The sequence below is a fragment of the Papio anubis genome, unplaced genomic scaffold, assembly GCF_008728515.1.
Source record: "Papio anubis isolate 15944 unplaced genomic scaffold, Panubis1.0 scaffold242, whole genome shotgun sequence".
NCBI classification, from domain to species: Eukaryota; Metazoa; Chordata; class Mammalia; order Primates; family Cercopithecidae; genus Papio; species Papio anubis.
Window position 1 is genome coordinate 1 of NW_022162480.1, and position 135,653 is coordinate 135,653.

General features: G+C 39.5%; 2 protein-coding genes and 1 pseudogene across 5 annotated transcripts; 1 reads left to right on the top strand and 2 right to left on the bottom strand.

The window, feature by feature from the left end:
• The first annotated feature begins 2,775 nt into the window (after positions 1–2,775).
• On the top strand, positions 2,776–82,005 carry LOC101003343 (DENN domain-containing protein 4C). 4 transcript variants are annotated; one of them, XM_031661739.1, is made up of 28 exons: positions 2,776–3,376; positions 5,178–5,244; positions 6,329–6,387; positions 7,289–7,433; positions 12,268–12,443; positions 21,352–21,452; positions 21,556–21,774; positions 28,667–28,812; positions 30,249–30,284; positions 30,374–30,504; positions 32,346–32,478; positions 36,337–36,543; positions 39,427–39,555; positions 40,707–40,851; positions 41,123–41,269; positions 45,401–45,523; positions 47,020–47,166; positions 50,319–51,484; positions 55,351–55,528; positions 56,709–56,818; positions 57,117–57,292; positions 61,574–61,756; positions 62,562–62,757; positions 65,169–65,414; positions 66,778–66,895; positions 77,748–77,898; positions 79,662–79,726; positions 79,943–82,005. In XM_031661739.1, the coding sequence occupies exons 1-28, from the start codon at positions 3,204–3,206 to the stop codon at positions 80,077–80,079; spliced, it is 5,010 nt and encodes a 1,669-aa protein (XP_031517599.1). In that variant the 5' UTR covers positions 2,776–3,203; the 3' UTR covers positions 80,080–82,005. The 4 variants fall into 4 exon arrangements, with proteins under 4 accessions (XP_031517599.1, XP_031517601.1, XP_031517600.1 ...); XM_031661741.1 differs by lacking the exon at positions 36,337–36,543 and having other exon boundaries at positions 79,943–80,778; XM_031661740.1 differs by lacking the exon at positions 41,123–41,269 and having other exon boundaries at positions 3,142–3,376.
• Positions 82,006–84,198: 2,193 nt separating this feature from the next.
• On the bottom strand, positions 84,199–88,222 carry LOC101000688 (40S ribosomal protein S6). Its single transcript, XM_017949834.3, has 6 exons — positions 88,127–88,222; positions 87,446–87,577; positions 86,646–86,856; positions 86,319–86,465; positions 84,440–84,597; positions 84,199–84,332 (listed from the first exon to the last, which is right to left on the bottom strand). Exons 1-6 carry the CDS (start codon positions 88,130–88,132, stop codon positions 84,237–84,239), a joined length of 750 nt encoding a protein of 249 aa, XP_017805323.2. The 5' UTR covers positions 88,133–88,222; the 3' UTR covers positions 84,199–84,236.
• A 3,100-nt stretch (positions 88,223–91,322) lies between these two features.
• LOC116272881 lies at positions 91,323–91,958 on the bottom strand (annotated as a pseudogene).
• Positions 91,959–135,653: the final 43,695 nt, after the last annotated feature.

The window sequence follows — 135,653 nt, forward strand, 5'->3', positions numbered from 1 at the left end:
CTTTGAGATCACTTTGAAATAATTGTATCTGGGAATGTTGTGTGTATAAAGGTAAGGGTTACTGTGATATATGTAATGAATAAACAGTTGGCAAGATCTATAAAATACAGAAGTAAGGATTGTTGGGAGAAGGGGATGGGTTAAAACCTTTGAGATCACTTTGAAATAATTATATCTGGGAATGTTGTGTGTGTAAAGGTAAGGGTTACTGTTATATATATATAATGAATAAACAGTTGGCAAGATTTATAAAATACAGAAATAAGGATTGATTGTTGGGAGAAGGTGATGGGTTAAAACCTTTGAGATCACTTTGAAATAATTGTATCTGGGAATGTTGTGTGTATAAAGGTAAGGGTTACTGTGATATATGTAATGAATAAACAGTTGGCAAGATCTATAAAATACAGAAGTAAGGATTGTTGGGAGAAGGGGATGGGTTAAAACCTTTGAGATCACTTTGAAATAATTATATCTGGGAATGTTGTGTGTGTAAAGGTAAGGGTTACTGTTATATATATATAATGAATAAACAGTTGGCAAGATTTATAAAATACAGAAATAAGGATTGATTGTTGGGAGAAGGTGATGGGTTAAAACCTTTGAGATCACTTTGAAATAATTGTATCTGGGAATGTTGTGTGTGTAAAGGCAAGGGTTCCTGTGATATATATAATGACTAAACAGTTGGCAAGATTTATAAAATACAGAAGTAAGGATTGATTGTTGGGAGAAGGGGATGGGTATTAAGGAATGGGCAGATCAGAGGAAGTACCAAGGCTAAACAAAATATATAAAGGCACAAAATTATGAACTAGTCTGTGTACCTGGTAGCTCTGTATTGTTGAACAACAACAGCAGGTACTATTAGGAATTGAGAGCATCTTGCCACTTATATGGACTGTGGCATTTTACCTGTAATGAGGAACTTTTGAAGGATCAGATGTTACCTCTGAAGGACTGTTTCTTCAGTGTACTTTTCACTAAAATACTTTCTCTTCTGACTTGAGACCAGTTAGGGCTTCAGTAGTTGCTTTGATATGTGGTAAGTGGAAGTGGAATTGAGCATGACTTCGAAGTTTCTAGCTTGGGAATTGTGTAGCGTAACTGAGTAAGATCAGGAATATTGGATGAAGTATTTAGATAATGAGTTCACTTTTGAAAATATTGGTTTGGGATGCCTGTACGACATCCAAGTGGAGATTATTGAGTAGTCATTTTGAAAATAGGAGTCTGAGGTTCAGGGGAGAGATCAGGTAGACCTAGAGATAAAGATTTGTGTTCTGTTAGTATAATGATTATAGTTAAAACCGTGAGAGAATGAAATTTTCCAAATAGAAGTGTGAAGCTAGAACCTTAGGGAATGCTAGTATTTAAATGATGGGGGGTGACATAATTGGATCTAGTATAGGAAAGAGAGAAGTAGCCATGAAACAAAGAGAAATTTGTACTGTCAAAGACAGCAAAGGAATAAAGAATTTCAGAGGAGTGTCAGCTCTGTCTTGTGTCATATGAGGTGAGGGTGTGGAGGAATTGAACCTGTGAACATTGCTGATGAGAAAGTCAAATGCTGCTGCTGCAACTCCTCAAAAAGTTAAACACAGAATTACCATACGATCCAGCAGTTTCATGCCTAGGCATGTACCCAGAATAATTGAAAGCAGAGACTCAAACAGATACTTGTATGCCAATGTTTTAGCAGGGTTATTCACAATAGGCAAAAGGTGGAAACAACCCAAACGTGCATCAACGTATGAATGGATACACAAAATATGGTATATAGATATGATGGAATTATGATTTATTCCTTAACAAGGAATGAAAGTCAGGTATGTGCTACAATATAGGTGAATCTTAAAAACATTATTCTAAGTGAAATAAGCCAGACGCAAAAGAATAAATTTTGTATGATTCCACTTATAGGAGGTACCTAGAATAGCTACCCTTATAGAGACAGGAAGTGCAATAGAGATTACAAAGGGACTTGGATTGAGGGCCAGAGAATGGGAAGTTACCATTTAAGGGTCACAGAGCTTTTGTTTGGGGGGCGGGTAATGAAAAAGTTCTGGAAATGAATAGTGATAACTGGTTGCACTCCAGTGTGAAGGTACTTAATACCAGTGAATTGTACACTTGAAAATGGTTAAGGTGGTACATTTTATGTTATGTATATTTTACCCCAATTAAAAAAAATCACAGGCCAGGCACAGTGGCTCACGCCTCTAATCCCAGCACTTTGGGAGGCCAAGGCGGGTGGATCACCAGGTCAGGAGATCAAGACCATCCTGGCTAACACGGTGAAACCCCATCTCTACTAAAAATACAAAAAGTTAGGTCGGGTGCAGTGGCTCACACCTGTAATCCGAGCACTTTGGAAGGCTGAGGTGGGTGGATCATGAGGTCAGGAGATCAAGACCATCCTGGCTAACATGGTGAAAGCCTGTCTCTACTAACAATACAAAAAATTAGCTGGGCGTGGTGGTGGGCACCTGTAGTCCCAGTTACTTGGGAGGCTGAGGCAGGAGAATGGCGTGAACCCAGGATACGAAACTTGCAGTGAGCCGAGATCGCGCCACTGCACTCCAGTGTAGGTGACACAGCAAGACTCTGTCTCAAAAAAAAGGAAAAAAAAAAAAAATTAGCTGGGTGTGGTGTAGTCCCAGCTACTCGGGAGGCTGAGGCGGGAGAATCACTTGAACCTGGGAGGTGGAGGTTGAAGTGAGCTGAGATTACGCTGCTGTACTCCAGCCTGGGTGACAGAGTGAGACTCTATCTCAAAAAAAAAAAAAAAAAGAAAAAAGAAAAATCACACAAAAAACTAAGTTGAGTGAGGTCATTAGAGTTCATTCTCTAATGCTTTCATTTTAAAAATGAAAGCAAGTTATAAGAGGTTACCGTCCCTTTTTGTATAAGATTTATAGTTGAATGTATAAAATTATGTGGAAAAAATCTTGAGGGATTTATATCAAAATCTGGTTATCTCTGGGGTAGAAATTTGGGTGAGTTTTTTTTTTTTTCCGTAATTTATCTGTATAAGTATACTCCAAGCAAATATTTCTTGTGTAATAAGAGAAAAAGAGAAGCTAATTTTTTTCAAACAAACTCAAATCTTATAACAGAATTCTCTTACTCTTTAGGTATATGGAGCTGCCATTCAGTTTTATGAACCTTACTCTCGGGAACTTCTATCAGAGAAACAGCTTATGCAACTGGGCCTATTGACGCCTGTGGAGAGAAAAATGGTCTCCAAATCCATCAATACAAACAAATGCATTTGTTTACTCTCACACTGGCCTTTTTTTGAAGCTTTTAGGAAATTTCTTATGTTTATCTACAAACTTTCTGTGTCTGGACCACATCCTCTTCCCATTGAAAAGTATGTATATGATTAGAAAGATGGCTGGTGGAAAACTGGGTATATAAATATATATGTTTGATTGTTTGTGTAACTTTTAGCAGCAAAGTTGGAAGGGAAGGAAGGCTACGTTTACCCCACTTTTTTTTTTTTCGAGACATCACCCAGGCTGGAGTGCAGTGGCGCCATCTCGGCTCACTGCAACCTCCACCTCCTGGGTTCAAGCAATTCTCTGTGTCAGCCTCCCGAGTAACTGGGATTACAGACACCCGCCACCACGCCTGGCTAATTTTTGTAGAGACGGGGTTTCACCATCTTGACCAGGCTGGTCTTGAACTCCTGACCTCATGATCCACCTGCGTCAGCCTCCCAAAGTGCTGGGATTACAGGCATGAGCCACCAACTTTTTACTTACTCCCTTCTTCACCTCAATCATTGACTGTGAGCTTAAAATTGGATAGTAGTGGCAAGGATGGCCAAATAATAATCTTTTGAGAATTCACCTAAAGAAGTAACTTACATAAATTATATTGTGAGTGTTCTTCTTCCTATTTATTCTCTAATAACTGAGAGACAAATAGTTACTGCTGCACACACACCCACCCACCCACCCATACAAGTGGCCATTCCAAAATCTAACCGTAATACCTCTCTAAAGTGATGTCGAAATTAGTAAGAATAAGTTAATTGATGTTAAAAGTGAAGTTTTTGTTTTAGCATTGACAGAAATTCTTTGAGCTTTCTCTTTAGTTTGTAATTCTTTTTGTCATGCAATCTTTCCTAAGCAAGAAAAATGTATGTTGAGCTACTCTTTTTTAAATGATCTTTTCTGATTTCTAGTGGCACACTGACTTCTGTTTATGATAGTTTATAATTTATGTATCCTGCCGACAAACCAAAAAGTGTCAAGAGCTTTCTGTAATGTATTAAAGTATGTGTAAACGTAGATGTTTCTTACAATTTCAGAACTTTTACATTATAGCAGAAAGAATATCAGTGAAACATACTAGTTTAGTGGATAAGGTAGGGGTAATTATGCACAGGTTTAAAAATAATGCTGTCCAAAAATCACCTTTTAAAAGAGTAAAGTACTGTGCATAAACTCATCATAATTTGATATTGAAATACGGTTGCAACTTTCATTTTACACTCTCGAAATGGCAATTTAATGATTTATAGTTCTGGGTTTAACATTCAGCTGTCAGATTAATTTGAAGTTTTTTGAAGTAAAATGTAATGTTAGTGACAAGTTAGCAACCTTTTGAAAAATTAAGATTCTATGAATAGCTTGTGAAAATAAAATTAATGTATATAATCAATATCTTTTTCAGTTGAAGTAATATGTTGCATTTTTGTGGCTCCTAAGAAGCTCTAAATTTTGGAGAAACTTAAGAAGTAATTTTTATAGGTGCAGAAATAGAATGGGTAGGTGGTTCATCCAATGTTAGAGTAGTAAATCTGGGATTAAATTCAGTTTTAGTGTAAATTCATTATAGCACAGTTAGTTGCTCCCTGTACTGGCACGGATAACCAGGGCTATAAAAATTCACTCCTTTCATGAAAACTGTTTTTATGTTATTTTTATTCATCTGGTAATGATAGGGGGTGGGAATAGAAGTCAGGAAATACATTGTGTATTTCAGAAGTTTGATGGGCATGGATAAATTCGTTTACACTAAACAAATTTACTTACTTAGCCTACATTTTAGATAAATGGCCATGTCATATCTGGGATGATATATAGTGATATTTAAGATTTGTTAAAACCTGTGATGCATTTTAGAAAAGTAATTATGATATTTATTTCAAATTTTTTTTCTAGGCACATTTCACATTTTATGCAAAACATCCCTTTTCCTTCACCACAAAGACCGAGAATCCTTGTCCAGGTAACAAAAAGAGAGTATATTTGGGGAGAACTTTGCATATGCTCACCCCAGTCATTGCAGAGTGGATTCTATATACCTTTGGGTTTGAGGTGGAGCAATATGCATTTGTAAAGTCCTTGTATTTTCTGTGCTTTGTAGCTTTACTGAACATCCTTTCTTACTGGGTTTTGGATTTGAATGTACAGAATTGGAATAATTATGACCCTTGGTTCATAACATTTTCATTTTTGGCCCATGCATGGCCTTTGTGTAGCTAATTTTAATAATGTAAAACCCAGGATTATGTTTGAGCATGTTCTTAATATCAGATTCTCTAATAAATATTAAATATGAAATGAGCAATGGTTGGAGGGGGTTAACTTAAACAAGGTCTATAATAGTACTATGCTAAAGGACCAGTTTTTTATTTTCAGTAAGTAGCAGACGTAGGTAGGTATACAGCTTGTGACATATGCAACACGAACAGGTCTATACCCTCTCTATAATAATAGTTCCACTGATTACGTGCTTGGATATGGGAGAGAGGTCAGATTGTCATAAAAGTTGCTTAGTGGTTTGCTCTTCATTTGTATAGTATATCTTTCTGGACCATAACAATTAACATACTGGCATACTTAACATACTTTGAATAGCATTGATCTATAGAAGGAAGCCATTTAAAAGTTTTTCTAAGACATTCTTAACATTATGTATGGTGGGATTAAGTCAGATATTATTGATATTGAATGTTATTTCAGTTCTGCAAGTATTAATGTGCGAAGCAACTGCCAAGTGCCTACAGTCTGTTGAGTAAATGAATTTGAAGCTTTTCTGAAGCAGTAATTCCATAAATTTTAAATAATTGTACTTTAACCAATTAAGTGAATCAAAATTCAAATTAACCATTTATTGAAAAAGAACTAATGTAACACTTCTTAGTAAATACAGCTATCATTTTATATTTTAGTACATTTCAAAAAGCATGTTTGCATATTAAATTGTTGTTTTCAGTATTACCTTTGATCTAAATATATAGATTTCACAAGTAGTTTTGAAACTTATATCTTGTTTTGGTTAATTTATGTTGCTTTTTTTTTTTTTTAAGCTGTCAGTCCATGATGCATTAATATTATCACAGCCAGTTTCTACACCTTTACCACTAAGGTAATTACTGGTATTTAGAATGATATATGTATTCACTTGGAGCAGAATGCTTTAAAATATTTTAGTGATTAGTATAATAAAGTTAATTGTTATTTTACAATTAACTCTATTAGTTAAAACTAGGCAAAAACAGCCTTAATGTTTCTGGCTTTGATAGCTAGATGGATGGTGGGGCTGTTTTATAAATGTGAACAATTCAGAGAGTTGCAAGATTGGATGTAGAGGACACTTCCCTTTTCTTCTCATCTCCCCTTCCCATATCCAGTTCATAACTAAAGGTTTAAGGTGAGCTGATTTTTGCTTTCTAAATATCTCGAATCCATTTACTTCTTTTCATCTTCATCATAGTAGACTTCCATGATGTCTTACCAGACTACCTCACTACTAGCCTCTTAACTGGTACCTTTTTACTCATCTTCCTTCAGTTCTTTATCCACCCTGTAGCCAGTGTGTCCTTTTGAAAATGCAAATATAATAGTATATTTCAATTTCAGCCTAATCTGTTGCTGTTTTCATCCTTTCCCTTACTATGCTTTAGTCACAATAGATTTATTTCAATTTCTTGGCTATGACAACAGCTTTTTCTTGCCCCGGGGCCCTTGCATATATTGTCTGTCACCCCTTCACTCCTATCCTTGTCTCCTTTCTTCTGAGTTCAACTCAAATGGCTATTCAGGAAAATCTTTCTTGATAAATGCCTTTTATTACCAGAGGATGAATTTAAATCTCCCAGTTATCTATCTCATTAAATTTGCTACTTTTCATTGATAAACAAGTAAAGACTTGAAATTAACACTAGACTCTCAATCTGTTAATACTTAAGAAATAATTTAATAAGCAAATCTTAACATGTCTTAGCAAAATAGTTCACAGTGATCTATTTTTCTCTTTTTTTTCCTAGTGGAGCCAACTTTAGCACCTTGCTAATGAATCTGGGTCCTGAGAATTGTGCAACACTGCTGCTCTTTGTTTTACTTGAGAGTAAAATTCTGCTGCATTCTCTTAGGCCAGCTGTCTTGACTGGGGTAGCTGAAGCTGTTGTAGCTGTAAGTATAGAATTTTCCTTTTAGTACAAAATTACTGACAGATAATTTTTACTCCAAAGGGAAATTTCCTTCAAAAACAGCAACTTTGAAAGCAACAACAAATTTTCAAAAAGTAACTTTGAAAAATTACCCGCCCGCGGCCGGGCGCGGTGGCTCAAGCCTGTAATCCCAGCACTTTGGGAGGCCGAGGCGGGCGGATCACGAGGTCAGGAGATCGAGACCATCCTGGCTAACATGGTGAAACCCCGTCTCTACTAAAAATACAAAAAACTAGCCGGGCGTGGTGGCGGGCGCCTGTAGTCCCAGCTACTCGGAGGCTGAGGCAGGAGAATGGCCTGAACCTGGGAGGCGGAGCTTGCAGTGAGCCGAGATTGCGCCACTGCACTCCAGCCTGGGTGACACAGCGCGAGACTCCGTCTCAAAACAAAAAAAAAAAAAAAAAAAAAAAAGAAAAATTACCCGCCCGGTAAAAGTCGAATATAATCTGCTGGCAAAGAGAAGTAGGAAGTATAAAGAAAACAAAGGTGATATCTATTTTAGGAAAAATGTCAATTTCCAATTTTTCATATTTTAGAGTTCTTCCCAGAGTAAAAACTATATGATTGTATAATAAAACCTGAGAATGAAGCTGATTGTATTGAGAGGCTCTGGCCAATTTCAGCTGTTCTAAAATTATGCAAATGATTACATGGTTAATTTCTCCCTATTTCAACTTTTAATAATTGTGAATCAGGAATATATAGGAAATTCTAAGTGATTGTGAAATAGGATAATATACAGAGGCTAAGCTCTTGTGTAAAGCGTAAGTAAAATTAAATTGTTAAATTGTTATTAAAGTTGTTCCCTGCTTAAAACCCTTTGGCTTCCCATTGCACTTAGAATGAAGTCTGATTGATAGGCACAGTGGCTCACGCCTGTAATCCCAGCAATTTGGGAAGCCGAGGTAGGCGGATCACCTGAGATCAGGAGTTTGAGATGAGCCTGACCAATATGGAGAAACCCCTCTCTACTGAAAATACAAAGTTAGCTGGGTATGATGGCACACGCCTGTAATCCCAGCTACTTGGAAGGCTGAGGCAGGAGAATTGCTTGAACCCAGGAGGCGGAGGTTGCGGTGAGCTGAGATGACACCATTGCACTCTAGCCTGGGCAACAAGAGTGAGGCTCCGTCTCAAAAAAAAAAAAAAAAAATGAAGTCTGATTGTATAGGGCTTTATAGGCCATTGTGTAGAACTTTAGATATTCCACTTCTCCAACCCTATCACCCATTAGTTGTTTAATTTAAAATAGCTGACTCTCCTCTCTTCCCTTCCCCATTTTAAGAATGTAAGTCTCCTGGGAGTAAGGACCTAATCTCTTATTTACTCCTGTATTTTCAGCACTTGTTACAGTTGCCTAGCACAGAGTAGGCCCTCAATAAATACTTGTTAAAACAGCAAATAGGGTATGTCTCCAAGATCTTAATCTGGTTGGAGAAGTGCTGTTGGACTGAAAACAATAGTAACCATATGAGACAGCTTCTAGGAGGATCCTCATTAAGTATTACTTTTCCAAGTTATCACAGTTGTGTGTGAAGGCAAAAGTTGTTAGAATATGAAAATATTTGTTAATGAACTGACCAGTTTTAGAAAGTTCCCACCCAGGCCAGGCGCAGTGGCTCACGCCTGTAATCCTAGCACTTTGGGAGGCCAAGGCAGGTGGATCACGAGGTCAAGAGATCGAGACCATCCTGGCCAACATGGTGAAACCCCATCTCTACTAAAAATACAAAAATTAGCTGGATGTGGTGGCTCATGCCTGTAGTCCCAGCTACTTGGGAGGCTGAGGCAGGAGAATCGCTTAAACCCGGGAGGTGGAGGTTGCTATGAGCTGAGGTTGCACCACTGCACTCCAGCCTAGCGACAGAGCAAGACTCCGTCTCAAAAAAAAAAAAAAGTTCCCACCCAAATATTCCTTACTAAAACATTAGTGTTTATTCAATCCCGTTTGTCAGAATCGTGGTGGCCAAGTCTCTTGATGGATTTCAGTAATATGGTGCAAGAACAGTTGAAAAAAGTGCTCATGGAATTGGTAATCATATGAAAAATGCCAGAGTATATGAGGTTTATGCAACTGATGTTGGAGAGCTGTCTGAATTGCATGCAAAATTATTTATAAGTCATGATTTGGTAGTTATGCCAATTACCATTTGAAGAAGAGAACATGGAAAAGAATGGTCACAAAACAAATGCTTCAAAAGGAGAATGATTTAAATATCAAAGAATATCAAAGAATTAATGGAGACCCATAGCAAAGATTGATGAAATGTACAAGTACTTTATAAAAAGTGACCCTATAGTGTTGCAAAAGGCAAAAGTGAAGAGAAGGATATCATGTTTTGCTAGCACATAGCTTTTTTTCTAAGGTTTCTTAGATAGTTGCAGTTGTAGCACACCTTTTGTTGAATAGAAGATAATTGTCACTCAAGAAATCTGAAGTCCTTGCAGGGTCCTTTGTGAGTGGCTCTGCCCCTCAGCAATCTGATCTTATTTTCCACTGCTCTTCCTCTTGCTCATTCTTCTCCAGCATTCTGGCCTTACCTTCCTGGGAGCATTAGGCATTCCCCATGCCTTAAGGCCTTTGCCCTAGCTGTTCCTTCTCATTGAAGCACTCTTCTCTTATATATCCCGTTGGCTAAATCTCTCACCTTCTTCAGGTTTCAGCTCTGTTGTCACTTTATTAATGAGGCCTGTCCTGTTTGTCCTAATACAACCTGCTTTTCCTCTCTCCTGCTCTGAACTCTAATGTCCTTCACTTGGCTTTACTTTTCCTTTTTTTTTTTTTTTTTCCGTAGCACTTATTACTTCCTGACATACAGGTTGAGTATCCCTTGTCTAAAATGCTTGGAAAGAAGTGCTTTGGATTTAGGATTGTTTTGGATTTTGGCATGTTTGCAGAATACACGCTGGTTGAACATCCCTAATCTAAAAATCTGAAGTCCTAAATGCTTCTATGAGCAATTTATTTTCTGTGTCATGTTGGTGCTCAAAAAGTTTTGGATTTTGCAGCACTTTGGATTTTGGATTTTCAGGTTAGGGATGTTCAACCTATAACATAATATTTTATTTATTATGTCTTTCATTTATTTTCTCTCTTACTGCTAGACAAGGTGTTTGCAAATGATGGCCGAATCCTGCCTGCCAAATCCTGCCTGCCACTTGTTTCTATAAAGTTTTATTGGAACATAGGCCATTTATTCATATATTGCCTATGACTGCTTTCATGCATGACAGCAGAGTTAAATGGTTGTGACAGAGACAATGTGGCTCACAAGGCCTAAAATATTTACTGTCTTTCACAGAAAAAGTTGCTGACTCTTAAACTATTAACCTCATGAGGAGAGTGATCTCTTTCATTTATTGTTAAGATCTCATTATGTAGAACAGTAATTGGTACATAGCAAGTGCTCAAATATTAACTAAATAAATGTTTGAAGACAAAATTCCAATCCTGAATAACCCTTTGTAATAGCTGGCAGAGGTAGTAAGTGTTATAGGCATTTCTTTGGGGTGAATGATGACAGATAAGGATGATAATTGAACTCGACCTTAAAAGATAACAGGGATTTTTATAGTAGAAGAAAAAAATTATCGGTAAAATTTTAGTACTAGCTAATTATTAAATTTTTTTAAAATTTATTCATTTACTTATTTATTTTTTATGGAGATGAGGGTCTCACTCTGTTGTCCAGGCTGGCCTTGAACTCCTGGCCTCAAGCAGTCCTCCTGCCTCAGCCTCCCAAAGTGTTGAGAGTCACTGCATTAGGCCTTAACATGTTTTAGTCTTTTTTTAAAAAACATCAAAACTTTTTTTTTTTTTAAAGAAAAGCACAAATGATACAACTGAAGTAAATCTTTGTAAAGGAAAACAGGTAAAGATTCTTGAGAAATGTTTTTTTCTCTTTTTTTTCCTGTCTCATCATGTCTAGATAGAGGAATATCTTATATATTGACTGTTTCTTTTTTTTTTTTGAAACAGAGTCTTGCTCTGTTGCCCAGGCTGGAGTGTAGTGGTGCAAACTCCGCTCACTGCAACCTCCGCCTCCCAGGTTCAAGCGATTTTCCTGCCTCTGCCTCCAGGATAACTGGGATTACAGGCATACACCACCACACTCAGCTAATTTTTGTGTTTTAGTAGAAACACTAAAATTGGCCAGGCTGGTCGCAAACTCCTGACCACAAGTGATCCACCTGCCTCAGCCTCCCAAAGTGCTGGGATTACAGGCGTGAGCCGCCGTGCCCAGCCTATTGACAGTATTTTTAAGATGCCAGACATCACTGATGTTTATTTGAACAGTTAAGAATTTTTTTTTGTTGAGCTTTTTAATTAACTATTAGCATTCCCTAGACAGTAATTAGTTTTTTTAAAAATTCTTGATGCTTTTAGTTGGATTTTGATCTGAGGTAATTTTGAGAATTAATAGGTGAATGAAATGTGTAAGAGTTAAAGATAATAAGTTTGTTTTATGATATTTTGGGCCATTTTATCTTATTTTGACTCCATAAAATTGGAATGTGGGCTTTGTATAGATACTAGAAGAATTAATATGCAAAAAGCTGTTAGTATTTTTGTTGTGTTTAATGATCATCATCATGACTTGAAAATTTTAATTGCATTTGTTCATAGTATTGCTTAGTAATATTTTATAGTCATTTAGTTTTGGAATGAAGTTTAAGGTAAACAAAACAGTGATATTAACTGCTTTTCAGTGATCCCTTTTCAGTAATACTAGTTACTTATATAATTTTTATTGCAAATTTAAAATTTGGTTAATTTTTTAAAACTTTTTTCCCAGATGATCTTTCCATTTCAGTGGCAGTGCCCATATATTCCCCTTTGTCCTCTTTCACTGGCTGCAGTGCTTAGTGCACCTTTACCGTTTATAGTTGGAGTTGACTCAAGGTATTTTGATCTTCATGACCCACCACAAGATGTTGTTTGCATTGACTTGGATACGAACATGTTATATGTGTAAGTTGATTCATTTTATATTATCTCCCATTTATGTTTTTCACTATATAGAGTTACAGTTCTTTGAAAGCATCTAGAAATATGCTATTTTTGGTAGTTGTTAAATCTTCCTCTTAAATACAGTGGCTCTCAACCAGGACAAGTATCAGAATCTGGGAACGCTGTGTGATTTGGAAAAAAAAAATGTTCAATATTATGATAGTTTATATCTGGATAACAATGTTAAATGTAAGCAGGAGATGTTTAGGTTTATCAGAAGAGACTATGAGTTTGAAAAGTAATGGTTAAACACTGCTTTCAGAGCTCGAGAGACGATATGCTTTCTAGGTTTAATTCAAAATCCATATGTAAGTAAAATGGGTTTACCCATTGGAGATTAAAGTTTAGTTACAGTATAGGGTGATAGTATACCATTTGTTTAGTTGTCAGGATTTGAATTTTATAAGGATCTGTTCTTTACTACATAGAAATTTGTATTAAAAATCAGTTATAGTTTGTGTTTGCTGAAGGTGATAAGTACAGCAGTGGTACAGCTGAGGGTTCAGAGAGTAGCAAACTACATTAATAAAAGGAATAGTTCCGGATGGATGTTTAAGGGTTACCCCTTCCTCCACCAAAAGTGGGAAAGGACAGTAAGTATTAAAAATTTTCTTATGTTGGTGCCAACTTCCAGGCTGTGGAACACTTATTCTTTACTGTTTGAGATTGGTAGAAAATGAATAGAGAAATATTTTGGGTGAGGCCTAACTAGTTCCAACAGTAGAATTCGTTGGGAAAATATTTTTATGTGAACCAAAAAAATAGCCTAAGGAAGGAAGAAAACATTTGCTGTAACTTAAAATATAATTTTGACATGGATCTACCATTGTATTTTGAAACTGTGTAACTGTAGTAGCTCCTTATGTATATTTAGATTTACTTACAGCTTGAAAGTAATGAACAACTTGAATGAATTAAATAGTTTTTTGTGGCACACATTTTATTGTTTATAGGTTACTCTCCCTGAAAAACAATTATTTCAGGAATGTATTCGTGGTGTTGCTTTTAGAAATGATTATTTGTGAAGTTAATACTCAGATTTTTTACCTTGTTTTATTTATTATTCCGAATAAAATAATATGGAGAGTCTTAATTTTGCCCAGTTTTGAGTAACTTTTATAAAACTTCTGGTAATCAAAACATTGTTTTCTAAAACAAATGTGAAGTGTTTGCTCAATTGTATTTATTTATTTATTTATTTATTTTGAGACAGAGTCTCACTCTGTTGCCCAGGCAACAGAGTTGCAGTTGTGCAATCTTGGCTCACTGCGGTCTCCGCCTTCCGGAATCAAGTGATTCTCCTGCCTCAGCCTCCTGAGCAGTGGAATTACAGGTGCGTGCCACCACACCTGGCTAATTTTTTTGTATTTTTAGTAGAGATGAGGCTTCACCGTGTTGGCCAGGCTGGTCTTAAACTGCTGACCTCAGGTGATCCACCTTGGCCTCCCAAAGTGCTGGGATTACGGGCATGAGCCACCATGCCTGGCCTGCTCAGTTGTGTTTAAATAATTATAAAATGTGCCCAGGTGTAGTGTTTCACACCTGTAATCTCAGTACTTTCGGAGGCTGAGGCTGGAGAATCACTTGAGCCCAGGAGTTTAAGACCAGCCTGGGAAACATGGTGAGACTCCATCTATATAAAATAAAAAATTAGCCAGGAGTGGTAGTGAGTGCCCATAGTGCACAGGCAGCTGAGGAGGAAAGATCACTTTAGTCCAGGAGGTCGAGGCTGCAGTGAGCTATGTTCACCCCACTGTACTGCAGCCTGGGTAACAGCAAGACTCTCTGTCTCAAAAAAAAAAAAAAAGCCTCCAAATTGTACAGAATAATGTAAATAACTTGTATCTATTCACCACAACTTTATTAATAGGCCGGGCACAGTGGCTCATACCTGTAATCCCAGCACTTTGGGAGGCCGAGGCAGACGAATCACCTGAGGTCAGGAGTTCGAGACCACCCTGGCCAACATGGTGAAACTCCGTCTGTACTACAAAAATTAGCCAGGCATGGTGGTGGGCAGCTGTAATCCCCACTACTTGGGAGTCTGAGGCAGGAGAATTGCTTGAACCCAGGAGGCGGAGGTTGCAGTGAGCGGAGATCATGCCACTGCACTCCAGCCTGGGTGACAGAGGGAGACTCTGTCTCAAAAAAAAAAAAAAAAAAAAGAAAATATTAGCAATAAATTTGAAATCTCTAGATAGTCCTCCATAACCATATTTTGTTCCTGTCTCCCAGAGAGGAGCTCCAGATCCAACCATCATCTTGGATAAATTCCAAATCCAACCATCATCTTAGATTTGGAGTTTATCATGCACATGTATTTTTAAAACATTTATTATATATGTATTAATCTAAATAAAATGTTGTTTTGCATACTTACACATTTTTTTCTACTTGAATAGTTTTTTGTGAATTGCTTTTTTGCTTACCATTCTTTGTGAGGTTCATCCAGTTCATTTTCAATGGTGATCAATGTCGATGGACATTTAGGTTGTATCTAGATCTTTGATGTTAGAAACAAGGCTGTTCTGATCATCATTGTATATATTTCCTTGAGTATATGCTCAGGAATTCCTCTGAAGCATATACCTGGAAGCGCTAATGTTGCTTGGTAGGGAATGAGCATTTTCAACTTAATAACTAATACCAGATTACTCTCCCAAGTTTACTCTGTCCTCAGCAGATGAAAGTTCTTTTTGTTTCATATCCTTGCCAACACTTGCGGTCAGACTTTTACATTTTTTACCAATTTGATGGTAATGGTATTTCACTGTGGCTTTAATTCACATTTCCTTAATTAGTAGCAAATGCAGCATTTGCATACCTTTGTGCTCCTTGGTTTTCCTCTCCTGTGAATTGGATGTTCCTTTTGTTGGTGCGTTTTGCTGTTAGATTGTTTTTTTCTTTTGATTTGTAGAAATTGTATATATAATCAGGAATTAATTATTGGTCTGCATTGCAAATAGCTTCTCCCACATTGTGACCTGTCATTCCATTCTGTTTTTGGTGTCTTTTGATAAACAGAGATTTATTTTAATTTATCAAATTTTAAATTTCTCTTTATGGAGTACTGTTTTTGATTCTTATATATGAAATATTTCACCATGAGGCCATGAAATACTATCATGGTTATTTTTTAAGTTGTGAGGTTTACCTGTCTCATTTAGTTATTTAATTCAGCTAAACTTGATGTGACATATCACTTTCTATATTTGTATAGATATGTATCTGGGCTTATTCTTTTCCTTTGATTTTTTTCAATCTCTTCTTAATGGCTTTAAAATTAAGTTGTCTACAACATGAATGAACCTTGAAAACATTATGTTAAAAGACCTTATATTATGATTTAATTTATATGAAATGTCCAAAGCAGGCAAATCTTTAGAGGCAGAAAGTAGATTGATTAGTGATTGCCTTGGAATGGAGAGGATGGGAGTATTGGAAACTAAGTGACTATGGGATTTCTTTTTGAGGTGATGAAAATATTCTAAAATTGCTTGTAGGCTGGGAGCAGTGGCTCACGCCTGTAATCCCAGTACTTTGGGAGGCTGAGGCGGGTGGATCTTCTGAGATCGGGAGTTTGAGACCAGCTTGACCAACATGGAGAAACTCCGTCTCTACTAAAATAACAAAGCTAGCCAGGCGTGGTGGCGCATGCCTGTAATCCCAGCTACTCGGGAGGCTGAGGCAGGAGAATTGCTTGAACCTGGGAGGCAGAGGTCGCAGTGATATGAGATCGCGTCATTGCACTCCAGCCTGGGCAACAAGAGCAAAACTCCGTCTCAAAAAAAAAAAAAAAATTTGATTGTAGTGGTGGTTACACAATTCCGTGAATATAATAAAAACCATTGAATTGCACATGTCACATGGGTGAATTGTATGGCATATGACTTTATATCTTAATAAAGCTGTTTTAAAAAGTCATGGTATGAGACCTTTTTTTGGCAGTGTCCATGGCGAATCCCCTTACTCCTGTTCTTTTTGAAAATTGTTTTCACTCCATTTGGTCTTTTGTTTTTCCATATAAATTTTAATACCATCTTGTTAAGCTCTACACAAAATTACATTGGGATTTTTGTTAGAATTTTATTGTATTTATAGATTCGTTTGGAGGCAGATGATATCTTTTTGACACACATTGAAAATATGCACAAGAAATATGACCCATGAATGTGGTATTTCATTTCATTGATCTTTCAAAATTTTTCAGTAAACTTTGTGTTTTCTCCAGAAAGATAATTCACATCTTTTGTTAGACTTATTTGTTCCTAAGTATCTTTCAGTTTTTATTGCTACTGTAAATGGTATTTTTAATTAGACTTTGTTGCTGGGAAATGTAGTTGGTTTTTATATAGCGGCCTTATATCTAACAACTTAGTTGAATTCTCTTAATTTGTATATTGTCTTCAATTTTCTGCCTATAAACATCACATTTCTCTACTTACACTGTCCTAATGTATTTTAAATTTTTTTGTCTTAATTCTCCAGCTAGGATCACTAGTGTAATGTTGAATATAAGTAGTTATAGTTGGTATCTTGTCTTGTTTCTAATTTCAAAGGGGATGGTTTGAGCAGTTTATCATAAATTATGATTATTGGTATACAGCAGGGATTGACATCTGGCCCAAAGCTTGTTTTTGTAAATAAAGTTTTATTGGAACAGAGCCATGCTCATTCATTTACATATGGTCCATGCCTGCTTTCATGATGCAACAGCACATTTGAGTAGTTATGACAGAGATGGGGTTTCGCCATGTTGGCCAGGCTGGTTTCAAACTCCTGGCCTAAAGTGACATGCCTACATCAGCCTCCCAAAGTGCTGGGATTACAGGTGTGAGCCACCCTGCCTGGCTACAAAAGATACATTATTAAATGAAAAAAATCAAGGTGGTAATTGTGTATTGCAGTGTGCTGCCACTTGCGCAAAAGAAAAGGCAGGGAATAGTTGTATTTACTTGTATCTGCTAGTTTTGGAATAAAGACACATTAAAATATGCTCAAGAAACTAGTGATTATGTATTATGGGGGTGAGGGAACTGATCAGACGTGGAACAAGGGTGTGTGTATGTGTTTAAGTTATTTTTGAGCTGTGTGATCATATTAAAGTTTTAAAACTCCCAGTGTGATGGTGGATTTGTCAATTGCATTTTATAGTTATTTGGACATTTGCTTTATGTACTTAATTAAGGCTGTGTTATGAGGGACACTCAAGTTCAAAATGGTTCTGCAGTTAAATGAATACTTTTATCTTGTAGCTACTTTAAAAAAAATCACTGATGCTCTTGTTAGTTTGTGCTTTTCTTCTCATTAATACATTATGTTAGATATATTATCTTTGGTATATCTTTTCCCATCCTTTTAATTTCAGATATTCTGTGTATAGTATATAACTGGCATTAGAAATCCAATCTAACATTTGTCTTTTTGTTGAAGAATCCATTAATTTACATGTATTGTTATATATTTGAATATTTCTGTCTCATTTTGTCCTTTTTGTTTTGCTGTTATTCTTTTCTCTCTTTCAGATTGAATGAATTATTGTTTTTTTCCCATCTGCTTACCTAAATGTTATATGTGTGTGTGTATATATATGTATAATTTCATATTTATGTTCCTTTAATGATTCCTCTTAATTTTTTAATATGGGTGCTTAGAACTTGAAATTAATATTTTACTCTTTTTTCAAGCAGTAAAGTAGACTTTAAAATACTTTAATTGGCAACATCCTCTTTTACTGGTACAAAAACAATAAATTTTACAATTAATGGCCCTTTAGGTTAGATGAGATGCATTTCATCTACCTACAGCAGCCCTGTGTATTAGGTACATTATCAGTCCTCATTTTGTAGATCAGAAAATTGAGTAACAGAAGAGTTGAGTGATTTATACAAAGTCACACAGTAAATGTCAGAGCCAGATTACAAATGGATGATAATCCAGACAATAATGACAATATTTTATTTGGGGGAGGGGGTTAAAAGATAGCACTAAAATATTAGACAGCGATGACATAAAATGAGATAAATTGATCAGAGTTAAACTTGACATGCCATCACTTTTAAGACACAGTTTCAAGAGATGTTAAAATATGTCTTTTAACAGTACCAGGCACAAAGGAAGTGTTAGCTCTTTTATTAGACGTTTATTCTTAACAGAGAGGATATTATGTTTGCTTCCATTCTGGTGGCATTAAGCCAGGGAGCACTTGAAGTTAGTTATTTTGACTTACAGTTTCTTGTGCCATGCCAGTAGCATGCAGTCAAACTCATAACCCATTAGTTGGCAGGCATCCAGTAATGAATTCTCAGGGGAGATCCCTCCCCTAATCAAAATCCAAGCTGAGGGAGCTACGCTATGAGGACACAAGGCATAAGAATGATGCAATGATTAGCCGGGTGTGGTGGCATGTGCCTGTAATGCCAACTACTTGGGAGGCTGAGGCAGGAAAATCGCTTGAACCTGGAAGGAAGAGGTTGCAATGAGCTGAGATTGTGCCACTGTACTATAGCCTGGGCAACAGAGTGAGACTTCCCCTTGGGGTGGGGGCGGGGGGCGAAGAATGATACAATGGACTTTGGAGACTTGGAGGAAAGGGTGGGAGTGGGTTGAGGAATAAAAGACTACACATGAGGCCAGGCGCGGTGGCTCATGCCTGTAGCCCCAGCACCTTGGGAGGCCAAGGCAGGCGGATCACGAGGTCAGGAGATCGAGACCATCCTGGCTAACACGGTGAAACTCTGTCTCTACTAAAAATACAAAAAATTAACTGGGTATGGTGCCACACGCCTGTAGTCCCAGCTACTTGGGAGCCTGAGGCAGGAGAATCTTGAACCCGGGAGGCGGAGGTCACAGTGAGCCAAGATCGCACCTCTGCACTCCAGTCTGGGCGACAGAGCAAAGACTACACATGGGGTACAGTGTATACTACTTGGGTGATGGGTGCACCTAAATCTCAGAAATCATCACTAAAGAACTAATTCATGTAACCAGATACCACCTGTTCCCCCAAAACCTATTGAAATTTAAAAAAATATTGACATGTTTTGTTAAAAGATTTAAAGTATGCAAAAAAAGATTCCAAAATGCAATCACTTGCTTAGAAAAAAAACTACATGTGAACTGCACTGAGTACTGAAGAACAATACAATAAAATAGAACCTGATTAAAATAAAAAATAATTTAATTTTTTGTTAAAAATTAAATGTTTATTAAATTTATTAATTTCATTAATCAGCTAATATAAAGGTACAACCAGGATTCCAGGTTGATCCTAAAGCTGGAATCTCTGCCCTTTTCATTATGCCATGCTACATTTAGAGAAACCTAAGCAATTCACTGACTTAGGGAAAGGGCTTAGAATTGTAGCATTTTGGGTTAAAAAAAAGAATCAGGCTGGGTGCGGTGGCTCATGCCTGTAATCCCAGCACTTCGGGAGGCCAAGGTGGGGGGATCACATGAGGTCAGGAGTTCGATACCAGCCTGACCAACATGATGAAACCCTGTCTTTACTAAAATAAAACATTAGCTGGGCGTGGTGGCACTCTCCTGTAATCCTAGCTACTTAGGAGACTGAGGCCAGAGAATTGCTTGAACCTGGAAGGCGGAGGTTGCAGTGAGCTGTGATTGTACCACTGCACTCCAGCCTAGATGACAGAGTGAGACTCTGTCTCAGAAAAAAAAAAGGAAAAAAAGAAAAAGCAGAGTCAGCCTTTCAAGCGTACCAGTTTTATTTGGAAGTTTCAGTTCTAACATACTTCTTGGGGAGACTGAAACTTGGTCTCCTGTTCTGTGAGAAGCCTTTAAAATCCAAGGCTGTCTGTTAATCGTCAGGGCAGATGTGGCCTTGGTGTTACTCTGGGTTTTCAACCCCTGAAGATTTCCCTGATTTTCTTGCCAGCTTAGCCATGAATTTTAAAGAACATTTGTTATATTTATGTTAACTTTTGTAAAAAGAGGGCTTTTTAGGCAGTTCTGTCTGTTGTATTTTATATTCTTATATTCTTGGAATATATATATACACACACACACACAGAGATATATATATTTTGTATTTTTGGAATATAAAGTTTTGGAAACAGAAGCTTTTAGTAATACCTTTAAAAATGGTCATCTCTATGGCTTTGGGTTTTTTTGGTTTTGTTTTGTTTTGTTTTGTTTTGTTTTGTTTTTGAGGCAGAGTCTTGCTCTGTTGCCCAAGCTGAAGTGCAGTAGCGCAATCTCGGCTCACTGCAACCGCCGCCTCCTAGGCTCAAGTGATTCTTCTACCTCAGCCTCCTGAGTAGCTGGGATTACAGGCACACACCACCACACCCGGCTGATTTTTGTGCTTTTAGTAGAGACGGTGTTTTACCATGTTGGCCAGGGTGGTCTGGCTTTGGTTTTTGTTGTTTCATGATCATAGATTATATTGAATAATGGTGTTATGATTAATTTATTTTTAACTGTGAGGGCTGGATGAACTACATATACTTTTAATCCTTACTTAAATTCCAATTCTTCTCTTTGGGCACACAGCATTTTAGAAGCCTACCAGTAGGTAGTTTGAAGTCTCAAGTCAACTAGATTTGACTCTTAGAATATTATAATTCTAAAATGTAGTTTTTGAAGCTAGACTTCAGTGTTGTATTCCTGACTCCAGCATTGAAAATATGCGTTGGAAGGTTAGAATGAGATGGCTAAATCTGACAGAGGTTGGTTGAATGAAAAGAGAACTTCCTTGAAATTCACTTATTCAAACTGTTTGCATCAGTTATGACTGCAGTAAAAATACATCTTTTCCATTTTCTAGTTTTAGGTTGATGCAAGAATTTTGTTTAGTAAAAACAGATTATGAATAACACATTTTATGAATTTTGTTCTGATTTAATAGATCAGATGAAAAGAAGAACATGAACTGGAAGCAACTTCCCAAAAAGCCATGCAAAAATCTACTTAGCACCTTAAAGAAATTGTATCCCCAGCTGTCTTCAGGTAATGTGAGGGAAAAGGAATACTATTAATAAAGGAATGTATATGAGAAAATTCTTCTTAAATTTAACATAATACCATTTTCTGTTTTTCTTTCCTTTGTTAGTTCACCGAAAAACTCAAGAAGGCTCAGCGATTGACATGACTCCAATTGAAGCAGATTTCTCCTGGCAAAAGAAGATGACACAGCTTGAGATGGAAATTCAAGAGGCATTTTTGCGCTTTATGGCGTCTATTTTAAAAGGATATAGAACATTTCTCAGACCAATCACAGAGGCTCCTTCAAATAAAGCCACAGCTGCTGATTCATTGTTTGACCGACAGGGTGGGTAGCACTGAAAGTACAATTCCTTTTATTGAAGTGAAAATATTTTATATTTGATGTTGTTGCCAAGAAATACTTACTGTATAAATTATTACAAATTCACATTCAAATATAATGAACTTCCATGTATTTGTAACCGAACTTTATGACTAGAATTTCTTGTAATTTTTATAGCCCATTTTTTTCCTGAGAAATCTGAAACTAGGCATATTTAATTATGAAAAGTCAAAGGTGTTACCTATATTTACAATACCTTGTCAGTTATCTTAGGAGAACATAACTGGAGATTTGCCTTCAGGTATTTAGGTATTTCCTCAATTTTGCATAGTTCTTGGATTTGTACACTTTTTTTTTCTTTTTTTTTTTTTTTAATAGAGTGGAGTCTTGCTATATTGGCCAGGCTGGACTTGAACTCCTGGCCTCAAGTGATCGTCCTCCCTCGGCTTTCCAAAATGCTGGGATTACAGGTGTGAGCCACTGCACTTGGCCAGATGTATACACTTTTGGCTTTACAATTAGTTTGTGCAATGAGGGCACCACATTTTAAACATTTTTGACTAATGTAGCTTTGTTCCAGGGAAAAACATATACTCATTATTTTTAGTATGTTTTGTTTTAGGGAATTATAGATAGAGATTTTTGTTGTTATTCAGCTACTGTTATATATATAGTAGGAATCTTACATCTATATCAATATTTATTTGAAATTATTTTACTTTTCTGTGCTTTTTACCTAGCGATTACAAAAAAAAATCTGTATTTTTCCATTAATCCTTTTGTCCTTTATCTTTTCTGCTTTAAGATAACTTACCACTTAAATATTTAGTTACCACTTACTGGCTAGTTATGTAGGAATATAAAGAAGTATAAAACCTAGCTCTATGGGGTCTTAAATGGAAAATAATTAAAATATTTTAAAAATAGAACAAGTAGTCAAGAAAACATATTTTACACAGTTTTAATTTGGAAGTTTTAAGAGTTCAGAAAAAAAAGGCATATTCTTCCAAATATTCCAGTATTTCAAAATGGGTATTTTGGAAGACTTCATGGAAGAAGCATGACTTAGAAGAATGGGTAGAATGGAGATAAATGGAGAAGAACAGGAAAGGCTTTCTGGAAGTCAAGTTTTCTCGACCGGACGCAGTGGCTCATGCCTGTAATCCCACCACTTTGGGAGACTAAGGCAGGCAGATCACCTGAGGTCAGGAGTTCAAGACCAGCCTGGCCAACATGGTGAAACCCTACCTCTACGAAAAATATAAAAATTAGCCGGGTGTGGTGGTGTGTGCCTGTAATGCCAGCTATTCAGGAGGCTGAGGGAGGAGAATCACTTGAACTTGGGAGACAGAGGTTGCAGAGAGCCAAGATTGTGCCATTGCACTCCAGCCTGGGTGACAAGAGTGAAACTCCGTCTCAAAAAAATTAAAAAAAAATAAATAAATAAAGTGTTCTCATTAATAAAATGGGGGCTATATCTACTTCATTGTTGTGAAGATTAAATGAGAAAATATATGTGAAGCAACTAGTACAAGTACTTTAAAATACTCATGATAACAGCTATTATCATTCATGGTAATAAAATGGAAGTAGCATCAAGATCTAAAGCACAAGGCCTGCAGATTAGTTTGCTGGGTCTACCATAACAAAATACCGCAGACTAGGTGGCTTAAACAACAGAAATTATTTTCTCGTGGTTTTGGAGGTTTAACTGAGATGAAGGTAGTTAGCAGGTTTGGTTTCTTCTGAAGCCTCTTCGCTTGGCTTGTAGATAGCTGTTTTTTCCATGTGGTCTTCCTTCAGTGTTTGTCTTATGTCCAAATATCCTCCTCTTACAAGGCTACCAGTCTTACTGAACTAGGGTCTACCCCATAATCCTCATTTTAGCTTAATTACCTCTTTAAAGACCCTATCTCCAAATAGTTACATTCTGAGGTACTAGGGGCTAGGAACTTAATATATAAATTTTGGGCCAGGCACAGTGGCTCATGCCTGTAATCCCAGCACTTTGGGAGGCCAAGGCAAGCCGATCGATCACCTGAGGTCAGGAGTTTGAGACCAGTCTGGCCAACATGGCGAAACCCTGTCTCTACTAAAAATACAAAAGTTAGCCAGGCGTGGTGGCACATGCCTGTAATCCCAGCCACTCAGAAGACTGAGGCAGGAGAATCTCTTCAACCCAGGAGGCAGAGGTTGTGGTGAGCCGAGATCACTGTACTCCAGCCTGGGCAACAAGACTGAAATTTCATCTCAAAAAAAAATACATATATATATATATGTATGTATACATTTTGAGGGGGACACAGTTTCACTCATGACAGCACATTTGGGAAAAAAGATTACATGGTACAATTTGACCAGAGTGATGAGCTTTAGAGGTGCTGTGGAAGATAAGGCTGAAAATAAGATTAGGGCTCAGATTGTGGGTAGTTGTAAATGCCAGATGAAGAATATGGATTGTACGGGAGTGACATCACTAAAGGAATTTGAAAAGATACTTACTCAGTTTTCAGGCCCTAAGGTTTTATTGTAAACAGTTCAGCATTTGGTTTACTAGGGGACACAGACATTAGACAAGAACAAAATGTAAATACTAACTATCTTAAGAAGTGTGTTTTGAAGGAAAGTATTGATCACAGTGATAGTGCTAGTTAGGTCAGAGAAATATTCCTTGAAGAAATAACAAGGAATATTAGTGTCCTAAGGTATCCTTTGGTGTGCTACTTTTAAGTTTGGGTCTAAAAAGCAATAGTAATTAACTAGGAATTTTGTATATGTGGTTTTGGCTTATTTTACCTTATGTTCTTATTTACCATTTCTTCTACCACTTGTATTGCCTGTAAACTTGTGGTAGGTTCAAGAGCTGCAGTGTCCAGTAGAAACACAATGTAAGCCACATGTAAAATTTAAAATTATTTTAGTAGCCACAATAAAAAAGTGAAAAATAGGGGGAAAATAGTAGCATTTCAGCATGTAATCTGATTTTTAAAATTATTGATGAAATCGTTTACATTTTTTTCACAAACATCTTTTTTTTTTTTTTTTTTTTATAAAGACGGTCTTGCTCTGTTGCCCAGGTAGAATGCAGTGATGCAATCTTGGCTCACTGCAACCTCTGCCTCCCAGGCTCAAGTGATTCTCCCTCCTCAGCCTCCCGAGTAGCTGGGATTATAGGCGTGCACCACCATGCCTGGCTAATTTTTCTATTTTAAGTGGAGACGGGGTTTAGCCATGTTGGCCAGACTGGTCTCGATCTGCTGACCTCAGGTGATCCGCCTGCCTTGGCCTTCCAAAATGCTGGGATTACAGGCTTGAGCCTCTGCGCTTGGCCCACATCTTTCAGTTCTGGCATGTATTTTTTACTTACAGTGTGTCTTAATTTGGATCAGTTACATTTCAAGTGCTAAATTGCCATATGAAGATAGTGACTACTGAATTAAACAGTGCAGATCTAGCAGCTTGGTTAGATTCAGGTTTAATTATCTTGGCAAGAAGTGCCAAAATACATGGTGCTCACTTCTTCCTATTGCATCATCTTGAGAGGCACATACATGTCTGGCTGTCCTACTTTTAGTGTTCCTAATAGGTTTAAGGTGTTGTCAGCCTCATTCATTCATTGTAGGTCACCCGTTAGCCTTTGACTTATTTGGTTTAGCAGCCTTTGCTATCATTGCCTGGATCCACTAGAAGGAAAGAAAGCCTTTTCATTATAACTTGTGGAGAATAATTTATTTCTATTTTATTTAAGCTTTTCTCTACTAATTAGTATATAAAAGGGATGGGAATCAGGACCACAGCGTCAAAGAAAGGCTGCAGAGAAAACCATGTTTGAAATGGTGGCATTAACTAGGTTATGCAGGATGTTTTAGGATTAGTGCTGGTTTCAGTTTTTATCCTAAGAGTAATTGGAAGCCTGTAAAGGATATTTCATTAGGTAATAGGATCAGATTTGCATTTTTTAAAAAAATCACTCTTTGAAATGTTAAAAAGAAGAATCTCCTTGGCTTCCATACAGAGATTGCACTGGAGGCATTGAAGCATGGATCTTCTATTTAGGAAGCAGCCACATTGGTTCTAGGGATTATTAGAGGTGACCTGGATTAATTGATGATAGTGTGAATAGAAGAATGATTTGTTTAGGAATTAGATCAAGTAGAACCTGGTAATTGAATATGGAATGTAAGATAGAGTGGGAGATGTCAAGAGCAGCTTTGAGGGTTTTGCCTTTAACAACCAAGTGAATGGCCATGCCCTTTATAAAAAGTAAAACAACAGAAAAAAGGGAAGGAGCAGATCGAAGGCTTTTTTTTTTTTTTTAAAGATAGAAAAAGAGACTTGAGTATGCTGATGAGAAATAGCTAATAGAGGCTGGGCACAGTGGCCCACGCCTGTAATCCCAGCATTTTGGGAGGCCGAGACAGGCAGATCACTTGAGGTCAGGAGTTTGAGATCAGCCTGGCCAACATGGCAAAACCCCGTCCGTCTCTACTAAAAATACAAACATTAGCCGGGAGTGGTGGCGCATGCCTGTAGTCCCAGTTATTTGGGAGGCTGAGGCAGGAGAATCACTTGAACCTGGGAGGTGGAGGTTGTAGTGAGCCGAGATTACACCACTGAACTCCATTCTGGGTAATAGAACAAGACTCCATCTCAAAAAAGAAAAAAAAAAAAGAGAGAAGTAGTTAATAGAGAGGGAGATTTATCCCGAGAACACTGGAAGGGGCTGGAATCCTGAAGTCATGTGATGGTTTGTCCTTAGATAGGAGGAGGGACATATCCACTGTAAAAAGACAGAAGGAATGAATGATAACTGTTAAAGAGTCATAAGTTATGTAGTGAGATAGTATACATAGTTTCTATTTAATGATCTGCATTTTCATTGCAATATAAAGTATGCTCATTTCGGGGTATGGAGGGGGCACAAAAACATGAAGGGAGAGCATATACAAATAGGAAATAGTTGTGGAAACATGTGAAAAGGAAAATTAAATTGATTCTAGAAATGTAGTAGGATTGCTGGTCAGGGATGAAGGCATAAGTGCTTCTAATCTGCCTAGTTGTGGAACTTTTTTCCCCTTAACTTATGCTTAGTCACCCTAATGCAGATCCAGAGAAGGCAAGCAGTACATTCTTCCAGAGCTGGGTTATGCTAGGTAGGTTTAACCAGAAAGACAAAAGAGCAAAAGGGTTGAGAGTATTGACAAAACAGTAATTGAAATGATGGATATAGCATGGAATCAGTATTAGATAGAGAAAGAAGTGAAGATGGGAGGATGTACGTGGAGGTAAAAGGGCCAGTGGATTGGAGATTTCAATGAGCCTTCCCTCTCTGCTCCCCCAATAAAAAACGCTAAAACACTTAGTAGAAATACTTAATTAAAGAGACCAGATAGGCAGAGGTGATGGGCTGGAAGTGATGTGAAAATGAGAGATTTGGAAGGCAGTGCTGCTTTGAATGCTAGCAAGTAAAGTCAAGGGACTGTGACTGTGTGTTGAAGTTGGTGATTGAGGTAGGATGGAGCATAGGATCATTGAAAATCAAGGAATGAAGGCTGGGCATGGTGGTTCATGCTTGTAATTCTAGCAGTTTGGGAGGCTGAGATGGGAGGATCACTTGAGGCCAGGAGTTCGAGACCAGCCTTGTCAACATAGCAAGACACCCATCTCTTAAAAGAAAAGAGGCCAGGTGCAGTGGCTCACGCCTGTAATGCCGGAACTTTGGGAGGCCGAGGCGGGCTGATCACCTGAGGTCAGAAGTTCGAGACCAGCCTGACCAACATGGTAAAACCCTGTCTCTACGAAAAATACAAAAGTTAGCCAGGTATGGTGATGGGCACCTCTAATCCCAGCTACTCAGGAGGCTGAGGCAGAGAATCACTTGAACCTGGGAGGCGGAGGTTGCAGTGAGCCAAGATCATGCCGCCACACTCCAGCCTGGAGGACAAGAGCTAGACTCTGTCTCAAAAAAAAAAAAAGGAATGAAGACGAACCTAAAGTGTTTTCATGATTTGTGCTTCTGGGTGTGGAAGAATGATGGTGGTAGGGATTAGAAAGGAGGAGACTTTGAATCAAATGTCCTGGTCTTCAGTGAATGAAGGAGTGTCCCTGCAATTAATAGAGGACTACGATTAATAGAGGAAATGGTGGAATAGCCAGATGCTTGAAACTTTAATAAGCAGAAATTTGAAAAGCAATACAGAAATAATGGTCTTGTGACATTAAAGAGGAAGGACATTGGCTCTTTGGAAATTGACTGTGGACTCAAGAGTATGCAGAGTATCAGAGAAATTTCTACTTAAAAGTTGTAGAGCTGGAGGTTCCTTATAGGGGATTCAGATTTCAGTGAAGGGGTTGATAGAAGTTAAGTATTTTTCATGGTTTAATTAGGCAGAAGGAGCTATATATGTAGTTACTACAGGTTGAGCTTCCCTAATCTGAAAATCCAAAACCTGGAATGCCCAGAATCCGAAACTTTCTGAGTGCTGACATGATGCCACAAGTGGAAAATTCCACACGTAAGTACTTAACACACACTTTGTTTCATGCACAAGATCATTGAAAGTATTGTATAACATTCCCTTCAGACTGTGTGTATAATGTATATATGAAACATAAATGAATTTCCTGTTTACTTGGGTCTCATCCCCAAGATATCTGATTGTGCGCATGCAAATATTTCAAAATCTTAAAAAAAAAAAATTCGAAATCTGAAACACTTTTGGTCCCAAGCATTTCAGATAAGGGATACTCAATTTGTAGAAGCTTCTCTTTAAATGTCGATATATACACATATAGATAAAGAGAATGTAATATAGATAAGTACAAGTTTAATGTTTACTATAATATCGAATTCCAGTTTAAAATTTGAATTTAATTATAATTTTGTTTTCCTCAGGGTTTTTAAAAAGTCGAGATCGTGCCTATGCAAAATTCTATACCCTTTTATCCAAAACACAGATTTTTATTCGTTTCATTGAAGAATGCAGTTTTGTAAGTGATAAAGATACTGGATTAGCATTTTTTGATGATTGCATAGAAAAGGTAAAAGTTTGTACTTATACTAGTGTTTAGAAAAAAAAGTTTGCCTTACCTGTATAATTATCATTGTTATTGTTAGTCTAGAGTGATATAAGGAAGACAGTATAGGGTTGTGTATGTGTGTGTATGTGTTACTGATTCTGAGCTGAATATAAGAATAATTTTCTTTGTGGTATCAAGTTGCTACCACATATAGCCAAGTTTTCTCCTCTTTATTGATTGATCCATTGATTGAAACAGCATCTCATTCTGTCACCCAGGCTGGGTTGCAGTCGCATGATCATAGCTCATTGCAACTTCAAACTTCTTGCCTGAAGTGATTCTCCCACCTTAGCCTTCCGAGTAGCTAGGACTACAGGCATGTGCTACGCCTGGCTAGTTTTTTAAATTTTTAGTAGAGATGAGGTCTCACTGTATTGCCCAGGCTGGTCTCAAACTCCTGGGCTCAAGCGATCCTCCCACCTTGGCCTCACAAATCCTTGGGATTACAGGATGAGCCACCATGTCCAGCCAGTAAATTTTCTCTTTAAATCTCACTTTCATTTACAACTATTGAGTTGTAAAACTAAGAACATTTCCTTGAGCCTTGTGAGTTTATTTTTTTTTAATTTAAATGAATAAGATTTACTTTAAGATTTAGGTTTTTAAATTAAAAAATGTTTAGTTTTATGGGTAATAGAAGTTGTGTTCTTTTGTTTTAATGTCTTTCCAAATTCTTTTGCCTAGTATGTTTCTTTTGTTCTAATGGAAGATGGAAATGTTAAATTTTAAAGCTTTACCCACCCATCCTAAGGAAGTTAAAATTGATTCTTGACAGCAATGACTTGGTTATAATTTTTCCTAACTTTTAATATAATTCTTATTTTTGCTAAGTAGATCTTGGGGCCAGTTTTTTATGCAAACCGTATATTATATAACATTTGAGATTGTATCCAAAAAAGGTAGAATATTACAATGTTAATTTTTTTGGCCCCCTCATGATTCATGTGCCTTAGAAGATTTGAATAATTTTCTCCTATCAGTGTGATCTAAAATTCCAGGTATATAATTAAAACTATTCAACATTTTTGTTTATTTACAAAATTGATATTCCAGTGTCTTCCAGTTATATGAGAAGCTTAATGTCAATCACTAATAAAGGGGCTTAATAGTAATGAAATTTTTTATTTGAGAAGCCAGATAACCTTGTGATTGGTCATCTTTTGTCTTAAGGTTTACAAAATGACTAATCAAAATAGTTTTCTATCCTAATAGCCACAAGTAAAAAATTATGCTTTAGCCTAAGAGTATGTAGTTAGCCTAAAAATATACTTTGCAATGTTTTGTATCAGCCGGTACTGAAAAGGGGTAGTTTTTTTCTAAATCAGAATGTAAGATAAAAATGTCTATTAAATTCATAGTGGACATTTTCATTAGGAATCTGTTTTCTTTTTTTCTAGTTGTTTCCTGATAAAGGCACAGAGAAATCAGATAAGGTATGTTTTTCTTAGACTTTAAGGGTTGAAATTTCAGAATTAGATCTTGTTTGTATGCAAATTAATTGGGGAAAAATAATTATTTTCAGGTTGATTTTGATTCAGCAGAAGATACCAGATTGATAGAACTGGATGATTCACAGAAAAGTGAGCATACTGTATTTATAATGCCACCAGAGCCACCTCCTGATGATGGAAAGGACCTGTCACCAAAGTACAGGTAGTAGGAAGTTTTCAAAGAGCTATTTAGGCACAGCCTATTAGTTTCTTTTAATTTTTATTAGTAGATATGTATATTAGTCTTTTGTGAAACTCATTTTCGTTATTAATTTGGTGAACTAATGTAGATAAATATTTTATGGAAATGCCACTAGGTGTTATAATTTAAAAATTGGATGATATTGTCAGATGTTGATCATTGTTTACCTTAGTGTTTGTATTTTAATCTTTAAAAGTTTCAATTCTGAAGAAGAAAAATGTTACTTTTATGAGGCTTCCCGCTCACTTTGGGAGTTTTATTGTTGATACAAAGACTGTGAAATTCTTATGAATTGGTAATTTTCCGAGAAAACTTAAGGTAGAGGGCCAGGAATTTACTCTTTTTTAAGATAAAAGATAGGATTTGGATGTGACTCTTTTAAGAAATTAGAATGGATTTTGTAGTTTTTTTATTACTATAAATTTAATAAATTTAGAAAATCAAACGAAAATGGAAAACTAATACATCATTCTAGCACCAGTACCTGTGTCTCTTAACAATTGTGGGCATGTATTTATGTGGATTTATTTGTGTATGTATTGCATGTATGAGTTCATCAGGTAGATTCCCTTTGTAATCTATGTTTGCCTTTAGTGGTCTGAACATTTTCCCATGCCATTAAGTATTTTTGTGCCTTATCATTTGTAATGACGACATTGTATGCATTTATTATGATTTATTTAACTAGCCTCTTACGGATTTGTTTGTTGTTATTTGCTGTCTATATCTTTGTGTACGTACACAGTTATTGTCTTAGGCTGTGTTTCTAAAAAAATTTCTAAAATGGAAAGTAAAGTAAGTACCTTCCTAAAATAGAGAATTAATGTATAATATCAAGAGGACTGGATCAGAATGAAGAATATATCTGGGATTGAATGGGTTAATTAAATACTATTTTGATTTCATGTTAACTATAGAATTCTTTTCTACTTTGGCTTAACTGCTAGAAATTGGAATGCAGATACTGACAAACAAGATAAAATCAAATATGGAAAGGCAATATCTCCTAGAAGAAAATTGGCCAAAAGAAATAAGTAGACAATTTCCAAGAAAGCCAAAGTCAATAATATAAAAACATGTTATGGTTTTTTGCATTCAAAGAAATGCAAACCAAATTGATGAATAGAAACTTTTGACATTGAGAATAGGTTATGCTAGTAGTTAGAATGTATGTTTAAGTATAATCTTTTTTGAAATAATTTGATATTAATTATAATAATTTTAATTCTTTTGATAAACATGGACCTAGCAAATTCTATTATTGGATATTCATCCTATGAAATTAAGCAAAAGTATTCACAAAGATATACATATGAAAATATTTAATTGGAGAAATTTAGAAACAATCTACAACCTCATAATGTCCAGCAGTGAAAAACTGCTTAAATTGTGGTACATCCTTAAAATAAAGATTTTATGGATTTTTTTATTTTAAATACCTATGCAAGGTAATTTTATGAAGAAAAACATAAAATTATGAAGTATACTAAAATTTTTTAAAACATAAATTATGGAATACATGGATTCTCTTGAAGGAGTTATTTCTCCCTTTAATCAGAGTTTTCTGTGGTTTAGAGACTGATTGAAAATAACAAGTAGGGTGGGGAAGAGACAAAATTTTCATGAAGGTGGTCTCTGTATGTTATATCATTTAAAAATTTTAAAAAGTATTTTTTCTATATAAGCATTTAAAATAATTTGGGGTACTATTTAAAGTTTAGAAATATTTGCCTAAACGCTGGAATAATATGAAGAGTTGGTGTGTTTTAAATCAGCAGTTCTATTTTTGCTTTTTATTTTAGTTACAAATACTTTCCAAGACTGGACCTTAAGCTTTTTGACAGACCGCAGGAGTTGAAACTTTGTTTTAGTAGACACCCTACTGGGAGTAGCATTACAAAGAGTCCAGCTCTCATGGCTAAGAGAACTAAACAGGTCAGATATTCTTTATCTAATACATGTTCATTTAATATGTAAAATATGTATATGCAATATGCAGCTCATAGTTTAGAATGATCACCCACAACAACCATTTGAAGACTCACTATGGTTGTTATTGAATTTAACTAGATTTCTTGCAAGCCTACTTAAAATATCAAGTCTGGGCCGAGCATGGTGGCTCATGCCTGTAATCCCAGCACTTTGGGAGGCTCAGGTGAGCAAATCACTTGAGGTCGGGAGTTAGAGACCAGCCTGGCCAACTTGGTGAAACCCCATCTCCATTAAAAATACAAAAATAAGCCGGGTATGGTGGCAGGCGCCTGTGATCCCAGCTACTCGGGAGGCTGAGGCAGGAGAATCGCTTGAACCCGGGAGATGGAGGTTGCAGTGAGCCGAGATTTTGCCACTGCACTCCAGCCTGGGCGACAAGAGTGAAACTCCATCTCAAAAAAGTCTGTGTATCTATTAATCTATCTGTCTGTCTATCTATCTATCTATCTATCTATCTATCTATCTATCTATCTATCTGTCAATCAGTCAAGGCTGAAGTTTTCGAATGCTTATGTTTATGCTTTAAGACTATCCATAGGAATTGGCCGGGTGCGGTGGCTCATGCCTGTAATCCCAGCACTTTGGGAGGCCGAGGCAGGCGGATCACCTGAGGTGGGGAGTTTGAGACCAACCTGACCAACATGGAGAAACCCCGTCTCTACTGAAAATACAAAATTAGCCAGGCGTGGTGGTGCATGCCTATAATCCCAGCTACTCGGGAGGCTGAGGCAGGAGAATTGCTTGAACCTGGGAGACGGAGGTTGTGGTGAGCTGGGATTGAGCTATTGCACTCCAGCCTGGGCAACAGGAGCAAAATCTGTCTCAAGAAAAAAAAAAAAAAGAGTCTGTAGGAACCAAATATACTTTTTAGAAAACTTAATTGAAATATAATTCATATACCATACAGCATACCCACTTAAAGTGTATGATTTGGTGGCTTTTAGTATATTTTACAGGTTTGTACAATCACCCCCACAATTAATTTTAGAATATTTTCATCAACCCCAAAAGAAAGTTTGCATCCTTTAGCCATTAACCCCAATTCTCAATCCCCAGCAGCCCTAGGCAACCACAAGTCTGTTTTCTGTCTATAAATTTGTCTATTCTGAGCATTTCACCAGTAGAACTGCATAATATGTATTCTTTTGTTACTGGCTTCTTTCATTTAGTGTAACATTTCAGGATTCATCCATGTTGCAGCATATATCAGTAATAATTTTTATTGCTGAATAATATTCCATTGTATGGATATACCATATTTTATTTGTCTGTTCATAAACATGTGGCTGCTTCCTACTTTTTGGCTATTACGAATATTGCAAATGAACATTTGTGTATAAGTGTTTGTTTGGATGTATGTTTTTGTTTTTCGGGAGGTTATATATCTAGGAGTAAATTGCTATGTCAAATGGTTACTCTGTGTTCAACCCTTTGAGGCACTTCCAGGCTGTTTTCCAAAGTGGCTGCACCACTTTCCATTCCCACCAGCAGTGTGTGAGGGTTCCAGTTTTACAACATATCCTTGTCAATTCTTGTTATTGTTTGTCTTTTTGATTATAGCCATTTAGTGAGTATGAAGTTGTATTTTAAATTTGCATTTCCCTAATGGCTAATGTAAATATACTTTATTCCAAGTATTATAATCCAAAGGGAGTTAACTTAGGACAACTAGACATCTTGCTTTATTACTATATGTGATTTAGGTATAAAGAACTAAGCTGTGGTTACATATGAGTTAAAATTAAACATCCTTTATACATACACTGACATTTTGGGGATCTTCAAAATGTGGAAAATTTCACGATGAAAATCTTAGTTCAGATTTTACTAATTTATGGGATAGACCCCTAAATCCTAGAGATATCCTGAGGTATTTCCTAATTTCATTCATACAGTTCATATTTCTTTCAGTTTTTCGAAGAGAATACTAAAGAATTTTTTTTTTACTGTTACCAGCTAACAAAAGGCAAATTTCTAAAATGAGAAAATTTTGCTAACTCAGCCTCTAAATCTCATTTATAGCAGAATTTTTTTTTCAGGCTAACTGAAAAAGAAAAGAATCATAGGATCTTAGAAAAACAAGGGCATATGTTTTTAAATATATACTGAAGTATTGTGGAGATTGAGCTCAAAAGTAAAATTAATATACCAAGTTTTTTTGTTTTTGTTTTTGTTTTTTTTTTTTTAGGGTGGAGTCTCGCTGTGTCACCCAGGCTGGAGTGCAGTGGCACGATCTCGGCTCACTGCAACCTCCGTCTCCCAGGCTCAAGCGATTTTCCTGCCTCAGCCTCCTGAGTGGCTGGGATTACAGGCACCCACCACCACACCCAGCTAATTTTTGTATTTTTAGTAGAGACGGGGCTTTACCATGTTGGCCAGGATGATCTCAATGTCTTGACCTTGTGATCCACCTGCCTTGGCTTCCCAGAGTGCTGGGATTATAGACATGAACCACCATGCCCGGCCTCCAAATTTTTTTATTTAGAACGTAGACTAGTGGAGGAATCTTTAGTGCAAAGCATAAAATGGCATTCTGATATATGTGATAGGCTCTGTAGTTTCTGGGAATATATATAGTTTGATAAAGCTCAGCAGATGGCTGGGCACGGCAGTTCACTTCTATGATCCCAGCGCTTTGGGAGGCTGAGGCGGGCGGATCACCTGAGGTCAGAGTTCGAGACCAGCCTGGCCAATGTGGTGAAACTCTGTCTCTACTAAAAATACACACACAAAAATTAGCTGGGCATGGTGGTGGGTGCCTGTAATCCCAGCTACTCAGGAGGCTGAGGCAGGAGAATCACTTGAACCCAGGAGGTGGGGGTTGCAGTGAGCTGAGATCATGCCATTGCACTCCAGCCTTGGTGACAAAAGCAAGACTCCATCTCAAAAAAAAAAGCTCAGCAGATGATTTTGATACCCTATTCTCTCTTCTACCTAAATCAGAATGAAAAGCTGAACTAGAAAACACGACTATCAAACTAGGAGGTGGGAAAGTTTATGTTGACTGCAAAGGAGTAGATTGGTTTTTTTTTTGTTTTTTTTTTTTGAGACGGAGTCTCCCTCTGTTGCCAGAGTGCAGTGGTGCGGTCTTGGCTCACTGCAACCTCCGACTCTCTGGTTCAAACAATTCTCCTGCCTCAACCTCCCGAGTAGCTGGGACCACAGGCACACGCCACCACGCCCGGCTAATTTTCGTATTTTAAGTACAGACCGGGTTTCACCATGTTGGCCAGGCTGGTCTTGATCTCCTGACCTTGTAATCCGTCCGCCTTGGCCTCCCAAAGTGCTAGGATTACGGGCATGAGCCACCGTACCTGGCCAGAAATAGGTCTTTTTTAAGGAATATGTCAGTGAGGGAGTTAACATAGACTGTAGCTTGGGAAGACAGAGTGGAAATCTTGGCAGGAGATAGCCTAGAGCATCTCAAACTTTAGCGAAGGGAAGAGTGAGAAGAATATCACTTTTTCACCCATCAAAAATGAGTTCCTTGTTTGTAAAAGACATGTTATGAGCCATTCTAATACAAAAAGATGAATGATATTTGCTCTTAATTTCTACTCTGTTAAGAGACACATGCTTGCTAACAAATAGTTTTGGTATAGTATGAAGTATTATTGTAAATGAGTGTTCAGGGGAACCGTTAGCACTAATAAACAGGAAGCCACTCACAAAAGTCAACTTTGAAGTGCTTGATTTTAGGGGTCAAGTTTTACTTAAATTCTCCTCTCCCTTTTCCTTCTCACTTCTCCCCTCACCCTAATGAATTTTAATAAATATCGTAATATTTTATTCTCTTTCTAGGAAATAAAAACAGCTCATAAATTGGCGAAGAGATGTTATACAAATCCATCACAGTGGGCCAAGTGTCTGTTCAGTCATTGTTACAGTTTATGGTTTATTTGTCTTCCGGCCTATGTTAGGGTTTCTCATCCTAAAGTCAGAGCACTTCAGCAGGCATATGATGTACTTATTAAGATGAGGAAAACAGATGTGGATCCCTTAGATGAGGCAAGTATAACAAATTGACATTGTTTCTAAGGTAAATTTTATTTTTGTACTTCTAATAAAATTTGGATCTAAGTTGCCTTAAAGTGTGCTCAAGCATTTTCATTAAGCAGGAAAGATAAAACTATTACTCTGTTACATGGAGCTGATGCTTGTGTTTATTTTTTATTTTACTTATTTATTTGTTTTTGAGACAGAGTCTCACTCTGTCACCCAGGCTGGAGTTCAGTGGTGCGTCCTTGGCTCACTTCAGCCTCTGCCTCCTGGATTCAGACAGCTCTTGTGCTTCCCAAGTAGCTGGAATTGTAGGCACATGTCACCATACCTGGCTAATTTTTTTTTTTTTGTATTTTTGATAGAGATGGGGTCTCACCATGTTGGCCAGGCTGGTCTCAAACTCCTGGCCTCAATGATCTGCCTGCCTCAGCTCTCAGTGCTGGGATTACAGGCATGCGCCATCATGTCTGGCCATGTTTGTTATTTTTAAAGAGATGGAGTCTTGCTCCTCTCTCGCCCAGGCTGGAGTGCAGTTGAATGGTCATGACTCACTGCAGCCTTGAACTCCTGGGCTCAAGCAATTCTCCCACCTGTCTCCCAAGTAGCTAGGACTTCAGGCATACAGTCCTGTGCCTGGCATATGGTTTTTCTTCTTTTGATTTTTTTTATTTTTAAAGAATGGAGCCTAACTTTTTTGCTCAGGCTGGTATTGAACTCCTGGCTCTTGAACCCCCACCTTGGCCTCCCAAAGTGCAGGGACTGCAGGCATGAGCCACTGTGGCTGGCTTCCTTTTGTTCTTTTAACTTTGTTGGGGAGCAGATAGGGAATAGGCTTTTAGTAAGTGGCTTTCCACTAAGGACCTGTGTCCTAAGGTGAGTTATATAATCTATTTAAAGATATACATTAAAAATATATTTTTTTATTAAAAAATATTTATATATACTCAAAAATATATATATATATATATATATATACTCGTGCCCAAGCTGGAGTGCAGTGGCACTATCACAGCTCACTGCAGCCGAGAACTTCAGGGCTCAAGCAATCTTCCTGCCTCAGCCTCCCAAGTAGCTGGGATTACAGGTGCACACCACCACATCTAATATTTTAGTTTTATTTTTTGTAGAGATGGGGTCTTGATATGTTGCCTGGGCTGGTCTCAAACTCATGGTGTCAAGCCATCCTTCTGCTTGGCCTCCCAAAGTGCCAAGATTATAGATACGAGCCGCTGCACCTGGCCTATGTAACTTGTTTGTATTTTGGATTATCTATTTGAAAATGTAGCTTTGAGCTTCTCAACTTTGGCACTATTGATGTTTTGGCCCACATAATTGTTTATTTTAGGGGCCTGTCTTGTGTCTTGTACATTGTGTAGGATGTTTAGTGGTATCCCTGGCCTCTACCAACTATATGCCTCTGTTTCCCTGCACAGATCATGACAATCAAAAATGTTCCCAGAGAACAAAATTGCTCCTGGAGAACCACTGAGGTAGATAATAATAGTTAGTACCTTAATTGTAGGTTAGTTTGAAGGTTAAATCACTTAATATACTTAAAGTGCCTGGTTCATAGTAAGCACTCAGTGAATGATGTACGAGGCATTTTCATGCATTTTCTCTCTCAAGCCTTAGAAACCATCCTAAGAAGTAGAGACTGATACTATCCAGTTAATGGTTGAGGAAACTGAGGCACTTATTTAGCTTTTTCCAATGCTATTTTTCCCTTAAAAATTTTTTTTTGGTGTTAAGATAACTATAAATGATATTTTGAACTAGATTGGAATTAAAAATGAAAAGTCTTTGCTAACAATGTTATAGTATATTTAACTGTCTTCTCATTCTTTTGAAGACAAATCCTATTTGTTCTATAGGCATTTTGGAGATACTGTCTTTAATTCCTTTGGCATTGAATGGAAAGCATAGTGATTGGGGAGAGAGAGACTTTAATTATACTTGATTTTATTTATATTTATTTATTTATTTGTTTATTTAGAGACAGTTTTACTCTTTTCCTTCAGGCTAGAGTGCGGTGGTGCAGTCTCGGCTCACTACAATCTCCGACTCCTGGGTTCCAGCAATTCTACTGCCTCACTCTCCCAAGTAGCTGGGACTATAAGTGCTTGCCACCACGCATGGCTAATTTTTGTATTTTTTTTTTGTAGCGATGGGGTTTCACTGTGTTGGCCAGGCTGATCTCAAACTCCTGACCTCAGGTGATCTGCCTGCGTGGGCCTGCCAAAATTCTGGGATTATGGGCGTGAGCCATTGCTCCCAGCCTCTATCTTTGATTTTAGAAATGAATTACCTCTCAAATTATGAGGAGTAATAGTTTTTCTCTTTGTGGTGATTTAGTTACTCAAACAAATGGAACATGGACACATATGTCTTATATGAAATAGTTAATAATGATGATACTTGCATTAATGAATAGATTTTTGTTTTGTTTTGTTTTGTTTTGAGACAGAGTTTCACTCTGTCGCCCACGCTGGAGTGCAGTGGTGTGATCTGGGCTCATTACAAAGTCTGCCTCCTGGGTTCAAGCAATTCTCATGCCTCAGCCTCCCAAGTAGCTGGGATTACAGGTATGCACCACCATGCCCATCTAATTTTTGTACTATTAGTAGATATGGGGTTTCACCATGTTGGCCAGGTTGGTCTCAAACTCCTGACCTCAGGTGATGCACCTGCCTCAGCCTCCCTAAGTGCTGTGAGGTGTGAGCCACTGCACCCAGCCTGAATAGGTCTTAAAAATAATTTGCTGAGATGCTCAAAGCAGAACAAAGGAGAAAATACTGCTTTATAATAACTTCATGGAAAGAATTCAGTAAAATCTCTACAATTCATAGTATACTAATTACTGACACTTCCTTTTTTTTTTTCTTTTGTTAGGTGTGCTATCGAGTAGTGATGCAGCTTTGTGGACTTTGGGGTCATCCTGTTTTAGCAGTGAGAGTCTTATTTGAAATGAAAACTGCTAGGATAAAGCCTAATGCTATTACTTATGGTTATTATAATAAGGTAAGTAGGATCGACAGTAGGCAAGTTGTGGTGCTTATCGAGAATGATTATTTTGTATAGGTTTTGTTATTCATGAAACTCCTATTAAAGGAGGTTTTGGAATATGTTTATTTTTTAAAAATTGACAAAAAGTATATATATTTTTCATGTACAATATGATGTTTTGAGATATGTATATTGTGGAATGGCTCAATTGAACTGTTAAGTAATTAAAATATGCCTTCACGTACTTACCATTGTTTTCTGGTGAGAATACTTCTAGTCTCTTAGCAATTTTCAAAATACAATCTGTTGTTATTAACTGTAGTCCCCATGTTGTTTAATAGATCTCTTGAATTTATTTCTCCTATCGAACTGAAATTTTGTATCCTTTGACCAACATCTTCCGATACTTTCCCCTCACCTCCCAAAGCCCCTGGTAACAATAGTTCTAATCTCTACTTTTATGGGTTTCACTTTCTTGGATCTCATATATATGTGAGATCATGTGGTATTTGTCTTTTTGTGCCTGGCTTATTTCACTTACTATAATGTCCTCTGGGTTCATTCATATTGTCACAAATGACTGGGTTTCCTTTTGTATTTCAGCCTGAATAGTATTTCATTGTGTATATATACCACATTTTCTTCATTCATACATTGATGAACACTTAGGTTGATTTCATATCTTGGTTATTGTGAATAATGCTGCAATAAACATAGGAGTACAGATCGGTCTTCAATATACTGATTTCATTTATTTTGCATATCTATACCCAGTAATATAGGATTGTTGGATGGTATGGTAGTTCTAGTTTTAATATTTTTAGGAAACTCTATACTGTTTTTGAGGAATCTTTTTAATGACTATACTAATTGCATTTCTACCAAGAGTGTGTAGGGGTTCTTTTGTCCACATCCTTAATCAACATCTTTTGTTTTTTTGACAATAGTGATTCTAACAAGTACGAGGTGATAAGATATCTCATTGTAGTCTTACTTTGCATTTCTCTCATGTTTAGTAATGTTTAGCATTTTTTTATATACCTCTTGGCCAGTATAACTGTTTATATTTGTGTGTATATATATAAACATATACACACACATATGTATGAATTTTTAAAATCAGATATTGCTAATTAACATTATTTTTACCCTTATTTTACCTTTAGGTAGTTTTGGAGAGCCCGTGGCCTAGCAGTACCCGCAGTGGTATCTTCTTATGGACGAAGGTACGGAATGTGGTACATGGCTTGGCACAGTTTAGGCAGCCGCTTAAAAAGACTGTGCAAAGGTCACAGGTCTCCTCAATATCAGGTAATACATGTGATTAGAAATATACTTCCTTGCTGAACCATGAGCTTTATAGGCATATGAATTTTTAGCTATGTGAAGTAGAAAACTTAAATTCTGGTAGACATTTTCACATACATTTAAAGACAGATTATCTTAGTCCAAAATTGTTTTTATTTTTTTCCAGAAATTTAGAAAGTGTTCTGCAACCATAAATGAACTGTGGGTCATTCATGTTTAGTGTAAGAGATTATCAATGCATGAGTTATTGAATTGCTATTGTCCTTATCTTTAGCTCTTCAGAATGTCACAGGTGGAAGTGATGGGGACACGGTGAGCCACGGTAGCGTGGATAGTTCTAATGATGCTAACAATGGGGAGCACACAGTCTTCGTCAGAGATTTAATCAGGCTTGAGTCCATTGATAATCACTCTAGCACAGGTACTAAAATCCAGATTTTACTAACCGTTCACTTACTCTCATGTTAAATCTTTCCTTTTTCAAAAAGCTTCTTCCCTTCTTGAGTTTGTGTGATATGACTACTTTGAAAGTACTGTATACTTACAAGAGAAACAATAGAGTCTGCAGATCACTTCTCTTTATTTCCTGTAGTACAAAATTAGTATGGGAGTGCTGTGCACAGTGCTCTAGCGTGATGCTTCTTTGTATTTGCTTATCATTAATTTATGAAAGTGTATGCTATAATTAGGAATCATGAGTTAAGGAACTTGAAAAGTAGTGACAACTTGCAAATCTTTTAAAAAAATTAAATAGAAAATGTATCTTAAAATTTTAAGAGTATGAATATTAAAGAGGGAAGGAAGTAAGTCACACAATGAGAGAAAGTAATTTCTTTAAGTTACATTTTTTAAGATCTGAGAAGCTGTTGAAGCTGCTTTTATGTACATAGCCATCCCTCTCCTCTGAAGTTAGAAATAAGTGTAACTAAAGTAGCACATTGTGCAGATATATGTGTGTTGCACATCCTTCTTCTTGTGTTGTTTTTTTTGTTGTGGTTGTTTTTAATATCTCAAGCCTTCCTTTAAAAAGAATTCTGGGTCTAATTCCTGTACTTCATCTGATGAACTTGTCTCAATGACTGAAGTTTCCTTTTCTCTGCTCTTTGTTGCTTTGCTTTTTGCTCTGTGCTGTTTCTTGGTGCTGCATTTGTCCTTGGCTGTCATGGTGTGGGGTGCAGACAGACTTGTATGACGTGAAGCTATGGATACACGTGTGCATTAATGCTACCCTTGAATGTTAACCACATCAGGTAATTTCCCATTTATTAGGTTAAATTTTGCTGACATGCAAGGGTGGGGGAAAGACCTTTCATTGTATTTTAAGTATTGTTATTAGTGGTAAACAGTTTTCATTTTCTTGCCTTTTCTCCTTCAGGTAAATGTAATCATATATAGACTCTATTGAAAATATCCAACTAACTTTTCATGGTCAGTTTGCAAAGCATATTTGTTATCTTATTTGAAAATATATTATGCCTTGCTAAAATTCTTATTTTAAGGTTGGTTTGTAGCATCATTGTGACAAATAGTGTTATAGGCATTGAAGAAGTGATTGTTTCAGCTGTTGAGGTGGTGTGGCTATTGCTTTCCAAAACTGATCTTGCTGAATTCTTGTGCTAAAAACAACCTTCATATAATTACAGGAGCATGTGTAAATTTGAAAGTCAACATAAAGCTATAGGTTACAATCCTGTTTGTAATTAACTTCCTCAGTTTGCCATCATGTTTGTATATTATATTAACAAATAAGAATTTTTATGAAACTTTTATTTTAAAGCCACCATATTTTATTTCATCTAATATTTTTTCATGATACTTGTAGAAGAAATGGGCTTCATGTATAAAAAACAAAAAACATTTTTTGTATGTAAACGTTTACCAGGAATAGTAATAGATAAACACCTCTCCTCTTATTCCTTCAGAATTTTAAGTTTATCTTATTATAGAGGCAATTTACTCCTTTAATGGAAATACCAGTCTCCTAGTAATCCTGGGTGTTTGGTATAAAGACTTCAGTAGTTGGGCGCAAACTTTCAGGTCCCCTTTATTTATATTTTAGCTGCATTTCAAATAACTGAATGCCACATACTGAATTTGCAGTGATGGTGTACCTCTGTAGAACTTCTGACAATGCCATTTGATGCTTTTGGGGTTTTCAGCCCAGATGCTTAAGTTGCTCATTTCATTAAGGATTATCTCGTGGAATCTTTCCACTTGGTACCTGGTACAGAGTGACTTAGCTGTTAGGAGCATGTTTGGTTTTAATCTACCCGAGTCCCAGCCTAGTGTTCATTTCATGGCACCATATTGCTTTACCAGACTTTTTGAGGGAGCTAGTAAAAAAGTGACTGAAGTTAGTCATTCTAAGTAGTAGTATTTAAAGACATTAATTCTTTTGTTGTATGGCAAACCCAGAGTCTGAGTGGCAGTGTAATAAGTGATGGAAAATGGAGGTACTGCATATGTTATTTTATGTGTCCTTTATTGACATCTTTATACTGTTTTCTCTAGTACCTGATCTTAGTTTTGATTTTAAATTATAGAACTTTAAAGTCAAAACAGACTTTTAAAATATTTAAAATAATTTCAAACTTACAGAAAAGTTGCAAGAATAATACAGAAAACTCTCATATCTTTAATCTAGATTCCCTCCTTTTTAGTTTGCCACATTTGCTTTATTATTTTCATTCGGTATGCATACACATACCATTTCTTTTTCCTAAATCATGTGAGCAGGTTACATACATCTTGCCCTTTTACCTCTTTATTATTTCAGTGGTATTTTCTCTTATATACAACCACACTTTAGTTACCAAATTGAAGAAAACATTGATATACTACTTCATAGTTTATATTCCAAGTTTGTCAGTTATCCCAGTGTTCCTTGTGGTACTTTAACTCCCTTTCTTTAGTCTTCCTTAACCTGGCACAGTTCCTTAGCCTTTTAAAAAATCTTTTATGACCTTGGCCTTTTTGAAGAATTCATTTTAATTATTTTGTGGAATGTTTCTTAACTTGGGTTTGTCTGTTATTTCCTAGCGATTAGGTTATGCATCCATGGGTGTGCTACATAAATGATGTTGAATACTTCTCAAGTTGTCACATCCTACAGGCATACACAGTCTGTCCTTCATCGGTGATATTAATTTGGATCACCTAGTCTCACTATTGTCTGGTTTCTCTGTGCTTAGTTACTATAATCTTTTTCTTCCTCTCAGATAATAAGCTATTTTTGAAAGGACACTCTGAGACAATGTGCTAATATCCTTTCTCATGACACTTTCTCTTTTAAATTTGGCATCCATTGATGATGCTTGCCTGAACCAGTCATTACTGTGATGGCTACAAAGTGGTGATTCTGCCAATTCTATCACTGTTTTCAAATTTAGAAGACGATGTTCTAGTATATGGAAAATTCTCCATTCTCTGTTTTTTTCTTATTTATTATCAGTATGGACTGATGGGTTCCTGTTTTATTCATTGAAATATAATTCATTACTGCCCTTATTTGTCCTCAAATTATCCCTGTGTGGGCCAGTGGAAGCTCCTTTAAGCTGTTTTTTATATCCTTTAGATACTCTCCCATTATGTTTCTGAACACTACCTTTTTGGCACAACAAAATGTTCTAGCTCAATCTTATACCTTCTCTGTCTGAGCTCTGGAATCAGCCATTTCTTCAGGGACCCCAGGTTCTTGCTCATGGGGAATAGATTTTAGAAGCCAAGATTTGGGATCACTGTTACCACAGTGTTACTGCTTCTAAACTTTTTTCCTAAGCTAGAAAATATGTGTACTGTACATAAAAAAGAATTTCAGAATTGTCACACCCATTTCTCTGTGAAAAACAAACCTACTAAGCAGTTCAGGATTTGACTATTACTCTTAGGCTTAAGGTGGATATTCAAAATAATGTGTTCAAAGTTACTTGGATTAGTCCTCCCCTGGCCCTTTCAGTGGGGTTATATTATTCATGGGAAATATAGTTGGCTTCATTTGTTTCCATTTGTATTCAGTTGCACCCCCTTTATCTTACTAATTTTTTTTAACATGCAGAAGTGTATTGTATCTCCAGAGATAAAAACAATACCATAAGCTATACATAGAGAAGTTTTATCCCTCTTTATTCATTGCATCTTATTTCCCCCCAACCGTGGTAGGTAACCATCTTTACTGTTTCCTGGTTTATTTTTCCTGCATTTCTTTTTGCAAAAGTAAGCAGATGTATGTGTGTTTTTTTCTTACAGGGAAGGTAGCATTCTGTAGACACTCTTCAAAAGACACTTTTCCAAACATCTTGTCTACATCTTTTTAATTTACAGATGAAGAAATTAAGATGTAGTGCTTCCAAATGTGTTTAGTCTTTGATGTTCCTGTTTCTACTGTTCTTTGCGGCTTATCATTATTTTTAAAATGTTCTGTGTTCCTTGTGTGCTTTCTTGTCTTTTGTCTAACCGTAATTGTGTAGGTCAGTGGAATTTTCTTTTGATATTTTATATATGAATTATAAGTATATGAAAACATTTATATGTAAGTCTGCATTCTTTTTAACAGGTGGTCAGTCTGACCAAGGATATGGGTCTAAGGATGAACTTATAAAGGATGATGCAGAAATTCATGTGCCTGAAGAACAAGCAACAAGAGAATTGATAACTAAAACAAAAATGCAAACAGAAGGTTAAGTCCTGATATTTACGAACTTTACTTAGAATAATACCTGCATTATTAATAATTAAAAGTTTATCTTAGTTGATAGCTTTGATGATTATTTTCACAAATGTAAGGTCTGGCTCCTAAGATGCTATGTACTTAACAGTACATATAAGGTAGATTTTGGTAGTCTCTGAAGTTTTAAAATTTAAGAGACTTTGTTTCTTTTTCTTTTTCTTTTCTTTTTTTTTTTTGTTTTAGAGACAGAGTCTTGCTCTCTCACCTAGGCTGAGTGCAGTGGCGAGAACATGTCTTACTGCAGCCCTGGTCTCCTGGCCTCATGATCCTCCTGCCTCAGTCCCCTGTCAGCTGGGACCACAGGCACATGCAACCATGCCCAGCTAATTTTTTTATGTTTTGTAGAGACAATGTCTCGCCATGTTGCCCGGCTAGTCTTGACCTCCTGAACTTAAGTGATCTTCCCGCCTCAGCCTCCCAAAGTGCTGGGATTACAGGTGTGAGCCACCACACTCTGTAGGTCAGCCCTTAATTTTGCAGGAAAGTATGACCCATTGAGGTATTTGCCATATTTACATAACTACTTTTGACAGAACCAGGACTAAACTTTGAGTCATCAAAACTTCTATTTTAGTGCCATTTTTAATTTTGAAAGGCTCTTTCACTAGCAGTCCTTCAAATATCTAGGTGCATAGTTTTCATTGGTAGGTTAAAAATAGTCTATGTGGGCTGGGTGCGGTGGCTCATGCCTGTGATCCCAGCACTTTGGGAGATTGAGGCGGGCAGATCGCTTGAGGCCAGGAGTTCGAGACCAGCCTGGCCAATGTGGTGAAACCCCGTCTCTACTAAAAATACAAAAATTAGCCAGGCATGGTGGCAGACACCTGTAATCCCAGGTACTGGGGAGGCTGAGGCAGGAGAATCGCTTGAACCTGGGAAGCGGAGGTTGCAGTGAGCCGCTACTGTGCCATTGCACTCCAGCCTGGGTGATAAGAGCAAGACTCTATCTCAAAAAAAAAAAAAAGTCTATGTGGTTTTTCCTGTTTTTTATAGGACTCATTAAGGCAGAGATAATTTGTTGTAATAATTTTATGAAAATATGAAGGAATATTTTGGCTTATGGAATAAGAAAGACACTCTTCCTGTTCTCTTTCACAAAAGTATACTTTATTTAATGTTACTTATTTTATACTCCAGAGTTTTGGAGAAGCAAGCCCCTCTCCTGCTTGCCAAGTGATGAGAAGAACTGAAGACCAGAGACTTTATTGATTCACTAAAGAACTTTTATGTTAGGATTATTGAATGGTTAAACAAAGCATTTCAGTTAATGGCAGCATTTATGGCATAAAGTAAACCAGACACAGTCTATTTTACTTTGTGTCTAAAGTAAAATAGACACACTGACTGTTGGAGAAAAATACATACAATATGTAAAAGTCAGTATATGGTTTCTGTTTAATATTGGCAAAAGTAGGAATGATAACATCCAAATTTTTTTTTTCCAGAGGTGTGTGATGCCTCTGCTATTGTGGCAAAACATTCACAACCTAGTCCAGAGCCTCACAGTCCTACTGAATCTCCTGCATGGGGCAGCAGTATTGTGAAAGTTCCGTCTGGTATATTTGATATCAACAGCAGGAAAAGTAGCACCGGTAAGTCTTTACATTTTGGTTATTAAATATTTAAAATAAACGTCTATAGACACGTATGTGTCTTTAATGACATTAAATTTTTGACTTAATTGTAATGAACATGCTAAAGAGCCAGAAGGGACTTTTGAATTCTCTAAATCAGCTAAAGAAATTGAAAATATTGTTATTTAAAGGTGTTTGATTTTTAAAAGAAGTATTTAGTGTGTTTAATTGTTATTTAGAATACCCTTTCCTGTTGTGGTGCCTGTTCTCCATTTGGCCACTCTTTCTCATTTTAGATAATGAGAAAGTGTACTTGTAGGGCTTCCTGTATGCATCATGAACAGAGAGGCAGTGATGTGATCAAATTCCAGAGGGCTTATGAGTGGCCGGTTAATTCCTATCACTGAAGGGAAATGGAAGAAAAAGATTCACGTCATTTCCGCTCTACACAGATATGCCAGTGGGTCTTTGATTTTGGCCATTGTTATAGGTACCCCAAGCCACTTTTTATTTGTGATTATTGTACTAAATAACTCTGTGTGTATGACTCCCTTGAATTTGAGTTTTCTACTTTCATTATATATAGGCCTCCCAAGACTCTTCTGGCACACGTCTAAGTATATGATTTTAAAAGACGATGAAATTGGCCTGCATCCTTTGCCCTTCATTAGTGGTGGCTGCAGTTCACTTTTCTAAAGTTGACTGTCTTGTCTGAAGATGTATCTATTGTATGACTTTACAGAAATTAATTTGTTCAGCTTCTTAAACCAATGTAAAAGTACTCCTGTTCTTAAAGTCTTTTCTCTTTGTATTTACCGTGACTCTGAGTTTCACTCATTACTTGTTTGGTTAGTGCTCAAGAGGTGGTGGGGCTAAAGGTTTTTTGAGAAAATAATTGATATATACATTGCAGATCCCATTTTCCCAACCTCTTGATAGCAGAGATGCTGGGGAAAAGGAGGGAAGAGTTTTCTTTGTCAGAGGCTTAGCGTCCTCTCAAAATATTGAACTGGACATTGTGGACTGCTGTGTTTCCTTCCCTTTTTAACTTATTTTCATATTAAGAATGAAGGGTGAGGATAATGGGGCTTTTGTCAGTATAGCAATTTTTTTTTTTAACATTGAATAAAATGTGCTGTTAAATTCCTGGAAATACTGTGAGAACCAGTAATATTTGCAAAGATTTGTTTCTCAAATATTGGGAACAGCTTTCAAAGCAGGTACATATTTTGAGTTGTAAAATAGGCTAGTTTAATTCCCATGAAGGCTTAAAAGAATATCTCTAAATGCTTATTCTGATTAATTTATATAATTATGATTATTAGTACTAACTTGAAAGATTAAAAAGAACCTTGAAATCAATCTTGAAGTTTAAAAGAAAGATCTTTTCTAAGACAGCTTTTTTCCTTGAAGCTCCCAGGCATTTTTATGCTTTTTAACAAAACAAATGATGTGACTACAGTAAAAAGCAATGGATAAAAAAGAAAACAAAGGAAAAGAAAAACACAAATGAGAATCCTAAATATGAATAATTCAGGCTGCTATACAATTCCATAGACTAGATGGCTTATAAACAACAGAAATTTATTTCTGCCAGGCTCAGTGGCTTATGCCTGTAATCCCAGCAATTTGGCAGGCTGGAGGGGAAGATCACTTGAGGCCATGAGATTGAGGCTGCAGTGAGCCATGATTGCACCACTATACTCCAGCCTAGGTGACAGAGTAAGGCCCTAACTTTATTTGTTTGTTTTTGAGACAGACTCTCACTCTGTCACTTAGGCTGGAGTGTAGTGGCGCAGTCGTGGCTCACTGCAGCCTCAGCTTCCTGGGCTCAAGCAATCGAGGATTCTCCTGCCTCAGTCCCCCAAGTAGCTGGAACTACCGCGCCACCACGTCTGGCTAATTTTTGTATTTTTTTTCTGGAGACAGGGTTTCTCCATGTTGCCCAGGCTGGTCTCGAGCTCCTGAGCTCAGGTGATCCACCTGCTTCAGCTTCCCAAAGTGCTGGGATTACAGGTGTAAGCCACCGTGCCCAGCCTGACTCTAACTTAAAAAAAAAAAAAAAAGAAAAAAGAAAAGAAAGAAATTTATTTCTTACAGTTCTAGGGTCTGGAAAGTCCAGGATTAGGGTGTTAGCATGGTGAGTTCTGCAGAGGGCCCTCTTCCAGGTTGCAGACTGCTAACTTACTGTATCCTTGTACAGCAGAGAAGGAGAGAGCTCTCCTTCTCTAAGGGCTCTAATCCCATTCATCAGGGTTCCGTTTTCATAATCAAATTATCTTTCAAAGGCCCTGCCTCCTAATACCATCACACTGGGGGTTAGGATTTCAGCATGTGGATTTTGAGGGACACAAACATTCAGTCTGTAACAGGAAGACTTAAGTTCTAATAATGATTCAAATAGGAAATAATAGCTTTTGGAGTGAAACAAATTGCATGGTAGCAAAGAGTAAAAGACTGCTTTCTTCTTCCAAAGCTGGGGGAAGCTGCTGTGGCCATTAGCATATTTTTTCTCTACCTGATCAAATAAGACTGACTTCTGTGAAGGCTGGGATTATGTCTGTTTTATTTGCCTTTGTATTCCTAGCACCTCATATAGTGGATACTACTAGACCTTTAGATATTTGTTGAAGAAATGGATATATCTGAGTAATTTTTTAACCACTCAGGTTTTATCAGCCTTCTTAGAATTTTCCAGTGCTAGGCATTCCATTCCGGATTCTTTTACTTTGCAGCAGTAAGACTTTGAGTATAGCAAATACACAGTTCCTCTGCGATTACAAATTTGCTTTTTGCAGAGTAGATTCCTGGCAAGTATTTGTTGAATTGGATACAAAACTAAGATGGAAGAGATTCTTTCTTTTTTTGTATTTCAGTGAACAACACAGGTATATCCACCTATCATATGTTGCATGATTTGTTTTTTTAAATGGGTGTTTATATACATACAGGATGAAAGACTGATTATACATTAAAATGTTATCTCTGGGAGGCAGGTTTAAATAGCTCTTCCAGAGCACTTTTTTAAATACCTTCTTTATGGCCTCTAAATTTTCTGGATCTTTTATTCTGAGTATATGTCACATTCATAATCAGGAAAACAATAAACATTTTAACAAAAGTTAACTTGGAAAATAGATTCATCGTTAATATTTTACTTTCCCTTTTAGGTAGTATATCAAATGTGCTGGTTTCTACTCAAGATCCAGTTGAAGATGCAGTCTTTGGCGAAGCTACTAATCTCAAGAAGAATGGTGATAGAGGAGAAAAAAGACAAAAGCATTTTCCTGAGAGAAGTTGTAGTTTTAGTTCTGAAAGTCGAGCAGGAATGTTGCTTAAGAAGAATAGTTTGGATTCAAATTCAAGTGAAATGGCTATCATGATGGGAGCAGATGCTAAGATTCTCACAGCAGCATTGACATGTCCTAAGACTTCTCCACTTCATATCACAAGAACCCATACCTTTGAGAATGTTAGCTGTCACCTACCTGATAGTAGGACTTGTGTGTCTGAAAGTACTTGGAATCCTGAGTACAGATCATCTCCGGTGCCAGAGATGCTTGAGGAAAGCCAAGAACTCCTTGAGCCTGTGACTGATGATATACCTAAAACTACTGCAACAGAGGATACATATGAGAGTCTACTAAGTGATAGTAACAGTAATCAGTCCAGAGACTTGAAAACAGGATCCAAAGATCTGAGGAATAAGAGAAGTAGTTTATATGGTATTGCTAAGGAGGTTGAGAGGGAAGATGTTGAAACTGGACTAGATCCTTTGTCTCTTTTAGCCACTGAATGTTCAGGGGGAGAAACTCTTGATTCTGAAGATAAGTTGTTTTCTCCAGTTATTGCACGTAATCTGGCTGATGAAATAGAAAGCTATATGAACCTAAAAAGTCCCCTAGGTAGTAAATCTTCTAGTATGGAATTACATGGAGAGGAAAACAGAGAGTCTGGCATGACTACTGCATTTATTCATGCTCTAGAGAGGAGATCAAGCCTACCTTTAGATCATGGTTCACCAGCACAGGAAAATCCTGAAAGTGAGAAAAGCTCGCCTGCAGTGTCCAGGTCTAAAACTTTTACTGGGCGTTTCAAGCAGCAAACCCCCTCTCGAACTCATAAAGAACGTTCAACTTCTTTGTCAGCACTGATACGTTCTTCGCCACATGGCTCGTTGGGTTCTGTAGTAAATTCTTTGTCAGGACTAAAGCTGGATAATATACTCTCAGGGCCCAAGATAGATGTCCTAAAATCTGGTATGAAACAAGCAGCGACTGTAGCCAGTAAGATGTGGGTAGCTGTTGCATCTGCCTACAGCTACTCAGATGATGAGGTAAGAAAGCTTTATGTGTGTAGTCTGTCTGTTATTGGAATGTTTATAGTATCTTTCTAGAAATATATATATTATTGTTAAGAGATTTCTGTGCCCAGGCTGGAGTGCAGTGGCGTGATCTTGGCTGTCTGCAACCTCTGCCTCCCGGGTTTGAGTCATTCTCTTGCCTCACCCTCCTGAGTAGCTGGGACTATAGGGATATGCCACCATGCCCAGCTAATTTTTGTATTTTTAGTAGAGCTGAGGTTTCACCATGTTGGCCAGGCTGGTCTTGAACTCCTGACCTCAGGTGATCCACCTGTATCAGCCTCCCAAAGTGCTGGGATTACAGGCATGAGCCAACGTGCCTGGCTGATTTCTGGTAACTTTGGTTTTTATATTTTATGTAGTCTATCTGATATTGGAATGTTTGTATATCTTTTTAAAAATATATGAAGGATTATTAAGAGAGTGCTGGTAACTTTGGTTTTCATATTTAAAAACTATGCATATTTGTTTTCTTTCTTGAAGTAACTTGAACCATATATGTAAGGAAGTTAATAATATAGAAATAGAATATCAGGACCATTTTATAATTCCATAGACTAGTCTAAACTAAAACATGATTTATTTCTTTGAAAGCTCTAATGATTAGTGTTTGAAGTTAATAAAAATGCCATATTATATTTGTGTAGCATTCACTTTTAAAATAATTTTTACCTATGTAATCTCCTTAATACATATAAAGTCAAGCTGAAGTTTAATCCATAGATTTCATACTACATGGCAAAAATAATTGTCTTTAAAAAACGTTATACACATAGAGTTAATCATTAGATCTTTTGGTAAAAATGAAAGTAAGTTTTGCTTGTTTTACAGAAAAAAATTGAAATTTCACCTTGTATGCAAATAATTGTATAGTATTTGAGGACTTTAGTAGATAAGGCAGATACCTACAATGTTTGCTCTCATTATTTAACAGTGTGTCCTAGGTACTGTTATAAGTTGTATGTCTGCTTTTATATATTAATATATACAAACATATGTATTTGTTTAATTTTCATAGCAACCCCATGAGGGTGGTACTGTTGTTATCCTGATTTTTTAGATGATATTTGAAACTCAGAGAGGCTAACTAGGGAATAGTAGAACTATGACTTGAAGTCAAAGAGATTGGATCTAGAATCCATGCTGTTACCTTAGAAGCAATATCTCAGGAGAAGATACCAAAGAGCAATATATGAAAAGAGATTCAGGTTGGGGGCTATCGGGAAAAAAAGCAAAGCAGGTGATATCTAAGTTAGGATTTGAAGGATAAATTTGACATTTGGGGTTAAAGCTGTAAGAAGAGTGTCAGAAGAGTATATCTAAAAGAATAATGTGAAATGGTATGGAAGCTTAAAGCATCATGCACTTTCAAGATAATATAATCAATTTCAGATTGTTAAAGATCTAAATCGGAATTAGACACATGGGAAAAGACGTTAGACATATAAGCTGGGCGCGGTGGCTCACACCTGTAATCCCGGAACTTTGGGAGGCTGAGGCGGGTAGATCACGAGGTCTGGAGATCGAGACCATCCTGGCTAACACAGTGAAACTCCATCTCTACTAAAAATATAAAAAATTAGCCGAGCGTGGTGGCGGGTGCCTGTAGTCCCAGCTACTCAGGAAGCTGAAGCAGGAGAATGGTGTGAACCCGGGAGGCGGAAGTTGCAGTGAACCGAGATTATGCCACTGTACTCCAGCCTGGGCAACAGAATGAGACTCTGTCTCAAAAAAAAAAAAAAAAAAAGAAAAAAGAAATTAGACATATAAGACTTTTATACCATTTGAAGGAATACTTTATAGACAAAATAATAATTGAATTGAAAGTATGGTATTGAACATTATAAATTAGCTATTTCATATTTAAAGAGCTTACAAGGTCAGTCAAGGGAAGGCAAAATAAAATAACTTCCAAAGTGTCTTAATCTGGCATTATGATAAAAAAGAAAAAAAAGAGTGTATCATTTTATTTTATTTTTTGAGACAGGGGCTTGCTCTGTTACCCAAACTGGAATACAGTGGCACAATCATGGCTTACTGTAGCCTCGACCCCCTGGTCTCAAGCAATCCTCCTGCCTCAGCCTCCTAATTGCTAGGACTACAGGCGTGCACCACCATGACTGCTAATTTTTTATTTTTTGTAGAGATATGGTCTTGCTATGTTGCCCAGGCTGGTCTTGAACTCCTGGGCTCAAGTGTTCCTAGGTCTCCCAAAGTGCTGGGATTCCAGCCATGAGCCACTGCACCTGGCCTTTGTTTTATTTTTGAAATTTTATTGAGGTTGGTTATGAGGACTCATGTCTGTAATCCCAGCACTTTTAGAGGTTGAGGTGAGCATTTGCTTGAGCCCAGGAGTTTGAGACTAGCCTGGGCAACATGGCGAAACCCCATCTATACAAAAAAATTAGCTGGATGTGGTGGCATGTACCTGTAGTCCCAGGTACTCTGGAAGGTGAGGTGGGAGGATAGCTTGAGCCTGGGAGGCAGAGGTTGCGTTGAGCCGAGATCACACCACTGCACTCCAGCCTGGGCGACAGAGACCCTATCTCCCCTACCCCCCAAAAAATTATCTAACTGTTAAAAACAGAAGTACATTCCACAGGGATATTTGGACTTGGAATATATGACACTGTAAATTCCAAGTCACTGTGGATCTTGTCTTGTCTTTTCATTGTTACAGCCCTGGCACCAGTAAGCAGTACCTGGCAAAAGGCAAATAGGATATACCTAATAAATATTTACAAATTAAGGAATAAATTAAAAGTCTATAAAATGTTTTTAACTTGCATCCGCAGTTTAATCTAAGGAAGTAATTAGAAGTGTATGTAAAAATAGAGGAATTTTACCAATGTAATTTATATAAGATTGAAGCATTTTGAATGTTTAAGCAACAGGGGGAGTTAGTAAATAATAGTGTATCAGTAAAACAGATTAGTTCACAGGGGTTTAAATAATTAGAAAATTTAATGACATTAAAATAATTACGTAAGTACAGGTTAAAAATTTGTAAAGATTTATTATATGATTTTATATGTATGTTCTAAATGACTAGAAAGATATATATCAAGATTTTGATTATATTCTCTGACTGTTGATCATAAGTGTTTTTTATTCCTTGTTTTGCTTATCTGTATTTAATTTTTGCAAATCATGTAACATGGTTTTATGGCAAGGAACACACAAATCTTTCGTTTTTAAAGCAAAAAAACCTGATTGTTAAAATGTTTTCTACCTCAAGCTTCAACATTCACTTATGTGGTTAAGAGCTACAGTGTTTGAAACTTTGTTTGTGTTTCGTGGCTCTAATATTGATATTTGTTATTCTGAACATTCAGATTCCTAGCCAAAATTATCACAGCAGCTTTATTTGAAACAACTCATATTATCCATATTTTAAAATTATGTAATTAAAAGTTAAAGAAGTTTAGTAATTTCTGTAAGATTACATATCTAATAAATGGTGGAGAACAAGGTCACAATCTGGCTAACTCAAAAACCCCTACTCATAAACAGGGATTCCTGATTCCATTAGAGACAGTGAGCTCCCTAGAATTCTGTTATTTTATAAGATTCAATATTGAGAGACACCCAGACCTCCCACATACACCTGAGGCACACCACGATCTTTTTTAAAGTATTGTTGCTTATGGCTTGAATGTCTTGGAGTGTGGAAGGGAAATTCCAAATAATAGGAGATTTCAAAATGGTTTTGAAAAATGTGGGGATGATGATTTGTTTAAGGATTATAGAGTTTAATTCTGAAAAGGGTAGAGTGAGTATATTTCAGTGGAGAAGGTATTATTTATGTGTGTGGAATTTTTTTTTTTTTTCAATTAAAGGAGGAAACTAATAGAGATTACAGCTTCCCGGCTGGCCTAGAAGACCATATTTTGGGGGAGAATATATCGCCTAACACAAGTATCTCAGGATTGGTCCCCAGTGAACTTACCCAGAGCAACACAAGCCTTGGCAGTAGCAGCAGTAGTGGAGATGTAGGAAAACTGCATTATCCAACAGGTATGGGGAAGGATTATCCTTTCTTCATTTGCTTTATAATAGTTTTTGCTTTTTTTTTAATTTAAGAGATGGGATTTTGTCATGTTGCCCAGGCTGGTCTCGACCTCCTGATCTCAAGCAATCTGCCTGCCTCAGCCTCCCAAAGTGCTGAGATTACAGGCGAGAGCCACAGCGCCTGGCCTGCCTTTGCTTATTTTAATTTAGATGCTTGTAACTCCCCACTCAATAAGCCCCATTTGTTGAGATGATTGAGAGATTTTTAATAGTAGCCGCCTTATGATCTATTCTGATCTTCTATGATTTATAACTGCTGTGGCCACCTACTGCCTTTGTTTAGTTGTATATATTCGTGGATTATATCATTAGTTCTCAAACTTTGGCATGCATCAGAATAATCTGGGGAATTTGTTTCAAAATATATGCAAATGTCCAAACCTAACGCTAAAACTTCTGAGATTGAATTTGTGAGATGGGGCCTTGGGAATGTGTATTTTTAAGCAGTTCTCTGGGTTAATCAGATGTATACCAGAGTTTGAGAATCTCTAGGATGTGTCATTGAAGTTTCTTACTCCATGCTACTTTTTAAAATTATGATTCTGTTCTTTTTCTCTGACTTTTTACTATAAAAATTTCAAATGTCCGAGCCAGGAATGGTGGCTCATGCTTGTAATCCTAGCACTTTGGGAGGCCGAGGCGGGTGGATTGCCTGAGTTCAGGAGTTCGAGACTAGCCTGGGCAACACAGTGAAATCCCATCTCTACTAAAATACAAAAAAAATTAGCTGAACATGGCAGCATGCGCCTGTAATCCCAGCTACTTGGGAGGCGGAGGCAGGAGAATCACTTGAACCTGGAAGGTGGAGGTTGCAGTGAGCCGAGATTGCACCATTGCACTCCAGCCTGGGCAACAGAGTGAGACTCTGTCTTTAAAAAAAAAAAAAATTTCAAATATCCTGAAAAGTTGAAAGAATTGTATAATGAACAGTTATGTATTTTCCACCTAGATTTAATTAACTGTTGTTAACTTTATCTCTTTCTATGTATGCATACATTTTTATACTGAGCCACTTGAAAAACAATTGCAGACTTTATGATATGTTCCCCCTAAATACTTTGGCATGCATTTTCAAAAAACAAGGACATTCCCTACCTAAGGTGTTATGATGTTTATTCCTTTGTAGGTGAAGTTCCATTTCCAAGAGGCATGAAAGGGCAAGACTTTGAAAAATCAGATCATGGTTCTTCTCAAAATACCAGCATGTCTAGCATCTATCAGAATTGTGCAATGGAGGTAAAAGTTCTATATTCAGTTCATGATAAAGTAGCTGTAAGCATATTTTTATTGCAGAATGGCATTTAACAGGATTCTATGACACCCTTGTGGACAGTATAATAAGTCATTTTGTTGAATTTACTTGATGTCTTACGTAAGACAATGAACTGATAGTTTACCTGTGAAATAAAAGAACTGTTATTAATAATTCCAAATTTGATCAGTAGAATAAATGAAATCCCATTATCTCAAGAGAATGCCTGTTAAGATTAATTTTTATTAAATGGTCTCAGTATCTGCATTTTTCTGTTTTTAGGTTTTGATGTCCAGTTGTTCACAGTGTAGAGCTTGTGGAACTTTAGTTTATGATGAAGAAATTATGGCTGGATGGACAGCAGATGACTCAAATTTGAATACAGCTTGTCCATTCTGTAAAAGCAACTTCTTGCCTCTTCTCAATATAGAATTCAAAGATTTGAGAGGTTCTGCAAGGTTAGTCTTAAAAAGCTCTCTCAAGAAGTAAGTACCCTCAAAAAACATGACTTCTGGGAGAAGACCGAAATATTCATGGTATGCTCCAGGTTTGCCTTCCTGTCTGTCCTTCACCTTCAGTATTTGAGTAGCAAATGTTAGTAATGTGGGAGTCTACTTTACCATGTTATTTAAAGTAGGATTATCAGCTGGGCTCCGTGGCTCATGCTGTAATCTCAACACTTTGTGAGGCCCAGGTGGGAGAATTGCTTGAGGTCAGGAGTTCAAGACCAGCTTGGGCAACATGGCAAGACCCTGTCTCTACAAAAGATTTTTTTTAAATTAGCTGGGCATGGTAGTGTGCACCTGTGGTAGCAGCTACTAGGAAGGCTGACACAGGAGGATCTCTCGAGCCCGAAAGTTTGAAGCTGCAGTGAGTATATATTTTAGAAGAAACAAAGGGGGAAAAAAGGCTTCAATTCTTCTCTTATCACTTGCACTTCCTAGTAGTATTCTGTGCAGTTAAATGACCAAATTCTAGGCAATAGAAAGGAGACTAGCTGATCTATAGTTATACATTAAATAATTGAGAATTTGGTAACTCTGTACTGACCTAAGGAATTATACTTAATATTCCGTTCGTTTTATGGAACAAATTGAACTTTTTATTTCCTGCCTTTAGCTGCTTTATAAAAAATACATTGCCAGGTGTGGTGGCTCACACCTGTAATCCTAGCACTTTGGGAGGACGAGGCGGGTGGATTGCCTGAGCTCAGGAGTTCGAGACCAGGCAACGTGGTGAAACCCCGTCTCTACTAAAATACAAAAAAGTAGTCAGGTGTGGCGGCATGTGCCTATAGTCCCAGCTACTCGGAAGACTGAGGCAGAAGAATTGCTTGAACCTGGGAGGCAGAGGTTGCAGTGAGCTGAGATTGCACCACTGCACTCCAGCCTGGGTGACAGAGTGAGACTCTGTCTCAAAAAAAACCCAAAACATTTAGGCTGGGCACAATGGCTCATGCCTGTAATCCCAGCACTTTGAGAGGCTGAGGCAGGTGGATCACTTGAGGTCAGGAGTTTGAGACCAGCCTGGGCAACATGGCAAAACCCCGTATCTACAAAAAAATACAAAAAGTTAGCCTGACACCATGGCACATGCCTGTAGTCCCAGCTACTCAGGAGGCTGAGGCAGGAGAATGGTTTGAACCCGGGAGGCGGAGTTTGCAGTGAGCTGAGATCACACCGTTTCATTGTAGAGGTGTTTCTTCTCTGTTTTTTCTTTTAGCTTCAGGTGTGGCGCTAAGTCAAATCATACTCTTTAATTCCTGACACACCATCATCTTTGACCTGTGCAAAGGCCCTCTTGTATTTATCCTCCTTTCCTCATTCCCACCCTCATTCCCTCGTTCTACAATGACACTGACTCTGCTAAGTGTCATATATCTAACTTTATCTCTTTTTATTACTCAGTTTAAAATCTGAGTTACTATATGTACATCTAGTTTATTCCTTTTCTGCTACAGAAAGTTAATATATCTTTCTACTTATCCGTTATTCTAGTGTTAGATACTTCAGTTGCTTTCAGTTCTCTGTTATTACAAACACCACTGCAGTAATGCAGTGTACTGCAAAATACATACCCCTTTTGAACTTGTGAAGTAGTTTCTCTAAAAAAACAATAATCCTTGGAGTAAGATCATTTTCATACATGATTTTAGTAAACACAAAATACTGCTTCCTAGATGGCTACACTCCCACAAATAGTACCTAAGAATTCTCATTTCTATATAGCCTTACCAGCATTTGGTATTATCACTTTTTAAATTTTGGCGTTGTTTGAATTTGTCTCAGTACTGACAAATTTGAGTTTCTCTTCATTACTTGTTATTCTAGCCTTTTTTTTTTTTTTTTGGAGACGGAGTTTCACTCTTGTCACCCAGGCTGGAGTCCGGTGGCACGATCTCGGCTCACTACAATATCTGCCTCCCAGGTTGAAGCAATTCTCCTGCCTTAGTCTCCTGAGTAGCTGGGATTACAAGTGCCCACCACCATGCCCAGCTAAGTTTGGTATTTTTAGTAGAGACGGAGTTTGGCCATGCTAGCCAGGCTGGTCTCGAACTCCTGACCTCAGGTGATCCACCCACCTTGGCCTCCCAAAGTGCTGGGATTACAGGCGTGAGCCACTGCATCTGGCCTATTCTAGCATTTTCTGTGAATTGGCTGCTTATGTTCATTGCCTATTTTTCTTTTTTTCTTTTTTTCTTTCTTTTTTTTTTTTTTTGAGATGAGTCTCGCTCTGTCGCCCAGTTGGAGTACAGTGGCACGATCTCGGCTCACTGCAAGCTCCACCTCCCGGGTTCACGCCATTCTCCTGCCTCAGCCTCCTGAGTAGCTGGGACTACAGGCACCCACCACCACGCCCGGCTAATTTTTTTGTATTTTTATTAGAGACTGGGTTTCACCATGTTAACCAGGATGGTCTCGATCTCATGACCTCGTGATCCACCAACCTCAACCTCCCAAAGTGCTGGGATTACAGGCGTCAGCCACAGGGCCGGCCGTTCATTGCCTATTTTTCTATTGATCTTTCTTTTTCTTGTTGATTTGACTTGAATATTATTGATATTAATTACTTGAAAGCATTAATTTTGATGTCATTATCCATTAATTTTTTACCTTGCAATTTGTACTTTTGGAATCTTGTTTTTAAAGGTGTTCCCTATCCCTAGGACCTGAAATTTTTATCCTTGAACATTTTTGCTTATATTTTACTTTTGATGTTTAGGTCTTTAATATATCTTTATTCTGCTTTTTATATATGATGGTAGAGATCCAGCTTTTATTTTTCCCCCATATAACAATCCAGTTATCCCAATATTATCTCCTAAATAACTTATCCTTTCCTCACTGACATGTGGTGTCACCTTTATCATATTTCAGTTCCCATGTATACCTTACTTGGTTCCGCATTTTCTTGCTGTTTTTCTTAATGCCATATTGTTTTCGTCACTTGGTCTTTGTGTTATATCTGGTTAGTAGAGTGAGTTCCCTCTCTTGGATTTTATTGTTATTATTTTTTGTGTGCTTGCTGTTTCCTATGAATTCTTAGAATAAGTTTTGAGTTCTTCAAAAAAAAAAAAAATCCAACTAGAGTTTTCTTTGGGATTTATAGATTAATTTGGGGAAAATCGACTTTTCTAAATTATTGTCTTATCTATGAACCGGGTATATCTCTGTATTTTTTTTCAGATCTTCTTTTATGTCCTTTAACGCAGGTTTAAATTATTCTCCATAAGTCCTGTACTTTTTTGTTGAGTTAATTGTGTTTTTAAGCTGTTTTGACAAGCATTTTATTTTATATTTTTCAAATTGGATATAAAGGAGCATTAGTAAGTCTGTCCCCTGAATATGTTGTTATAGAAAATTTCAAGCTTACAACAAATTTTAAAAAGTTTTTTTTCAATGAACACCCAATATCTACCCCTGCGTCCTTCAATTTACACTTTACTATACTTAAGTCTATCACCTATCTGTTTCTCCACCAATCTATCTTAAATTTTTATTCATTTGAAGGTAAGATAGATATTAATACATTTCTCCCCCAAAGACTGATATGCATATCATTAACTAGAGTTCAGTATTTATTGACAGTTTTTTTCTTTCGAGATAAATTGATATACAGCAAAATGTACAAATCTTAAACATACCATTTGAAGAATAAATGCATGCATTTATATAAATTAAACTCTTAGAAAACATTACCATTACCTCAGAAAATTCTCTGAATGTTCCTTGCAAGGCCCTTCCCTCCTTGAGTCCACCCAAAGAGAGAAGGAGAGAGATAAGATGTAAATAAAACAATGAACAGAGAAGAAATGACTAGAAACAAGATGGAGATTTATAAATGATAAAAGACATTATAAGTAATTATAGGTTAATACATCTTAAAATGCTGCTACTGCAGCTCTTCTTTATTTTTTTTTAACTCAGGAAATTAATAAAATATTTTGCTTCCATTCTTCCTTCATAGTTTTCTTTAGAGGTTCTCAAAAATTGGAATATCATTTATCGGACCATTTCCAACCTTGTATTTGAAAAATTTAGGTAGGAAGGGAAGAGAAAATGAGAGCAGGAATGTGAGAGAGAGAGGTCTGTGTGTGTATTGGAAATAGGCAGTGTTTTCCTTCTGGATTATATATAATTAATAACTGCTTTATCAATAAAATGATTCTAAATATGATAGAATTTTAGAAGACTTGAGGATTTTTAAAGGCTCTTTTTCCCCCCCTTTTCCATATGTAGCTTTTTCCTGAAACCAAGTACCTCTGGTGACAGTTTACAAAGTGGAAGCATTCCATTGGCAAATGAATCCTTGGAGCACAAACCTGTATCCAGTTTAGCAGAACCTGACTTGATCAACTTTATGGATTCCCCAAAACATAACCAGACCATAACTGAAGAAACAGGCTCTGCAGTTGAACCAAGGTATCAAAGGGTACAGAGACCTCTTTATATAGTAATAAATGGGGTACCCTTGTAAAAATTCTGTCTCTAAAGACAACCTGACTCCTATAGGCATAAGTTCTGGCATTTAAGAGTACATCTTAAATTATTATTACCACATAGTGTTTAAACAGCTAATGAATGACTCTGATGATAAACCATTTTTGAACTAAGTTTAATATTTTACAGGTGTCTTTTACAAAATGAACTTCTCAACAGTAAAATATTTCCCCTTTAAGGTAGTCATTGCCAATTTCCAGAGGCGAAATGTTCTCTTTCTGTGAAATGTACACTTCACCCTTAAATACTAATTGAATCAGACATTTATTGAGACTCTATTGTATGCTAAATATTATGCTAAGCTCTAAAAATAAAAAAGAAAATATGACTGGGTCTCTCTCCTTAGGTGGATCGTGGCCTAGTAGAGATTAAATACTTGTCAATGTCTTTACTGTACTTATTTGCATACAGCGTACTTCTAGGTAATTTTGTTTAAGATGAAATAATATTTGAGTAAAGCAACTGAATGGGTACTTTGTCATTTTAAAATAATACCTGTGTATCTACATACAGTATGTCATCTTCCCACCCTCACCAGAACCATCTTCTCCATCCTGTTTTTCTGACCAGTTTTACAAAAATGCTTGAAGGAAATGCAGTTTTTACAAGGTGGTGCTGATTCTTCTTAGATATATTTAGTAGACTGAAGGTCCATTGTAGAAAATAGCTCTACAGATTTAGACTGTTTTTCAACATGAACATAGCATTTCTTCTATATTTTTTTAAGTGATGAAATAAAGAGAGCCAGTGGAGATGTCCAAACTATGAAAATTTCATCTGTGCCTAATAGTTTATCAAAGCGAAATGTATCTTTGACTCGAAGTCACAGTGTTGGAGGCCCCTTGCAGAATATTGACTTTACCCAGCGACCGTTTCATGGCATTTCAACAGTTAGTCTTCCAAACAGTCTGCAGGAAGTTGTGGTATGTAACAACAACAACATTGTAATTATACTGCATACATATCTAAGTATATAGTAGAACATTATAAATTCTTCTGTAGTGGACTTATTTTAATTACATGAAAAGTGATAGATTAGAATTTTTCCATAAGCAAATAACTTTTTATTGTGGAGAATTTCAAATATGTGCAAAAAGAAACAGTATAATGAGTCCATCTTCTAGCTTCAGTTATTTTCAGATTATGGCCATTCTTCTTTTATGTATATTCTCATTCAGTTCTCTCTTTTTTTGAGATTATTTTGAAGCAAATTTCAAACATCACATATTCTGTTAGTAAATATTTCAGTATGTATCCCTGAATGATGAGGACTTTAGAAAAATATAATCACACTGCTTTTATCATACAAAAAAAAAAACTAAATAATAATATCAAGTTATTTAGTCTGTTCAAATTTCTGATTGTCTCAAAAATGTCAAAAGCATATGTGTGCATGTGTATGTGTGGGTTGGTAGCTTGAGGAATCAAGATCAAATAAAGTCAGTGTATTGTACTTGGGTTTGTATGGTTTTTAGTCTTTTTGAATCTCTAGACTCTTTTTTCCTCTTGCAATTTATTTGTTGATAAAACTGGTTAGAGTACAGTTTCCCATAATCCAGATTTTGCTGATTGCAACGATAAAAGTCGAAATTTGTGTCCAGAACCTTGATCAGATTTGGAGTTTTTGTGTTATTGTTCATTTGCTTGTTTATTTTTGTAAGACAATTTCATCAGTGGTGGTATGTTCCTCCCAGTAGGAGACATCAACATGAGTAGCTATTAATGCCTTAATGCCTAAAGTAATTCATCAGGAGCTATAAAATGATAATGGTCTCATTCTGTCATTGCTTCCTTTTAATAAGGAATACATAAACAGAAACTTCCCTGTGTCTTCTGTTAGATTTTCTGAAGATAAAATTTATAGTGGAAAGGCAGGTTAAATGCTTGGTTTTTTGCTTTTATTTACCAGTTTTCAAAATGGCGAGTTGAGTCCCTGTCATTCTCCAAGGTCATCAGTTAATTTGGGGGAATAGGGTATCATTATGAGCTCATTGATTTCAACATTTATGTTTAATTAAGCAATTAATTTTTAGAGATGGGGATCTCGCTTTGTTGCCCAGGCTGTTCTTAAACTCCTGAGCTCAAGTGATCCTCTTGCTTCAGCCTCCCTAGTGACTGGAACTATAGGCACACACTACCTTGCCTTAAACATTTATCTTTATATCTATTGCTGTTTTTATTGTTGTTCATGCTTATATTATTCTCTTTGGTCAGCTAGAAGCCTCTACAAGTTAGCTCATTAGTCCTTTTGACATAACTCTAGTAGCTTTTTTGTAATTTTTTTTTTTTTTTTTTGAGACGGAGCCTGACTCTGTCGCCCAGGCTGGAGTGCAGTGGCCGGATCTCAGCTCACTGCAAGCTCCGCCTCCCGGGTTCCCGCCATTCTCCTGCCTCAGCCTCCCGAGTAGCTGGGACTACAGGCGCCCGCCACCTCGCCCGGCTAGTTTTTTGTATTTTTTAGTAGAGACGGGGTTTCACCGGATTAACCAGGATGGTCTCGGTCTCCTGACCTCGTGATCCGCCCGTCTCGGCCTCCCAAAGTGCTGGGATTACAGGCTTGAGCCACCGCGCCCGGCGCTTTTTTGTAATTTTTAAAAAGCTTTCTGGCTTTCTTATATAACAAGATGTTTTATGCTTATGTTATATACTTTCTTACCCAGACCAGAATCAGCCGTTTCTCTAAGAAACTGTGGGTCCCTTTAGAGGGAAATGGTTTTGGAGACCACAGTCTAGGCACCGGGGAACCCACTGTTAATGAGAGAGTCTTAAACATTTTATCCTGATTATAATACGCATAACTCACAAAGTCTAGGTTGGGTCTTTTTTCATTTCTTATTTTATTTGAATTATAAAAATGCTCTTTCTTTAATTCCTTCGGTTTTTGTTGCAATCAGTTGTAAAAGTGAGTTAAGTCAACAAAGAATATTAATGCAAAAGATTGCTCCATCAGTTTAGAGTTGTAGGAGGAAGATAATGTCACACAGTTTTTATACACATATATTACTATAAAGCATCTGAAATGCAAATATTTCTTATAAAATTTGAAAAAAACCTAATACATTCAGACCATTGCTCTCAATGTGATAGAGAACATGTTTTAAAGAGTCTGTTGATTAATTTTCTTTTTAATGATTTAACTTAATAGTATTTAAGATTAAGTATTTTTTTTCTTTTTTAGGTTTTCGTTCATTAGCATATTCTCCTGCATGTAGCAATGGTCCTAAAATAACTGATTTAAAAAGGATAGTTAGAGAGGCATTATCTCATTGAGAAGTGCTCTTCAGCATACAGATTTAAACAGATAATACTAATTTCTGTTTGTATTTTTTTTAAGGATCCTTTAGGAAAAAGACCCAATCCTCCCCCTGTTTCTGTGCCCTACTTGAGTCCTCTAGTACTCCGTAAAGAACTTGAATCTTTGCTAGAAAATGAAGGTGATCAGGTGATTCATACATCTTCTTTCATCAATCAACATCCAATCATTTTCTGGAACCTCGTTTGGTATTTCAGACGTTTGGACCTTCCTAGTAACTTGCCAGGACTTATCCTCACATCTGAACATTGTAATGAAGGTGTACAGGTAGGGTGCCAACTTTTATACTTACATTAGTATTGGGTAGGATGAGGCTTAACCTCAAGCTCCTGAAAGTATACAACAACAGTTGCTTAACAAGACAAGTTTATTTCTCTCTCAGTTAAAAGTTTGGATAAGCAGTCCTGGAATGGTAAAATGTTAGGAACCTAAGATCCTTCTATATTTTTGTTTAGCTATGCATAACCTCCATTTCCAAGTTCTGCTTCTGGTCCAGGATGGCTGATTACCTCCAAGCTGTCACATCCACCTTCTATCCAGCAGTTAGGAGAAAAATGGATGAGGGAAGAGTATGTCTTTTTTCTTAAGGGATAGCTCCTGGAGTTGTAGATAATATTCCAACATACAGTTTCTTGGCCTGAACTCAGTTATTAGGTCGTATCTGTCTGCAAGGGTAGCTGGAAAATGTTGCCCAGGCTGGAGTGCCATGGTGTGATCTCGACTCACTGCAGCCTCCTTCTTCTGGGTTCAAGTGATTCTCTTGCCTCAGCCTCCCATGTAGCTGGGATTATAGGCACCCATCACCACATCCAGTTAATTTTTATATTTTTGGTAGAGACAGGATTTTACCATGTTGGCCAGGCTGGTTTGAACTCCTGACCTAAGGCAATCCACCTGCCTCGGCCTCCCAAACTGCTGGGATTACAGGCGTGAGCGACCATGCCTGGCTGGTAGCTATTATTCTTAACTGTTCTGTTCCTAGCTGCAATTCTCGCAACAACCTTATTTGAAAGGACTCATGTTTTCCATATTTTTCAGGTGTTATAATTAAAAGTTGGAGAAATTTAGTAATTTCTGTAAGGTGGCATACCCAATAAGTGATGGAGACCCAAGGTCACATTCTGGCTGTCTGACTTAAAAGCCCCAACTCTACTTATGCTGGGATCCTGATTCCATTGGAGACAGTGAGCTCCTAGAGTGCTTTATTTTATAGTATTAATATTGATAGACACTGAGACCCCAAACATATACATGGGGCAAAATAAAATCTTTCCTTAAAGTACTATAAACTCTAGTTTGATTAGGTAGGTAAAATAAAATTATTTGGTAAGGTAGTAGAAACTCTTGTACTTTGACCTTAAAATTTGCTGTAATGATGGTTAATCTTTCTACAACCATTGTGTCAGTTAGCAAATTGTCATCCTATTCCTTAAAAGTCACAGTGAGAAACCTTTACCTCAGAAAATAATAATAACATTTGTCATCAGACATTAATAAAAATTAATATTTTGGCTCTGAATTTTAGGTCCAGAATTTTAAAAGGACTCATCTGTTATATAATCAAGCTTCATTAGATCCACTGGTAATTATTATTCTTGGGATACTAATACTTTCTTTTGATTTCTTTTAGCTTCCTCTGTCATCTCTGTCCCAGGATAGCAAACTTGTGTATATTCAGCTGTTATGGGATAATATCAACCTTCATCAGGAACCAAGAGAACCTCTGTATGTCTCATGGAGGAATTTTAGTAAGTAAAATAGAATTAAAGACATAACAGCCGGGTCCCGTGGCTCACGCTTATAATGCCAGCACTTTGGGAGGCCTAGGCCAGCGGATCACTTGCGGCCAAGAGTTGGAGACCAGCCTGGCCAACATGGTGAAATCCTACCTCTATTAAAAATACAAAACTTGGCCGGGTGCGGTGGCTCACGCCTGTAATCCCAGTACTCTGGGAGGCCGAGGCGGGTGGATCACAAGGTCAGGAGATCGACACCACGGTGAAACCCCGTCTCTACTAAAAATACAAAAAATTAGCCGGGCGCGGTTGTGGGCGCCTGTAGTCCCAGCTACTCGGGAGGCTGAGGCAGGAGAATGGCGGGAACCCGGGAGGCGGAGCCAGGTGTGGTGGCAGGTGCCTGTAGTCCCAGCTACTCAGGAGGCTGAGGCTCGAAAATCGCTTGAACCCGGGCAGCAAAGGCTGCAGTGAGCTGAGATCATGCCACTGCACTCCAGCCTGGGTGTCAGAGCAAGACTGTATCTCAACCAAAACCAAAACAAAACAAAACGGCTGGGCGCGGTGGCTCACGTCTGTAATCACAGCACTTTGGGAGGCCGAGGCGGGTGGATCATGAGGTCAGGAGTTCAAGACCATCCTGGCTAACATGGTGAAACCCTGTCTCTACTAAAATTACAAAAAATTAGCCGGGCGTGGTGGCGTGCGCCTGTAGTCCCAGCTACTTGGGAAGCTGAGGCAGGAGAATGGCGTGAACCCGGGAGGCGGAGCGGAGCTTGCAGTGAGCCGAGATTGTGCCACTGCACTCCAGCCTGGGCAACAGAGCGAGACTCCGTCTCAAAAACAAAAAACAAAAAACAAAACAAAGACAGACATAAAAGACTCAAAATGGGAACAACTTAAATACACATCCATAGGTGACTGGATGAGCAAATTGTAGCACAGTCCATCCATACTGTAGGATCCTGTTCTGTAATAAAGAATGGACTGCTGGGGAAAAAAAAAAAGAAGAAAAGAAAAGAAACAGAATTAAATTCCCCTAGAGTTAAATAGAGAAAAGCAAATTATTTTGCTTTATTTTTAAAGTTTTAATTAATTCAAAGTGATTTGCTGTTTTAAAAAAAAGTATACACACACACAAAAATGAAAAAGTGATTTGCTATTGTACTGACCTGTTTTTAACTGTGACAGGTCTCAACTGAGTTTAGTTAATTTTTTTGGTGATTTTGCTATCAAGTAAAAATTTGATTGGGTGTTTTGAGAGTGAATTGTATGTAGCAGAAGAGTAAGTTAGATGTATTGGTATAGGATCATAAGTTCAGTTGTATTGATGGTTACTGACTGGTCTTAAGGGTTGTGGCTTCATTTTTACTCTTAGAATATATGTTTTACAAGGTGTTTAAAGGGTTATTATTCATGTATTCAAAAGCCTTATGAGTCAATAAGAAAAATACAATTCAGTAGATAAATGAGCAAATGATATTAATAGGTAATTCATTTTAAAAACATTAAGTGACTTTCAAACTGTATTAGTTTGCCAGGGCCGCCATAATAAAGTACCACAGACTGGGTGGCTTTAACAACAGAAATTTATTTTCTCACAGTTCTGGAGGCTGAAAGTCTAAAATCTAGAAAGATATCAGCAGGTTTGGTTTCTTCTGAGGCCTCTCTTTGGCTTGTAGATGGCAGCCTTCTTGCTGTACCCTCACATAACCTTTTCGCTGTGTGTTTGCATGCACATGCACACATTCCTGGTGTCTCCTTTTCTTATAAAGACATCAGCCGTATTAGGTTAGGGCCCCACTTGGCCAGGCGCGGTGGTGTATGCCTGTAATCCCAGCACTTTGGGAGGCTGAGGGCAGGTGGATCACGAGGTCAGGAGTTCAAGACCAGCCTGGTCAAGATGGTCTTGGCTCTCTCCACTAAAAATACAAAATTTAGCTGGGCGTGTTGGTGGGCGCCTGTAATCTCAGCTACTCAGGACGCTGAGGCAGAGAATTGCTTGAACCCGGGAGGCAGAGGTTGCAGTGAGCCGAGATCGCTCCACTGCACTCCAACCTAGGCGACAGAGCGAGACTCCATCTCAAAAAAAACAAATTTAAAAAACATTAGGGCCCCACTCTTATGTCCTCATGTAACCTTAATTATTTCTTTAAAGGCCTTATCTCCAAATAGAGTCACATTGGCAATTAGGGCCTCAACATACGAATTCGGGGGTGACACAACTCAGTCTGTAATATAAACATTTTAAAAGCTCAGTCATATTAGTATTAAGTGAAATATAACTTTATATTTAAATGTAGGCCTGGCGCGGTGGCTCATGCCTGTAATCCCAGCACTTTGGGAGTTAGAGGCAGGCGGATCACTTGAGGTCAGGAGTTCAAGACCAGCCTAGCCAATATGGTGAAACCCCGTCTCTACTAAAAATACAAAAAAAAGTTAGCCAGGCTTGGTGGTCACACCTGTAATCCCAGCTACTCGAGAGGCTGAGGCAGGAGAATTGCTTGAACCCAGAAAGCAGAGGTTGCAGTTAGCCGAGATAGCGCCATTGCACTCCAGCCTGGGCATCGCAGCAAGACCCCATCTCAAAAAAAAAAAAAAAAAAAAAGGAAAATGTGGCCAGGCATGGTGGCTCACGCCTATGACCCCAACACTTTGGGAGTCCAAGGCAGCAGAACCCCTTGAGCCCAGGAGTTCTAGGCAGCAGTTAGCTATGATTGCACCAGTGTATTCCAGCCTGGGTGATAAAGTGAGACCTCCCCGCCCTCCTGTCTCTTAAAAAAAAAAAAAAAAAGGAAAACATAAACTTGTAACTGTCAGATTGGCAAAAAACTTTAAAGATGAAGATTGTTTAAAAAAAATTTAAAGATTGTTGAAGATGTTTGGGGAACACTTTTCATATACTTTTAGATGTGTAAAATGATACATTTCTGGAGAACAATATGGCAAACGTACAGATTTCATATGTGGAGACCCTTTAAACTCAGGAATTGTACTTAGAGAACTGTGTTCTATAGAAATACAGTACACAGCTGTTTACACAAGGATACTTACTGTAGGATTTTTTTTCTTCTGAGACAGGGTCATGCTCTGTTGCCTTGCTGGTGTGTACTGGTGCACTGTAGTCTCAACCTCTGGGGCTTAAGTCATCCTCCTGCCTCAGCCTCCTGAGTAGCTGGGATCACAGACATGCATACTTGACTAATCGAACAATCCTCTGGCCTCAGCCTCCCAAAGTGCTGGGATTACAGTTGTGAGCCACTGTTCCCAGCAAGGATTTTTGATAAAAATGAAAAAAATGTAGGCTGGGCATGGTTTCTTATGCCTGTAATCCAAGCACTTGAGGAGGCCGAGGCAGGTGGATCACCTGAGGTTAGGAGTTCGAGATCAGCCTGACCAGCATGGAGAAACCCTGTCTCTACTAAAAATACAAAAAATTAGCCAGGTGTGGTGGCGCATGGCTGTAATCCCAGCTACTCGGGAGGCTGAGGCAAGAGAATTGCTTGAACCCGGGAGGTGGAGATTGTGGTGAGCCGAGATCATGCCATTGTACTCCAACCTGGGCAACAAGAACAAAACTCCATCTCAAAAAGAAAAAATGTAAATATTCAACAGAATTCTGGTAAATCCATGCTATGAAATATTGGCAGCCAAGAAAAAGAAAGTCATTTGTATATAAGGACCTAAAAGGATGGATGCTATTTTATACTGAGTGAAAAAATACAAGTTGCAAAAGAGTATATAATTTTTTCCCTTTCTTGTAGAGAAATAAAACAAAAAATGTGTACTTCTGTTTTTAATATATGCAAAGAAATATATCACAAACTGTTAATAGTGGCTGCTTGGAGAAGAAATGGAAAAGTTCCATCTTCATGTTACATACTTTTATACCTTTTTTCCAACAACGTTTCACTACTTTGCAGTTTTCTTAAAACTAGAGTAAAAAAATGCTTTTCCTCAGTATATGTCAGTCACAAAATTATGATTACATATAGCATAAGCTATTTTTGCCTTTAATTTTTGGTTTCAGTCATGATGTTTGGATGCTTTTTAGGCAGGAACAGAATAACCTTGCAATTTATGCTAGAAAAGAATAGAGTTAGAGCTACAGTTTCTTTGTTTTCTTATAGCTTTTGAAATAGGTGTTTCAAAATGTTCCATGATTTGTGGTGGGAATAAAACAGAGCTCTTGAGAATAGCCATATTTCTTTATTAGTTGGCTGCTTTAAGTGAAGAGTTGGTGTATATAAACAAAAGTTGGTGTATAGGTTAAAAGACCTTATACGAATTAAGTGAGAGATGACTTCTGGAATAGCAATATGAGGAGCTCCACAGACCAGTGAAACAACCATAATTGGTGAAAATTATTTTTTCTTTCTTTTTTTTTTTCAGATGGAGTTTTGCTCTTGTCACCCAGACTGGAGTGCAGTGGTGTGATCTCAGCTCACTGCAGCCTCCACCTCCTGGGTTCAAGTGATTCTCCTGCCTCAGTCTCCCGAGTAGCAGGGATTGCAGGCACCTACCACTGCATCCAGCTAATTTTTTGTATTTTTAGTAGAGACGGGGTTTCACTGTGTTGACCAGGCTGGTCTTGAACTCTTTACCTCAAGTGATCCACCGCCCTGGCCTCCCAAAGTACTAGGATTACAGGTGTGAGCCACCACACCTGGCTCTAAAGATGTGACTTCTTGAAAAAATAATTTTCCACAGGGTGCAGTGGCTCACGTCTGTAATCCCAGCACTTTGGGAGGTTGAGGCAAGAGGATTACTTGAGTCCAGGAGTTTAAGGCTGCAGTGAGCCACAGTTGCACCCCTATAGTTAAAACAAACAAACCAACCAACCTTGGGAAATTGTCCTCAGACTATAGAGCAAATGAATAAATATTTTTTTAAAAAAAATCTACTAAATCTTATCAAAAGGAGCAAGTTTCTGTGGCACTTCAGCCACAACTTGCTGTACCCCCTACAGAACCCAGTCAAGGGCCTATAGGATCTCCCTGGGAAAGGCAGGCTGCCAGCATTTTTCATCCTTTCAGTTCCATATTGCAGAGATGAAATTCCCAGTGAGTGTGGCCAAGAGGTGGAGGCCCAGTCCTTCCACCTTGCCTCCATTCATAAGGCAAAGACTCTGCCCCAGTTGTGGGAGGCTGAGAATACTGGGTCCCCAATTTTTCTCACTGCAGCCTACTCATATAGAACAGAGATTTCATGCCAGGAGAGGCAAGCTAAAAAGAACAGAAGCTACTGTCTTCATCTAGCACCCTGCTCATAAAGCAGGAATGTCACTCTAAAAGAAGGGCTTCTTTTCCCAGCCCCACTTCCAGAGCTGTGGCTTAGAAATTTTGCCCAGGGGCTGGGCGCGATGGCTCCACGCCTGTAATCCCAGCATTCTGGGAGGCCGAGGCGTGTTGGATCACCTGAGGTCAGGAATTTGAGACCAGCCTGGCCAACATGATAAAACTCCTCCTCTATTTAAAGTACAAAAAAATTAGCCAGGTGTGGTGGCAGGCACCTGTAATCCCAGCTAGTTGGGAGGCTGAGACAGGAGAATCAGGTAGGCCCAGGAGGCGGAGGTTGTAGGGAGCTGAGATCGTGCCACTGTGCTCCAGCCTGGGCGACAGAGTGAGACTGTCTCAAAAAAAAAAGAAAAGAAAAGAAAAAAGAAATGTTGCCCAGAGGGAGAGGCAGGTCATAAGAATAGAGAACTCTGAAATTTTCCCTAAAGGAAATTACTTTATTTGGAACAGAGTGTGGAGACGTTTAAGCCTGAGAGCACTCTCAAAAATAGTGGAGATTTTGGTGAGAAGGCCAGTATCACCCTGATACAAAGACCAATGACATCATAAGAAAATTAAAAATCAGTATCACTTAGGAATATAGACATAAAAATCTTGAATAAAATACTAGCAGATCAAATACAGCAATATAAAAAATGATTTTACACCATGACCAAGTGGGATTTATCTCAAGCATGCAATTTTGGTTTAACATTTGAAAATCAATTGTGTAATATACTATATCTATCAATAGAGTAAAGGACAAAATTCACATGATCATCTCAGTAGGCACAGCCAAATCATTTGACAAAATCCATCACCCTTTGTTTAAAACACTCTTCAAGTTGGGAATAGAGAAGATCTTCCTCCGCCTGGTAATAGGCATCTATGAAAATCTAAGTTGATAACATATTCTTAACATACTTTCTCACTAAGTACAAGAGTAAGACAAGGATGCCCACTTGTGCCATTTTTATTTAACATTCTACCAGAGGTTCTAGCTAGAGTAATTAGTCAAGAAAAGAAAAGCCATCCAAACTGGAAAGGAAAAAAGTAAATGTATCTATATTTGCAGATTATATGATAAATGATATATATTTTTTCTATATATATAATATATAGAAAATTCTAAGGAATAGACACACATCCAATATATTATTATACACACCGTATTAGAACTGCGTTAAGTTCCACAAGGTTCCAGGCTATAAGATCAATATAGAGAAATCAACCACTTCTATATCTTTGAATAAATAATTCAAAATGAAACTAAGAAAACAATTTTATTTATTTATAAAAGCACTAGAACAGAATACTTATGGATAAATTGAACCAAAGAAATGCAAAACTTAGACTCCAAAAACTTAAATAATTGTTGAAAGAAATTAAAGAATAAGTAAATGGAAAGAAATCCCATGTTTATGGACTGGAAAAGTTAATACTAAGATGGAATTAGTCCTAAATTGATCTACAGATTGAACGCAATCTCTATCAAAATTTCAGATAGCTTCTTTACATAAATTGACAAGTGAATCTTGAAATTCATTTTTTTTTTTTTTTTTGAGATTGGGGTTCGCTCTGTCGCCCCAGGCTGGAGTGCAGTGGCCGGATCTCAGCTCACTGCAAGCTCCGCCTCCCGGGTTCACGCCATTCTCCTGCCTCAGCCTCCCGAGTAGCTGGGACTACAGGCGCCCGCCACCTCGCCCGGCTAGTTTTTTGTATTTTTTTAGTAGAGACGGGGTTTCACTGTGTTAGCCAGGATGGTCTCGATCTCCTGACCTTGTGATCTGCCCGTCTCGGCCTCCCAAAGTGCTGGGATTACAGGCTTGAGCCACCGCGCCCGGCTGAAATTCATATGGATGTTCAAGGGACTCAGAATCACCAAAACAATCTTTAAAAAGAACAGTTATAGGACTCACAGTTCTCAATTTGAAAACTTACTGCAAAGCTACAGTAATCAAGAAAGTAAAATTCTGGTGTAAAAACAGACATATAGGTCGATGGAATAGAGCTGAAGTTCCAGAAATAAACCCTCATATGTATGTATGGTCAGTTGCCTTTCAATGTAAAGACCATGTAATAAAGAATAGTCTTTTCGGCCGGGCGTGGTGGTTTACGCCTGTAATCCCACCACTTTGGGAGGCCAAGGCGGGCAGATCACAAGGTCAGGAGATCGAAACCATCCTGCCTAACACGGTGAAACTCTTTCTTTACTAAAAAAAATACAAAAAAAAATTAGGCAGGCATGGTGGTGGGCGCCTGTAGTCCCAGCTAATGGGGAGGCTGAGGCAGGAGAATGGCATGAACCCAGGAGGTGGAGCTTGCAGTGAGCCGAGATTGCGCCACGGCACTCCAGCCTGGGTGACACAGTGAGATTCCATCTCAAAAGAAAGAAAAAAGAGAATAGTCTTTTCAACACATATGCTGGGACCACAGGCTAGCAATAATAAAAAGAATGAAATTGGATACTTTCTCAAATCATACATAGGAATGAACTAAAAATGGATCATAGACCTAAATGTAAGAGCCAAAACTATAAAGCACTTAGGAAAAAACATAGGAGTAAATCTTCATGACTCTGTGTGTGTTAGGCAAGGCTTTCAAAAAAAGCAACAAAAGCACAGTCAACAAAAGAAAAAGTAGATAAGTTGGACTTAGTGCAAAGAAAAAACTTCTGAAATTTAAACCTTCAAAAAAGTGAAAGGTCAGTCGACAGAATGGGAGGAAATACTTGCAAATCATATCTTAAAAAGGATTTGTACCCAGACTATGTACTCTTACAACTCAGTAATAAAAAGGCAACGCATTTTTAAAATGAGCAAAGGCTGTAAATCAGTAGTTCTTCAGATAAAATGTTAAAATGGCCAAAAGCACATGAAAAATGCTCAGTAGCTATCAAGGATATGCAAATCAAAACCACAAGGAAATATCACTTCATACTTACTAGGATGGCTATAATCAAAAACATAACAACGAGTTAGTGAAGATGTGGAGAAAGTGGAACCCTCAGACACTGTCGATTAGAATATAAAATTGTGCAGCTTCTTTGGAAAACAGTTTCACAGCTCCTCAAAATGGCAAACCATATGAGTTACCATATGACACAGCAGTTACACTCATATATATACCAAAGAGAAATGATGTCCACACGAAAATTTGCACAGGAATGTTCATAATAGCTTTGTATAATAGCCAAAAATACGGAAACAAATGTCCATCAATCTATGAATTGAGGGCTGAGCACAGTGGTGCACGCCTGTAATCCCAGCACTTTAGGAGGCTGAGGCCGGCAGATCACTTGAGGTCAGGAGTTCGAGACCAGCTTGGCCAACATGGAAAAACCCTGTCTCTACTAAAAGAAATACAAAAATTAGCTGGGCGTGGTGGCACATGCCTGTAGTCCCAGCCACTTGGGAGGATGAGGCAGGAGAATCACTTGAACCCACAGAGGCAGAGGTTGCAGTGAGCTGAGATTGTGCTGCTGCACTCCAGCCTGGGCAACAGAGTGAGACTCCATCTCAAAAACAAGAAAAAAAAAATTATGAATTGATAAAGTATGGTATAGCCATACAATGGAATTTCATTTGGCAACATAAAGCAATGAAGTACTGATACATGTACAACACAGATGAATCTTGAAACCATTCTAGAAAAGAAACCAGTTGTGAAGGAGCATAGATTGTATTATTCAATTTATATGAAATATCCAGAATAGGCAAATGTATACAGACAGAAAGTAGATTAGTGGTTGCCTAGGGGGGGTTGGGGTGGGGTTTCTTTCTGGGATATGAACATGTTCTAAAATTGATAGTGATGATGGTTGTACAACTTCATGAATATACTAAAAACCATTGAATTATGTACTTAAATGGGTGTAATGTTTGGTTTGAGACTTATCTCAGTATAGCCTGAAGATTAATACTATTCAAAGTCTGTCATTTAGCAGGTGGAAGACCTAGGATGAAAACTCATAGCAGCCAGTATTTCCTGTTGTTATCATAACAGAGGACTTTGCCTTTTTTTTTTTTTTTTGGTTTAACACAAATGAACTATTACCAGTTGCTTTTACTTAGGGCCTGTGTTATTTGAAAAATACAACATAATGAAATGTATAATGAAAAATACAATCCGCCTGCCTCAGCCTCCCAAAGTGCTGGGATTACAGGCATGAGCCACTGCGCCCGGACTAATTACGTTCCTTCTAATTAGCACTAGACTCTGTTATATTTAACAGAAAATAACAGAGGCCAAAACAGGTAAAGATTATTCTCTCATATGAAGTTACTAGGCTAGGCAAATCAGGCTAGCACTTTTGGAGGCCAAGGTGGGAGGATCACTTGGGACCAGGAGTTTGAGACTAGGCTGGGCAACATAGTGGGAGCCCATCTCTCTACAAAAAATAAAAATAAAAAATTAGCTAGATGTGGTGGCATGCGCCTGTGGTCTTAGCTACTCGAGGCTGAAGCGGGAGGATTCCTTGAGGCCAGGATGTCAAGGCTGCAGTGAGCTGTGATTGTACCACTTCACTTCAGCCTGGGTGACAGAGAAAAACTGTCAAGTTTTGAATTACATCATATTGTACACCATAAGTAAATACAGTTTTTACTTATCGATTAAAAATAAGGCCAGACATGGTGGCTCATGCTTGTAATTCCAGTGATTAGGGAGGCTGAGGCAGGAAGACTGCTTGAGGCCGAGTTCAAGACTAGCCTGGGCAACATAGCAAGACCCTATCTCTACAAAAATAAATTAGCCAACTGTGGTGGTGCATGCCTGTAGTCCTAGCTATTTGGGAGGCTGAGCAGGGAGGACTGCTTGAGCCCAGGAGTTGAAGGTTACAACATTCAGCCACTGTATTCCAGCCTTGGCAACAGAATGAGATCCTGTCTCCAAAAAATAAGTAAATACATTTTTAAAAAAGAAAAGTTATGTACTAGACAGTCTAGTACTGCGAGACAACTGCTCTGTCACCAGGGACCCAGGTTCCTTCTGTTGTACCTGCTTTACTATCAGTAAAGATTGCTTCATGGTCACAGGATGGCTGCTGGAGTACAAGCTATCACATCCCAGCCTCAGGCAGTAAGCCACCATATATTAGAAGAGAAAGGCAGAGTGACAGGTCTGCCTGTTTGAAGAGAGCAGGAAAAATATTTTTTAGTTGGGCACATTGCCACATAATGTTACTAGTATTGGGGAGGTGATATTGGTTAAGCAAGGAGAAAATGCCACAACTCTGGAAAAAAAACTTTTTAAATAATTGGGACTGGGCACAGTGGCTCACGCCTGTAACCCCAGCACTTTGGGAGGCAGATTGCCTGAGCCCAGGAGTTTGAGACCAACCTGGGCAACCTGGTGAGACCCTGTCTCTACAAAAAATACAAAAATTAGCTGGTGGCATACACCTGTAGTCCCAGCTATTTGAGAGATTGAGGTGGAAGGATCACTTGAGCCCGGGAGATGAAGGTTGCAGTGAGCCATTGTCACACCACTGCGTACCAGCCTGGGTAACAGAGTGAGACGTTGTCTCAAAAAAAAAAAAAAAAATAATAATAATAGTAATAATTGAAAAAAAACTGTGTTCTTATTGTTAGATTCTGAAAAGAAATCATCTCTCCTGTCAGAGGAACAACAAGCAACAAGCACTTTAGTAGAAACCATCAGGCAGAGTATTCAGCATAATAATGTTCTTAAACCCATCAACCTACTTTCACAGCAAATGAAGCCAGGCATGAAAAGACAAAGGTAATAATCCAGTATTTTTTGCTTGCCACCACTCAATCATTTCATGTTTTTAAAAAATTATCTTACTTTAAAAAATATCTCTAGTTGTCAAAGAAATACATACTCATTGCAAACCATCTGATTGTTCTAAAAAGTGCTACACAGATATATGCATTCCTACTTGAACACACACACACAATAAAAGTGTCTGGGGGCTCGGCACGGTGGCTCACACCTGTAACCCCAGCACTTTGGGTGGCCAAAGCAGGAGGATTGCTTGGGCTCAGGATTTTGAGACTGGACCGAGCAACACAGCAAGACCCCATCTCTGTAAAAAAATAATTTGGCGGGGGTGGTATGTGCCTGTGACCTCAGCTACTTGAGAGGGTAAGACAGGAGGATTTCTTGAGCCCAGGAGGTCAAGGTTATAGTCAGCTGTGATCACACCACTGCACTGCCACCTGGGTGACAGAGCAAAACCCTGTCTCAAAAAAAAAAAGAGTGGAAATGGATTACATTTTAAGAAGATAATTCATTGATCTAAAATGTACTTTCTTTTGGAAACATTACTGCTGTTTGCTGGAAACCTATAATTATATTTATTAACATTGATAAACTTATGTACCACTTATTCAGGGCCTGTGATACCCACACATCTTTTCTTTTGTTGGACATAAGAGAATATGGGAATAGGAGTAGAAACAATTTAGGAAAGGGAAACATGCAGTGAACTACAAAGGATATGGAGTTATTGTGCTCCTGTCACTGTTGTCTGCTAATATGCTCAGATTAGTACTCATCCCCTCCTCAGCATAAGTGAATTCTGCAGTAGAGGCTTCAGAAAAGTGTGTGTAATTGTGTATATCAAACATTACTAATGTTTCCACGGTCCCCTTCAAGTTTTTTAGGTCATGGCATCTTTGAAGATAATCTCAGAAGTGACAGGGCAAGAACTGATAATGAAAATGGATGGATCCATTTTTACTCTCAATAGTTGAGGTAGAGATGACCTTCACAGTCTGTAATAAGAGTAGCTTGCTGCAAGCATCTGTAGTTTAAGGACAGGGACGTAATATTAGAAATTCATATTATGGCTTCTGAAGCTTCTAAAGAAAGCGATGTGAAGTGTCACTAGAATCAGCATTACCTCCTACTTTTTTTTTCTTTGTACATCAGTGCATTTCTTAAGTTTTCCTCTCATCTTTAACAACTGAGTCATAAAGCTCACTTTTAGTGTTTCATTTGTGACATTTTAATGCTCACAAGCCAAATAAAGGTGAACTGTCCTTTGCTATTGGGTGAAATAGTAAAGAGACCACACCACCTTTTACATTGTGTCAAGGGTTTTAAACCCCTAACTTACTTAGAAGTTAATCTGTTACTTTGTCAAGTGACAAAAGACGAGAAGACTCTGCTTTTGTAAATTTTAATTAGAAATTAGAGTTAAAACAGTTAATGTATTGTTGAAATAAAGTTAAGCCATTTTTAATTGTTACTAATGTGAAGCTTTATGCCCATTAACTATGTTTTAACTTTACTTTGGAATAGAAACTTGCAGGAAGTTACAAAAATAGTACAGAATTCAGTGTAGCCTTCATGCAGCTTCTTCCAAATGTGACACCTCATATAACTAACTGTAACATAATATTAAAACTAGGACATTGACATAGGTGTATTACTGTTAACTAGATGACAAAACTTAATGTCTTCACCATTAAAAAAAAAATGCATCTGTATTTTAATGCTATTTGCCCATTAACTTTTAAAACATATTTGTTTTATAGGAGTTTATACAGAGAAATCCTCTTCTTATCATTAGTGTCTCTAGGAAGAGAGAATATTGATATTGGTAAGTTGGTTAATAAAAGATTACGAAAGGAAATTTTATATTTTATTTTCAAAAGTAATTTTAAAAAATGTAGCTGGTATGTATAAAAGATTTAAAATATTTCTACTTCTAAATATGTAGTTCAAAAACATATAATTTGACTCAATACCAATTTGAAATGAATGGCTGTTGTCTTTCTTAACAAATTACAACTTCATTTTTGAAAATTTCTTTCAGAGGCGTTTGACAATGAATATGGAATTGCATACAATAGTCTGTCTTCAGAGATTCTTGAAAAGTTGCAGAAAATTGATGCTCCACCAAGTGCCAGTGTTGAGTGGTGCAGGAAGTGTTTTGGAGCGCCTCTCATTTAAATAGAGATTCACTAGAATTTTGACACACAAGGCTTGGAGATTAGATTTAATCTGGAAACATTCAAGGGTTTTTTTTCCCAAATCGTAAGAACTGGTGAATATGGAATTGAAGTAATTCTTGAGGACAGTATTTAATGAATTATGATTCATACTGCATCATGTCGAAATATGAAATGCCATTTAAATGTCCCAGGGCTTATTAACATTGAAGATTTTCAACTCCTGAACTGCTTTTCTGCCTCTGTGGAAAACTACTATGGGATTCCTCAGTATTTGTAGTAGTTTGATAGAAATAATGAGGAACCATATTCATTCTAGGCATTGTTTATATTTGAAGTTACTGAGTTTGAGGAATGGCAAATTAAATTTGCCTAACCTCCAAAATGAAATATCTCAATTACAAAAGCAACATGGCCGGGCACGGTGGCTCATGCCTATAATCCCAGCACTTTGGGAGGCTGAGCAAGGTGGGTGGATCACTTGAGGCCGGGAGTTCAAGACCAGCCTGGCCAAAACGGTGAGACCCTGTCTCTACTAAAAATACAAAAATTAGGCGCGCCACTGTAGTCCCAGCTACTGAGGCTGAGGCAGGAGAATCACTTGAACCCAGGAGGCAGAGGCTACAGTGAATGGAGATTACGCCAGTGCAACTCTAGCTTGGGTGACAGAGTGAGACTGTCTCCAAAAAAAAAAAAAAAAGCAACATATTTGTGTAAGTGTGTATATGTGTAGGGCTGTGCAGGTATGTGTATATACAGCCATATTCTAAGTGTATATTTATTAAAATAGATTGCATGTTGCAATACAATTTTCTGAAATTTTCTGATTATTAAATGAATGACTACTACTGAACTTGTATGTAGTCATTAATCTTAAAATTACCTGAAAATCTGATGACAGCTGCCTTCCCTGACTTTAATGCATTAGGTTGGGGCAAAATTGTAGTTTTTGCCACTATTAATGGCAACTATTATTTTTGCACCAACATAATACACTTTTCATATTATGTATTATCTTGCTTAATGGATTTTATCTTGATTATCCAGTGACTTCCATCCTCTTCCCATATCTTAATTTGCAATAGTTTTAAAATTGGAACAAATGAATCAATCATCAGTTAAAATGAAATTAAATCAGCTGCCTAATAATTTATGAAATTCATTGGAACATGCTTAAAATGCTAAAGTGTATGTCATTAAACGTAAAATCTTTGTTCAGGCACATACCTTGTTGGTATCGATCACTTTTTAAAACCTTTGGGATAAACTTGCACTGCACACAGTTTTATTCTTGTATAATATTTAGATTTGTATGCTTGTGAGTAAAAATGTGCATTTGTAAATACTGTTTTTTTTTAGGTTGAATCAATTAAGTCTTAAAACTGTAAATTTATTAAGCTTGTTGTCAGTAGGTTTAAGAAAATCATGATCTCACATGCCTCACTTTGACATTTATCATGCCTTTATTAAAAATATCCCTTAGGAACAGTAAGTTTGCCTTAACTCTCTGCATGGTTTAAAAAGCCAGTGGTTTTGTGAGTATTTACAGTAATTATGCAGATGGCTAAATGAGTTGACACAGTAAAATTACTTCCATATGGTACAGTAACAGCCTAACTCCCTTCTACCTGATGTAACCATTTACAAATTGTAGTTATTGTACCAGTCTTTCAACATTTCAGGGTTAATCTGACCTATGCAGAATTCTAGTGTGAATTTATTGTGAAAATGCTAAATTAAACAACTTGTCAGAAATTATGTACAATTTTCATTACCTTTAATGGATCTTTTGCACTGTCTCAGAGTATATATTTTTGCAACTCAAGACTTGGTACTAGTTTTAATACTTAATACTTACTGACCCAACAGAAGTTTTGAATTACCTTGCATATAAAAATTGAGCTTGAATAAAATGAAAAATTCTTAAGTTCGTTGTGTTTTGTTACATTAAGCCTCCTGAAATCTGTAATCTTTAGAATTCCAATACTTTTGCTTTTTCAATTTCTATACTGGAGTCTTCGTAACTTGAACTAAATTTTCACTTACTGAAGCACTTCCCATTAAAAAAATTCTGTAAAGATCTCTTTACATGTTTAAGAATATATGGCTATATCAAATTACAAACTTTCTAATAACTTTAGCAATCATACCTTGAAAACTTTAGCCTGCTGCTGCCACTTAGATATTGGGACTGACTTCTTGTTGTAAATTCTTAAAGGCTTTTTCCAATACCCACCGCAGATAGGGTACCACTAAAAATTTACAAGAAAAAAACATTACTATGGAAAGATTTATAAGTACCCAGAATGACTTGTAGCACTGTATGCTACTTTAATCCTGACAACTTCTAAAAGCAATCTTTAAAATTAGTCCAGATTACTTAGCAGTACCTTACATTGGTTTGGGGTTTGATAGCAATTGTTTTTTCTTCCAACGAATGAATTGTATAGGTTGATCACAACCTGCATAGTAATGACATGTCAGAATGACTTGCATCTGTCTCTGGAGAACTGGGTATGGTGGCTCATGCCTGTAGTAATCCCAACACTTTGGCATGCCAAGGCAGGCAGATCACTTGAGCCCAGGAGTTCAGGAGTAGTCTGGGCAACATAGCAAAACTCTACAAAAAGCACAAAAACAAGCCAGGTACGACAGTGCACACCTGTAGTCCCCAAGAGGTCAAGGCTGCAGTGAGCCATACCACTGCTCTTCAGCCTGGGCATAGGAGTGAAACCCTGTCTCAAAGGAAAAAAAAAAAAGTCTTAAGGAGAAACAGACTGTCCTCATTTTGTGGCTGCACTCGATTTTCAGAAAGCAGGGCGGTTCTCATGTTTTGTGCATCACAGTCAACCAAGAACTGATTAATACAAAACTTTGGACCGTATACCGGACTCACCTTGTGGCTCTTAAGTTCCTCTCTGTGGTTGTTTCAGTCCTTTTAGCTTCAGGTAAAATGCTAAATTTCTCTTTGCTTTTTTTTTTTTGAGTGAGTCTTGCTCTGTCACCCAGACTGGAGTACAACAGCGTGATCTTGGCTCACCGAAACCTCAACCTCCCTGGTTCAAGTTTTTCTCCTGCCTCAGCCTCCCAAGTAGCTGGAATTACAGACACCGGTGCCTAATTTTCTTGTATTTTAGTCGAGATGGGGTTTCACCACGTTGGCCAGGCTGGTCTTTAACTCCTGACCTCAGGTGATCCACCTGCCTTGGCCTCCCCACCTGGCGATCCCCTTTGCCTTTTAAGTTCTGCATACTACTAATCACCAGCTAAGATTCATGTTATGTAGCTTTTTAACACCATGTAGCAGGCATCCAGGGACTGGCATTACTGGCCTCACACCTGGGAGCTTTTTAGTAATGTGAAAATGTGGGTCCCCACTCCTCTATCACTATCTGCGCCTTAACCAGACCCCTAGGTGATTAACATGTACATTTAACATTTAGTACTCTGCTTTATAAAGCTATTACAGTAGTTCCAACAAAGAGCTTGCATTGCTTCAACCTTAAAGCCTAATGTGCCTTCTTGTCAAGATCCTGATATTGTCAGGATAGTTAGAATAGAAACTATTAGAAAAAAATACATGCTTTGTGCATCTTTCACTGATCCAAGAATGTTTTTAGTCATTTCCTTTTCAGTGTGTGAAACAGCCTAACAATTCACTGGAGTTGAAAAACTCTGTTAAAGCAAATTTGAAATGGTTTTAAAAACTTCATTTTAAGATGGTATCCACTAAAACTATGCCTTAGAAGTTACCTTTTCTTCAAAAAAGAAGACATGTTCATCTTCACATGGTCAATTTTCATGTATTAAATTGTGTATAGTGTTTTAAAGAGCTATATTCCTCAAAATAAACTATATGAAAAAGATTAATAGTCCTCATCATTTCCCCTAAGTTCAATGCCATTCTGAAGAGGCAGATGTCTTATGCTCAGAATCCCTTCCTGTGCTACCCATCCCCCAAAAAGAACCCCTTTACATTGACCTTGTCTTCCACTACCACACAATAGGTCTGATCTTATCCACCATTGGATTACCATATACATATCCCCATTTTCTATGACCAACTTTCCCTCTCTTCATTTATGTAGTTTTCTGTCAAGCAATGAAAAGTCAACAGAGATCCGAGTCTGATCTTATTTATTTGTTACTCAAAAAATCTTATTTCTGACTGGATTCAGACTTAGAAGTAGAAGCTCGCAGAGAGGAAAGTCTGCGTCTCTTTGCAATTTGTTCCTGGCGCTTCTCCTTAGCCTCCTAAACAAAACAAAAAACAGCATATAGTTAAGGCCTTTCTGGGGTAAAGATGCAAATCCAAAGCCAGGTCGAACTCCTCCCACCCCCTCAAATCATCTTACACTAACCTTCATTCTTTTGGCCAAAAGTTTAGCATATTCTGCAGCCTCTTCCTTGTTTTTCTTAGTACGCTGCTTCTTCAGAGCAATACGCCGCCGTTTGTGCTGCAGGACACGTGGAGTAACAAGACGCTGAATCTTGGGTGCTTTGGTCCTAGGTTTCTTACCTAAAAATTCAAAGGACTCAATCATTTCAACTGTTTTGTTAGAATCCACATCTACTTTAAAAACATCAGAAATGAACATAAGCTTCATCAACAGCATCTATGAAAACCTGTATTGAGGCCTTTAAAATCAAATCAGAAGTATTTTAAAATACTTTTTGCCCCTCCACAGAAATCTAGAAGATGGGTTAAATATTACAAAAATATAAGGGAAACCAAGTGCTGAAAAATAACCAAGCTAACCTTTACTACCTTCCAGTTTTACTAAAATACAGTGGCATTATGCTAAAATATAACTCTGCATAGTCAATTTGTCTGTGAAAACCACTTAACATATTATTTACATAATCATCCTGCCATACTTTTAAGTGTAAGTTTGATGTAAGCTTGCATCTCTATTTCCCTTGACAATTCCTGCCAATTCAGGGGTAACATAACAATTAACATCAGATTATGTGACATGTTAAAGTATCTTCATTAATCTGATCTGTACTCCAAAACTGCTCAGACTGTAGATTTGCATTGGAGCACAGGCCGTTTCATGAACACTCGTGGGAGTTTAATTGCCTTAGGCTAAATGCTCAGATGTTCAGGTTCTGCTAATATTTCAGACTCCTACTATAAACACAGGAACCATCTAAAAATACCCATCAACCACACCACGCTTTTATTATTCTGATTATTTCCAGGGCTGTGATTATCGGCAACTGCCACCTATTTGTCAATTGCTTTTCTTTTTTTTTTTTTTTTGCAATGTCAGCTTCATTAGGGTAGGAATTTGTCTATACTGTATTCTCAGCACCTTGAACAGTACCTGGTGCTCAAATAATTGTAATTACTGACTTAACAGACATGTACTATATATGCCATGTAGAGGTGTTAAGTCACACCAGTCCTGAAAAAACAAAATCCACAGAAATTCTTTCAGATTTTGTCAGAAACCCAACCTTGACTGACATGCTGTTTATTCTATTTAACATGAACATTCCCAAATTTCACTACAGAAATATTGTCATTTGAGGTCCTCACTGGTATGTTGTCTAATATATTGACACAAGTTCTTAAAAGGTAAAGCTCCAAAATCCCTAACTCCCGCTTCCTAGTATTCTAAGGTCTCTAACTTCTAATTCTTACAACTCTTAACAATTGTTATCCATATCCTACAGATGAAACAAAAGTTTAAAGCAACTTCTTTAGTAAGCCAAAAAATAATTTAGGGTTGGGTGTGGTGGCCTGTAACCCCAGCACTTTGGGAGGCCAAGATGGGAGGATCACTTGAGCTCAAGGGTTCTAGACCAGCCTGGGCAACATAGTGTGACCTCATCTCTTAAAAAATATTAACAGTAATAATTTAGAAAATCTGATGTAAAATTACGAAGTGTGTGGTGGTGAGATAATAGTTCCAGAATTCTCAAGCATGTGACTCCTAAACCAGATAGCAATGACCTTAAAGTCAGGTTAGTTTTGGATAAATGTATACATCAAAGATTCACAGGCAGATTTTCAAGGAAATTACTGCACTCTACAAGGCACTGGATATAATAAGCAAGGATTAATACCAACTGGGTATGCTGGCCACCTCCAAATATTTTTTGTAAATATTCAGACTTCAGGTGAAGAATGCTAAGGCTCCAAAGGCACATTTTTATCTTCTGATATGCACACAAAATGATATTGACAAATCACCAAAATTAAGCAAGCCCTAATTGCATAATCCCTCCTACCTTCTTTGTTTAAGGGCTTTCTTACAACATACTGGCGGACGTCATCTTCTTTAGAGAGATTGAAAAGTTTGCGGATTCTGCTAGCTCTTTTGGGGCCCAGGCGGCGAGGCACTGTAGTATCAGTCAGTCCAGGAATATCCTTCTCTCCTTAGATGACACAATTGAAAAGATTTTAATTCAACAACTTCCTTAAGAATCCTAAATCAGAATATTTAATGTTGAATTGATGGTAAAGAAACAAATCCATTGGATACTGCAAATGAATAAGCATTTGGACAACTGGCTTTACATCAATTTCAATGAAAATCGAACACAAGTAACCCTCACCTTTTTTTACAATAACCAAGTTGAGAACGCTCAGATTGGCATCCACAATGCAACCACGAACTGATTTTCTCTTTCTTTCTCCCGTTCTCCTTGGTCTGTAACAGGAATGCCCCTTACTCAGTAGCAGGCGGACACGGCCATGGGTCAAGACACCCTGCTTCATGGGGAAACCTTGTTTGTCGTTCCCACCACTGATTCGGACCACATAACCCTGCAAGAGCATACAATGAATGACACATTTACTATTTCTATTCCAAAATTATACAATACAGGATTGTGACCTCCGTGAACCACACCTACATGAGAAAGTATAATTCATTATGAAAACCAATTTAAACATAAAACTTAAGCACGTTTTCTCTGATCAATAAATTTTGTCTACATTCCCAACTTATCAAGTTCAATTATCAGATGTCTTTCATTCAAGTCGCATTTCTAACCGATGTTTTATTAGAAATAACAGCACTAGGAAGATAAAATATCAAAGAGCAACAAACAAATCAGATACAATGCGTTTTCGCACTTTGGGGATTATGAGGACAGCTATGTGACATCTGCCGAATGCATGATGCTTGGCAAGAATTACGTTGATGTAAACTTTACGTATATTTTACGGCTTACTCTATGTCTCCCCTCCAAGGTAACAGCTCAACTTCATAAAGTGGCATTCGGAAGCAAGTTACCAAAGGTCAGAAGCCAGAACCCGCAGTCTGAACCCCATTCCAAATACCAATTACCAATGGCGTTTACTTAACGTCTCTGACTTCAATAGCTGCAACAATTTGATTGTTAACTTTTACCTTCCATTCTTCACCCAGAGCGTCAGCAGCAACTTCTGTGGCCATACGCTTCTCATAAAAAGTACGAAGTTTGCGTTCATCGTCCACTTCAATGAGTTTCTGGCAGCCAGTGGCTGGGAAGGAGATGTTCAGCTAAGGATTAAAAGGGAGGGAAATAGTTTACGAAACTACCTACACAGGTAATTGTAGAGCCATCCACAAAGTTAATTCCACTGCAAAAAGCCTTTCATGTTGCCTCCACACAAGCAGGAAATATGAGATGCCGACCGTACTCACTAAAAGCACGTGAAAGCAGAGTAGCAGTCAAGAAGCGCCGCACTCAGGAGGACGTATTCCCCTCAAGCCCCGCAGAATGACTCTGGGGGCGAGGGCGCTCCGCAGCCGTTCACCCTCCCGAAGCAAGAAAGCCGGGGTCAAGAGCCGCACCACAGGCCTGCCGCAAACTGGGCAACACGCCGGGACGCCACCATGGCGCTCCCGGCCCGCCGCGGCTCCAGCCGCAATCGCCTGCCATCCGCTCGGCCAAAAAGCTCCATGCCCCAGAAAAGCGAGCCTTCTCCTACTTGAGACCCTTCTCCACCTAAAGTCAGGATCTTGCAGTGCTGGAAATGAGGCAATGCCGCGTTCTGGGACTCGATTCACGTTCCCCAAACCAGTCTAACACTCGCCACCACCACCTACCTTCATCTTGAAGCAGCTGAACGCCTCCGAGGCGCCACGGAAAAGAGGACCAACTTCCGCTTAGCGCAAGTCTCATAGGCGCTTTCAGTTCTCGCGAGATGAGCAGAAGTACGGGACAGCGGAAGTAAGCACGGGTGGGCGGCACTTCCGGGGTCGAGTTGAATCAGGGTCTGGGAGGTGAAGTTGGTTGCCAGTGGGTGTGAGGTTGTGCCAGCAGTGGTGGTCTGGTAAGGCGAGCCCGCGTGTAATTCTGAGGGTTAGCCCCTTCCCTGTCTTGTCTTTTCCACGCTCCCTGGGTTTTGGAGCTGGGTGGCTCACGCCTGTAATCCCAACACTTTGGGAGGCTGAGGCGGGCGGATTAATTTAGGTCAGGAGTTCGAGACCAGCCTGGCCAACATGGCGAAACTCCGTCTCTAATAAAAATATATAAATTAGCCGCGCGTGGTGGGGGGCGGGCGACTGTAGTTCCAGCTACTAGGGAGGCTGAGGCACGACAATCGCTTGAGCCCGAGAGGCGGAGGTTGCAGTGAGCCCATATCGCACCACTGCACTGCAGCCTAGGCGACAGAGGGAGACTCCGCCTCAAAATAAAAAAAGTTCGAGTTCCAAACCAAGTAAACAAGAATAATGTTTACTTTCTAAAATTATCACATACCATCTTCCCACTTTAGTGTCACAAAGGTTTGAGTTTAGGACTGTTTCACGTTCGAAGTTGAACGATTCTACTGAATCCGCTTTGATCATCTCACATTAATTCGTGGAATCTTGGTGAAATGATGCTTTTTAAAATCTGAGTACTGTTTGTAATTTTTTTGTTAAGGTGAAATTGACATAACCAGTCATTTTTAAAGTGAACAATTCAGTGGCATTTAGTACATTCACAATGCTGTACAACCAGCATCTCTATCCATACAGTTCCAAAACATTTTCATCATCCTAAAAGAAAACGCTGTGCCCCGTTAAGCAGTTGCTCCCCCTTCCCCATTTCCACCAGGCCCTGGCACCCACCAATCTGTATCCTGTCTCAGTGGATGTACCTATATCACAAAAATGGAATCATACAATATTGACCGTTTGTGTCTGTCTTACTAATCTTTTGAGTCGTAGCATGTATCAGTATGTCATCCCTTTTATGGCTCAATATGCTAGTGTAGGTATAGACTGCAATTTGTTTATCCATTCATCCATTAATAGACATATGGGTTATTTCTACCTTGTAACTATTGTAAATAGTTCTATGTATGAGTACTTGTTTTCAGTTATTTTAGGTATATACCTAAGAGTGAAATTGCTGGGTCATACAGTAATTTTATTCTCAACTCAGGGAGAAACGGAAACTATTTCACAGCAGCTGAACCATTTTACATTCCCACCAGCAATGTATGAGGACCGCAGTTTATCAAAATCATGGCCAACACTTTTTTTTTTTTTTTAATTTTTAAAAAATGTATTGTAGAGACAGGGTCAAAGCGAGATCCTGTTGGTCTGGAACTCTTGGCCTGCAGCATCCTCCTGCCTCAGCCTCTGGAGTAGCTGCGACTCATAGTGGTTTCGATTTGCATTTCCCTAATGACTAATGATGTTGAGCATGTTTTAATGTGTTTGTTGGCCGTTTGTATATCTTCTTTAGAGAAATGTCTGTATAAGCTCTTAACTCTCCCTGTTTTTTTCGCCCTAATTATTTTTATTGAAGTAGTGGGAGTAAATTAATGTGAGGCAAAGACAAAGTCTAGAACTATGGGCTAGGTTTTTTTGTTTGTTTTTCCCTTTAAAAATATTTTAGGGTGGCCAAACTCAGTGGCTCACACTGGTAATCCAAATGCTTTAGGACGCTGAGATGGGAGGATCTCCTGAGGCCAGGAGTTTGAGATCAGCCCGGGCAAACATAATGACACCCTGTCTTCAAACCCTGACACCATTTTGAAGTGTACACTTCAGTAATGTTAAATATATTAACATTGTTATAAAATAGATCTCCAGAACTTTTTCATCTTGCAAAACGGGAACTTCATACTCATTAGGTAACTCCTTTCCCCCTACCCACAGCTTTTGGTAACCATTCTACTTTCTGTCTCTATGATTTTGACTAAGTATCTCATATAAATGGAATCAAACGGTAGTTGTCTTTTTGTGACTGGCTTATGTCATTTAACATAATGGTCTCAAGGTTCATCCGTGTTATAGCATGTGACAGGATTTCCTTCGCTTTTAAGGCTGAATAATACTCTGTTGCATGTAGATACTACATTTTGTTTAACCGTTCATCTGTCATTGGACATTTTGGTTGTTTCCACCTCTTGGCTACTGTAAATAATGCTGATATGAACAAATATATCTTAGAGATATATGCAAATATATCTTAGAGACAGACCCTGTTTTCAATTATTTGGGATATCCAGAAGTGGGACTGCTAGATCATGTAGTAGTTCTATTTTTAATTTTTTGAGGAACCTCTATACTCTTTTACATGTGACTGTACCAATTTACAATCCCACCAACAGTACACAAGGGTTCTTTGCCTTTTTTTTTTTTTGAGACGGAGTCTTGCTGTGTTGCCCAGGCTGGAGTCCAGTGGCACAATGTCGGCTCACTGCAACCTCTGCTTCCCAGGTTCAAGCGATTCTCCCACTTCAGCCTCCTGAGTAGCTGCTGGGATTACAGGTGTGTGCCACCATGCACGGCTAAATTTTGTATTTTTAGTAGACATGGGGTTTCACCATGTTGGCCAGGATGGTCTCAAACTCCTGACCTCAAATGATCCTCCTGCCTTGGCCTCCCAAGATGCTGGGATTACAGGTATCAGCCACTACACCAGGTCCACACACTTTTTTTCTTTTTTTTCTGAGACTGAGTTTCGCTCTTGTTGCCCAGGCTGGAGTGCAATGGTGCTATCTCAGCTCACCTGAACCTCTGCCTCCCAGGTTCAAGCAATTATTTTCTGCCTCAGCCTCCGAGTAGCTGGGATTACAGGCATGCACCAACACGCCTGGCTAATTTTTGTATTTTTAGTAAAGATGGGGTTTTTCCATGTTGGTCAGGCTGGTTTCGAACTCCCAACCTCAGGTAATCCACCCGTCTCGTCCTCCTGAAGTGCTGGGATTACAAGTGTGAGCCACTGTGCCTGGCTCACACTTTTAATATAACAGAATATTTAATTACATCAGTTTCCCATCAACCTTCCAAAGTCATTTAATAATTATATTGGCCATTTCCACTGATTGGCAGGAGTCTCTCCCATCGTTTCCATTGCATCATTTTTCTGGCGAGACTTAGTTCATTTTCAGCCTGCAGAATCACCTCTTCTATTTGACCACCTTGAAGTTGGTCTTCTGATTTTTTTAAATTTTTATTTAATTATTTATTTTTGAGACAGAGTCTCACTCTGTTGCCCAGGCTGAAGTGCAGTAGCATGATCTCGGCTCACTGCAACCTCCACCTCCTGGGTTTAAGTGATTCTCCTGCCTCAGTCTCCCGAGTAGCTGGGACTACACGCCTACACCACCATGCCCGGCTAAGTTTTCTATTTTTAGTAGAGACAGGGTTTTAGCATGTTGGTCGGGCTGGTCTGCCTGCTTCAGCCTCCCAATGTGCTGGGATTACAGTAGTGAGCCACTGCGCCCGGCTGTTCTTCTGACTTTTTAACATCTGGTTCCGCTTTAACCATAGCCAACTTCTCATTTGTAATCTGTTCTGTATACTTTCTGTATGCTGCATTTTTAGGGATTTGCTCAAGAACATAAAAAATCTTCGTGTACAATTTTCTTAGCCTCTCTTGTGGACTCTCGCATACAGCCAATCCCACAAGGCCAGTGGTCTTCAGCACACCCATCATGACTCTGGCTAATAGAGATAAGGTCTCCATATGTTGCCCAGGCTGGTGTTAAACTCCTGGCCTCAAGTGATCTTCCTGCCTCAAACTCCCAAAGCATTTGTCCATTTTAAAATCAGGTTGTTTGTCTCATTGTTAATGAGTTGTAGGAGTTTTTTTAAATATATATTCAGGACACTAAACTCTTACTAGATAGGTGATATGCAAATATTTTCTCCTATTCTATAGCCTTTTCAGTTTCTTAATAATGTTAAAGTTTTTAATTTTGAAGCCCAATTTATATAATCTAAAAATTGTTGTAGATCATGCTTTTGGTTTCATTTAAAAATACATTGCAGCTGGGTGCAGTGGCTCACGCCTGTAATCCCAGCACTTTGGAAGGCTGAGGCGGGTGGATCACGAGGTCAGGAGATCGAGACCATCCTGGCTAACACGGTGAAACCCCGCCTCTACTAAAAATACAAAAAATTAGCTGGATGTGGTGGCGGGTGCCTGTAGTCCCAGCTAGTCGGGAGGCTGAGGCAGGAGAATGGCGTGAACCCGGGAGGCACAGCTTGCAGTGAGTTGAGATCGCGCCACTGCACTCTAGCCTGGGTGACAGAGCGAAACTCTGTCTCAAAAAAATAAATAAATAAATAAAAATAAAAATACATTGCCAAATCCAGTGTCATAAAGTTTACCCCTATGTTTTAAAATCTAATCTTAAAGACTTACCCTATTTTATGGTCTTAGTTCTTATATTTAAGTTATTGATCCATTTTGAGTTTATTTTTAAATAATGGTATGAGGTTGGGACTCCAGCTTAATTATTTTGCAGATAGATATCCAGTTGTTCCAGCACTATTTGTTGAAGAGACTGTTCTTCCCTCATCGAATGGTCTTGACACTCTTGTTGAAAATTAATTGCCATAGATTTATAGGTTTATTTCTGGACTCTCACTTCTGTTTCCTTGGTCCATGTGCCAGTGCTGTAGCTTTGTAGCAGGCATCACAATAAGAAAGTAGGAGTACTCCAACTTTGTTTTTTTTCAAGATGGATTTAGTTCTTAAGGATCCCTTTCAATTCCACATGAATTTTAGGATCAGCTTGTTAATTTATGCAAAACATGCCTTTGGAATTTTAATGGGGATTGCATTTAATCTGTAGCTCAATTTATGGAGTACTGCCATCTTTATAATATTAATTCTTCCAACTCATCAACACAAGATGTCTTCTCATTTAGTTATGCGCTGCATAACAAAGTTTTAGTCAATTACAGACCACACATACAGCATTGGTCCCATAACATAGGGAACTGGAAAATTCCCATCACCTAGTGACACCTTGATGATCGTGACCCCATCTAGGCCTAGATTAATGTGTGTGTCTTAGTTTTTGACAAAAATGTTTTTAAAAATTTTTTTAAATAATGAAGTCTATAGGATTAAGATACAAAGAAAAAATATTTTTGTATAGTTGTAGAAATGTGTATGTCTTAAGCTAATTGTTGTTATTACAAAAGAGTCAAAAAGTTTTTTAAAATTAAAGATTAATAAAGTTAAAAAGTTAGAATAAGCTAAGGTTAATTTGTTACTGAAATAAAATATTTTTTATAAATTTAGTGGAGTTTAGGGATACACTGTTTATAAAGTGTACAGTAGTATAATGTTCTAGGCCTTCACATTCATTCACCACTCACTCACTGGCTCACCACTCACTTGTAGCAACTTCTGGTGCCACAAATGGTAAATGCCTTCTACAGTTGTACTATTTTAAATCTTTTATACCATTTTTTAAAACTATAGTTTTTCTATGTTTAGATATAAAAATACCATTGTGTTACGATTGCCTGCAGTATTCAGCATAGTAACCTACTGTACAGATTTGTAGCCTAGGAGCAAGAGGCTATGCCACGGACCCCAGGTGTGTAGTAGGTTATATGCTATTTAGGTTTGTATGAGTACACTCTGTGATACCAACACAATGATGAAATCATGTAACAATGCATTTCTCAGAATATGTATTCCTGCATTAGGTAATGCATGACTGTATTTAGGTCTTTGCTTTCTTTCAGCAGTGTTTCGGTTTTCAGTGTGCAAGTTTTTCACCTCGTTAATATTATTCCTAGGTATTTTATTATTTTACATTCCATTGTAAGTGAAAGTGTTTTCTTAATTTCCTTTTCAGATTGTTTGTCGCTGGTATATAGAAATAACTGATTTTAGCATGTTGATTGTAACTCTAAAACTTTGCTAAATTTATTAGCTCTAATAGTTTTCTTATGGGTTCTTTGGAATTTCCTACATATAGGATCATGTCATCTGAAAATAAAGATAATTTTACTTGTTCCTTTTCAATTAGTATGCCCTTTATCTTTATTTATTTGTCTTGCCTAGGGGTTCTGGCTAGAACTTCCATTGCAACATCGATATTGAAGACATATAGCAGAGAAGGCTTATTCTTAGGAGATGCATGCTGAAGTATTTATAGGAGAAATATCGTGATGTTTGTGATTTCTTTTCTTTGGGATGGAGTCTTGCTCTGTTATGCAGGCTGGAGTGCAGTGGCACAACCTTGGCTCACTGTAACCTCCACCTCCCAGGTTGAAGCAATTCTCCCACCTCAGCCTCCCAAGTAGCTGGGATTACAGGTGTACACCACCACTTCTGGCTAATTTTTTTGTATTTTTAGTAGAGACGGGGTTTCAACATGTTGGCCAGGCTGGTCTTGAACTCCTGACCTAAGGTGATCTGCCTGCCTTGGCCTCCCAAAGTGCTGGGATTACAGGCGTAAGCTGCTGAGCCCAGCCATGATTTATCTTCTTTCTTTTTTTAACTTTTTTTTTTTTTTTGAGACAGAGTTTCGCTCTTGTTTCCCAGACTGGAGTGCAATGGCACGATCTTGGCTCACTGCAACCTCTGCCTCCTGGGTTCAAGCAATTCTCCTGCCTCAGCCTCCCCAGTAGCTGGGATTACAGGTGCACACCACCACGTCCGGCTAATTTTGTATTTGTAGTAGAGATGCGGTTTTTCCATGTTGGTCAGGCTGGTCTTGAACTCCCGACCTAAGGTGATTCTCCTGCCTCAGCCTCCCCAAATGCTGAGATTACAGATGTGAGCCACTGCGGCTGGTCTGTGATTTATTTTCAGATGGTTCCACAGAAAAAGTATATGCGGAAAGAGAATGTGAAAGCAAATAGTGGGCTGGGCGTGGTGGCTCACACCTATAATCCCAGCAGTTTGGGAGGCCAAGGGAGGCGGATCACCTGAGGTCGAGTTGGAGACCAGCCTGACCAACATGGAGAAACCCTGTCTCTACTAAAAATACAAAATTAGCCTGGCGTGGTGGCGCATGCCTGTAATCCCAGATAATGGGGAGACTGAGGCAGGAGAATCGCTTGAACCCAGGAGGCAGAGGTTGGAGTGAGCTGAGATCACGCCATTGCACTGCAGCCTGGGCAACGAGAGCACTACTTCCGCGAGGTGGCGGGCGTCTGTAGTCCCAGCTACTCGGGAGGCTGAGGCAAGAAAATGGCGTGAACCCGGGAGGCGGAGCTTGCAGTGAGCTGAGATCCGGCCACTGAACTCCAGTCTGGGCGACCAAGCGAGACTCTGTCTCAACCAAAAAAAAAAAAAAAAAAAAGCAAATAGAAAAAACGTTAATGAATTGTGAATTTTGTGAAGGTTATAAGCTGTTCATTGTATTATTCTTTCAGCTTTTCTTTGGATCTGAAATTTTTGAAAGTAAAAAACAAACTAAGAAGTAAAGATTTAAGAGGTGGTCTGGATAGAACTTTTTAACTAATAGGAAGTAGGGATGGAGGGAGAATGCAAAATTCAGAATAACAACTGGATTTCTGGCTTGTCATGGGGGTGCTGTCAGTGACATAAGGAAGAGAGGCATGCAGAGAGCGATGAGAGTGTTGCTTTGGACACACTGAATGTGAAGTGTTGATGTGATAAGTGGAGATGTTCAGTAGACTCTTGGGTATATAGATTTGATTTGTTTTGTTTTGTTTTTTGAGATGGAGTCTCACTCTGTTGCCCAGGCTGGAGTGCAATGGTACGATCTCGGCTCACTGCAACCTCCGCCTCCCGGGTTCAAGCTATTCTTATGTCTCAGCATCCTGAGTAGCTGGGATTATAGGCACCCACCACCGCGCCTGGCTAATTTTTGTATATTTAGTAGAGATGGGTTTTCGCCGTATTGGTCAGGTTAGTCTTGAACTCCCGACCTCAGGTGATCTGCCCGCCTTGGCCTCCCAAAGTGCTGGGATTACAGGGGTGAGCCACCGTGTCCCCCCGGGTATATAGATTTGAAAGCTCAGTGTTGACACGTTGAGAAAGGTGGGCTCTGAGTAAGGGCCTGTATTAGTGTGCAAGAGTTGCCATAACAACATACCACAGACTGGGTGGGTTAACCAACAGAAATTTATTTATTTATTTTTGAGATACAGTCTCACTCTGTCACCCAGACTGGAATGCATTGGCGCAGTCTCAGCTCACTGCATCCTCTGCCTCCTGGGCTTAAGCAGTTCTCCTGCTTCAGCATCCCAAGTAGCTGGGACTACAGGCAGGTGCCACTATGCCCATCTAATTTTTATATTTTTTTTAGTGGAGACGGGGTTTCACCTTCACCATGTTGGCCAGGCTGCTCTTGAACTCCTGACCTCAAGTGATCTGCACCCCCTCGGCCTCCCAAAGTGCTGGGATTACAGACATGAGCCCCCTTGCCCGGCCAGAAATTAATTTTCTTACAATTCTGGAGGCCAGAGGTCTGAGATCAAGATGTCAGCAGGATTGCTTTCTTCTGAGGTTCTCCCCTTGGTTTATAGGCTGCCATCTGCTCTCTGTGTCTTTCCTCTGTGTCTGTCCTAATCTCTTCTTATAAGGACACCAGTCATTGGATTAGCGCCCACCCTGATGACCTCATTTTAACTTAATTACTTCTTTAAAAACCCTATATCCAAATACAGTCACATTCTGAGGTTCTGAGGGTTAGGACTTCACCATATGCATTTTTAGGGGGACACAGTTCAGCCCGTAACAGGGCCTGAAGGCGGAGTCTTTCAGCCACGAAGATACTGACTAAACAGAATTACCTCTCTGTATTCAATAGCATTAAATTAGTGATCCCATGCCGGTTACCGTGGCTCATGCCTGTAATCCCAGCACTTTGGGAGGCTGATGTGGGAGGATTGCTTGAGGCCAGGAGTTCAAGACCAGTCTAGGCAACATAGTGAGACCTTGTCTCTGCAGAAAAAATTTTTTTTAAAATTAGCCGGGCATGATGGTGCTCACTTATCGCCTCAGCTGCTTGGGTCCCAGCTTCTGGAAAGGCTGAGGTGGGAGGATCGTGTGAGCCCAGGAGGTTGAGACTGCAGTGAGTCATGATCACACCACTACACTCCAGCCTGGGCCACACAGCTAGACCCTGTCTCAAAAAATAAAAATAGAGTAATCCTAAGAGCAATCGGTATAGGTAAATTTACTGCTAACTCACTGGTAATTATATGAGTTTTTCTTTCAAGTGTTTCGGGGAACAGGAATATTTTCCAAAGGGAGGTAGAAATACAGAAACTAAGAGTAGTATGGGAGGAAGTAAGTTCATGCATTTTAGTAAGCTGTCTCCTTTCTGGCCCAAATCAAGGAAACAGGAAGAAAAAAAAGGTCATTTTAGACACAAAAAAACTAAATTTCAAGGACAATTCCTACTGGTAAGGAAGAAACTAATTTTGAACATGCCAAGCTGTGTTTGGGAAAGGAAGTTAAATCAAAGAACTGAATCTAGGAAAATTTCTTGGCATTATGTCTGCAGCTATATCTAGTAGCAAGAATTACAATAGATTTCTCACCCCTTGGGGTCAGGGACGAACGAATATTTTTGCAAAGTTGCAGAAAACAAAATCTGACATATATTTATTAAAGACTTGGTAGATAGGAAGAAGAGGGGAGGTCAGAAAAAGTGCAAGAGTAAACCTATTTTTTTTGTGTAAGATCAAGTCTCTGTATCAAGGCACTATATACATTCTTTTGGTCTCATGTATTTGTATTTCTTCGTAGTTATGTGATGTTGGGCAACTTATTCCTGTCTTAGTTTCCCCATCTGTAAGATGAAGATGATACCTTATTCATAGACTTCTTGTCAGGAATTAACTAATACATGATAAAAATTAAACAGTTCTTGGTACATAGTAGACTCTCAATAAATGTTAACTATCCTCATCATCACCACCACCGCCATCCTCATCATCGTCATTATGCCAGCATCTCTGACTTTGCTCAGGTGGTTCTCACTTTGAGCAGTGCCATCTGCCTGGTTTCAGTCATGCTGCTTCTGGGAGTTTTTCCTGAGAATCCCAACACAAGTGAACCTTGCTGCAGGACGGAATCCTGAAGTTGGTGCTGAGGTGTTCGTTATTCATTCAAATGGTGGACAAGTCTTGGGGAGAGCCCTCAACAACATCCTTGAACAAATATATGCTGAACACTGCTTTATGTCAGCACTAGGCTAGCAGCAGGAGATACAGAGATGAGGAGTGATGGCCTTTGCTTCCAAGGAATTTTTTTTATCTAATGGAAAAAGAAACGTACAAACAGATAAAGAGATATAACAGAGGTATTTAAAAGGCACTGTAATACAGTAAAAGGCGGAAATAATCTAAATGTCTGTATCATCCTCCATCAGCCTAAAAATATGCTGGACTATTTTCTTTTTTTTTTTTTTTTGATGGAGTCTCACTGTGTTGCCCAGGCTGGACTGCAGTGGCGTGATCTTGGCTCACTGCAACCTCCGCCTCCCAAGTAGCTAGGATTACAGGCACCTGCCACCACACCCTGCTGATTTTGTATTTTTAGTAGAGACGGAGTTTCACCATGTTGGCCAGGCTGGTCTCAAACTCCTGACCTCAAGTGACCTGCCTGCCTCAGCCTCGCAAAGTGTTGGGATTACAGGCGTGAGCCACCGTGCCCAGCCTGCGTTTGTAATTTTGATAAATACTGCTACATTTCTCTCCATAGGATTGTTCCAATTTATACCCTTACTAACAATGTATGAGAGTGCCCGATATCCTAAAGTCTTGCTAAGTGCTGCCAAACTTTGGAATTTTGTCAGTCAGAGGAAATACATATTATTTCAATATAATTTAGTTTATAGTTTTATTATTGTGAATTAAGCATCTTGTCATATATTTTTCTGTTTCTGTTTTTTACCCATTTTTTTTCTATTGGATTGTTAGCACTCTGTATGTAAGACAGATTAGCCCTGCATAAAAATTCCACATTTTCCCCAATATGTCCCTTCCTTCTTTCCTTCATAATTGTATTAAAATATAATTCACATACCATACAATTCACCTACTTAGAGTGTAAAATTCAATGTTGTAAAATAATATCTCAGAGTTGTGCAACTATCACTACAATCTAACTTTAGAATATTTTCCTCACCCCATAAAGAAACCCTGTGCCCATTAGTAGTCACTTTCCATCTCTATTTCCTCAACAACCCCTCTCCCCACTCCAACTCATCTGCCCAATCCCAGCCCTAAGTAACCACTAATTCTACCTCTACAGGTTGGCCCATTCTGAGGCCGGGTGCAGTGGCTCACGCCTGTAATCTCAGCACTTTGGGAGGCCGAGGTGGATGGATCATGAGGTCAGGAGTTCAAGATCAGCCTGGCCAATATAGTGAAACCCTGTCTCTACTAATAATGCAAAACTTAGCTGGGCATGGTGGCGCGCACCTGTAGTCCCAGTTACTTGGGAGGCTGAGGCAGGAGAATTGCTTGAACCTGGGAGGTGGAGGTTGTGGTGAGCCAAGATCGCACCACTGCACTCCAGCCTAGGCAACAAAGTGAGACTACATGTCAAAAAAAAAAAAAAAGAAAGAAAAAAGGTTGGTCCATTCTGGACATTTCATGTAAATGGAATCACATAATATATAGTCTTTGGTAACTCATTTCTTTCTCTTTGTTCTGGTTATTTCTTAAATCTCTTCTAGTTAGAATTCTGTCCCACTGAAACGATTCTTTAAAAAGTCATTTACTATGTATCTTGCATTCTTTTGCTTTTCCTCCTATCTCACTAGCTGTACCATCTCAATCTTCCTGCTAGTTCCTCTTCCTCTTTCCTCTTGACATGGGAGTCTCCTGGACAGTCCTTGCTCCTCTTTTCTGTCTGCACCTCATGTAGTTTCTTGGTGTTGGAGAGACTATTAGCTTTCTCTAAAAGTCTGCTGTAGAATTATGCTTCCAACAATATATAATAGACATACTTTTCTTGTTCTTCCTTATATTAGTCCATTTTGTGTCGCTATAAAGGAGTACCTGAGGCTGGGTAATTTATAAAGAAAGAAGGTTTATTTGGCTCACAGTTCTGCAGGCTGTACAAGAAGCCTGGTGCCAGCGTGTGCTTCTAGAGAGGCCTCAGGAAGCTTTTACTCATTGGAGAAGATAAAGAGGGAGTGGATGTATCACATGGTGAGAGAAGGAACAAGCGAGATGCGTGCTATTTTAAACAACCAGCTCTTGGCTGCGAGCCGTGGCTCACCCCTGTAATCCCAGCACTTTGGGAGGCTGAGGCTGGTAGATCACTTGAGGTCAGGAATTCGAGATCAGCCCGGCCAACATGGTGAAAGCCATCTCTACTAGAAGTATAAAAATTAGCAGGATGTGGTGTCATCCACCTGTAGTCCCAGCTACTCAGGAGATTAAGGTGGAAGAATCATTTGAACCCAGGAGGTGGAGGTTGCAGTGAGCTGAGATCAGCCACTGCACTCCAGCCTGGGCAACAGAGCAAGACCCCATCTAGATAAATAATAATAATAATAAATAAATAATAAATAAGTAACTAGCTTTCATGTCAACTAATAGTTGCCATGTCAAATAATAGAGTGAGAACTCATTATTGTGAGGAGGACACCAAGCTTTCATGAGGGATCTGCCTCCGTAACCTAAACACCTCCAGCTAAGCCCCACCTCCAACACTGGGGATCACATTTCAACATGAGATTTGGAGGGGCGCACATTCCTGCTAAAATGTTACAACTAAAAAACCTAGGCATTATATTAACATATAAAACAATCATCTAAAAGGTACCCAGAGGACTTGGAACTGAAGAATCCATCAACACAAGTGCCAGCAGGCCTAGACTACAACATCCCCAACAAAGCCTGCTTTCTCTAATCAAAGGACCAGGAAAGGGGCAGCCTACCCAGACGGAAAACTTTTAGACAATAACAATCTACTCCAGCCAAACACCACAGAAAAAACTATGGTCCCCAACCCCAACTATAAGAAGCAAAGGCTAAGTGGGAACCTACACTTCCATTCTTATGAGACCCTAACAAGGTATCTCAATCCGACCAGGGTGGCATCAGAGAAAACAAAGTAGGGAACTGGAATTTTATCCCAGATTGCCAGTAATGAGCCTCTTCCTGCCCTTTGAGGTCAGTGGAGACAACAGGGAGACCCTGGACTTTTTTTTTTTTTTTTTTTTTTTTTTTTGCCTTGCTCTGTTGGCTGGAGTGCAGTGGTGTGATCTTGGCTCACTGCAACCTCTACCTCCTGGGTTCAAGTGATTCTCCTGCCTCAGCCTCCCGAGTAGCTGGAATTACAGATGTGTGGCACCTTGCCTGGCTAATTTTTGTATTTTTAGTAGAGATGAGGTTTCCCCATATTGACCAGGCTGGTCTTGAACTCCTGACCTCAGGTGACCTGCCCGCCTCAGCCTCTGAAAGTGCTAGGATTACAGACTTGAGTCACCGTGCCTAGCCTGAACCCTGGACTTTTATTCCCACCCATTGGTAAAGAGCAGTGTTCTCTCAGATGTCAGTAGGCAACTTGGATGTCTATCTGCACTGGGCAGTAATGAGGTGATGCCCCATTTTGCCCCTAGCAGAGTGGTGTCAGAGAAAGCCAGCTAAAATAGAAAGTTTAAATAAGATCTGGAGTTGCATAACAATAAATAAATGTTTAGGCTTCAATTAAAAATCACTTGTCATGCCAATATCCAAGAAGGTCTCAAACTAAGTGAAAAAAAGGCCGAGCGCAGTGGCTTACACCTGTAATCCCAGCACTTTGGGAGGATGAGGCAGGCGGATCACGAGGTCAGGAGATCAAGACCATCCTGGCTAACATGGTGAAACCCCATCTCTACTAAAAATACGAAAATTAGCTGGGCGTGGTGGCGCGTGCCTGTAATCCCAGCTACTTGGGAGGCTGAGGCAGGAGAATTGCTTGAACCAGGGAGTCAGAGGTTGCAGTGAGCCAAGATCATGCCACTGCATTCCAGCCTGGTGGCAGAGCGAGACTCCGTCTCGCAAACAAAACAAAACAAAAAAACCTAAGTGAAAAAAGACAATCAGTAGATGCCAATATGAGCCATCACACTACCCGACTTCACACTATGTTACAGGGCTACAGTAACCAAAAGAGCCTGGTACTATTGGTACAAAAACAGACACATAGATCAGTGGAACAGAATAGAAAACACAAAAATAAGGCTGCACACCCACAACCATTTGATCTTTGACAAACTTGACAAAAACAATCAGTGGGGAAAGGACACCATGTTCAATAAGTGGTGCTGAGATAGCTGGCTAGCCATATGCTGATAATTGAAACTGGACCCCTTCCTTACACCGTATATAAAAATCAACTCAACATGGATTAAAGACTTAAATGTAAAACCCAAAACTATAAAAATCCTGAAAGACAACCTAGGGAATACCATTCTGGACATAGGAATGGGCAAAAATTTCACGACAACGATGCCAAAAGGAATCACAACAAAAGCAAATATTGACAAATGGGATTTAATTAAACTAAAGAGCTTTTGCACAGTATGAGAAACTATCCACAGAGTAAACAACCTACAGAATGGGAGAAAATTTTTGCAAGCAATGCATCTGACAAAGGTCTAATATCCAGCATCTATAAAGAACTTAAATTTTACAAGAAAAAAAACCTCATTAAAAAGTGGGCAAAGAACTTTAACACTTCTCAAAAGAAGACATACACACAGCCAACAAGCATATGAGAAAAAAGCTTAATATCACTGATCATTAGAGAAATCCAAATCACAGTGAGATACCATCTCACACTAGTCAGAATGGCTATTATTAAAAAGTGAAAAAACGATAAAAGTTACTGGCAAAGTTGCACAGGAAAAGGAACGCTTATATACTGTTGGTGGGGGGTGTAAATTAGTTCAACCATTGTAGAAAACAGTGTGGCGATTCCTCAAAGACTTAAAAACAGAACTACCATTCAACCCAGCAATCCCATTATTGGGTGTGTACCCAAAGGAATATAAATCATTCTATCATAAAGACACATGCACACATATGTTCGTTGCAGCACTATTCACAATAGCAAAGACAGTGAATCAACCTAAACCCCCATCAATGGTAGCTGGATAAAGAAAATGTAGTACGTATACTCCATGGAATACTATGCAGTCATAAAAAACAATGAGATCATGTCTTTTGCAGGAATATGAATGGAGCTGGAATATGAATATCCTTATCCAACGAACACAGAAACAGAAAACTAAATACCGCATGTTCTCACTTATAAGTGGTAGCTGAACGATGAGAACATATGGAAACATAAGAGGGGAACAACACACACTGGGGGTCAATTGGAAAGTGGAGGTTGGAAGGAGAGAGAGGATCAGGAAAACTAATGAGTACGAGTCTTAATACCTGGGTGATGAAATAATCTGTACAACAAACTCCCATGACACAAGTTTACCTATGTAACAAACATGCAGATGTATTCTTGAACCCAAAATAAAAGTAAAAAAAAATAAAAATCAACAAACACTTGAAAATTAAACCACATACTTGTGCATAATCTGTGCATCAAAGAAGAAGTTGCAAAGGACATTTAAAAATCAATTGAACTGAATGAAAATAAAAATAAAATCAAAATTTGTGGGTCGCAGCTAAAGCACCACTGAAAGGGAAACTTACAATACTAAATGTATATATTAGAGAAGAGGAAAAAACCTCAAATCAATAAGCTAACCTCCCACCTCAAGAACCTAGAAAAAGAAGAGTAAAATCAACCAAAACCAAGAAGATGGAAGGAGATAATAAGGTTAAAAGCACAATAGAATGGAATGGAAAATATAGAAAAAAAATCAATAAAATAAAGAGCTGATTCTTTGAAAAGATCAATAAAATTCACAAACATCTAGCAAGACTGATAAAAAGACACAAATTGTCAGTATCAAAAATGAAACAGAATGCCATTACGGATCCTGCAGACATCAAAGGGATTGTAAAGGAACACTACTAACTCTACGCAGGTAAATGATGTGTGTAGATGGGTATATAGCTATGGAAATGGATGAATTCCTTGAAAACTGCAAATGACCACAACCTCACCCAATATAAAATAAGTAATTTGAATAGCCTTATAACTATTAAGGAAATTTAATTCATAAGTTAAAAGCTGTCAGAAATCTTCAGGCCCAGATGATTTTCCTGGATAATTCTACCAAATATTTGAAGAGGAATTAAGAGCAATTCCATACACTCTCTTTCAGCAAATAGAAGAGGAAGGAACACTCAGTGAACACATAAAACTAATTTTATGAAGCTAGTATTATCATCTTGATGTCAAAGCCAGACAAAAACAGTACAAAAAAGAAAACTGTAAGCTAATATGCTTCGTGAATATAGACACAGAAATCTTTAACAAAACATTAGCATATATAATTCAGCAATATATATAAAGAATTATATGCCGTGACCACGTGGGTTTTATTCCAGGGATGCAAGGCTTTTTTAATATTAAAATCTCAATCAATGTAATCTGCCATATGAACATAGTAAAGAATAAAAATCATATCACTAAATGTAAAAAAAGCATTTCACAGAATTCAATATCCACTCATGATAAAAACTTTCAGGAAACAGGAAAAGAAAAAAAATCCTCAACTTGAAGAGGAGTATCTGCAAAAAATCCCATAGTTGATATTATACTTAGTGATAAAAGATTGAATGCTTTCCACCTAAGCTCAGGAACAAGGTGAAGATGTCTTTTGTCACCACTCATGATTATCTACTAAGGAAATTCCAAGGAATCTACAAATTCTTATAAGTAACAAGTGAGTTCAGGAAGATTACAAAATACAAGCTAAAATACGAAAATCAATCATATTTGTATGTACTAGCTATGAACATGTGATCACTAATTAAAAATGCAATACAATCAAGGAAATGAAATCTAATAAAACATACATTATTTAAATGATGAAAAGTACACAATGTTAATGGAAGACATCAAAAGATCTACATTAATGAAGAGACAAACTGTACTCATGGGGTGGAAGTTTCAACACAGTAAAGATACCGTTTCTTTTCAAACTGATATATATGTTTAATGCAATTCCCATCAAAATCTCAGGAAAATTCTATATGGATGTAGACAAGATTATTCTAAAATGTATATGGAAAGGCAAAGGAACTAAAATAGCTAAAAACAATGTTTAAAAAGGGCCGGGTGCAGTGGCTCACGCCTGTAATCCCAGCACTTTGGTAGGCCAAGGTGGGCGGATCACAAGGTCAGGAGATTGAGACCATCCTGGCTAACATGGTGAAATCTCATCTCTACTATAAATACAAAAAATTAGCCGGGTGTGGTGGCGGGCACCTGTAGTCCCAGCTACTCAGGAGGCTGAGGCAGGAGAATGTCGTGAACCTGGGAGGCAGAGCTTGCAGTGAGCCTAGATGGCGCCACTGCACTCCAGCCTGGGCGGCAGAGCAAGACTGTCTCAAAAAAAAAAAAAAAGAATGAAGTGAGAGCAGTCAACCTGATTTTAAGACTTTATTATAGCTGCAGTTATCAAGACTATATGTTACTGGTAAGTGGGACAGATACATAGATATATGATACATGATAGAGAACCCAGAAGTAGATCCTCACAAATATGCCCACCTGATTTTTGACAAAGTTGGAAAAACAGTTCAATGGAGGAAAGATAATCTTTCAACAAATGATGCTGAAGCAATGAGACAGCCGTAGACAAAAAAAAAAAAAAAAAAAGAACCTTGACCTAAGTGTCACACATTATACAAAAATTAAACCAAAATGGATTACACACTTAGCTGTAAAATGTAAAACTATAAAACTTTCTTTTTTTTTTTTTTTTTTTTTGAGATAGAATTTCACTCTGTCACCCAGGCTGGGGTGCAGTGGCACGATCTCAGCTCACTGCAACCTCCGCCTCCTGGGTTCAAGTGATTCTCCTGCCTCGGCCTCCTGGGTAGCTGGGAATACAGGCACCCACCACCACGCCTGGATAATTTTTGTATTTTTAGTAGAGACCAGGTTTCACCACATTGGCCAAAACTTGAGTCATAAAAAAAAGGAGAAACTGGTAAATTGGACTTCATCAAAATTAATATTTTTTTTTTTTTTTTTTTGGATACAGGGTTTCACCCTGTCATCCAGGCTGAATACAGTGGTAGGATCATGGCTCACTGCAGCCTTGACCTCTCAGGTTCAAGTGGTCCTCCCACTTCAGCATCCTGAGTAGCTGGGACTACTGATGCACACCACCACATCCAGCTGATTTTTTTTTTCCGTAGGTACGGAGTCTCACTACATTGCCCAGGCTGGTCACAAATTCCTGGATGCAAACAATCCTCCTGCCTCAACCTCCCAAGGTGCTGGAATTACAAGTGTGAACTACCATGCCCAGTCAACTTTTACTCTTAAAAGATCCTGTTAAGAGAATACAAAGACAAACTACAGAGTGGGAGAAATTATTTGCAAAGCCCATAGCTGACAAAGGGCTAGTATCTAGAATATACAGAAAAACTCATAAAACTCAACAGTAACCTTACTTGGTAAGAATTATATCAAACTTTTCTTCAGAAAGTATGCAAGCAAGAAAAGAATATTCTAAAATATTTAAATTGTTGAAAGAAAAACCTACGAACCTAGAATTCTGTGCCTAGCAAAATTATCCTTTTAAAAGTGAAGGAGCAATAGGCCGGGCACGGTGGCTCACACCTGTAATCCCAACACTTTTGGAGGCCGTGGTGGGTGAATCACCTGAGGTCAGGAGTTTGAGACCAGCCTGGTCAATATGGTGAAACCCTGTCTGTAGTAAAAATATAAAACTTAGCCCGGCGTGATGGTGCGCCTGTACTCCCAGCTACTCGGGAGGTTGAGACAGATGAATCCCTTGAAGTGGGGAGGCGGAGTTTGCAGTGAACTGAGATCTCACCATTCCACCCCACCCTGGGGGGAAAAGGAAAACCCGGCCCAAAAAAAAAAAAAAAAAAAAAAACCGGTGCAGTAGCTCACACCTGTAATCCCACGTAATCCCAGCACTTTGGGAGGCTGAGGTGGGTGGATCACGAGGTCAGGAGATCGAGACCATCCTGGCTAACAAGGTGAAACCCCGTCTATACTAAAAAAAAAAAGTACAAAAAATTGGTCGGGTATGGTGGCAGGTGCCTGTAGTCCCAGCTACTCGGGAGGCTGAGGCAGGAGAATGGTGTGAACCTGGGAGGCAGTGCTTGCAGTGAACCAAGATTGTGCCACTGCACTCCAGCCTGGGTGACAGAGCAAGACTCCGTCTCAAAAAAAAAAAAAAAAAAAAAAGTGAAGGAGTAATGAAAATTTCCTATGCGTTAAAAAAATGGAGTATACCTGCCTTGCAAGAGATGTTCAAAGAAGTTCTTCAGAGAGAAGGAAAATTATATAGGTCAGAAACTCATATGTAAATAAAGAAAGTGCTACAGAAGGAATAAATGAAGCCAAAATAAAACAAGCAATCCAATTAGAACATGAGCAAATGATATGCAGAGATTTTCACTGAAGGAGTTATGCAGAAGGCTACTAAGCACATGCAAAGATATTCAACATCATTAGCTATTGGGGAAATGTATATTAAAACCATAATGAGATATTATTACACAACTGTCAGAATGGCTGAGATAAAAAACAGTGACAACACCAAATGTGGGGATGTGGATAAACTAGGAAATCATATGTTGCTGGTGGGAATGTAAAATAGGATTCTCACTCTGGAAAACAGTTTGTCAGTATCCTAAAACAATAAACATGGAATTACCATAAGACCCAGCAATTTCATACCTGGACATTTACCTTAGGGAAATGATGACTTGTATTTACACCAAAACCTATAATGAATGTTGATATCAGCTACTATCTGTAATAGCAAAATGTGAGAAAAGGAAAAAAAACCCAGATGTCCTTTAATGGCTAATGATGGTTAAACAAATTGGTATATCCATACCGTGGAATACTACTAAGCAATACACAGCAAGAGCTATTGATATATGCAGTGACCTGAATAAATATCCATAGAATTATGCTTAGTGAAAAAAAAAAAATTTGCAAGATTACGTTCCATGTGATTCCCTTAATACAGCATTTTCAAAATGACAACATTATAGACACCCGGATCATGCAAATGGACTGATTCCCTTAGGAGAACTAAGGCCATATCTACCTAGAGGCTGGAAGAAGACCCTTCTGGGCCTGACAAGCACAGATAACAATTCTGGCAACAATTGGCCCTGGGGTTTCAGCCGGTCCACAGGTGGAAGTTGAGTGTGGGATTTAATCTGGTTGAGTTCATCTTCTGGTAGGAAACCACACAGAACCCAGGAGCACCACCAAGATGGCAGGGGGAGCTGTGTGGCTCAGAGATACTGGGGCCCCATCCTCTTCCTGTTCCTCATTGACTGGCTGGAAAGGTGGACACTAAAAATTCATGATTCATTTATAGTTAGTTGAAGTATGCAAGGAGATGACGTATTATTTAGACTCCCTCGCTCCCTCCCTCTTTCTCCTTTCCTTCCCTCCCTCCCTCCCTCCCTCCTTCCTTCCTTCCTTTCTTCCTTCTTTTTCTTTCTTTTTCTTTCTTTCTTATGGAATCTTGCTTTTGTCACCCAGGCTGGAGTGCAATGGCACAATCTCAGCTCACTGCAACCTCCATCTCCTGGGTTCAAGTGATTTTCCTGCTTCAGCCTCCTTAGTAGCTGGGATTACAGGAACACACCACTATGCCCAGCTAATTTTTGTATTTTTAGTAGAGACAGGGTTTCATCATGTTGGCCAGGTTGGTCTCGAACTCTTGACCTCAGGTAATCCGCCCGCCTCGGCCTCCCAAAGTGCTAGGATTACAGGCGTGAGCCACTGCACCTGGCTACACATATTATTTTCTAAAAATGTCACTAATCCTGTGAAAGTTTCATTTGAAATGCTTGTCCTAAAATACACTAACTTTTTGTATGTGATGACAGATCTAAGTGCTTGTGGTATGTTCATTTTGAGAACCATCAAATATTTCTAGGGTGAAATTTCTTTGAATTTTTTCACTTCAGAGGAGGGTCAAGTGTTTCCTAACTACTGTATCATTTGTTTCCCAAGCTGCTTTTTTTTCTTTTTTTTTTTTGGAGACGGAGTCTCACTCTGTTGCCCAGGCTGGAGTGCAGTGGCGCAGTCTCGGCTCACTGCAAGCTCCACCTCCTGGGTTCACACCATTCTTCTGCCTCAGCCTCCCGAGTAGCTGGGACTACAGGTGCCCGCCACCATGCCTGGCTAATTTTTTCTATTTTTAGTAGAGGTGGAGTTTTACTGTGTTAGCCAGGATGGTCTCAATCTCCTGACCTCATGATCTGCCCACGTCGGCCTCCCAAAGTGCTGAGATTACAGGCGTGAGCCACCGCGCCCGGCCACTGCATTGTTAATGAGAAAGATTAAAGATCTTTTTCGTGGCTTCTTGGTGGCTGGTCTGCAACTTTCCTGGCAATGACTGCCTCCTACTGAATATACTACATTTCAGATCCTTACCTTTATCTGTTATGATTAGAGAATAAAGGGTGAGCTCACTGGTCCTAATCTTTTCCACTGCCTTTAAGGCCCTGACATACTTTACCCCCTCCTTTTCAGTAGACAATGTTTTCTCCCACTTCTTTCAGAAATATGAACTGCTTTATCTTCTCTCATCCTCAAAACGTGTCAAGGTATTCATATCTACTCTCTACATTCCCCTCTTTCTTAGCATAGGGTTCTGTTAGGACATTTGATTTTAAGTGGCATAAACCCAACTCCAACTAGCTTAAACAAAAATGTGACTTTACTATAAAGTTTCTGGGGTATCTTGGGAAACTGTTTGTGGCTGGATCCTGGGCATATAGCTGGAGCCAGGGACTCCTTACTAGCTCTTTCTATACAGCCTTATTTGGGGCAGCATCATTATTCTCTCTACTGTTAACTATTTCTGCTTGCCCAGCCATCTGGTGGAACAGGCCACCAATAGTGCCCAGGTTTATATCTCCATTTCGTCAGTCAACCATGTGGAACTGGAAGAGCTCAATTCTGATTTGAAATTCCCACAAATGCGTTCTGATTAGCCAGCTTAGATCACCACTCACTCCAGGACCAATGAATGTTAGCCACAGAGTCAGGTCACAGTGTATACCATGGTTGTTCTTATGGTAGCCATCTGAATGGAGTTGGGGGTTGGGGGAAGGTGGGAGGTGGAAGGTGGGCAGTCTTCATTGAATAAGAGGGAGCAGAAGGTCTTGGAAAAAGAAGGGATGCCAGGAGAGACACAACAATACTTGGCTACTCCATGCCATCCCTTGTCTTCAGGCAAATGGAAAGATCTTGAATTTTTAATTCTATCTCTTCTCATTTTCTTCAGGATTTAGTTTAATTAATTACCCTTTTATATATATATATATTTTTTTAACACTAGATTATACTGCAATAAATTACCCTTTTTTCTTTTTGCATTTTGAATATTTCTACTCAAGCTCCTTTTCTTTAGGCTTACATTTGCTCAAGATTCTCTTACACCAAAGGAGCATCCCATAACCTGTCTTCAAGTTCCTGCCCAATCTCTGTACCTTTTTTTTTTTCTGTCATGTAAATGTCATCTGCCCCATATCACACTTTACCCCAATCTGGCCTCCTCCCTCTTCATTTCCTTCTTTGACACCACCTCCATTTTCCCAGAGTGTTTTTTTGGTTTTTGAAAGGCTGAACACAGGCAGAGTGAGGGAAGGATGAAATCTACAGGCCATTGTGATGCAGCCCTTCCAGCAGGTGTGACAGGTAGTCTCTGATGTGCCACTGCCCACTCCCTCACAGCCCAGCCCCAAGAGGCCCGTTGGATTGTAGAGCATAACACTGACCAGTATCTACCTTTCTATCTTCCTGGTTCCAGAGAGTCTGTGGCCACAGTATCACCTGGACCCCACCCAGACAGCTGATAATCAGCTTATTTACCAAAGTTTCACTGGGTACAAGGACCGTCTCATGAAGAGAGAGGGTGGGGGCCCTCTTGGAGAGGCTGTTTGCTATTTGCTCCCTCACAGGTGTAGCCTCCCATTGCCAGTCCTATGCTCTCTGGAATGAAGAGGAAAGGTAATAACCACAGGCTGGACCAGAACTGCTTTATTTTTTTGAGACAGAGTCTTGCTCTGTTGCCCAGGCTGAAGTGCAGTGGTGTGATCTTGGCTCACTGCAACCTCTGCCTCGCAGGTTCAAGCATTCTCCTGCCACAGCCTCCTGAGTCGCTGGGATTCCAGGCACATGCCACCACGTGTGGCTAATTTTTGTATTTTTAGTAGAGACGGGATTTCACCATGTTGGCCAGGCTGGTCTTGAACTCCTGATGTCAAGTGATCCACCCACCTCAGCCTCCCAAAGTGCTTGGATTACAGGTGTGAGCCCTCGCCCTCACTCACCAACTTGTGTTCTTGCAGTTCTCGGCTATGTTGGTGCTTGTGGTGCTTGTGAAGCCACATGAAGCCCTTTGCCTCCTTGGTTTAAAAAAAAAAAAAACAAAAAAAACTCTCTCTCTCTCTCTTTTTTTTTTTTTTTTTGAGATACAATTTTGCTCTTCTTGCCCAGGCTAGAGTGCAGTGGTGCAATCTTGGCTCACTGCAACCTCCGCCTCCCGGGTTCAAGTGATTCTCCTGCCTCAGCCTCCCGAGTAGCTGGGATTACAGTCTTGTGCCCCCACACCCAGCTAATTTTTGTATTTTTAGTAGAAACGGGTTTCTCCCTGTTGGTCAGGCTGGTCTCAAACTTCCAACCTCAGGTGATCTGCCCGCCTCGGCCTCCCAAAGTGTTGGGATTACAGGCGTGAGCCCAATGCCCGGCCAAAATAAAACTCTTTTATTATGAAAATTTTTTTTTTTTTTTTGAGACGGAGTCTCGCTCTGTCGCCCAGGCTGGAGTGCAGTGGCACGATCTCGGCTCACTGCAAGCTCCGCCTCCCGGGTTCACGCCATTCTCCCGCCTCAGCCTCCGAGTAGCTGGGACTACAGGCGCCCGCCACCACGCCCGGCTAGTTTTTTGTATTTTTAGTAGAGACGGGGTTTCACCGTGTTAGCCAGGATGGTCTCGATCTCCTGACCTCGTGATCCACCCGCCTCGGCCTCCCAAAGTGCTGGGATTACAGGCTTGAGCCACCGCGCCCGGCTATTATGAAAATTTTAAAACAGGTACAGGTAGAGAGATTAGTTTAATGTGTTTACCACCCACTTTTCACAATTATCCATTTGAGGCCAATGTTGCTCCGTCTACACCCCCATAGTGACACTCTCCTCCTTTATTTCAAAGCAAATCCTAGATCATATACTTTATGGGTAAATATTTCAGTATGTGTCTCTAAACAATAACCTTCCTTTTTTGTGTCTTTTTGGCTTTGCTCAAGTTTATTATTGAGGTATAATTTACATGTTGTAAGTTGCCCTTTTTAGGCTAATTTTGAGGTTTTATAAGCTTATTCGGTCATAAAACCATCACAATCAGGATATAGAACAGTTCTGTCCCCTCCCCAAATTCCCCTATATCCCTTTGCAGTGAATTCTGCCCAACCTCCATGCAACTACACATCTGTTTTCTGTTCCTATAGTTTTATATTTTTCAAAATGTCATTAAAAATAGAACATCCTACAGTGTGTAGCCCTTTGAAATGTCACTTTAAAAAACAGAACCATCAAACTGTGATCACATCACCCCCAATCAATAATTCTCTAATATCAGATATCACATTCCCACCACTGTCCTAAGAAGTATGTTTTCACAAACTGATTTAGGATCTACATAAGGTCTACACTTTGCAATTGGTTGTTTTGTCTCTCAAGTCTCTTAATCTATAGGTTTTCTCTCCATCTTTTGTTTTGTTTAAGAAATTGGGCTGTCACAGTTTCTCATAATCTGGATTTTTATCAATTGTATCTGCATGTTGTCATTTCTTCTGTTCTCTATAGTCTTGCTACGAAAATGTGGTCCATGGATCAGCAGCATCTGCATCACCTGGGAGTTCGTTAGAAAAGCATAATCTTGGACCCCACTCAAGACCTATTGAATCAGAATCTGCATTTTTAAGATTCAGCAAGATCTCTGACTGGGCGCGGTGGCTCACGCCTGTAATTCCAGCACTTTGGGAGGCTGAGGCGGGTTCATTTGAGTTCAGGAGTTTGAGACCAGCCTGGCCAACATGGTGAAACCCCGTCTCTACTAAAAATACAAAAATTAGTTGAGTGTGGTGCATGCCTGTAGTCCCAGCTACTCAGGAAGCTGAGGCAGGAGAATCCCTTGAACCTGGGGCATGGAGGTTGCAGTGAGCCAAGATCGTGCCATTGCACTCCAGCCTGGGCGACAGAACAAGAATCCGTCTCAAAAAAAAAAAAAAAAAAATCTCCACCTGATTCTGTCCCTGTAAAATGGCTCTGAGACCTAGTGTGTTGATCTGGTTTAGGTTGGTTTGTTTGTGGATTTTTTTTGGCCAGCCTATGGGTGGCATTGCACCCCTTATTTATCAGCCCCGCCCACCTGGTCCTCTCTAGGTCTCTCTGACTGTTCCTGCTCCTCGTCAGCCAGGACCTGTGTCTCCTCATAACTCAGGCCTCTGTAAATGTAAGTGTGTCCAAGGAGATACGTCCCACATACTAGCCCCAGACCTCCATTCTCTTTGTCTGCTATGGCTTTCAAGTATCTCATCTGTCCTCCTGATTAACAAATCTCTCTAATCGTGACCTGTCTATGGTATCTTAACTTGCCTTTTCAGTTGCCAAGAGAATATCTCTTCCCAGATATTCTTGTTGCTAATACTAATTCTCACTAGCCTGCGCCTTTAATTCAACGAGTCAAAACCTGAATCACTGCTTTCCCTTCTATTTTCCATTTTGGATTAGTAACTTATTTTCTGATCACTCAGCCTAGACTATTTGAAGCTGTCTTCTATTTTTTCCACTGTTTCATGTCTGATCTCTAATCAGTAGTTTAGTTTTATTAATTCTCCTGTATTTGTCAGCCTTCATTATGTTATGCTGGGGTAAGAGAAAATCCCTCCAAATCTCAGTGGTTTGCAACGCAAAGTTTGTTTGTTTGTTTGTTTGTTTGTTTGTTTGAGATGGAGTCTCACTCTGTCACCCAGGCTGGAGTACAGTGACGCGATCTTGGCTCACTGCAAGCTCTGCCTCCTGGGTTCACGACATTCTCCTGCTTCAGACTCCAGAGTAGCTGAGACTACAGGTGCCCGCCACTACGCCTGGCTAATTTTTTCTATTTTTAGTAGAGACAGGTTTTCACTGTGTTAGCCAGGATGGTCTCGATCTCCTGACCTTGTGATCCGCCCACCTTGGCCTCCCAAAGTGCTGGGATTATTGGCGTGAGCCACCACACCTGGCCAACAACACTGTTTTATTTTTTCTTCAAGTTATATGTTGGCTGTAGGTTGACTGAAGCTCTGGTCTTTTTCATTCCAGGATCTAGGCTGAAGAGAAGCTCCAATTTGGGATACAGCAGAGGGAATAAAAAGGAATGGTAAAACTAGGAATAGCTTTCAAAGTTCAGTCATTGTGTAAATCAGTTCCATGGCTGATATGGTTTGGCTATCTCCTCACCCTAATCTCATCTTGAATTCCCATGTGTTGTGGGAGGGACCTAGTGGGAGGTAATTGAATCATCAGGACAGGTCTTTTCCATGCTGCTGTTGTGATAGTGAGTAAGTCTCATGAGATCTGATGGTTATTATAAGTTGGAGTTTTCCTGCACAAGCTCCCTTTTTTGCCTGCTGCCATCCACGTAAGACATGACTTGCTGCTCCTTGCCTTCTGCCATGATTGTGAGGCCTCACCAGCCATGTGGAACTGTGGGTCCAATAAACCTTTTTCTTTTGTAAATTGCCCAGTCTCAGGTATGTCTTTATCAGCAGCATGAAAATGGACCAATACAATGATCATAGCAAATGACAAAGCCAAGTCTCATATTCATGGACTGAGAAAGTATGTTCAAATATTTGGAATCAATAGTATAATCTATCACAATTGCCATTTTGTATTTCAATTGCATCTTTTATTTTGATTCTGTTTACCCCTGCCTTAAACTTCACTTCTCTCAGCTTCCTCATGGAAGCCTTCTCCGATGCCCTGAGACTAGGCCACATCTACTGCTATTAGCTGTTGTGGAATTTATACTTCTCCTTCGTGACACTTGTGAGACAACTGTAATTATTTATGAACTTATTTAATTTCTGACAGCCCCTAGACCGAAAGCTCTGTGAGGGCAGAGACGGTGTCTGTTTTGCTTACTGTTTAACCCTTGGCACCTAGAAAAGTGTCTGGCATAGTGCAGCATGTAAAGGAATGAATGATTGCCTTAGTCATGCCCATATCATCCTTTACCTGGTTTACTGAAAGACCTTACCAGTAGTTTTGGAAATCTAATTTATTTTTCTGCCATCAGGATTTTCTTTCTTAAAGACTTACTCTTGGCCAGGTGTGGTGGCTCACAGATGTAATCTCAGAACTTTGGGAGGCTGAGGCAGGCAGATCATTTTAGGTCGGGAGTTTGAGACTAGCCTGGCCAACATGGTGGAACCTCATCTCTACTAAAAGTACAAAAATTAGCTGGGTGTGGTGGTGTGCACCTGTAATCCCAGCTACTTGGGAGGCTGAGGGGGAGGATCACTTGAACCTAGGAGGTGGAGGTTGCAGTGAAGCAAGATAGTGCCACTTGACTCCAGCCTGGGTGACAGTGAGAATCCATCTCAAAAACAAAACAAAACAAAAAGACTTACTCTTCATATCATTTATTGGTTTTCTAGGTCAGGTTGTGCTTCTGAAGTTTCCTGAACGTGTATGCTTTCTCAGACCTCTATCCATTTGTATGGGCTGTTCCTTCTGTAGGATTCCATTTCTCCCCCCAGTGCTCTGCCTGGTAAAATCCTTTTCATCTTATAAAGCTCAGTTCTGAGGCTACCTCCTCTGTGAAACCTCCCATGATCTCATTGCAGACTTGGGCCCTGCCCTTCTGCTTGCACATGTGTACCTCTGTTTTAGCAATTATCATGTTTCATTCTAAACCCAACATTCTGGTTTTCCAGTGCAGATTAGAAAAAGGGGAGTGTTGTGGGAGGTCAGGGACCCCGAATGGAGGGACCAGCTGGAGCTTTGGCAGAAGAAACATAAATTGTGAAGATTTCATGGACATTTATCACTTCCCTAATAATACTCTTATAATTTCTTATGCCTGTCTTACTTTAATCTCATCCCATTATCTCCATAAGCTGAGGATGTACGTCACCTCGGGACGCTGTGATAATTGTGTTAACTGTACAAATTGATTATAAAATGTGTGTTTGAACAATATGAAATCAGTGCACCTTGAAAATGAACAGAATAACAGCGATTTTAGGGAACAAGGGAAGACAACCATAAAGTCTGATTCCCTGTGGGGTCAGGCAGAAAGAGCCACATTTTTCTTCTTACAGAGAGCCTATAAATGGACATGCAAGTAGGAGAGATATAGCTAAATTCTTTTCCTAGCAAGGAATATTAAGACCCTAGGAAAAGAATTGCATTCCTTGGGGGAGTTGTAAACGGCCGCTCTGGGAGTGTCTGTCTGATGCAGTTATGATAAGGACTGAAATACACCCTGGTCACCTGCAGTACCCTCAGGCTTATTAGGGTGGGGAAAAAACCGCTCCCTGGTAAATTTGAGGTCAGACCAGTTCTCTGCTCTCAAACCCTGTTTTCTGTTGTTTAAGATGTTTATCAAGACAATACGTGCACAGCTGAACATAGACCCTTATCAGGAGTTTTTGATTTTGCCCTTTGCCTTGTGATCTTTGCTTTGCCCTTTGCCTTGTGATCTTTATTGGCCTCAGAAGCGTGTGATCTTTGTTCTCCTTTTTGCGCTTTGAAGCATATGAGCCTTGTGACCTACTCCCTGCTTGTATACCCCCTCCCCTTTTGAAATCCTTAATAAAACTTGCTGGTTTTGCGGCTCAGGTGGCATCACGGGCCTACCGATATGTGATGTCACCCCCAGCGGCCCAGCTGTAAAATTCCACTCTTTGTACTCATTCTCTTTATTTCTCAGACCAGCTGACACTTAGGGAAAAAAGAAAGAACCTACGTTGAAATACTGGGGGCCGGTTCCCCCGATAGGAGAGAGGTTAACATTGTGGTTTTCCAGTGCAGATTAGAAAAAGGAGAGAGGGAACAGCAGAGTGGTGCAGTGGAAGCGTGCTGGACCCATAAGGCAGAGGTTGATGGATGGAAACCATCCTCTGCTAGCTTTGTGATCTTGGCTGGGTGTGGCAGCTCACATCTGTAATCCCAGCATTTTGGGAGGCCAAGGTGGGAGGATCACTTGAGACTAGCCTGGGCAACATAGCAAGACACATCTCCATAAAAAGGAAAACAAAAACAAACACACACACACACACACACACACACACAAGAGTGGCATTTCTAAATAGAGGCTACTGACAACAGCAGAATTTACCACTGATGGCCTGTCAGTAAAGGAGCGGCACCTGTCCCAGTTAACACAAGCACCTTCTGCAGTGACTGCAGCAGTGTTTCTCTAGTGAGGACTTGGTTCCTACAACTCTCATCTACAAGTCTGAGCCTGAAAACTGCCTCAGATTTTAGCAAAACAAGCACAGTCTTGCTGGCTTCTTCTGTTTTCCTCTGAGCTGAAGGGGTCCCGGGCAGACTCAGAGCCCCTGGTTTCCTCATCGTGAGCCTGAGCGTGAGTCAGAATCACCTGAGGGCTTGTGAAGCCAGAGGTTGCTGGGCTCCATCTGGAGTTTCTGATCCAATAGATCTAGGGTGGGGACTGGAACTCACATTTGTAAAAGATTCCCAGGGGATGTTGCTGCTGCTGGGCTGGCCTTAACCACTGGCCTAACAATGGGCCACAAGCTGGACCACAATGAAAAACTCCAGTCAAACAGGAAGATACATACAATTTCATCCTTGATCAGGCACTTCTTGCTTCATTTACACAGGTGCCTGCATTTTTTACCCCAGGGAAGACTTTGTGACTTGATAATTTCCACTTGTGGAACCAGTTGAACTGGATATTTATTTTCAGATATTTACTTATACCAAATAAACATTGTTATACACTATGTAAAAATAGAAGGTGCTAGCATTCTGAATTCCTTGCAAGGGCTGTTCCTTCAAACCTGCTCCCTTATGGATCTGTATCACTGAGTCATGTAGGCCAAAAGCATTGTAAGCCAAATCGTTGGAACTCAGGAGTTCTGTTCCTTGCTGTCACTGCATCCTTCCCTCAACAAACTTAGTTTACAGTAGACATCAGAATTTTGTATTCAACTACTAGCAGTAGTTTCTAAGGCATCATGCAATTAATATAAATCAATTTTAAAATTTATAACCTCCTGATAGGCCCTCTTGTTAAATTACTAATATTGTATTTATTTTAAAAATGTTGGCTGGATGCAGTGGCTCACTCCTATAATCCTAACATTTTGGGAGGCTCAAGGGATCACTTGAACCCGGGAGTTCGAGACCAGCCTGGGCAACATTATGAAACCTTGTCTCTACAAAACATACAAAATTTAGCTGGGCATTGTGGTGCACCCCTGTGATCCTAGCTACTCATGAGGCTGAGGTGGGAGGATCGCTTGAGTCCCGGGGGTGGGGGTCAAGGTTGCAGTGAGCTGAAATTGCACCATTGCACTCCAACCTGGGTAACAGAGGGATACCTTGCCTAAAAAAAAAAAAAAAAAAAAAAAAAAATGTTAACAAGGGAGAGAGCTATGAAAACAAAATTTTAGAGACAGTGTGGCTCAAGTACGGTCTCTGTGCAGTTGTAATTAGAAGGAACCAAGGTGGCTGACTGATTTTGAACTACAATTGTCACTGACAATAAGAGTTACTGTGGAGGATGAAAAACTCCCATCATTCCCTCAGCAAGACTTGCAAAGAAGGATGAATGACATTCAGCAAATTTAATATTTCACTGGTGCTAAAACTCACATTGTTTTGCATTGTTAAATCTCTGAAATCCTGATGCATTTTACCATGGATGGCATTTTATGATTATGGTTGGCTAGATCATGGTTGTGATGTGGTGTCACTGCCTGCACGTGTACAAACTTGGTGGTTATTCCTGGTGGGATGACTTGTCAACTGTAATCTCCATGTTTCTCTCAACAGATTATATAAGGACCATCTGGAAAAGAAACATGCTCCCTGTTGTCTGGAAACCTTCCATTGACACCTTCAGGTAAGATCAGGAGAGTCCCAGCATCAAAATTTGTAAAACAGGTGTCAGTAGTTTGCAAGAAAACAGTAGTGGAATAGTTTTAAGAAATGCTGCATTATTAGCACATAGTAATTAAGGACACAGAGGACATTTCTGTATGAACGACACAGACTCCAATGACTATAAGCTCAAAAATGACTCAGAAGAATAATAGAGATTCTGAATGTAAAGAAATTACAGGAATTCTTTAATGAATTTATTTTTGCTTATACCTTCCTTCTTATGTATGCACAAGAGATGTATGATAACAATGTAGGCCTAAGTCTGTGCTTGTTCACTAAAAATTCTAAACAATGAAAAAGTATTACAAATAGTTTAATTGGGAATATTTCCTTTTTTTTTTTTTTTTTTTTGAGATGGAGTCTTGCTCTGTTGCCCAAGCTGAGTGCAGTGGCGTGATCTTGGCTCACTGAAACCTCTGCCCCCTGGGTTCAAGTGATTCTTCTGCCTCAGCCTCCTGTGTAGCTGGAGGCACCCACCATCATGCCCTACTAATTTTTGTATTTTTAGTAGAGACGGGGTTTTGCCAAGTTCGCCAGGCTGGTCCCGAACTCCAGACCTCAGGTGATCTGCCTGCTTTGGCCTCCCAAAGTGCTGGGATTACAGGCATGAGCCACTGCACCCGGCCAGGAATATCTTTCTTTTTAACAGCAACTTTCAATCTTTTTAGTCTGAGGACTCCTTTACACTCTTAAAAAATATTGAGAACACTGGAGAACTTGTGGTTTATATGGTAATATCAATATGTGACCATATTAGAGATTTAAACAGACTTTTAATACCAAAGAATCACAAGCAGGTGTTCCATTAGCTGTCAGAGAGGTAATGACATCACACATCATGTATCCTCTGGGAAACTCCAATGTACACTGGTAAGAGAATGAATATGAAAAGAAAGGGAGGAACCACACTTTGAGAATCCCTGGCATATAAAATAATGATTTTTTTAAAAATACTATTATATTTTGATGAATATGGATATATTTCCAAGTAAACTGTTGTTGGAAGAAGTAAAATATTGACTACATAGAAAATTCTATTGCTGAACAGTTGGTGTAGCATTTTGAGACACAGAAATTAACTGATGTATCTTTCTTCTGTGGCTGTGGGAAACATCCACCCCCAACCGCCCCTTTTTTTTTTTTTTTTTGAGACGGAGTCTCGCTCTGTCTCCCAGGCTGGAGTGCAGTGGCGCTATCTCCCGGGTTTCCGCCATTCTCCTGCTTCAGCCTCCCGAGTAGCTGGGACTACAGGCGCCCACCACTATGCCCGGCTAATTTGTTGTATTTTTTAGTAGAGACGGGGTTTCACCGTGTTAGCCAGGATGGTCTCGATCTCCTGACCTCGTGATCCGCCCGTCTCAGCCTTCCAAAGTACTGGGATCACAGGCGTGAGCCACTGCGCCCGGCCCCCAACCGCCCTTCTTAGGTGGCCAGCTCACACGGGGTATCCTGTAGGTCTGAGTAAATCGACCCTAAGGGAAGGTAAGAGTGTATCTTCTACTTGGGCTCCGGAGGGCAGTGGAATTGCCTGTAAAGCAGGAGGAAGGGATAGAAGTTGGGACAAAGATGAAAGGAGGAGTGTGGTTTGGCCCCTGGGGGGCAAACCTGGATTTTCTAGAGACTAGGAGAGGCGGCGGGGCTTGCAGTTTCTGTCAGTGATGGAGATCTCTGGGGACTTGTACATGGCTCTGTGGGTACCGGTAGGCAGACAAACACTTGGTGCATAGGACACTGAAGCACCACCGAGGGTCCTGCTGGACACTCAGGCCCAGAGAGAGGGCAGACCTTGGGGAGCTGCTGGCTTTAGGGTACCCTGCAGTCCGAGCAAGACGTCCTAACGACAGTCACCAATGGGCTGCTGCCCCAGCCTCTTCTGCCCCTGTCCTGACCTAGAATCCTACAACCTTTCAAGGAAGGAGAACGGGAGCCACCACATACACACAGAAGGTGGCTTTCCTCCAGGGATCCTGGGAACCAGATTGACTTTCATTTAGAAACCGCAGAACAGTTACAGAAGCAAAAGAAATTAGTTATGACTGGATCTGAGGACATCTTGCCTGAATTGAATTTCCAGCTCTGTCACTTGCTAATAGAAGTCCCTCACAGGGTCTCCGCTGGGCACACTAAATGAGTGATACATGGAAACTCTTCAGATAGCCCCTGGCATATGTATGTTATCTATCACCTCTTGAACCTCGATATCTTGGAGATGTCATAGGTGCCACACTACATCCTCTGCAGTTTGGGATGGCTGACGTTTGACCCTTTGCCTAAGTCCCCATATCGAAGGCTAGATTAAGCCCTAACGCTGGAGCCAAGGGGAGGGAGGGCAGGAACGTACTCTAAATAGAAGTGCTCCCCCAGGGAGTGGGCGACCCAGCCTGCTCCAGCAGCCAGGAAGGTCTTCCTGCCACAGTGACTGCAGCGAGTGGCGTCCGGCCTCGGAGGGACTGAGGGCACTTCTCTGGTGTGAGCATTGGCGTCCAACGCCCGGCGCAGCAAAATTGCTGCAAACTCTCCCTGAGTCCAGAGAGGTCCAAGTCCTCCTGGATTTCTTTTTATTTTAAATTTTTTGCCAGGGAGAGTTCTGGCGCTCCTTCAATCCGGGGGCGCCTGCGAGTCTGAGCCAGGAGATGGGCGTGGGCAGGCGTGGGTAGCACCATCGAGTCCCTGGCCACCTGCCGGGTGCTGGGTAGTCTGGAAGCGTCTGGAGCCCGGACCCCGCCTCCCGGTGCCCCACCCTGGACCCCTCCTTCCACGCGGGTCCCGCCCCGCGGTGGGCGTGACCTCCCAGGGGGCGGGGCCGGGGAGGGCCTGCGAACGAGTCACGTCCCAGAGGCTAGGCAAGGCGAGGCGAGGCGGGGCGGAGCGCGGGAGGCCGGCTGGGAGGCGCACATCCGGCGGCTGCCCGGTACTTCATAAAGCCGCTGTCGCCGCGGGCTGTCGCCGCGGTTTGCCTCTGCAGCAGCTCTGGGCTCTTCTCGGCTGCGGGAGCAGCTGCTCCAATGCTCCAGGGTGGCCATGGGCGCCCCGCACTGGTGGGACCAGTTGCAGGCTGGCAGCTCGGAGGTGGACTGGTGCGAGGACAACTACACCATCGTGCCTGCTATCGCCGAGTTCTACAACACGGTGCGGGGCGCGGGAGAGGGGAAGGCAGGCTGGCCGGCGGGAGGGGGCTGTCCCCGTGCCGCAGCGTCTGGAAGCTGGACGTGGGTTCCTGCGCGTATCTGGGGGCATTCTCTCCAGGGGCTGAGTCAGTCCACACCCCCTCCTCGGCACGCTCCTTCCAGTTCTCCATCTGTCCTCCTCTCCTGTCCCCATTCCCGACAGCTGGGCTCCTCTTCCTCCTCCTGTCATTTTTTGTGTTGTGTGTGTGATGGTCCTATTGTCTTGTTTGGCCCTCACGCGTCCAGAACCAGGGGCTATGTCAGCTCATTCTCCTTGTTTGGGTCAGTTGGGGGCGGTGAACCTGCCGGGACAAGTCTCTTCCTCCCCTGGGATCTCTGTGGCGTGACGCACTTGGGTCACATTGTGCGTTTTTGCCCTGAATACCTGCTCTCGGAGTGCTGGGAAGAGCACGCCCCCGGCAGGTCCCCGCGGCTAGGGTCACTCCCACCAGGCAGACTTGTCCCAACCCCAAGAACATGCCTATAATGGTCGAGTTATTTTTGGTCAGAACCAAGTTAATTACTACTCGTTCTTTTTTTCTTGCCTTTGGTGTCCTGTCTTGCGCAAGCCGCTAATTCAACTCCCCCAGGACTGTGCTTTCTCCAGTTCTGAAGTCTGAGGGGTGAAAGGAAAGTTTGGGAGTGATAATGTGCGGGTTTTGGACTTGTCTAGGTCCCTAGATAAGGGTGAGCAGAAACTTCCCCATTACAGAATCCTGGGTGTTTTTAGTTCTTGTGGTAGGGAAGGGTTGCAGCTGGGAGAGGAAATGCCTCTTATTTGTGTATTTCCATGGCTCAGAATCCTGGTACAGAATGTGAGACTTTGCGTGGTCATTTCTGTGGCTTATCTTTTCACCGCCCAAACAAGGAAAACAGGAACTCCTGGTTTGGGTCACTGTGAATTTGAGGTTGTTGTTTAGGACTTTTCCTTCTGGATTTGCTAGAGAGAATGTCTTTGGCAGGAGTCAGGTGTTTACTGCCTGCAGGAATCTCAGATGATCTAGTCCCTGCCCTTTTATTCATCTGATGAGAAAACTGGAGCTGTCATGCTCACATTTCTGGCATGGGGGGGCCACAATCCAGAAGTCTGGCCTCTCCCTTCCCTCAGTGCTGAAATCCATGCTGGCTTCCATACAAACACTCCTGCTTTTTTTTTTATGATTAGGTTACTTCCTTAAGAAAACCTAAGGCTGGGCATTGTGGCTCATGCCTGTATTCCTAGCACTTTGGGAGGCCAAGGCACTTGGGTGGATCGCTTGAATCCAGGAGTTCGAGACCAACCTGGGCAACATGGCGAAACCTCATCTCTACAAAAAAATACAAAAATTAGCTGGACATGTGGCACGCACCTGTTGTCCCAGTTACTTGGGAATCTGAGGTGGGAGGATCACCTGAGGCTGGGAGTTGAAGGCTGCAGTGAACCGAGATCGCGCCACTCCACTCTAGCCTGGGCAACAGGGTCTCAAAGAAAACCTGGCCCTCTGCTTTCTACAGCGACTATGAAAGACAGTGAGTGGAAGTGGCCATGACTTATCTATTGCATAACCTCTCAGAGCATGCTGTCAGGGGTAAATAGCTGCACACAGAGGATGGGCTGGAGTAGTTCTGGGTACTTTCAATAAGGAGAAACACCAGTGGTAACACAAGTTGTCCTTTTGTAAATAACGAATATAGTGAAAGAGTAAGGATTTCACCAGAGTTCAAGAAGAAAAGACAGCTTGATGACAGGTTCTCACACACTTAGCAAGGTTATTATATGTGGCGTCTGGGGTCTACAGAGAGGGAGGGTCAAGCTTGGTTATTTTGGCCAAAAAAGCTAGTGTATTGCTTCTCTGAGTCTGTCTTGAAAGTCGTAGGGCTGGATGAAAGGGAGAGTTTGTCTTCACTTTTAATCTAGTCCCATTGGAGCTATTACTCTACGTAGTGAGTGCTAAAGTCGTTTTCAGAAATGAACGGTTGATCCTCAACTGCAGTGTCTGGCTGATTAGCCCAGCTGGCCCATCTGACAAACTTTATTCCTTGGAATACTCATAAACCACAAAAATCGCCTTGGCAAAGCAGAGAGCGTAAGGTGTCAGATAATAAGGTCATTGCCTAGCTTTGTTGAGTGTAGGTCCAAAGAATTTAGCAAAAAATGTTTCTTCCCCTCTGTTCCTATTTTAAAAAAATTTTTTTGAGACAGTCTTGCTCTGTTCCAGACTTGAGTGCCGTGGTGCAATCTTGGCTCACTGCAACGCCTCCCAGGTTCAAGCAATTCTCCCAAAGTGCTGGAATTACAGGCGTGAGTCACCATGCCCGGCCTTCTTCCCCTGTGTTCTTACGTACTACTTATATTTTGATGCTTATCACAGAACATTCCCATGCTTATCTTACTCCTGTGTTGAGAAAGACAGTGAACTGTTATGTGGTGATAAATATCCTCTTAAATCCTCATAATAAGGCAACAGGTCTAATTACCTAGTTTATAGGAAACTAATAATCATTACCAGTTTTGAGAAAAAGTTGGAGGAATTGACAATGTTAAATCAGGAGAAGACTGGGAGAGGGATCTAGAACCTTCTTAATGGGTCTTAGGGGTAGCACATCACTACTACACCTTCAGATACTACTATCTACCATTACTTATTTGCTATGTGTTGAAGCTCTGCTGGGTACTCTATACTCACCCTAGACAATGGGTGCTATTTATTATATCCATTTGTTAAAGGTGGAAATTGGGGCCTAGAGAGTTTATGTAACTTGCTGTCGTCAAAAGCTTAGCACAGCTGAACTCAGAACTTAATCCATTTGACTCTACCAAGAGAGTTATCTTGAAGCTGTAAGTGCCACTGTAACTAACTTAGATTTATCTATTTGGCATAGAATAGATATTTATTATTTAGTCATTGCATAACTTAAAACTCCTGTCTTGGGACCATTTTAGCTCTAGGATAAAACTCATAGTTTTTGATAGGAAAAAAGTTTATTTAAAGTAGTTTTTAAAATTACTGTTTATTGTAAAAGTAATATGATCATGGTAAAAAATTTAGAGTATGTAAGTTGTAGCATGAAAAATACCCTTCTGTATCTTTCTAGATATTTTCTAGGCATGTAAAAAGCACATGTATCTGTGTGTGCATATAAAATACACATGTATAAGGCTGGGGGCAGTGACTCACGCCTGTAATCTCAGCACTTTGGGAGGCCAAGGCAGGCAGATCATTTGAGGTCAGGAGTTTGAGACCAACCTGGCCAACATGGTGCAACCTCATCTCTACTAAAAATACAAACAAATTAGCTGGTTGTGGTGGTACGTGACTGTAATCCCAGCTACTCAGAAGGCTGAGGCAGAAGAATTGCTTGAACCTGGGAGGTGGAGGCTGCAGTGAGCTGAGATCGCACCACTGCACACTCCAGCCTGGGTGACAGAGCAAGACTCTGTCTCAAAACAAACAAACAAACAAAAAACCCAACAACAACAACAACAAAAGCATGTATAGCAAAATCACGAATACTTGAAGTTTTTTTCCAACCCATTTGAGAGCGTACTGTGTAAACTCTTATGTACCTTGTGTTTTTCACTTAATATGTCTTGGAGATATTTCCATATCAGCTCATATAGTGCTCTCTTCCTGTTTATAATGGTTATACAGTACTCCCTTTAATGGATTGATAATAATTTATTTATCTAATCAATCCTTATTGATGGACATTTCATATAGTTTCTGTTTTATTGTTTTCATTTTGGTTTTTGAACAGTGATTCAGTGAATATCCTCATTCATGCATCTGGATGTACTTTTGCAAGTACTAGTCTTAGATGGGGATTGCTGTGTCAAGGAGGATATTCGCTTTAAATGCTGATAATTAGTGTGAAATGGCACACTAAAGAGAGTGCACTGATTTCCACTGACAATGTTTGGGCATACAAAACATTTTGCTTTGGCCTATGCAAATCTCTATTGCCTCAAATGTTATCATCCTTTGCTTCAGCCAAGCCTAGTATCTCTTCCATGAACATGTAATTTCCTTTCACAGCCTTTTATTTGTGCACATTTTGTACTATTTCTTCTAAATACAAATTTTATTGAATTGAGTTCCTTTTTATGTTTTAAGATTTAAGACCCCCTGGCTGGGTACGGTGGCTCACGCCTGTAATCCCAGCACTTTGGGAGGCTGAGGTGGGAGGATCACTTGAGGTCAGGAGTTTGAGGCCAGCCTGGCCAACATGGCAAAACCCCGTCTCTACCAAAAATACAAAAAACTAGTCAAGTGTGGTACGTACCTATAGTCCCAGCTACTCGGGAGGCTGAGGCAGGAGAATTGCTTGAACCTGGGAGGTGGAGGTTGCAGTGAGCCGAGATCAGGCCACTGCACTCCAGTCTGGGTGAGAGAGCAAGATTCCATCTTAAGAAAAAAAAAGAAAAGAAAAGATTTAAGGCCCCAGTCACATAGACCTCGCCACTTTGGAGAAAAGCTGGGTCTGCCTTTTACCCACTGAGCTTGGCCTTTGGGGACTCTGTTGCTCAGCAGGGACTTGAGGACAGAAGGAAGTCAACTGATGGCTGAAAAGAATCTTGAAGCAAAATACATGCATAAAATCAGCTCATGATCTGTCACTTTCTGCTCTGTCCCCAGTCATCAAGATAAATAGACCTCTCGTTTTATGCCAAGTCCTACATCCCACTCTCTTTAGGCTGAATCTATCGGTCGATCTATCAATCTGAGCATTTACTGGGCAACAACTGTGTGCTTATTACAGAGACCAGCTCTGTAAATAGTCATCTGGGTGGTGAGGGCTATGATAGAGGTGTGTACAAGCCGCTGAGGGTGTTATTAGTAGTGTGCATGGGATTGATGTACTGTGAGGATAGAGTGGTGGTTTTTGCAAGAAGGCTACTGAATAGAGTGACCAAACCCATCCTGGGTTTTTGCCTGAGACTTTTCTGATTTTAAAACTGAACGTCCCATGCCTTGGGAAGCCCCCTCAGTCCCAGGCAAACCACAACTGTTGGTCGTCCCAGGAACAGAAGTAAAACAATGGAATGGGTAGGTAGGAATCAGCACACAATAAAGACGGACAGGCAATCCAATCAGCCAGGGTAAAAGTCCTCAGCCGTTTATGAACCTGCTGTCCAGAATATGTGCAGCCTGTTGTTTTGTCTTTATTTACCCTCTCTCTGGAAAGTGCACATTCAGATGCATCAGGATGAGACTGCAGTATGTTCATGAGATTATTTTGTTATTTGTTATTTTTTGTTGTTGTTGTTGTTATTTTTTTTATTTGTTATTTTTCCACATAACATTTGCAAATGTTATGTGGAAATTCATAGAATGAAGAACTTTCTAAGGAAATAATACATTTTAAAAATCGTGGACTAGGCGCAGTGGCTCACACCTCTAATCCTAGTTCTTTGGGAGGCTGAGGCTGGCAGATCACTTGAGCTCAGGCTGAGGCTGGCAGATCACTTGACCAGCCTGAGCCACATGGCAAAACCCTACCCTGTCTCTACAAAAAATGTGAAAATTAGCTGGACATGATGGCACATGCCTGTGGTCCCAGCTACTCAGGAGGCTGAGCTCAAGGCTGCAGTGAGCTGTGAGCATGCTATGCATGCTATAATCTAACAATAGGCTTTAAAATATACCCCTTGAGTGAACTATTCTACAATTTCAGTGACCAATACAATTTTGAGGGATACATCTCAGTAGAGATGGAGCCATGAGCCCGTTTTTAAACCATGACTGATTTGCTTTTTTGTATTTCTTTTGGTGTTCATCTTTTTGTCTTGGAGAAAGTCTTCCACTAATTTGTTCTTTTCCTTTCCATATATTGATGTCTTTAAAAGGTACAGTGGGGGCCAGCCAGCCTTGGTAGATGGACTAGGCAGAAGCAATAGTGTAATTTCAGTATTATTTGAAGCATATGGCAACATAGTGCTTCTAAATGGTGCTTCTAATATGCACATTTAAAGAAACTGTTTGGGCCAGGTGTGGTGGCTTATGCCTTTCATCCCAGCACTTTGGGAGGCCGAGGTGGGTTGATCACTTGAGGTCAGGAGTTCAAGACCAGCTTGGCCAACATGGTGAAACCTGGTTCGCTACTAAAAATACAAAAAATTAGATGGGCGTGATGGCACTCGCCTGTAGTCCCAGCTACTTGGGGGAGGCTGAATCAGGAGAATTGCTTGAACCTGGGAGACAGAGGTTGCAGTTAGCCAAGATTTCGCTACTGTACTCCAGCCTGGGCGATAGAGTGAGACTCCATCTCAAAAAATAAATAAATAAATAAGTAAAAATTAAAAATTAAAAAAAGAAAATGTTTGACGTATCATAATTTTGCTGTAGGTGTGATAAATGACTTCATGCCTTTGCAAATAATATATAAATACATTTTAAAGTGATTAGTGTGTCCATTGCTAGTGGAAATATAACCCAAGAAAGCCATTACGGGACAGCTTGGAAGTAGATAGTTGCACTCAGCAGAAGCAAGGTAGATTGAGAGGACTTGAGGCACTAAAGATCTTCTGGGGTAAAAATCACAATGCATTATATTTCTTGACATTATAAGTGGGACTGTAAATTGGTGCTCCTTCCACTGGAAAATGGCTAAACTGCTGCCATCTGCCTCACTTACAGCAAGTGGGGTAGAGCTTTATTATCTAGGATGAAAAGGTTTGCAGGGCGTATTGTTGAAGGAGAAAAGGAAGCTGCACAATGGGAATGTTACAATATGTGACATGTATGTACCTATTCATGTAAATGTGAAGAAAATGAGGACAGTGGTTATCTCCAGGGAAGAGGCTAGAAAGGAAACTTTATTCCTTTTTTACAAGAACACATTCATGTATACGAAGGGAGAAATATCAGGTTTTAAGTTACCTATGGTATAACAAATCCATTTTTCTTCTCCTCTTTCTTCACTCCCTTGATCCCCCTTCATCTCCTCCTTCTCCCCATTCATCTCCTTTTCTTCCTTTTATTTCTGGTTTAACAAGAGGAAAGCCATGTTTACATCAAAGCCAAGAAACTGGTCATATGTGCACAGTGTGTGATGCACAGTGGGTGATGTGATTCACAATTTTTAGATGCTAGTGGAGGAGTTAAGCCAAGAAGGTCAGAATGTGGTTGGATGGGTTGGGGTTGAAAATCACCTGGGGGCAGTGGAAGGAGCCGGCTCTGTGCAGATGTGGCTCTCTGACTTCATCCAGCCCTGGAGCCTTTCAGGGCCCTCAGCTATATCCCTTTGTAAAACAAGGGATGGTTTTTATTTATTTTTATTTTTTATTTTATTATATTTTATTTTTTTGAGACTCTTGTCACCCAGGCTGGAGTGCAATGGCATGATCTCGGCTTACTGTGACATCCACCTCCCAGGTTCAAGCGATTCTCCTGCCTTAGCCTCCTGAGTAACTGGGATTACAGGTACCCGCCACCATGCCCAGCTAATTTTTTTTGTATTTTTAGTAGAGACAGGGTTTTGCCATGTTGGCCAGGCTGGTCTCAAACTCCTGATTTCAGGAGATCCACCTGCTTCAGCCTCCCAAAATGCTGGGATTACAGGTGTGAGCCACCCGTGCCCAGCCTAAGGGATGGTTTTTAAGATCCTTCTTAAAATGATCCTTTTTTAAAAGACCCTCTTCGGATCTTTGATTCTTAAAATGATTCCATTGAAAGTTAGGTCAAGTTGTCTCTGTTTGCAGATGACATGATTGTATATTTAGAAAATCCCATCGTCTCAGCCCAAAATCTCCTTAAGCTGATAAGCAACTTCAGCAAAGTCTCAGGATACAAAATCAGTGTGCAGAAATCACAAGCATTCCTATATACCAATAACAGACAAACAGCCAAATCACAAGTGAACTCCCATTCACAATTGCTACAAAGAGAATAAAATACCTAGGAATACAACTGACAAGGGATGTGAAGGACCTCTTCAAGGAGAACTACAAACCACTGCTCAAGGAAATGAGAGGACACAAACAAATGGAAGAATATTCCATGCTCATGGATAGGAAGAATCAATATCATGAAAATGGCCATACTGCCCAAACCAAGTTATAGATTCAATGCTATCCCCATCAAGCTACCATTACCTTTCTTCACAGAATTAGAAGAAACTGCTTTAAATTTCATATGGAACCAAAAAGCCTGCATAGCCTAGACAATCCTAAGCAAAAGCTACCTGACTTCATACTACAAGGCTACAGTAACCAAAACAACATGGTACTGGTATCAAAATAGATATATAGACCAATGGAACAGAACAGAGGCCTCAGAAATAACGCCACACATCTACAACCATCTAATCTTTGACAAACCTGACAAAAACAAGCAACGGGGAAAGGATTTCCTGTTTAATAAATGGTGTTGGGAAAACTGGCTAGCCATATGCAGAAAACTGAAACTTCCTTACACCTTATACAAAAATTAACTCAAGATGAATTAAAGACTTAAATGTAAGACCTAAAACCGTAAAAACCCTAGAAGAAAACCTAGGCAATACCATTCAGGACATAGGCATGGGCAAAGACTTCATGACTAAAACACCAAAAGCAATGGCAACAAAAGCCAAAATTGACAAATGAGATCTAATTAAACTAAAGACTTCCTGCACAGCAAAATAAACTATCATCAGGGTGAACAGGCAACCTACAGAGTAGGAGAAAATTTTTGCAATCTATCCATCTGACAAAGGGCTAATATCCAGAATCTACAAGGAACTTAAACAAATTTACAAGAAAAAAAAACAACCCCATCAAAAAGTGGGCAAAGGATATGAACAGACACTTCTCAAAAGAAGACGTTTATGTGGCCAACAAGCATATGAAAAAAAGTTCATCATCACTGGTCATTAGAGAAATGCAAATCAAAACCACAATGAGATACCATCTCATGCCAGTTAGAATGGCAAGCATTAAAAAGTAAGGAAACAACAGATGCTAGAGAGGATGTGGAGAAATAGGAATACTTTTACACTGTTGGTGGGAGTGTAGATCAGTTCAACCATTGTGGAAGACAGTGTGGTGATTCCTCAAGGATCTAGAACTAGAAATACTATTTGACCCAGCAATCCCATTAGAGGGCATATATCCAAAGGATTATAAATCATTCTACTATAAAGACACATGCACACATATGTTTATTGCAGCACTATTCACAATAGCGAAGACTTGGAATCAACCCAAATGCCCATCAGTGATAGACTGGATAAAGAAAATGTGGCACATATACACCATGGAATACTATGCAGCCATAAAAAAGGATGAGCTCATGTCCTTTGCAGGGACATGGATGAAACTGGAAACCATTATTCTCAGCAAACTAACACAGGAACAGAAAACCAAACACCATATGTTCTCACTCATAAGTGGGAGTTGAACAATGAGAACACATGGACACAGGGAGGGGAACATCATACACGGGGGCCTTTCAAGGGGCGGGGGGCTAGGAGAGGGATAGCATTAGGAGAAATACCTAATGTAGATGATGGGTTGATGGGTGCAACAAACCACCATGGCACATGTATAGCTATGTAACAAACCTGCACGTTCTGCACGTGTATCCCAGAACTTAAAGTGTAATTTAAAAAAAAAAGAAAAAGTTAAGGACTTTGATCATAACGATGAACAAAAGCCTACTGCTGGCCGGGCGCGGTGGCTCATGCCTGTAATCCCAGCACTTTGGGAGGCCGAGGAGGGTGGATCACCTGAGGTCAGCAGTTCCAGACCAGCCTGACTAACATAGTGAAACCCCATCTCTACTAAAAAAACAGAAAAAATTAGCTGGGCATGTTGGCTTATGCCTGTAATCCCAGCTACTTGGGAGGCTGAGGCAGGAGAATTGCTTGAACCCAGGAGGTGGAGGTTGCAGTGAGCCGAGATTGCACCATTGCACTCCAGCCTGGGCAAAAAAGAGCGAAACTCCATCTGAAAAACAAAACAAAACAACAGAACAAAACCTACTGCTTATACAGTATAGTACTTAGACCTTTGTCCTGATTCCTCCGTACCTGCTTCTTGGTAAATGAAAATCAACTACATTCATTTCTTTTTCTTTTTTTCTTTTCATTAATCTAAGAAAAATTGGCCACATTTCTCAGGCTGGAGACTGTATACTACTTGGGACGTCTCAGACAACTTGTTCAAGGTCACTAGTTGCACATAGCACTTCTATGTGGGAAAGAGAGAAAGATCCGCAACAAAGTGAGCCAACTAAAGGCCGAGCATTGGGGGCTCACACCTCTAATCCTGGCACTTTTAAAGGCTGAGGTGGGTGGATCACTTGAGGTCAGGAGTTGAAGACCAGCCTTGCCAACGTGGTGAAACTCCATCTCTACTAAAAATACAAAAATTAGCCAGGCGTGGCGGGCGCCTGTAATCCCAGCTACTCTGGAGGCTGAGGCAGGAGAATCGTGAAGCCGGGAGGCGGACCTTACAGTGAGCCGAGATCGCGCCATCGCACTCCAGCCTGGACTAGTGACAGAGTAAGACTCTGTCTCAGAACAAAACAAAAAGCAAAAACAAAGTGAGCCAACTAGAAAAAGGTACCCCTTTCTCCATAATGATACAGCCCCACTTAAGTATTTCAGACCTGGATTTTTTTTTTTTTTTTGAGACAGAGTCTGGCTCTGTCGCCCAGGCTGGAGTGCAGTGGCCGGATCTCGGCTCACTGCAAGCTCCGCCTCCCGGGTTTACGCCATTCTCCAGCCTCAGCCTCTCGAGTAGCTGGGACTACAGGCGCCCGCCACCTCGCCCGGCTAGTTTTTTGTATTTTTTAGTAGAGACGGGGTTTCACCGTGTTAGCCAGGATGGTCTCGATCTCCTGACCTCGTGATCCACCCGTCTTGGCCTCCCAAAGTGCTGGGATTACAGGCTTGAGCCACCGCGCCCGGCCCAGACCTGGATTTTAACCAAAGGCAACAGCTCTGCTCCCATTCTGCCTCTGACCAAGGATCTTGTTCTCCTGCTTTAACTTGCATTTCTCTCCCACCCGTCTTTCTCCCCTTTCTAAAAAGTGTTGTGCCTACCCCCTCTCCTCCCCAGATGGTGGCAGAGGCAGGCATTGGTCCCTGAAGTTGCCAGCCCTTATTTGCCCTATGCCTCAAGCTCTGGGGTTTGCTGAAGCATTCTATTTAGTTGTGTACCATTGTGGTTTCGTAGGCCTGGGAAAACTTTTTGGCCCTGCTCGCTTCAGTTCAGTTCAGGTGCCCACCATCATGGTTCTTTGAGACGTCCTCTAAGTGACCATTCTATATTGTCCAACATGAGTAACCACTCTTTTCTTCTGAAAGTTCTGTACCCTTGTCTTTGCAGAAGTTCATCTACCCTATCCACCTATTTCTGAATGTGGTTTTTGTTTGGGTTTAGTCCAGGACCCCTCTCACCCCACCCCGATGGGTGTTACTCATGTAGACTTAGCTGTCATCTTCACATTCGACATAGTTCCTTTGTGTGCTCAGTCCTGTACAAGGAGCCCCTCACTCCACAATTAGAGATGAGACTTAAAAGCTGAATGTTCCTACCACTTCATATCTTCTAAAACGGCCTTAATTTAAAAACAAAAGAATATAGCAAGTGTTGGCAAGAATGTGAGAAATTGGAACACTGTGTATTGCTGATGGGAATATAAAAATGCTGCTGTGGGAAAATGTTTGGTCGTTCCTTAAAAAGTTAAAATGGAATTAGTACACCAGCCAGTGCCTTAGTCCGTTCATGCTGCTATAACAAAACATCTTAGACTGGGTAATTTATAATAACAAAGATTCATTTCTTACAGTTCTAGAGGCTGGAAGGTCCAAGATCAAGGTGCCAGCAGGTTGGGGGTCTGGCAAGGGCTCCCTGCTTCAAAGACGGAGTATATGCTACACTCTCATATGGTAGGAAGGGTGAATACCTCCATCAGACCTCTGTTAGAAGAGCACTAATCCAATTTAACACCTCCAAAGGCCTCACCTCTTAGTACAGTTGTGTGATGGGGATACGTTCTGAGAAATGTATTGTCAGGAGATTTTGTCATTCTATAACATTATAGACCATACTTACACAAACCTAGATGGTATAGCTTTGTACACACCCAGGCTATGTGGTATGGCCTATTGCTCATAGGCTGTAAACCTGTACAACATGTTACTGTACTGGACACTGTAGGCAACTGTAACACAACAGTAAATATTTGTGTATTTAAGCCTATCTAAACCTGGAAAAATGTGGCATAAAAGCTCCATTATAATATGGGTCCACTGTCATATATGTGGCTCATCGTTGACTGAAATGTCATTATGTGGCAAATAATGATACTGTCATATTGATGATTAAGTTTTAACATGTGAATTTTGTGTGTAGGGGTGACACATTCAGACCATAGTACCCAGCAACCATTAATGTATGAATAGATAGACTAAATGTAATATATCCTTTAAACGGAATGTTATTCAACCATAAAGAAGAATAAGGTACTGGTACATGCTGTAATATGGATGAACCTTAAAAACATTATGCTAAGTGAAAAAATAAGCTAGATACAAAAGGTCATATATTGTATGATTCCACTTATGTTATGTGAAATATTTAGAACAGGTAAAATCGTAGAGACAAAAGGCAGATTGGTGGTTGCCAGGGGCTGAGGGAGGGAGAAATGAGGAGTGACTGCTTAATGTGAATAGTGTTTCTTTTTGGGGTGATGAAAACATTTTGGAACTAGATAGAGGTGATGGTTGCCCATTATGAATGTACTAAATGCCACTGAACTGTACACTTTAAAATGGTTAGCTTTATGGTATGTGAATTTCACCTCAATTTTTTAAAGTTCAGGAAAAAAAAAAAAAAAAGGCTATGAGTCTGTGAAACAAAAAACCCCAAAATCAACCAAACAAAAAGTAAGTTACAAAAATTAGGGATGAGGGCCGGACATGGTGGCTCATGCCTGTAATCCCAGCGCTTTGGGAGGCCGAGGCGGGCGGATCACGAGGTC

Coding starts and splice junctions, on each gene's coding strand:
- LOC101003343 (XM_031661739.1), top strand. CDS start 3,204: ATGCAACTGGGCCTATTGACGCCTGTGGAGAGAAAAATGGTCTCCAAA. Junction 21,453..21,555: donor GTATCCCCAGCTGTCTTCAG/GTAATGTGAGGG, acceptor TTCCTTTGTTAG/TTCACCGAAAAACTCAAGAA. Junction 79,727..79,942: donor AAGAGAGAATATTGATATTG/GTAAGTTGGTTA, acceptor AATTTCTTTCAG/AGGCGTTTGACAATGAATAT.
- LOC101000688 (XM_017949834.3), bottom strand. Junction 84,598..86,318: donor AAAGCCCTTAAACAAAGAAG/GTAGGAGGGATT, acceptor TTGAATTTTTAG/GTAAGAAACCTAGGACCAAA. Junction 84,333..84,439: donor TTTTGGCCAAAAGAATGAAG/GTTAGTGTAAGA, acceptor TGTTTTGTTTAG/GAGGCTAAGGAGAAGCGCCA.